The following is a 144179-nucleotide window of genomic DNA, read 5'->3' as shown; positions in this document are numbered from 1 at the left end:
ATATATATATAATGTGGTCAGCACAAATCAACAAATGAATTAATCCCCCTCAAGTGTCTGTTTCTATATCTATATATCTATTTCTCTCTATATATAGTTACTAATTGGAGGAAAATCAGTTGTTTAATTTCCCGTCACAACAGATAAATAATTGAACCTAAAATTAGAGTGATTTCAAAACACTTCCAAGTCCTTGTCTTTCTCCATAGTACAGTGGTGTGATATTAGACTCATTACATTCTAAAAGGTAATTACTTCATTTTGCTTTATGTGAAGCAAAAAGTTTTGCAAGTGTTTGTCAGTATGTAATAGCACTTCAGGAATGAAAAGATGATAATAGAGATCAGCTAGCCACAAAACTGCCAATGTGCCTTGAATTTCCTTTCTAGAAATAGTATCATGAAAATAAAAAGCTAACATACATGATTTTGTTAGTACTGCAAAAACAAAAAGGCAAAAATCAGACTGTCCAAATATTTGAGAAGAGAAGAAAGTGAGTTTATTATGTGTATCATGTATTACAATTCAAATTAGCTGACTTAATGCCCCAAATAACTTTTCTTCTGAAATATTTACTCCATATGATCATCACAGAATTGTCATGATAAAACATGCATTCTGCTACATTACAATGAGAGACTCAGGTTGTACATATCACTTAACTCTTACTTCATCATCCTACCCAGCTCATTTTAAAAATAACTGACTTAGAAAAAAAAATGAGACAAATATTTAGGTAGATTTGTATTATGTGAATCCAATTTTGTCCCCCTCCAAAATAAACTAGTATCCTAGTGAGAATTCCCATGCAACATTTCAGGTTGGTACATTGACCTTATAGAAGCAAGTTTCCTAATATTAAGTATGGTAAGGAAGTGACCTGGCTAGGTCACTAAAAAGTCTGTGTCTCAGGTTTTTTCTCTGTGAATTCAGGACTTAAAAATGTCTAACATCCCTGCCAACACAAAGGCTTATTACTTCCTCCAGTTAAGAAGCAGATGAATTGCATGGCTCTGGGAAATCTAGATTGCTCCTCAGTTCTCTCATTTGTCACTCTCTGTTCCACCAACATCAAAATCCTTTGTGTGAAGATGGTTCTTGTTAGATAGATCAGAGTCTTTTCCAATGAGTCAGTTCTTTGCATCAGGAGGCCAGAGTATTGGAGTTTCAGCTTCAGCATCAGTCCTTCCAATGATTATTCTGGACTGATTTCCTTTAGGATTGACTGATTGGATTTCCTTGCAGTCCAAGGGACTCTCAAGAGTCTTCTCCAACACCACAGTTCAAAAGCATCAATTCTTTGGCACTCAGCTTTCTTTATAGGTCAACTCTTACATTCATACATGACTTCTGGAAAAACCATAGCTTTGACTAGATGGATCTTTGTTGGTAAAGTAATGTCTGGGCTTTTTAATATGCTGTCTAGTTGGTCATAGTTTTTTTTCCAAGGAACAAGTATCTTCTAATTTCATGGCTGCAGTCACCATCTGCTAGAGAAGGAAATGGCAACCCATGCCAGTATTCTTGCCTAAAGAATTCCGTGGACAGAGGAGCCTGGTGGGCTGCTGTCTGTAGGGTTGCACAGAGTCGAATACGATTGAAGCAACTTAGCATGCATGCAAGCATTGGAGAAGGAAATGGCAACCCACTCTAGTATTCTTGACTGGAGAATCCCAGGGATGGAGGAACCTGGTGGGCTGCTGACTATGGGGTCACAGAGTCAGACACAACTGAAGCGACTTAGCAACAGCAGCAGCAGCAGTCACCATCTGTGTTGATTTTGGAACTGCAAAAATTAAAGTCTCTCACTGTTTGCAACATTTCCCCATCTACCTGACATGAAGTGATGGGATCAGATGCCATGATCTTAGTTTTTTGAATGTTGAGTTGTGAACTAACATTTTCACTCTCCTCTTTCACTTTCATCATGAGGCTGTTTAATTCTTCCTCATATTCAGCCATTAGGGTGATATCACCAGCATATCTGAGGTAATTGAATTTTCTCCCAGCAATCTTGATTCCAGTTTGTGCTTCATCCAGCCCGGCATTTCTCATGATGTACCCTGCATATAAGTTAAACAAGCAGAGTGACAATGTACAGCCTTGACAAACTCCTTTCCCAATTTGGAACCAGTCTGTTGTTCCATGTCTGGTTATAACTGTTGTTTCTTGACCTGCATACAGATTTCTCAGGAGGCAGGTAGCATGGTCTGGTATTCCAATTTCTTTAAGAATGTTCCACAATTTGATATGATCCACAAAGTCAAAGGATTTGGTGTAGTCAATAAAGCAGAAGTAGATTTTTTTTTTCTGGAACTCTCTTTCTTTTATGATGATTCAATGGATGTTAACAATTTGATCTCTGGTTCCTCTGCCTTTTCTAAATCCAGCTTGATCATCTTGAAGTTCACTGTTCACTTACTGTGGAAGCCTGGCTTGGAGAATTTTGAGCATTACTTTACAGCATGTGAAATGAGTACAGTCATGCAGTAGTTTGAGCATTCTTTGGGACTGGAAGGAAAACTGACCTTTTCCAGTTCTGTGGCCACTGCTGAGTGTCCCAAGTTTGCTGGCATATTGAGTGCAGCACTTTCACTGCATCATCTTTCAGGATTTGAAATAGCTCAACTGGAATTCCATCACTTCCACTAGCTTTGTTTGTAGTGATGCTTCCTAAGGCCCACTTGACTTTGCATTCCAGAATGTTTGGCTCTAGGTGAGTGATCACACCATTGTGGTTATCTGGGTCATGAAGATCTTTTTGTATAGTTTTTCTGTGTATTCTTGCCACCTCTTCTTCATATCTTATTCTTCTGTTAGGTCCATACCATTTCTGTCCTTTATTGTGCCCATCTTTGCATGAATTGTTCCCTTGATATCTCTAATTTTCTTGAGATCTCTAGTCTTTCCCATTCTATTCTTTTCCTCTATTTCTTTGCATTGATCAGTGAAGAAGGCTTTCTTTTCTCTCCTTGCTATTCTTTGGAACTCTGCATTCTGATAGGTATATCTTTCCTTTTCCCCTTTGACTTTAGCTTCTCTCCTTTTCTCAGCTCTTTGTAAGGCCTCCTCAGACAGTCATTTTTCCCCTTTGCATTTCTTTTTTCTTAAGGATGACTTGATCACTGCCTCCTGTACAATGTCACGAACCTCTGTCCATAGTTCTTCAGGTACTCTGTCTATAAGATCTAATCCATTGAGTCTATTTGTCACTTCAACTGCATAATTGTATGGGATTTGATTTAGGTCATAACTGAATGCCCTAGTGATTTTCCCTACTTTCTTCAATTTAAGCCTGAATTTTGCAATAAGAAGTTCATGACCTGAGCCACAGTTAGCTCCCAGTATTGTTTTTCTACCTGTATAGAGCATCTCCATATTTGGCTGCAAAGACTATAATTAATCTGATTTTGGTATTGACCACTGGAGGATGTCCATTTGTAGAGTCTTCTCTTGTGTTGGAAAAGGGCGTTTGCTATGACCAGTGCATTCTCTCAGTATAACTCTGTTAGCCTGGCAATAACTCTTGGCAATAACTGTTATTGTTATATAAATTGTTTAAAAATGTTTAAATATCATATAGATGTAAGTGATATGAGACTTATAAAATAATTTCCTGTTAAATTTAGGCATAATACTTTTGTTTAAATATACTTTTTTTTGTAATATGAAGTGACAACTCCAAATATATATATTTTTTCTGTTTTAGTCAGTAAATGTACTTCTGTTTGACAACAATCATGTTCAATTTGTTATCCTCAATCCTTCATTTGTCCCCAAAGCAATGTACATTACTGAGAAAAATTGGACTTTCTCTCCCTATTTTTAAAAGACTTTTGTAAATATTATAAAGTTTATATTATGTAAATGTTTTATTTTGAATATGTAAGAGTAATGTCTACATGAATATGAAATATTGTCCAAAATTTCTGTTTATATAATTTCAGAAATATAAAGCAGAATGATATGACATGCTCAGCTTGATCTCTCTCCAGTTCCGATTTCTAATAGTCTTCTCTGTACTCATCTCTGTACTTCCCCTTACCTGTCTAAACCCAAGAAATCGCTAGCTGCAACAGAATAATGATCTACTGCTTCTATCAACTTTTTATTACCCAGAATCTCTTCAGTTTCCATCTATTATCCTTACACAACTTAAAGTTAATGATCAACCACATAAATTACTATATCTTATGCAACTTAAACTCATTTGCCCTTCCACTGTTTTATTGATCTCCACTGTGAAAACTACAGTCTTGGCTAAATCCAGCTGTTTGATGGTCTAATCCTTGCCTGTAACCATGTAGACAGCATGCCTGCGGGGAAAAAAAATATGGCCATTATTTCCAAATTTTTATCTTCAACCAGAAATCTCTCCCAAGTTTCAGATTCTTATGTCTGAATTCCTACACAACATCTCCAATAAGATTTAATAACATCTTAAACATACTGTGCCTTCAACTGTCAAAACCTTCACCTGAAGTGTCTCCCATTTTGCTAACAGTTTACACTGCCTTTCCAGTTTTTCATTCTAACAAGCTCAGAGTCATCACCAGCCCTCTTCTTGAATATCCAGCAATTTGTCCATCTTTGGGGAAATCCTGATGATTCGAAATTGCCCCCCATCTATTTTTTCCTCTGTGCCTCTGTATTTACCTCCATGTTCCACACCACTATCATCTCTCCCTTGAGCTGTCTCATATCTATCTACTTTTGAACGTGGCCCATCTCAGTAAAATGTCGACAAAGAAATGACATTGAACCTGATTTCCTCTGCTTAGTAGGCTTCACTTTGTTTCTACTTTACTCAAAATTCTTACAAAGACCAATTAAGACCCTTTACGATCAAATATAGTCCACATCCCATTGCCTCTCTGTCCTCCTAGTGATTTTCCACTCATTTGTTCCATTCCCAAGGTATCACTGCAACCTCCCCTTTTCTTCATACTTCACAGACTACCTACCTTGTATTTATCTTTAATAAATACAGTGCTTTATATGGCTCAGTAATTTACTTTCCATGTCTTTTTGCTAAAATGTCCTCAAAGTAATGCTTTATCTAACTATGTCACAAAACATTTCAACTTACCTCCTAAGCTTTCCCAATTTCCCTTCCCTTTGTTGATTTTTCTCTTTAAACAATCTGACATACTATGTATACATATTACATATATATTGTTTATTGTCTCTTCCTCTACTGGACTCTAAATTTCATGAGGCTAGGGGTTTTTGACTATTGTGTTGACTGTAACCTATACCTGTAATCAGTGCCTGGCATTGCAACAAAGGTAGATTATTCTTAAATTTCTCTTTTAAAAAGTGTTCTTTGGATTAAAAGACTGCAAAATTCATCTTAATGAAAGAGTCTATTATGATGTTAAAAAACACATTCATGACAAAATACCCTCGGGCATTTACAGTGATTTTTAATATAACAAAAATATTTTTAAATACTGTTGGAATATATCCTTGTTTTCTTTCATGGACTACCTAACAGCAAATAAGGAATTGATGAGCTTTATGGTTTATTTATTTTTTACTCTTAATGGACTTGGTAACATTAAAAGGTCCTCAAAAATTTACTTACAAAGCAGGTATTTAACTGAGAAAATGGTCAAGAAGAATCTGCTCTAGATCCTGGAGACATTTTTAGAAATCTTTATATTTTGATACATGGCAACTTATTTGCACTTCCTTTGGACTGTCAAAAAACCTTGCAGAATATTATACATTAGTTTGTAGAAAAAGCATTAACAACAAAGCTGAAGCATCTAGAGATCCTGCATGTACCTATACATGGAAAACCACTTGTCATAAACACATCTACTAATCAAATATAAATATAGATAGTCCATGAAGTTTGCTGCTAGTTAATGCACTGAACAAAAGCATCTTGAAAGATAAATCAAGTTAAAACATAATCAAGGAGGTTGGGGTATTCTCTGGAATACTAGTGGAAAAGGCATATGAGAATAACCTCAGAAAAGAAATATGAGAAACATAACCCAGAAGAAAAGGAACTCAAACCAGACTTTTGAATGCTTGCTTTATAAAGCTGTCTACAACATCTATAAGAGAGAAAATTAGGGATGGCAGGTTGGTTAGAAAGTAAGCCTGAGATCTTTGTATTGAACCCATTTCTAGTAACATTGTATATTGTTTGTTTTAAGAATAATGGAATTTATGTGAAATAGACTAAGAATTTCCTCTCTGGGTCTCAAGCCACCTTTGCCACCATTGTTATGATCAATATAGTGAGTTAGATGTTGTATTAAATACACTACAGCCATACTACTTAATCCTCATTTTAAATGTGGGGGTTATGCTTTATTATCAAGGTTAATAGTGGTTAATCAACTTACTCAGAGTAAGTGACAGTTCCAGGAGTCCATCACTAGCTTACCACATTCTGAAGCCCTCCTGACCATTATTACATGTTCTTCACATGAGAGACCAGGAGAAGCCTGGAGAAAAGGAACAAAGAGTCAGAAGAAGACATTTTGGAGTGAGGCTGCACCAGAATGGTACTTTGAATATAAATCACAACATGATCATAAACTATGCAATCTCTTCACATCATGAAACTTTCAGCAAAATTTCACATCTCAGTTTTTCTCTAAAGCATTCTTTGGAGTGTTGAATATAAATATTATGATTTACTCCAGGGATAACAGAGACGTTCATGGAAATACAACTTAATAATAAAGACAACTATTAATATTACCTTTTAATATAAATCAAGGCATTGAAATGAAAAACATTATATCCAATACCTTTATTATTCTATATGTTTAAGCCTTTTTACATTATGGTCTATATTTTGTAATAATTCTGATAACTGTCATTATGTGTAAAAAAATTCTATCTTGTATAGATTTTAATTTCTTAATGTTTGATCTTTTAGAAAATCATCCTAAAGCAGATAAACCCCCATCAAGCAAGGAAATCTGATACAGTAGAAATATCTTGACAACAGCTTGTCAGTTATCAATTTTAAGATGCTTCCCTATAGCAGATATGAATTCAAACAAATATTTATTGAGCATGTCTTACATGTCATGGCAGTAACTGGGTGTAGAATCAGTTAAAAGGAAGACAAAACAGCTAAATTCATAATAGATAACGTAAAATATTTTCTGACTCAGAGGGCTATGAAATCCATTGGCAGAGACAGATATCTGTCTAAGGACACAGAAAGAAGACTCTATTCCAGCCCTGGGACAGAGAGATTAGAAAATTCTAGTTTGGTTCAAAGTATGTGTAAGTGATTCCCTCGTGGCTTAGATGATAAAAAATCTGCCTGAAATGCAGGAGACTTGGGTTTGGGAAGATCCCCTGGAGAAGGGAATGATAATCCACTCCAGCACTGTTGCCAGGAGAATTTCATGGACAGAGAAGCCCAGTGGGCTACATACAGCCTATGGGGTCACAAAGAGTCAGACATGACTGAGTGACTAACACCCTGTGAGTGGGTATTGGTCTGTTTAAGAATAAAGAATGTGTTACAATAAAAAGGAATGGCATGACCTGAGATAAGGAGATAAATTATAGAATGTATTGAAACACTTTTCTTTTCAAGAAGCAGAAAGAATTAGTACATATGCATGGGGGGAAAAACCTAAGGAGAAAGAGCATTCAACATGCAATGTGCCATGTGCCAAGAAGCATTATCAGTGTAACAATTTGAGGAGAAATAATTCAGACAGTGAAGTGAAGAGTGTGTTCAAATTTGTAAAGATCAAGGATAAGGACAAATTATATGAGCAAATATTGATTAAACACTCTAATAATTATCATGAGTTCTCATAAGTATTTTTTTTCTCTTTCCAAGTTCATGGTATGATTTTACTTCCCTATCCCAACTTTATTACTTCCTCACACATATGATTTGCTTTGTCCAATATAATGCTGTGCTTTGCTACGTTTTGCCTTTAGGGAGAATTTTAGAGGTACTATAATTTGCTGCATTTTTAAATCCAGACTGGAGAGAGAGGAAGCCTAAGTCAGTACATCTGCATCGTCATGGTGACTAAACGGCTATATAAGTGAATGATATGAATGAGAAATAGACATTTTTGGTGTTTGGGTTTTTTTTTCAGTTCATCATAATCTAGTCCACCAAAGTAGCAAACAAAATTTTAGAAATATTTTATGTATGAGGCATAATGCTATAATTGAAATCACAAAGAAATAAATTCTGACAGCACTAATGGAGAGATATATATTCAAGAACTGGATAGAAGCACTCAAGTTTGCTTTATTTCCAAGTTCTTACTAGTTTTATTCTCTTCACTGAGAATATGGAATAGAAGCAAGATGCTATTAAGAAAAGAAAGTAGATGTGGAGCATGGGGACAAAGAGAAAGAGAAATTTAATCATATGAAATAAAATATTTGGGATGAGCAAAAGTGAATAATGAGAATGACCAAGTTCTCACTTACATGGTTTTACCCAACCTGTATTATACTTCATTTTAGCAAAAAATAGAAAACTAATGGTCAATGATCATGGTTTAGAGTTCTCAGTAATCAATAAACAGATGATTGAAAGAAAAATAAAAGTATGTTATTGAGATGTAGAGTCTTCTTTTTTCTGAACATGTTTTAGTGTACTCATGCATTATAACTACTAGATAAATTCCTGGAAATATAGTTGCTAGTGGGGTTGGAATTCAATGGTCTTGATGATAGTGATGATATTTTTGAAACCAGTCAGTATCATTTATTGTTCAGTTATTAAGGGGAGTATGGCACAGGTAGTTTTAGTTCAATTTCTCTGTCCATTCTTGGTTCTGAGGCTTTTGACAAATAACCTAACCACAGCATGCCTCAGGTTCCTCATCTATGAAATTTGAAAATAATGTAAAATCACCAGAGAAGATTGTTATTGGGGTTAAATGGTGTCTGTTACATAGAAAAAGCTCAGTAAAATGAGGTTTTTAAATTTTTTAAAATTTATTTTTTAACTTTTTATTATATATTGGAGTATAGTTGATTAACAATGTTGTGAAAGTTTCAGGTATACAGTAATGTGATTCAGTTAAACATAACTGAACATAACTTTGATTCAGTTAAACATGTACCTATTCTTTTTAAAATTATTTTCCCATTTAGGTTGTTGTATAACATTAAGTAAACTTCCCTGTGCTATATAGTAGGAACTTGTTGGCTATCCATTTTAAATACAGCAGTGTGTACATCTCAAAAGATGTACACATCTTCTAATCATGGAAGGCTCCATATATTCCTTCAATCTTTTTACTGATTTGTTGTTTTTTTTTTTTAATATTGTGCTCATGTGAGCACAGAACTCTACAGTCCTTTTAGCTATTTCACTCCCTAACCTTGCAGCACAATTCTCAGAAGAAATAGCCCTCATTAGCTCAGACTCAAAAAGTTTTCTGTTTAGACAATGAATTATATAGTCATTTAAGGCATGATCTAAAGAAGGGTAAGAGTAAGCATGGAGAACAACCATGTTTTGATAACTAGTCATCCTAAAAAGCTAGGTGTATGATTTCTAGGAAATGTTTTTTCCTAAAAATAAAAAAAAGAAAGCTACACCGCCAGGCTGGATGTGATGACTAATATGTGTGCCAGCTTGGCTTGTCCATGGTACCCAGTTGTTTAATCAGCACCAGTTTAAAGGTTGCGGTGATGATAGTTTTTAGATGAATTAATATTTACAACCAGTAGACTTTGAGGTATTACAATTTATAATATATATTATCCAACCAGTTGAAGGCTTCAAGAGCAAAGACTGAAATTTCCAGAAGAAATTATGCCTGAAAATAGCAACATAGAAAGCCTCAGTTCAGTTCGGTTCAGTCACTTATTCGTGTCCGACTCTTTGCGACACCATGAACCACAGCACATCAGGCCTCCCTGTCCATCACCAACTCCCGGAGTCCACCCAAACCCATGTGCATTGTGTCAGTGATGCCATCCAACCATCTCATCCTCTGTCATCCCCCTCTCCTCCTGCCCTCAATCTTTCCCAGAATCAGGGTCTTTTCAAATGAGTCAGCTCTTTGCATCAGGTGCCAAAGTATTGGAGTTTCAGCTTCAACATCAGTCCCTCCAATGAACACTTGGGACTCACCTCCTTTAGGATGGACTGGTTGGATCTCCTTGCAGTCCAAGGGACTCTCAAGAGTCTTCTCCAACACCACAGTTCAAAAGCATCAATTCTTCAGCACTCAGCTTTCTTCACAGTCCAACTCTCACATCCATACATGACCACTGGAAAAATCATAGCCTTGACTAGACATACCTTTGTTGGGAAAGTAATGTCTATTCTTTTTAATATAGAAAGCCTATTTTCTATTAACTGGTTGCCCAGAAGATTGCAGATGGGCCAGCTCCCATAACTGTATGAACCAGTTCACTAAAATCTCTCTTTTTGGTATATCTTTGTTGTTGTTGCTTATTCACTAAGTTTCATCTGAGTCTTTGCTACTCCATGGACTATAGCGCACCAGGCTCCTCTCTTCTTGGGATTTCCCAGGCAAGAATACTGGAAGGGGTAGTCATTTTTTTTCTCCAGGGATCTTCCTGAATCAGGGGTTGAAACTGCATCTCCTGCTTTGCAGGTAGATTCTTTATTTCTGAGCCACCAGGAAAGCCCCCTTATATGTCCTAGATAGAGGAATATGAGGCATAGATTTATATAAAGAAAAAAAATATATATATATAGGTATCTTCTGTTTCTCTGGAGAATACTAATACACAGTGTTAAGATGAGAGATTCAGGTAGCTGAGAAAACAATGGAATATGTAGAGTGGGGTAGAGGTGAACACAGACCATTTTCATGAGAAGAAGCTGGGGGAAAAAGGACACATTATAAGCAGCAATTGGTTGCAATTTGATTCCAGTATTTTTAATCATTAATGACTGAGTTTGTCAGTATTTGCTTTGTCAGGATCAATTTGAATATGAGTATTTACTAATATTTGAGATGTTTTTTAAACTCTAGACTACTACCACAATTTTTTAAATTCTGGACATGGAACAACATACTGGTTCCAAATTGGGAAAGGAGAATGTCAAGGCTGTATACTGTCACCCTGCTTATTTAACTTAAATGCAGAGTACATCATGAGAAATGCTGGGCTGGGTGAAGCTTAAGCTGGAATCAAGATTACCAGGAGAAATATCAATAACCTCAGATAAGCAGAAAACTCCATCCTTATGGCAGAAAGCTAAGAAGAACTAAAAAACCTCCTGATGAACATGAAAGAGGAGAGCGAAAAGTTGGTTTGAAACTCAACCTTCAGAAAACTAAGATCATGGCATCTGGTCCCATCACTTCATGGCAAATAGATGGATTTGGGGGGCTCCAAATTTACTGCAGATGGTGAGTGCAGCCATGAAATTAAAAGATGCTTGCTCCTAGGAAGAAAAGTTATGACCAACCGAGACAGCATATTAAAAGGCAGAGACATTACTTTGCCAAAAAAGTCCATCTAGTCAAAGCTTTAGTTTTTCCAGTAGTCATGTATGGATGTGAGAGTTGGACTATAAAGAAAGTTGAGTGCTGAAGAATCAATGCTTTTGAACTGTAGTGTTGGAGAAGACTCTTGAGAGTCCCTTGGACTGAAAGGAGATCCAACCTGTCCATCCTAAAGGAAATCAGTCCAGAATATTCATTGGAAGGACTGTTGCTGAAGCTGAAACTCCAATTCTGTGGCCACTTGATGCAATGAACTGACTCATTGGAAAAGACCCCAATTTGGGGAAAGATTGAGGGCAGGAGAAGAAGGGGATGATGAAGGATGAGATGCTTGGATGGCATCACTGACTCAGTACATAAGTTTGAGTAAGCTCTGGGAGTTGGTGATGGACAGGGAGGCCTGGCATGCTGCAGTCCATGGGGTCACAAAGAGTCAGACATGATTGAATTCAGTCACTCAGTAGTGAACTGAACTGAACTGAGACAACTATCAAATAGAAGAGGTAAATTTTTCCTTGGTTACATTATGGTAATGATAAATGTTAGAATTTTTTTTTTTTTTTGCATTTTTACAGAATTCCTTGGTACAGTATCATTCATGTAGTATTGTGAACTGGTTTACTTTTAATATTTATATCACATTAATTTCTCTTCATGTATATGTTTAGTATTGTTCTAGCCCTAATGTTTTTTCACTTTTTATTATCATTTTATTTGTTCCAAGCTTAAACAGTTTGAAAATGCAATCAGTATTTTATTATTGTTTTTGCCCAATGCCCAGCTAAAAAATTAGTGTATCTGGGAAAGAGACTCAATTTTTGCCAATTTGTTGGATCACATTTTATTAGGAATAGCTAGCATGTGCCTAATGAAGGGAGCTATCCAAAATTAAGCTCTGAAGTTTTGGAAAGGGTTCCTGATTAAATTGAGGCCTATTAGCAAAGTGTTGTAGGTGAGATTTTATCCAAATATTTGTGCAGAAGTGTAGATTGAGGCCTGTAATTCTGACATAATTTTCAACAGTATTTTTTTTTCTATCTCAAAAAGGTTCTATTTGGACAATAAATTACAAAGTCTTTCTAGCCACGGTCTAAAGGATGATAAAGTTAGGATGAAGGAGAATCAATTCTTAAAATTCTTTTAGTTTATGTCAAGAAATAAGTAATGTGCATTCAAAGCCAAGTTCATTCCTGCGTTCTGAAGTACCTCTTTTGTTCAGACTGTGTATTTTTCCATGGTGATAAGGCAGGAAGTAGGTGTCTTGCCCCTCTCCCTGGCCTCCCAGGAAAAGCAACTTGATTTGTTCTCTGTGGACACAAACTCCAAACAAGGAGAGCTTCTTGATCATACACGCACAGAAAAGTTCCTTGGAGGTCAAAAAAGGGAGTGATGTCAAGCAACTTATAGGCCTCTTTGCTAGAATCCATCTTGGCTAAAACACACACACACACACACACACACACACACACACACACCAGCAGACCCTGAGATAAACCAAATATGACTCAGAACTAGGCAAAGTAAGTTAGCTGGCCAAAGGAAACCCAGAAGAAATATCCCATATAAGTGATTCAAACTACCATGAAGACACAGCAGTCTCTCTGAGTCCAACCATGTGTCTTTCCATATATACTCTTTTCTTCATAATAAACACTACTTGTTCCACTACTTTCCATCTCTATGCGGAAATTAATTTCTATACAGCTGATGGGCCAGGACCTTATCAATGACCACTGGTCTAGTGGCTAGGATTTTGTGTTCTCATTGCCATGGCCTGACTTCAGTCACTGGGTGGGAACCAAAACCCTGTGTCAAGCTGCTGCAGACTGAGATCACCCAAGATCAGTGGGATTTTAACATCGTCATGCAACTTGTGTTTATACCGGCTTTGCAGCCTGTACTGGGAGGTATCTGTACTGGTCACAGGACGGTGCTTGCCCATCAGTGTGACAGGTGTCCAGCAGCCAGAGAGAAGTATAAACTGCGTCAAAACAGGAGCCTAAGCCCTTGAGATACTACACTTCTACCCAAAGACTGTCCAGAAAGCAACAAATTGGTATCCAAGCAAGAAAAACACCACAGACAGGTACAATGCTACCCAAGTAATAAGGAAGAGGAGCTTGGGGCTGCAACTGTGTTCTTTGGAGTTTAGCAAAAATCCACAAGTGAGCAACAGGGAGATATTTCCGAAAGTGTGGAGAGCAAATCTAGGAAGAGACATATTTCCTGTTATATACTCAAGGACTGTGAGCAATGACCAGAGCATGGAGAATGTCCATTGAACACAGACAACCAGATGAGAGGATAAAATCCAGAGGTAAAAAGTAGGGCAAAAATGCCATAGAAAAGAACAATTGTATACAATATGTTATCATTATTGAAGACTAGAGTGGAAACAAATGATAAGGACCCTTGATAGCCTGTAGATTGAGTTTTTAAAAGATAGTCATTAAAATAATTTCTCATCTTAGAAGGAAAATATGAAAAAAAATTGCAGAGTAAGAAACACATAGCTTTGATATTTTATTTCAGGAACCAGGTTGATGGTCCTGGATGGACACTTTTTAAGCAGGTGACATATGTTGCTGGCCATAGTAAAAGAAAAATAGGCTGCAATCCTAAGATGCATGGCCCTGGGAGGAAGAATCAAAGAAAATTAATTCAGTATGATTTACATATTTGCCTAGATATTTACTATTACCTGCACAGAAAGGGCTTCCCTGGTCTCTCAGATGGTAAAGCTTCTGCCCACAATGCAGGAAACCCAGATTCGATCCCTGAGTTGGGAAGATCCCCTGGCAAAGGAAATGGCAACCCACTTTATTATTCTTTCCTGGAGAATCCCATGGATGGAGGAGCCTGGTGGGCTACATATTATGGGGTTGCAAAGAGTTGGACACTACTGAGTGACTTCACTTTCACACTTTAATATTACCATTAATAAAACAATTGGCTTTGCAACAATACAAACAAAGTCAAATGCCTAAAAATGATGTTTATCTGCACGGTGTTAGGTAACCAGGTTAGGTTGATTCATAAACCTAATGAAGGCAATAACTAACATCTAACATTTGTGTAAAAAAAAAAGCTGCAAACCAAACTTCAAACATTTTCATTAAGAATTGTGTCACGATCACATTTAATTAAAGTGAAAATATTTATCACACCAGATTTTAAAAGAAAATAGACTTTATCACAATTTGCTTTTTTTAAGAAAAACATGAGCTGAATGCACTGAATATTTTCAATGAACGCTGTGTGCGAGAGAAAGAACTAAAGGAACTTTCTTTTTTTAATTTTTAATAAAATTTATTTATTTTAATTGGAGGCTAATTACTTTGCAATATTGTGTTGGTTTTGCCATACATCAACATGAATCTGCCACAGGGGTACACGTGTTCCCCAATCTGAACCCCCCTCCCACCTCCCTCCCCGTACCATCCCTCTGGGTCATCCCAGTGCACCAGCCCCAAGCATCCAGTATCATGAATTGAACCTGGACTGGTGATTCATTTCATATATGATATTATACATGTTTCAATGCCATTCTCCCAAATCATCCCACCCTCTTCCTCTCCCACAGAGTCCAAAAGACTGTTCTATACATCTGTGTCTCTTTTGCTGTTTCGCATACAGGGTTATCATTATCATCTTTCTAAATTCTATATATATATGCGTTAGTATACTGTACTGGAGATATTAAAGCTGGTTTTACAAAAGGCAGAGGAACCAGAGATCAAATTGCCAACATCTGCTGGATCATGGAAAAAGCAAGAGAGTTCCAGAAAAACATCTATTTCTGCTTCATTGACTATTCCAAAGCCTTTGCCTGTGTGGATCACAAAAAACTGTGGAAAATTCTGAAAAGATGGGAATACCAGACCACCTGATCTGACTCTTCAGAAACCTATATGCAGGTCAGGAAGCAACAGTTAGAAGTGGACATGGAACAACAGACTGGTTCTAAATAGGAAAATGAGTATGTCAAGGCTGTACATTGTCACCCTGCTTATTTAACTTATATGCAGAGTACATCATGAGAAATGCTGGACTGGAAGAAGCACAAGCTGGAATCAAGATTGCTGGGAGAAATATCAAGAACCTCAGATATGCAGATGACACCACCCTTATGGCAGAAAGTGAAGAGGAACTAAAAAGCCTCTTGATGAAAGTGAAAGAGGAGAGTGAAAAAGTTGGCTTAAAGCTCAACATTCAGAAAACTAAGGTCATGGCATCCGGTCCCATCACTTCATGGGAAATAGATGGGGAAACAGTGGAAGCAGTGTCAGATTTTATTTTGGGGGGCTCCAAAATCACTGCAGATGGTGACTGCAGCCATGAAATTAAAAGACACTTACTCCTTGGAAGAAAAGTTATAACCAACCTAGATAGAATGTTGAAAAGCAGAGAGATTACTTTGTCAAAAAAGGTCCGTCTAGTCAAGGCTATGGTTTTTCCAGTGGTCATGTATGGATGTGAGAGTTGGACTGTGAAGAAAGCTGAGTGGTGAAGAATTGATGCTTTTGAGCTGTGGTGTTGGAGAAGACTCTTGAGAGTCCCTTGGCTGCGAGGAGATCCAACCAGTCCATCCTGAAGGTGATCAGCCCCTGGGTGTTCATTGGAAGGAATGATGCTAAAGCTGAAACTCCAGTACTTTGGCCACCTCATGTGAAGAGTTGACTCATTGGAAAAGACTCTGATGCTGGGAAGGATTGAGTGCAGGAGGAGAAGGTAATGACAGAGGATAAGATGGTGGGTGGCATCACTAACTCGATGGCCGTGAGTCTGAATGAACTCCGGGAGTTGGTGATGGACAGGGAGACCTGGCTTGCTGTGATTCATGAGGTTGCAAAGAGTCGGACATGACTGAGCAACTGAACTGAACTGACTGTATTGGTGTTTTTCTTTCTGGCTTACTTCACTCTGTATAATCAGCTCCAGTTTCATCCACCTTATTAGAACTGATTCAAATGCATTATTTTTAATGATTGAATAATACTCCATTGTTTATATGTACACCTTTCTGGTCCATTTGTCTGCTGATGGGCATCTAGGTTATTTTCATGTTCTGTCTTTCCTAAACAGTGTTGCGATAAACATTGGGGTATACATGTCTCTTTCAATTCTGTTTCCCTTGGTGTGTATGACCTGCAGTGGGATTGCTGGGTCATAAGGCAGTTCTATTTTCAGTTTTTTAAAGGAATCTCCATCGTGGCTGTACTAGTTTGCATTCCCACCAACAGTGTAAGAGGGTTCCCTTTTTCCACACCCTCTCCAGCCTTTATTGCTTGTAGACTTTTGGATCGCAGCCATACTGACTGGCATGAAATGGTACCTCATTGTGGTTTTGATTTGCATTTCTCTGATAATGAGTGATGCTGAGCATATTTTCATGTGTTTGTTAGCCATCTGTATGTCTTCATTGGAGAAATGTTTATTTAGTTCTTCGGCCCATTTTTTGATTGGGTGGTTTATTTTTCTGGAATTGAGCTGCAGGATTTGCTTGTATATTTTTGAGATTAATTCTTTGTCAGTTGCTTCATTTGCTATTATTTTCTCCCATTCTGAAGGTTGTCTTTTCACCTTGCTTATAGTTTCTTTTGCTGTGTAGAAACTTTTAATTTTAATTAGGTCCCATTTTTTTATTTTTGCTTTTATTTCCAATATTCTGGGAGGTGTGTCTTAGAGGATCTTGTTGTGATTTATGTCAGAGTGTTTTGCCTATGTTCTCTTCTAGGAGTTTTATAGTTTCTGGTCTTACATTTAGATCTTTAATCCATTTTGAGTTTCTTTTTGTTTATGGTGTTAGAAAGTGATCTAGTTTCATTTTTTTACAAGTGGTTGACCAGTTTTCCCAGCACCACTTGTTAAAGAGATTGTCTTTTCTCCATTGTATATTCTGGCCTCCTTTGTCAAAGATAATGTGTCCATAAGTGCGTGGATTAAATTCCACTCCACATGAAAACTGAATTTTCTCCGCCTGTAGACTGCATGAAAATCATTCCTTCATTTAGGACCCCCCCCCACCACGTGCCATCTTGTTAATATTGCAAGAAGATAAATTTAAAGCACTTTTGATGGGGAAAATTTATCATCATAAAATAATTTAATCTCCCTGATTATGAAATATTTGCCCCCCCCAAGGAAACGATCTATTAATGGCATGCTATGATTAATTAATTGATTCTGGAAACTATTATACCATGTTAGTCACTTTCATATTGCTGTTCCCAAGAGTGGCAAATAAATAAGACAGTGACTGCACTTCTACATGTCCAACCATTTCCTGCCAAGACATTTTGCTGAGATGTGATTTCTATGCAATTTCCCACAGTGTACTTTTCCACCGACTTTGTTCAAGCTTTGTTAGTTTAATGCTTAGAAATGACTCTTGTACTAGCAGGAAATCTTTTCCTCTCATTATTTTTCTGTGATATTATAGACAACTGTGTCCCTTGGGGGCATGACAATTGATCTCAGCAGAGTTATTTACAGTGACATGGTGACACCATTGCCAATGGGGGGTTGCCAAAGGGGAGGCTTCTTCAATGTCAATTTTAACCCAGCCACGGTTCTGCAGTTGTAAATAATTCTATTTCATTTCTAGTCAGGTAACTGCTGTCAAATTAAAGAGGTGTTGAGAACTCATAGCATAGTTTTGCTTTTTCATTATTACATATGCAATTTGATTGGTGTGATATATTTTCTTGCATGAATGAGTGTCAATTAAAAGAGATGGACATTTATAGGTAATTTATTCAAACTAGAGAGGCTTTCATTTTTTGTGTTTGCCAACCATTTAAATTCATATTGCGATGATATTAAGAATGTCATTTAAGTAACAGTATTTTAAATGTAATGAAATTATTTTCTTAAAATGTTGAAGCATAGCTTTCATTGATGTCATATGCCCATTAATTGAATTGTGTAAATATAATAATTTTGCATTGTTTAAATATAATGTTGCTAAAATTAACATCAACATTTTCACTTAACATTATTTAATTCTAACTTCGCAATAATCTAAGAATAATATTTATATAGTTATATAAGATAACTGATTCTTAGAGGTAGAATTAATTTTCCCAAATTCACATATTTATTAAGTCTATTGTCTGAATTATCTGACACAGAATGTAACATACTTTTCTCTATACCACGTTAGTTCTTCATATTCAAAAAGTATCAAATGATGCTGAGGGAAGCCCAATGGTCTTTGTCTGCATTTTAACAACCAAGTGACTATCACTTTTGTTTTCAGACATCTTGAGATCAAATGAAATGCTCTAATTTTCAGCACGACAGATATTCAGACCCATGAAGTGAGTCATATGACTCCCGCATCTCCTTTTTTCCATTTTTAACTGTTATTTCTGAAGTTAGAGTCAGAGCTCAAATTCTCAGTACCTGACAGTGTGTTTAATCCACTCCAGTTTTATATATATATATATATATGTATATTTATATATATATGTATGTATGTATATAAAATCTTCTTCAGGTACAGTTCTCAAATTTATAAACATATTTAAGGTATAATCTGATTGTTTTTCAAAAAATATTGATTTGTTTTAAAGAGTGCTTCTATGGGACTTCCCTGATGGTCCAATGGTCTACCTTTCAATGTAGGGGATGAGGGTTTGATCTCTGGTCAGAGAACTAAGATCCTAAATGCAGGACAGCTAAGCCTGCATGCTGCGTGCGACTAGAGAACACATGCTGTGGTGAAGACACAGCGAAGCCAAAATAAATAAATAGTACTTCTATGAGATTCAGCCAAACCATGTAAATCTTTATTTTTTTTTTGTATTTTATAGCTCAAGATTCATATTTTTTACCTGCAAAAATGACAACAATATTTGCTCATAATCACTGGGGATATGAAATTGGTATCATAATTCTCTATAAATAAGCTTAAAATTTAGGACCTTTGAGTCAGCATGTCCAGATTCTAGTAAAAAAGTATTATACAAATGCAAAAAATTTAAACTACTAATTAAAATATAAATATTTAATTGGTTTGTCAGTTTATTAAGCAATGTTTGCTAGGTGATAAATTAATTTTTCACTTACAAATAAGAAATGAATTGGATCCTAGAGATCCATATATCCTCATCATTTTGGATGGACAAGATCCTTTAGGTTAATAACACACATAAACACAAACATCACCCAAAATGTACCTGTGTGACCATTTCTTACCTTGTGTGATAGACCTTGTGTACAAATATCACATTTATAGTAATAAGAAGTATTTTTCTCCTAATGGGTTTTAATTGCTTTGCTTATCTTCATTTTAATTGGGTTATGATATTGTGTCATATTTTTAGATGCTAAAATGTTAAAAAAAATAGGCTGGAGTAAAATACAAGCAGTGGTAGTGTGAAGATCCATTTGATTCTTTGAATTTTGTATTAAATATGTGTTGATATTATGGGAAATTAAATTTAATTACATACCCAATTTAAATGAAAGTTTGAATCAATATCAACTTGGATCCATTTAACTTCTTTTAAATCTGCTAGCTATAATCAGCTAGAAAAAAAAAAGGTAAAAAAAAAACCCTTAAATTATTATAAAAAAGGAATTGCAGATGAAATGATAGAAAACTCTTTCAGAGGATTCCATATGGGAAAAATCCAAGGATAATTGGAATATTAATTTATAGTTAACATAACAAAACCCAGCACACATTTAACTATGAAAATGAAATGTGTTGGTATAAAGTGTTGGTGCTTTGATTTGAATGTACTGTTACTAGGAGAATAAGCTATTAGTAAATTAATATTAATTGCCAATATGTTGCAAATAAATCTGGTTCATAGGTGCTTTGGATCTACTAGTGCAGGGTAAGACATTGTCCTTGCACTAAAGGATGTTTAATAAGCCTAAATATAGATAACGTTAATTGCAATTTAATGAATAGACTTAAGGAAGAATATCCTTATTACATATCATTCCTGACCTTTAAAATAGAAACTAGAGTCTAATCAATTTTGCTAAGACTTTAGTTGTTAGAGTGTTCTTATAGGTTCTGATTAAAGTTTAAAGAGCTAATATTTTGTCACCGAAGAAATAAAAAGTGGTTAACATATATAAAGAAAAAAAAGAACGTAAACAAAATTAAATGTTTATCAAGCCATGTATTGTGGATTATAATTGCTATTATTTCTATAGACTAATATATTTATTTTCTAACTCTTCTTTCCAGGTATGGATATTAAATATCATCTGTGTATCTATGCATTTTCCATGCAACAGAAGTTATGATTCTTGTATAGTGATGAATGGCATTACTTTTATTATTTAAGAACCTTACATGGTGAGGAAAAGAATGCATCTATAAATGATGGGTCATAACCCAAGTACAAATAATAAATAAATATATAAAATGTGTTCTATAAAGTATATTTTAAAATCAAATCCAAAAAAATAAATAAATAAATAAATAAAATAAAATCCATACATGTCTGTATGGCCACAGAGATCTCATTTAGAGGAAATCATTTCTTTCACAATCTTATTCAAACACTGTATTCGAATACCTTTGAAAGTAAAATCATGCTTGTTTTCACAATTTAACAGGAAAAATCAATGCAAAATTTTTTAAAGCAGTGGTTTCCAGAATAATGATTGGCATTCAAAATGTGAAAAATATATCTGTGAGGTGTTTTTGAATCTAATGAAATTTCCACAGCCTGGATATGATATTTATTAGTTGCTTAATGAGTTCATAAATCATATAGCATGAAAACTTCTTTTCTTTCTCCTTCAGTTCACAATTGAAGGCAGAATTTTCATGGGATGTAAGCAAAATGGAAAGCAAGTTTAGATAAGCACCTCTAAATGAACTTCCTATATGCCTGAGGCCAAAAGATGACTAGTGTATTCATCACAAAGTTACTATGTGATTTTTGACCAATCCAAAAATGTTGCTTCTGATTTATCTCATTTATCAAATAGGGATAATAGTAAACCCTTCCACATTTAAACTGTCATTGTCCTGTAAATGCCATAAGAATATATGACTATTCTTTTAAAAATATAAGATGAAAATAAAGGCACAGACTTAATTTAAATAAAAGTGTTTTCACCTATTATAGAGGCTGGTGGTCTATACCAAGAAAGCATTTATTTTCCAAAAGAAAAAGATATTTATGCAAAAATCACAAAAAGTAAAGGAGCAACATTAAAGAAAAGTTTGAAAATGAATTACAACATTTTGTAAGCATACTTAAAAATCTTGGGTTCTTTTATTTCCCTGACTTTAGTTACCATTTTACTGATCATTTAAATAGAATTTTACTGAAGTTAATTCATTATACTCTCAAAATTCAAAGCTATGTTTTGCTGAAGGAGATAACACAAGTTAATTGTATAGCCCTCTGCCTACCACATGTTGATAACTCAATACAAGTTAGCTGAAACCTATATTTATAGTAGTCACAGTACTATTCAGTTCAGTTCAGTCGCTCAGTCGTGTCCGACTCTTTGCGACCCCATGAATCACAGAATGCCAGGCCTCCCTGTTCATCACCGACTCCGGAGTTCACTCAGACTCGCGTCCATTGAGTCAGTGATGCCATCCAGCCATCTCATCCTCTGTCGTCCCCTTCTCCTCCTGCCCCCAATCTCTCCCAGCAGCAGAGTATTTTCCAGTGAGTCAACTCTTCGCATGAGGTGGCCAAAGTGCTGGGGTTTCAGCTTTAGCATCATTCCTTCCAAAGAAATCCCAGGGCTGATCTCCTTCAGAATGGACTGGTTGGATCTCCTTGCAGTCCAAGGGACTCTCAGGAGTCTTCTCCAACACCACAGTTCAAAAATATCAATTCTTCAGTGCTCAACCTTCTTCACAGTCCAACTCTCACATCCATACATGACTACTGGAAAAACCATAGCCTTGACTAGATGGACCTTAGTCGGCAAAGTAATGTCTCTGCTTTTGAATATACTATCTAGGTTGGTCATAACTTTTCTTCCAAGGAGTAAGCGTCTTTTAATTTCATGGATGCAGTCACCATCTTCAGTGATTTTGGAGCCCCCAAAAATAAAGTCTGACAATGTTTCCATTGTTTCCCCATCTATTTCCCATGAAGTGGTGGGACTAGATGCCATGATCTTCGTTTTCTGAATGTTGAGCTTTAGGCCAACTTTTTCACTCTCCACTTTGACTTTCATCAAGAGGCTTTTTAGTTCCTCTTCACTTTCTGCCATAAGGGTGGTGTCATCTGCATATCTGAGGTTATTGATATTTCTCCCAGCAATCTTGAGTCCAGCTTGTGTTTCTTCCAGCCCAGCGTTTCTCATGATGTACTCTGCATAGAAGTTAAATAAGCTATAGATGTTATCAAAAAACATTTTAAAGATGAAACCGCCAAGGCTGAAAACATTGGAATTATTATGGCAGCATATAGGAAAATGAACAATAAGAAAAGAAGTAATTGTCATAAAGGAACAATTCTAGGATAAGCTATGTAAAAATAGCACATACCATGTCTTCTTAAATATGCAAGTAAATGGACAATTGATAGGTTAGATGCTTTTTAAGTCTAACAATCTAGTAAACATTCGTCAGATGGACTAATGATATTATCACTGTGAGAATGCTATAAGAAATGTGGAAAACTAAGGAACTGGGAGTAACAGAACAATTGAACAAAATCCTGTAAGTTAAATTATTAATTGTTAAATTACATAATCAGAAGAAGAGTGGAGCTAGAAAGCTCAAATTTCTCATGCTGAATTTTGAAGTGGTAAGAAAATATATTTATTAAAAACCTAACCCTGCAAGATTCTTTCCAAATATTTTCAATATTTTAAAATGTTATTTATTTATTAATTGAAGGATAATTGCTTTACAGGATTTTGTTGTTTTATGTCAAACCTCAACATGAATTAGCCGTAGGTATACATATATCTCCTCCCTTTTGTTTATATTCTTTACACATACACAGAGTTTACAGAGTAAGGGTTTTTTTTTTTTTTTTCCTGTTTACAAGGGAAAAGTTGAGATGGATAAAGGGTAGACATGGCTAATGATTATGCAGTTGACAGGTGCTAGATTTTCAATTTAGATCTTGGACATTTGAATTCTATATTAGATCCAGGACATCTGAATTCTGAAATTCATTTTGTTCTCTTTGAACTACTTCATGCTATAGGTAATGAACTTAAGATACCTAAGACAATATTTAACTTTGGATGGTGGCCCTCATCATATTCATATGCAAAAATGTATGCTAGATAGCATAGTTTTCAAATCTAGAATGATTTTTCAGTTATACCAGATTCAAATATCATTTACATTGTAGAGATTCTAAATTTCTGCTTTCAAATGTACTTTATGAATAATTAGAGAAACAAAACAAAACAATAGAGAATCTAGAGCCAAAGTTTTCAAAATTTATTGACTAAGAAGATATGTTGAAATCCTAATCTTTTGATAAGAGGACCTACCAGTCAAGGTGGAATCAGTCAGGTAGAACCACTAGATGAAGGGTGTGTATATGTGTGCTTGTGGGTGATGTGCACATATATGTGTGTTCAGTTCAGTTCAGTTCAGTCGCTCAGTCGTGTCCAACTCTTTGCCACCCCATGAATCGCAGCATGCCAGGCCTCCCTGTCCATCACCAACTCCCAGAGTTCACTCAGATTCACATTCATCGAGTCAGTGATAACCATCCAGCCATCTCATCCTCTGTCATCCCCTTCTCCTCCTGCCCCCAATCCCTCCCAGCATCAGAGTCTTTTCCAATGAGTCAACTCTTCACATGAGGTGGCCAAAGTACTGCAGTTTCAGCTTTAGCATCATTCCTTCCAAAGAAATCCCAGGGTTGATATCCTTCAGATTGGACTAGTTAGATCTCCTTGCAGTCCAAGGGACTCTCAAGAGTCTTCTCCAACACCAGTTCAAAGCATCAATTCTTTGACGCTCAGCTTTCTTCACAGTCCATCTCTCACATCCATACATGACCACTGGAAAAATCATAGCCTTGACTAGACAGACCTTAGTCGGCAAAGTAATATCTCTGTTATATATATATATATGTCAGACTTGTTACATAGATTATTTCCAGCACAATTATAGGACTGAAAATGACTTTTATGTGGCTATTGTTTCTGTGCAAGGCCAGCAGTTCATAAGGAAAAAAGGATACATGCTTGGAGCAAAATTGGCAACCTATAAGAGAAGAACACCCCTCAAAAAGGATTAAACTTGAATCAAGCTCTCACTGCCCCAAGCAGGAGAAGTCTCCTCCAGCACAATATGGCTCCCTTTCTCATGAAGCTGGACCAAGATTCAAGAAATTGAAGTGGGAGATTCTGGAGAAGATGGAGGAGCTGTGGTCCCTGTTGCCCACAACAACCAAATGAACCAGCAGGTAAATGATGACACTGTGTGTGAGCTGTAACAGCCTCTCAGACCCTGTGCATACCTTCTGGTCCCAACAGAAGACAATTACTGCTTCACTTGTGCCTCAAAATTCTGCCACATGTCTCTTGTCAACGATTGCCACAATAACCTGGGGCCACGAAAGAAGAGAATTCTAGGAGATTCCTGAACTGACACAAAAGAAATCTACCTCAAAAGAGATTTTAAAGATTGCATAAATCCAACATTAAATGTTTTCATAAACACCCGACTATGATAAGTTCAATGGCCTTCATTTCTACTTTATTTTTTAATAATGAAATTAACTTATATCCATCATCATCCCAAACTGTTTCTCCCATGACATCACAAGCCACAACATGCTCACTTAATTTCTCCCTGTATGTGCTAAGTCGCTTCAGTTGTGTCTGACACTTTGCGACCCTATGGACGGTAGCCCACTAGGTTCCTCTGTCCTTGGGAAGTCTCCAGGCAAGAATGCTGAATGGGTTGCCATTTCCTACTCCAGGGAATCTTCCCGACCTAGGGATGGAACACACATCTCTTACCTTTCCTGGATTGGCAGTGGGTTCTTTACCTCTAGCGTCACCTTCTTTCTCCCTACTCATGTAGTACTTATATCCTCATTGCATCTATTATCTCATTTTTATCAAATATACTTAGTTTTGGGGAGTGTCTTTTTGAAATATTCTGTTTATGTTATCACTAAATCTTCCCAGATTTAGAATATAGTAATGAAAGTCAGAGGAGGATGACACATACTTGTGCATATGTATGCAAATATGTATGTACTAGGAGTGCTGTGACATGTGTGTGTTTGACAGTTAGAGTGAGAAAATTTTATGATAATTTAAGCTATTGTCAGCCAAGATATTTTACTCAAGAGGGCATGTAAGTTATATTACAATAAGCACACTTTGGGGTTGTTGTTTGCATGATTAAGAAAAGAAAGTTACTAAATGTCTAATCAAACTTGCATTAACATAATTTCTTGTTGAAGAAATAAAAATATTTTTCTTCAATCTTCACATCTAACTAGACCAGCTTGCCTAGAATAGTTCTCTAACCCATAAACTGAAAAAGATGGAAAAGAACAAGAATAGTGGAGGGGAGAAAATAGGAAGTAACCGTCGTGTATAAGGAATTTTGAGATTTAAAAATTTTAGAGAGAATTTAATCCACTCAGAGTAATTAATTAAAATTAATATTCTTTGAAAAGTAGTTTGTTGTTCTTTGCACCCTAGAGGAAGTCCTCTTCCAAAATTACATACTATAACGTTACAGAGCCAAAACTGAATCTGCTCACCAATGCAGTGACACCAGGCTGTGGTGAAGGAAAGTGCAGTATCTACTCTAAGGCACCATATGAAGAGTCTTGGACAGTTAGTACCAAACCTGAACTCTTCAGTGAGTTTCAGCAAAGCCTTTTTAAAGCCAAGATACACGAGGGGTGTCCCAGAGCATGGAATCAGCTTGTGCACAATTCTGATTGGTTGATAATGAGGTACAAGGATGGTGTCACAGAGGCTAACCTTATGAATCCCGAGGCACCGACAGATCTGGGGACTACACTGTCAATGTCACGGAGCAGTTAATTCCTTTCATTTGGTGAGAGTTTTAGCACCTGTAAGACAACTTAGGGAATGTACATCAGATTTCTAATATCTGGATTCTTCAGAGAGGAGGTACAGCAGAGGATATGGGGAGGAGTCTGTCCCAGGAAGGACCCATAGGATCCTGCTCAGTTACAATAACAGTAAATATTAGTTAGTGGTGAAGCTGTCACTATATGGAACACTAAGTTCAGAAAGACCATTGAGGTTGCTCCTAATATGGAAATTCCTGAAGAAAAAAGGAAAGCAAACAAAAATATCCAATACAAGGAAAGTTAATTTATGTTTGAAACTAACCAGTGCTCTGGGAAATCATGTTGTTCTCTTAGCTTTTTTTAGAGTCTGCTATATTTACGACTTTTCTCAAAATGGTGTTTATGGTTCTGAAAATAAATGAAAGGTGTTGACATCTGGCACTTCTCTAACCATGCCTGCTGTCGGATCAGAGCAGTTATAATAAATGACTTGGAAGGGCTTGTCAAGTTTATTTAAACTTGCTAGTTTCAACAACACATCAAATTTTGAGACTGTCACTACCATTTCACAAATTTGAAATATAATTGTTCAAATATTTTAAAAGCTGAATTTTTGTAAGTTATAATGTGAAGCTTGCTACATGTAAGCAGAAATAATTCTGCAATTACTTGTGATAAATGACAAGGGAGCACTTAGGGGGAATAAAACTGATTCCCAGAAATTAAGATGACTTTGCTAAGAATAAGACATGAAATGTGATATTTTATCTCTGGATAAATTCAGTCTCAGGCTACAAGTTTAAGAAAATGTGATAGCTTAAATTTTAATAATATTATTTTTAACAAAGTAAAAAGTATGGACTGAAGCATTATTAAGTTTGGTGCAAACAGAACTACATGCATAATTTTCACAAACACTATTGATTATTATTTTAATGCCATCATAGAGAAGAAGCTCTTACTGGAATGCAGCAGAACCAAATAACTATTTAGCAAAGTCAATCAATATTTATCCAATAACTTTGATAAACACATACAAGAAGATAATTAAACTTGGGAATAAATAACACTCAGCGATAAAGTTGATACATTAGTTGAAATAAATAATGTTTATAATATGGCAAATGGGATGGGTTAAAAGAATAAAGTGAAATATCACAGTGGTTACTGTAAATCCTGCAATTAGCATTAAAAAAGAGATCCTGGATTATGTGTGAGCTAGATCTTACAAGTAAAGAAGAAGCAAAGTAAATGGAAGGATAGGGCTAAATATTAATCTAAAATTACAAGCAAAGATTTAGTCTGGACACATATAGGAATGAAAATCAGCAACAATGAGATAGCCACAGACAAAACCAACAAGTAGATCAGATTTGACAGAAAGAATTAAAAGTGGGTTAAATACAGTTCAACTCATCCGATGTGTGCAATTTCCATATTTAATCTGAGTTTATATATTATGCAGCTGATGGTATTAATACAAAGTAATGTATTTCAATATCTAGAACAACTATCAGAAATTGAAACATATTTTATTGAAGCTTTCACATTACACATAAATGATAGTGGGCTAACTGAATATGGCTTGATTCCTGAGACTACAAACAATGTTTCCATTATCAGCACTTTCACACAATCACAAATTGTTGAGTTTCTATTGTCACACACAATTAATGATTTGAACAGACAGTATGGTATATGGGTATTATTCTTCAATGGAGGTTTGTATACCTATTAAGCAGCATCATAGACTGCTACCAGAATGTTGAGTTCAAGGTCAAATGTATTGAATTATTCTGTGCTCAGATATTTACTCAAAGAGTATAGAAATAATATGGAATTAAATACCACTCAAATAATCTGGTAAGAATTAAGCAAAAGAAATTATTCTCTAAGTCTCAAAAAAAATATTTTGTATAACAATTTCTTCAATATTTAAGGTAAAGCATATTTAACTTTAAAACACAATGACAACACAACCACAGCAAAACTCACAGCTGTGATCCCAAAGCAATTGCAAAAAAGGAAAAATGAAAGTGATAAGGAAAAGGAAGATATTATAATTAGTCTCTTTTGCCACTTGAGGTACTCCAGCAGAAATATTTTAAAATTTCTTCCTGGCCTTCTGTAAAATTTGCCCACTTATTATAAAATATGAATACAGTATACTAATACATATATATGGAATACTTGTTATAAAATATGAATACAGTATACTAATACATATATATGGAATTTAGAAAGATGGCAATGATGACCCTGTATGCAAGACAGCAAAAAAGACACAGATGTGTATAGTGGACTTTTGGACTCAGAGGGAGAGGGAGAGGGTGGGATGATTTGGGAGAATGACATTGAAACATGTATACTATCATGTAAGAACTGAATCGCCAGTCTATGTCCGATGCAGGATACAGCATGCTTGGGGCTGGTGCACGGGGATGACCCAGAGAGAAGTTATGGGGAGGGAGGTGGGAGGGGGCTCATGTTTGGGAATGCATGTACACCTGTGGTGGATTCATGTCAATGTATGGCAAAACCAATACAGTATTGTAAAGTAAACTAAAGTTAAAATAAAAACTTAAAAAAAAATAATAAAAATAAAAATTTAGAAAGAAAAATAAAAAAAATAAAATATGAATATAATTGCTGAGGAGTATCATCTTTAAAGTTATCAACAAAATGAAATTCAAACACATACCTCACATAAAAAAACACTCTGCCAGTATATTTGTTAAACTACTTTCCAACTTTGAGTAAGTCTATTAAATGCAGTCTATTTTTTTTAAGGCAGAGCTAGAATGTGTTCACTTATGAACTTCACAGTGTCATATATACATGTATGTGTACCTGCACATATGTGTTTTAATTGCTGTTGTTGTTGTTTCTCAGTTGTGTCCAACTCTTTGTGACCCCATGGATTATAGCCCACCAGGCTTCTCTGTCCATGGAATTCTCCTCTGTTCATGCTAGAGAGGGTATCCATTCCCTTCTCCAATTGTCTCCCACATTGTAGGCAGATTCTTTACCTTCTGAGCTATCAGAGAAGCCCATTTGCTGGATTGCAATCAACTGCAGTGTCTTTTGTATTTGTCTCTTCCAGGACCTCCCCACAACCCTCACATGACAAAGCCAATGCAATGTATTCAAGCTTAATAACTAATTTGGGAATGAATGAATGAATACGAATTTACTAGTGTATGTTCAAAGCATAGCTTTTCTCAAACTCTCCTTGCCATATATATATTACCCTTATAACTAATCACATTTTCCAGACAATATTGGTATCCCAATTATAAGACTATGGTTTTTCCTGTGGTAATGTATGGATATGAGAGTTGGACTGTGAAGAAGGCTGAGCCAAAGAATTGATGCTTTTGAACTGTTGTGTTGGAGAAGACTCTTGAGAGTCCCTTGGCCTGCAAGGAGATCCAACCAGTCCATTCTGAAGGAGATCAGCCCTGAGATTTCTTTGGGAGGAATGATGCTAAAGCTGAAACTCCAGTACTTTGGCCACCTCATGTGAAGAGTTGACTCATTGGAAAAGACTCTGATGCTGGGAGGGATTGGGCACAGGAGGAGAAGGAGACAGCAGAGGATGAGATGGCTGGATGGCATCACGGACTCGATGGACGTGAGTCTGGGTCAACTCCGGGAGATGGTCATGGACAGGGAGGCCTGGCGTGCTGCGATTCATGGGGTCGCAAAGAGTCAGACACGACTGAGCGACTGAACTGAACTGAATTATTTCCAGGAAATAAAAGCCATGATGCCAGTTTAGGAGGTGATTTGAAAGTGTTTGATTTCTGCCAAGTTGTTATAAATTGTGTAATATTGGCAGGCTTCAAGAAAGAATATTTGCCCTTTCATTTGATTCAGATGGGATAAATAAATTCTATCAATAAAGCATTTTATTAATTCTGCTTACAGTGTATATAATAGTCATTTGTTTTGTCTATAAATTATTCACTTTTATTGGTTATGTCATTTTAAGTAAAGCATAAAATGCAGCTACATAACAACCTAAAGGCAGAATGGAAAGGATTTTATTGACAATATAAAAAAAAATTGGACAAGATGATAATGTGACTGCTAAAAAAATTTGGTCAGCACAGCAAAAACACACTATATAGCAAAAAAAAAAAAAAAAAGAAGGAAAGAAAAGGTCATGGAGTATTACTATTTAGATCAAATTCTGCCTCATTAATGCCCACCATATTAGCATAAAATATTTTTGAGTAATTATTTTATAAATATGGTACTTTGAATTAACACACAGTTAATAATTATATATGAAGTGATCTTTTTGTTATATGTTATACAATCAAATAGCATAACTCCACTGGGATATATTTCAACAACTAATTTATATGTTTGGGAGTGAATTAATTTCTCTAGGTCTCACTTTTAACATTGTAAAAAATAGTGCATATGATAAATTAATTTTTCTTTATTAATCACAATTCTATTTTATTATTCTTTTTAAAGGCTCAATTTTTGGTTTGATGACCCTCTTATGTCTTTATTTTATATTTCATTAATTGCTCCTCAGGAATTTTAATCTATTTCCCCTGCTTTCATATGCATTCATTCTCCAGTTTATTTTGCAAGTTTATATAAGGATTAAACTCAATCATTTCATTTTCTGTATTATTTTTTCCTAATATAATAATTTAATACTGCAAATTTTCTTTTTTTTAAAGTTATTATATCACACAATTTTTAAATATATGTTGGTTTCTTTAGCCTTCATTCTCCATTAGGTTTTTTATTCCCATTATGATATTGTCCTTGATCCATCAAATTTTATATGTATGGTTTCAATTTCCAGGGTTGAAATTTTAGTATTAACTGCTCCTTGAATTATATACATGGAATCATTGTATAATTAAATTGTTTGAACATTTTAGAGTGTACTCTATTAATAATTATGACAAATACTTATATAGCATATATTTTATGTCTGGAACTGTCCCAAATGGCTTACACATTGGACATATTAAATCACTTAATTATCCCCAGAACTATGAGAATATGGTTTCTATGTCTATGCCACATTTTACAGTACAGATTGCTAAAAGTGAAAAGAAATTGTGAAATTGATTGGTTTTAAAATAACACATAACAGTGGGAAGCCTGAATTATGATAAGGTTCCTCAGCCTTCCCTCTATTTATAGACATTAAAACAACTCTACATTCTGATTGTAGAAAGAGGAAATAGGACATACGCAAAAACAGGTAATTCATGCTGAGAAAATATCCATCTTGGCTATGCTAATTTTCCCCATCACTAAAAATGGAAGAATGTGCCATCAATCAAAACCATCATCTCCTCATGTGGGAGAGGGTGTGCACCAGTGAAGCTGATGCGGAACTGAGAACTTTGTTGTAAAGTAAACAGGTCGAACAATAATAAAACTTAAGAAAAATTGATGCCAAATAAAAAAACTGAATGTAATACTTATATTTATCCTAATATCCACTTAGCTTCTTTCTCCTCCCGTGCCTAAATCCTGGCTGCTGTCTCCTATTGGCTGAACTGAACTTGAACTACAAGGCAAGGGGTGGGGGTGGGTTTCAGTCAATAACGGTCCAGAAAGTGAGGATTAGGAGGGTACAGAGCAGGGTGGGGATGGAGAGTGCATCTACAGGGGAACATGGAAGATACATGCACAAGAATAAAGAACAAACCTTTATTATTCAGTTATCATAGTGGCTATTTTTAGAACATTAGAGTTTCATGCTAGCAAGTGGGTAATAAATATTCAGCAAATGAGGGTATGGACAAATTATCAAACATACTTCATAACCTAAAAATGAGTTACTGAAAAGGAAATAAAATTAATTTCTAATTCCACTAAGGCACTTTGAACTAGAAATGTCACATTGGAAATTAAATATAATTTCTTATTTTTAAAATTAAGCATTGTTTTCTTAATGTTATTAAAATTTATATTACATCTGATATACATGTCTCAAGGCACATGCATAAAAGAACTCTCTTTTGAATCTAGTAATTAAAATTAATACATCTATCTATTAAGAAAAGGACATGAACTTGGGCAGACTCTGGGAGATGATGAGGGACTGGGAAGCTGGTATGCTACATTCCATGGGGTCATGCAAAGATGGGCACAATAAAGGACAGAAATGGTATGGACCTAGCAGAAAGCAAAAGATATTAAGAAGAGGTGGCAAAAATACACAAAAGAGTTATACAAAAAAAGATGTTCAAGACCCAGATAATCACGATAGCGTGATCACTCACCTAGAGCCAGACACGCTGGAATACGAAGTCAAGTGGGCCTTAGAAAGCATCACTATGAATAAAGCTAGTGGAAGTGATGGAATTCCAGTTGAGCTATTTCAAATCCTAAAAGATGATGCTATGAAAATTTTGCACTAAATATGCCAGCAAATTTGGAAAACTCAGCAGTGGCCACAGGACTGGAAAAGGTCAGTTTTCTTTCCAATCCCAAAGAAAAGCAATACCAAAGAATATTCAAACTACCACACAATTGCACTCACCTCACATGCTAGCAAAGTAATGCTCAAAATTCTTCAAACCAGACTTCAACAATACATGAACCATGAATTTCCAGATGCTCAAGCTGGATTTAGAAGAGGCAGAGGAACCAGAGATCAAATTGCCAGCATTCGTTGGATTCTTAAAAAAGCAAGAGAGTTCCAGAAAAACATATACTCCTGCCTTATTGACTATGCCAAAGCCTTTAACTGTGTGGATCACAACAAACTGTGGAAAATTCTTCCAGAGATGGGAATACCAGACCACCTGACCTGCCTCCTGAGAAATCTGTATGCAGGTCAAGAAGCAACAGTTAGAACTGGACATAGAACAGCAGACTGGTTCCACATAGGGAAAGGAGTACGTCAAGGCTGTATATTGTCACTCTGCTTATTTAACTTATATACGGAGCACATCATGAGAAATACTGGGCTGGTGAAACACAACTGGAATTAAGATTGCTGGGAGAAATATCAATAACCTCAGATATGCAGATGACACCACCCTTATGGCAGAAAGTGAAGAAGAACTAAAGAGCCTCTTGATGAAAGTGAAAGAGGAGAGTTAAAAAGTCGGCTTAAAGCTCCATTAAGAAAACAAAGATCAAGGCATCTTGATGGGGAAAGAATGGAAATAGTGACAGACTTTATTTTGGGGGGCTCCAAAATCACTGCGGATGGTGACTGCAGCCATGAGATTAAAAGATGCTTTCTCCTTGAAAGAAAAATTATGATCAACCTGGACAGCATATTAAAAAGCAGAGACATTACTTTGCCAACAGAGGTCTGTCTAGTCAAAGCTATGGTTTTTCCAGTGGTCATGTAGGGATGTGAGAGTTGGACTATAAAGAAAGCTGAGCACCAAAGAATTGATGCTTTCAAACTGTGGTGTTGGAGAAGACTCTTGAGAGTCCCTTGGACTGCAAGGAGATCCAACCAGACCATCCTAAAGGAAATCAGTCCTGAATATTCATTGGAAGGACTGATGCAGAAGCTGAAACTTCAATACTTTGGCCACCTGGTGCAAAGAACTGACTCATTTGAAAAGACCTTGATGCTGGAAAAGATTGAAGGCAGAAGGGGAAGAGGATGACAGAAGATGAGATGGTTGGATGGCATCACCAACTCAATGGACATGAATTTGAGTAAACTCCAGGAGTTGGTGATGGACAGGGAAGCATGGTGTGCTGCAGTCCATGGGGTCACGGAGTCAGACACGACTGAATAACTGAACTGAACTGATTGGGGTCGTGAATAGTTGGACATGACTTGGCAACAGAACAACAATTACTAATTTAAGATGTACTCCATGAATTCTGTTGAAGATTATTTTGCATTTATAATTATAAAGAATTATTTTTATTTCTAAAATATGTTAACTTCAATATGGAGTGAATAAGAATATTTATTGAGGCATTTTATATGCAGCAATAGTGTCTTACTTAACTACATATGAATATCTTCTAAAACTAATTTTAACCCTATGAGAAATATTAGTTACCCTTTTTGAAAATATATAAACATTTTGGGATATTTCAATTAGTTGTCTAATGTCTTTTCTCTGGAATATATGAAGTTAAAGATTGACCATGTGTCTCTGTGATTTATGACCAATGTTTTTATCCACATGTATTACACTGAAAACCAAACAAGAAAAAAAAAATTTTTTGCAGCTCACAAACCCCTTTATGGTACTCATTTGAATAATGATTTTATATTAAGAAATCCATAAAAATAAATGCAAATATTATTAAAAATAATGGATGACTCATTTGCTTAAATGATAAACTCTTTGAGGGCAGAAATATTTGTATTTTATTAGAAACTGTCATTGTTTGATCAATTTTATCACTGATGTAATTGATTTATCGCAGAACCTACATGAGATTTTCCTCAGAATACACTTGTTCTAAGTAAAATTTAAAAGAAAATGCTTACAGAGAAGTAGTCTCTGGAAATGGTTTCCAATATTTAGTAAATGGTGACCACAGAGACCAAAGAACATTGGATTATTTTGTTCAATTTGTTATATATTCTATTGCCTCCAGTATAATTGAAATTTCACTTAGTACCAAACTATTGCTCCTGGCTCTAACTACAATGATAACAGATAAATCTTTAATATCATTCAGTCCCAATTAATGAGGAACTTTCCTGTGTTTTTCTCAGCAATAATAATCCAACTGCTACATTTATTTCCAGGTTGCACTAATCAAAACCAATGTTTTATATTATATTTTATGTTCTGTTTTATACTATATCTGGTACCTAGCCCCATTCTTCTCAGAGGCTACACATTAAAACTGATTAATCATTTCTAAAATCATATAATACAAATTCCCCCTTTCACACTTGAATATATAGAGTTGTCATTTAAGCAGCTTATTTTTTAATATATAAAATGACTTTTTAAACTATTTGTGTGCTTCATTATTGTGGGTTTCCCAGGTAGCACAGTGGTAAAGAATACCCCTGCTAATGCAGGAGACACCAGAGACATGGGTTCCATCCCTATGTCGGGATGATCCCTTGGAGGAGAAAATGGCAATCTTCTCCAGCATTCTGTCCTGGAGAATCCCATGGACAGAGGGGCCTAACAGGAATTGCAAAGAATAGACACAACTGAGCACACACACACACACACACACACACAAACACACACATATTTCATTATTGTGCTAAAACCTGCAGAGATGATTTAATATTTGCACTCTATGTTCCTATGGAATTTGTTTTGTAATTTTTTGTCAATAAACCTACTTGAATGTGAAACTGATCTTCTAATTTTCAAAATCATATCTGTGATATGTATTAAGAGTTGATTTTTTTTTCTTTTTCTTAAATATTAGTCCAAAGTATTTCTTTTAGGTTACTCTCCTTTTAATAATATATGTAATTGATTGTCAATAACCATTTTTAATCGGTTAAAGGTACAGAAATGAAAGGTTAATTGTAGAGTTCATGTTGTTCAGTTGCTAAGTCTCACTTGACTCCTTGTGACCCCATAGACTGCTGCCTACCAGGATCCCGTGTCCTCCACTATCTCCAGGAAAGTAAGTGAAAGTTGCTCAGTCCTGTCTGACTGCAACCCCATGGACTATACAGTCCATGGAATTCTCCAGGACAGAATACTGGAGTGGGTAGCCTTTCCCTTCTCAAGGGGATCTTTCCAACCCAGGGATTGAACCCAGGTCTCCTGCATTGCAGGCAGATTCTTTACCAGCTGAGCCACAAGGGAACCCCACTCTCTCCCAGAGTTTGCTTAAATTCATGTTCATTGAGTCAGTGATGCTATTTAACCATTGTATCCTCTGCTGCCCCCTTCTCTTTTTACCTTTAATCTTTCTCAGCTTCAGGGTCTTTTCCAATAAGTCAGCTGTTGACATCAGGTGGTCAAAGTATTGGAGCTTCAGCTTCAACATTAATCCTTTCAATGAATATTTGTTTTCTTAACATCAGTTCTTACCGAGTCTGCAGTCTACTTTAATCTTATTTTTTCATGTCCAGACTAGTACAATAGCTGAGATTTCACTGCATCTAATCTATCCTTCTCCTATCCTTCCTGAATATAATGATCAATTTCATTTTCCTAAAACCTTATTTTCCTTATAGCTTTTTCTCTCAAAATCTTCAATGGATCTCTAGTGTCAAATAAAATGCTAAATACTTCAATCTTGAATTCAAGGTACTAGAAAATACCATCTTCCCAGGCTTAGCTTCTATGATTCTTCTACATAGAAAACGTACTTCAGTGAAACTACGCTACTCTAGACATAAAATTTTCATTGCATTTTTCACTACTATTCTTTTATTACACCATTACCCTCAAATGTTCAACTGTTTCGCCTTACACACACGTTTCCCTCTCGAAATTCTATCCTACCCTTCAATCTCTAGCTAGCTTACGTCTTGCTCATTCCAAAAACCCATTTTTAACCACTCCAGGCAAAAGTATTACTGTTTCTACTCCAAATGCCCATGTAATTTAACATCTGTCTACACTTTTGAATGCATTATTCACTAGTTCATAGAACTGTGAAAAGCATTTCGTATGTTTAATTTCCTAGATTGAATTTGGAGACCTAGTTGAATCACCCTGGCTCTTAGCAGGGTAACTTCCTAACATTAAATATGTATTTAATGAGTTACTTACCTAAAAAGAAAAGAAGAAAATAATAAGGAAATTATTCGAAATAACGAGTTAGTTCATAGTACTACTAACACTTAGCTTCCGGTCTGAAATAGAATCTTTTTCCTTATTTCATATCCTCCTTCAGTGATATGATGGTTTAGCATTTATTGAGCATAGAAAATGCACTGGCACTAGGCACAGCTCAATAGATAGGCCTGGTTTCTGCTCAATGAGCTTGAAAAATTTATCATAAAAATAGGGCCAGAAAGGATATGAATGACTCAGACCGAAGTGATATCTTTATTATCATCCCCTTCCTTTCCATTCTCTCTACTTTTCCCCTCTAATTTTGATCCTCTTTTTCATATCTGGATGATTCCCCTGGCTTCCAAACTAGTTTCTCTAAAGTACCATTCTTTCCTAAATACTTGTCTTTCCCAAATTTCATGTATGTAAATATTATTTTTATCCTTATTCCTCCCCATTTAAAAACATTAAATTTCCAGTCACTATTACATGAGGTCATTGTAGACACTTTTTATGTCACTGACTGTCTTAATCAATTTTCATTGTGTTTCTCCCAGTACTTTTGAAAATGTTATTTCTATTCCCATCTAAAGCCAGACCCAATGTTGTCACCTTCATCAGTTATTGCTTCCTTGTGTATTCTAGTACATTAAGAATTCCATTAATTTTAAATACATTCAACCTTTCTCTATTTTCTTATATTCACTTACGCCTATAGAGCTCAGATGTATCCTATTAAAAAAAAAAAACAACTAACTAAACACAGAACTTAGATCATATGCTCCTCTAACTTCCCAGAGCTGTTCTGCTTCCCATCATCAGTTCAGTTCAGTTCAGTCACTCAGTCGTGTCCGACTCTTTGCAACCCCATGAATCACAGCACGCCAGACCTCCCTGTCCATCACCAACTCCCAGAGTTCACTCAGATTCAAGTCCATCGAGTCAGTGATGTCATCCATCCATCTCATCCTCGGTCGTCCCCTTCTCCTCCTGCCCCCAATTCCTCCCAGCATCACAGTCTTTTCCAATGAGTCAACTGTTTGCATGAGGTGTCCAAAGTACTGGAGTTTCAGCTTTAGCATCATTCCTTCCAAAGAAATCCCAGGGCTGATCTCCTTCAGAATGGACTGGTTGGATCTCCTTGCAGTCCAAGGGACCCTCAAGAGTCTTCTCCAACACCACAGTTCAAAAGCATCAATTCTTCGGCACTCAGCCTTCTTCACAGTCCAACTCTCATATCCATACATGACTACTGGAAAAACCATAGCCTTGACTAGATGGACCTTTGTTGGCAAAGTAATGTCTCTACTTTTGAATGTGCTATCTAGACTGCTCATAACTTTTCTTCCAAGGAGTAAGTGTCTTTTAATTTCATGGCTGCAGTCACCATCTGCAGTGATTTTGGAGCCCCCAAAAATAAAGTCTGACACTGTTTCCACTGTTTCTCCATCTATTTCCCATGATGTGATGGGACCAGATGCCATGATCTTTGTTTTCTGAATGTTGAGCTTTAAGCCAACTTTTTCACTCTCTTCTTTCACTTTCATCAAAAGGCTTTTTAGTTCCTCTTCACTTTGACACAACCTTAAAATCAAATAGTTTCAAACAAAAAATGAAATATCTTTCTCATATACCTTAAAAAAAAAGATGTAGGTTCCATTTTTGGCTTGGCTTCATAGTAAATCTCAATATCTGTACTTAGATTTTTCAAAAGCCAACTTCTTATATGACAGTAAATGCTTATAGGAGCTATAGATCTCATGTCCTCAATGACCATTACTTAGGGAAGACAGTGTGCATCTCTATCTTTAAAGCTCCAAAATAGATCAATCACATGTGTTGTTTCTAATTGGTTAAATGAATCAGTTGCCTAGCTATTGATGTGGGTTATGCTTACTGACTTATTGGCTAGAGACAAGCCCTAGAACTGGAGTGATGTAAACATTGGTGAGGATATAAGAAAAGTCAAGTGCCATGAAGGTAAATCATTGTGCTTTTGATTAATGATGGATTATAGTTGTTGTTGAGGCAAACAACAAATACCTACTATGCTAGTTCAACAACTCAAAAAAATTGCTTCACTGATCACTTTTCTCTTTTATTAATACCTCACAAACATACATATAAGTTTTTCAGTTCATCAATTTATTGAAATGTCTCTATCCAAATCCATATTTGACTAATGCCAACTCTTTTTTAATCATTCATTTATTCAACAAGTGTTGAGAACAGCCTGTGTCTCTGTCACTGTTAACATACACTTTAAACTCATAAAGAGTCTTTGCCCTAATGGAGCTTGTATATGGGAGGAGAATACAACAGCAAACATTAGACATTCTAACTTAAGAAATATGGGGACTTCCCTGGAAGTTAAGGCTCCACAATTCTACTGCAGAGGGCACGAATTTGAAATCTAATCCCTGATTGAGGAACTAAGATCACACATGCCATATATATGGAGAAAAAAAGAAAAAAGGAAAATATGCAAAGTATGATAGATTACCAGAGTATGTCTTACTGAGAAAAACACTTGAACCAAGGATTCACAAAGGTGAAGGAGTTTACCAAAGGGTGAAGAGGATGCACTGGTTTCAAGCGAGGTTGGTGTAGTTGGAGTAAAATTACCTCAGTAAAGTGTAGAAAAAATTAGGTCATAGTTCAGGTACAGGTATAATCAGAATGGAACAGATGGGCATTTGAAGATTCTGGACAAAGGAGTGGTGTAATCTGATATTTTAGAAACAGTTGCATGCATATATTGAGAATACTGCAGGGAGTCAATAGGGAAATCAACTGAGACATTGATTTATCCCAGGGTGAGCTTATAGGGACTCTTTAGAGAGTGGATGCTGTGACAGTGTTGTCAGAGGACAGATTTTGAAGGTTGCTTCCTTACCTATCTTTCAAGATGTGACTTTTAAACTGCCATACCAGAAATTTAAACTCTATTCTTTCAATTATTTATTTATAAACAGATAATTTTGATTATCCTCATAAAGCAGTCACTCTACTAGGTGCTAATCCAGTTTAAAGTAATCTTAGTAGATAATGCATGCACCCAGGATCTTATACACTTTCATCTTTCTGTATAGACTATCCTCCTTGACCCTGGCCCTATTCATTGATATATCTGCTATTTAGTCTTTACAACTTCATTTTTAGGGTCATGGAAATCTCAAAATAATCAAATGTTCAGAAACAGAAATGAAATAGCAGCATCATACAATCAGTCACTCAGTCAAGTCTGACTCTATGCAACCCCATGGACTGTAGCCCACCAGGAACCTCTGTTGATGAGGATTCACCAGGCAAGAACACTGGAGTGGGTTGCCATGCCCTCCTCCAGGGGATCTTCCGATCCCAGGGATTAAACCCAGGTCTCCTGAATTGCAGGTGGATTCTATACCATATGAGTCACCAGGGAAACCCAAGAATAATGGAGTTGGTAGCCTATCCCTTCTCCAGCAGATCTCCTGACCCAGAAATCAAACTGGGGTCTCCTGCATTGCAGGTGGATTCTTTACAGATGAATTACCAGAGAAGTGAAAAGTCAATTAGGAATATAAAATAAAAATCTGCAAGCAATAAATGCTGGAGAGGGTGTGGAGAAAAGGGAACCCTCCTACACTGTTGGTGGGAATGCAAACTAGTACAGCCACTATGGAGAACAGTGTGGAGATTCCTTTAAAAATTGCAAATAGAACTACCTTATGACCCAGCAATCCCACTGCTGGGCATACACACCGAGGAAACCAGAATTGAAAGAGACACATGTACCCCAATGTTCATCGCAGCACTGTTTATAATAGCCAGGACATGGAAACAACCTAGATGTCCATCAGCAGATGAATGGATAAGAAAGCCGTGGTACATATACACAATGGAGTATTACTCAGCCATTAAAAAGAATTCATTTGAATCAGTTCTGATGAGATGGATGAAACTGGAGCCGGTTATACAGAGTGACGTAAGCCAGAAAGAAAAACACCAATACAGTATACTAACACATATATATGGAATTTAGAAAGATGGCAATGACGACCCTGTATGCAAGACAGGAAAAAAGACACAGATGTATAGAACGGACTTTTGGACTCAGAGGGAGAGGGAGAGGGTGGGATGATTTGGGAGAATGGCATTCTAACATGTATACTATCATGTAAGAATTGAATCGCCAGTCTATGTATGATGCAAGATACAGCATGCTTGGGGCTGGTGCATGGGGATGACCCACAGAGATGTTATGGGGAGGGAGGTGGGAGGGGGGTTCATGTTTGGGAATGCATGTAAGAATTAAAGATTTTAAAATTTAAAAAAAATAAAAACTTAAAAAAAATAAAATAAATAAGATATGCATAGAAAGGAAATGCAGCAAAAAAAAATTAAAAACCTTATAACAAAGAGGATATATTTTTATATACTGAATGGGGCATTTTAAAAGGGAATTACACATATGTAGAATTACACAAAATTAGAGATACCAAGGGAACATTTCATGCAAAGATGAGCTCAATAAAGAACAGAAATGGTAAGGACCTAACAGAAGCAGAAGATATTAAGAAGAGGTGGCAAGAATACACAGAAGAACTGTACAAAAAAGAGCTTCATGACCCAGATAATCACGATGGTGTGATCACTCATCTAGAGCCAGACATCCTGGAATGTAAAGTCAAGTGGGCCTTAGGAAGCATCACTACAAACAAAGCTAGTGGAGGTGATGGAATTCCACTTGAGCTATTTCAAATCCTAAAAGATGATGATGTGAAAGTGCTGCAGTCAATATATCAGCAAATTTGGAAAACTCAGCAGTGGCCACAGGACTGGAAAAGGTCAGTTTTCATTCCAATCCCAAAGAAAGGCAATACTAAAGAATGCTCAAACTACCATACAATTGCACTCATCTCACATGCTAGTAAAGTAATGCTCAAAATTCTTCAAGCCAGGCTTCAGCAGTACATGAACCGTGAACTTCCAGATGTTCAAGCTGGCTTTAGAAAAGGCAGAGGAACCAGAGATCAAATTGCCAACATCCACTGGATCATGGAAAAAGCAAGAGAGTTCCAGAAAAACATCTATTTCTCCTTCATTGACTACGCCAAAGCCTTTGACTCTGTGGATCACAATAAACTGTGGAAAATTATGAAAGAGATGGGACTACCAGAGCACCTGACCTGCCTCTTGAGAAATCTGTATGCAGGTCAGGAAGCAGCAGTTAGAACTGGACATGGAACAACAGACTGGTTCCAAATAGGAAAAGGAGTACATCAAGGCTGTATATTGTCACCCTGCTTATTTAACTTATATGCAGACTACCTCATGAGAAATGCTGGGTTGGAAGAAGCACAAGCTGGAATCAAGATTGCTGGGAGATATATCAATAACCTCAGATATGCAGATGACACCACCCTTATGGCAGAAAATGAAGAGGAACTAAAAAGCCTCTTGATGAAAGTAAAAGAGGAGAGTGAAAAAGTTGGCTTAAAGCTCAACATTCAGAAAACAAAGATCATGGCATCTGGTCCCATCACTTTGTGGGAAATAGATGGGGAAACAGTGTCAGACTTTATTTTGGGGGGTTCAAAAATCACTGCAGATGGTGATTGCAGCCATGAAATTAAAAGAAGCTTACTCCTTAGAAGGAAAGTTATGACCAACCTAGATAGTATATAGAAAAGCAGAGATATTGCTTTGCCAGCAAAGGTCCGTCTAGTCAAGGCTATGGTTTTTCTAGTGGTCATGTATGGATGTGAGAATTGGACTGTGAAGAAAGCTGAGCACAGAAGAATTGATGCTTTTGAAGTATGGTGTTGGAGAAGACTCTTGAGAGTCCCTTGGACTGCAAGAAGATCCAACCAGTCCATCCTAAAGGCCATAAGTCCTGGGTGTTCATTGGAAGGACTGATGCTGAGGCTGAAACTCTGATACTTTGGCCACCTAATATGAAGAGTTGACTTATTGGAAAAGATTCTAATGCTGGGAGGGATTGGGGGAAGGAGAAGAACGGGACGACAGAGGATGAAATGGCTGGATGGCATCACTGACTCAATGGACATGATTTTGAGTGAACTCCAGGAGTTGGTGATGGATAGGGAGGCCTGGCATGCTGCAGTTCATGGAATTGCAGAGTCAGACACGACTGAGCGGTTGAACTGAACTGAACTGAACTGAACTGAAGGAAGGCCTGGTGTGCTGTGATTCATGGGGACGGAAAGAGTTGGACATGACGAACGACTGAACTGAACTGAACTGAACTGAACTGACACATATGCAGAGCTTGAAGAATGGCTATAATTTCACTTTTTTGCGTCCTATTTATGAATTGGCTAAAAATGAAGAAATACTGAAAATCAGAAAATCAGCATTATCTATGGCAACTAGGGAAGATCATGGAAACTTCACCTGTATCTTCTAGTCTAAAATTGCACATTTTATAATTGAACTCACTTGAAAGCATACACACACACACACAAAACCTAAATTAATAGTGCTTATTTCTTTAATCAGATAATCTTACCCTTTCAAATTTCTGTCACTCAATATTTTTCAAAATTTTTAATATGTTAATTTTCACTTCCATGACAAGTATTACAATTTGAAAAGCACATAATATAACAAACAGAAGCCAAAGGGCAGTTTTTTTTTTTTTTTATCTGTAGCACATTAAGTAAGCAATATGCTCACTAATATAAATCATCCCTAAAAATAGTAAGAGAGTTTACCTTTAATATCTCAGTGGGATTAAAATCAACAGGTAGAAGTTTCATTGACTTTTCCTCTTACATTTTTAATTTTATGTATTTGAGCCCTTTCTTTTTTTCTCTTTCCTAGTTTAGTTAATGACTTGTTGATTTTTGTTCATCTTTTGAAGGAACCAACTTTTTCATTTCATTGATCCCTTCCATGTCTTCTTTTTTTTCAGTTTCTATTTTATTTATTTTCATTCCTTTCTTTATTATTTCCATTTCTTATGAACTTTGGGCTTTGTTTTTTTCTTTTTCCAATTCCTTTAATTGAAAAGTTATTTGGAACTTTTTTTTCCTTTCTTTAAGAGGGCATATGCTGCTGCTGCTAAGTCGTTTCACTCATGTCCGACTCTGTGCGACCCCATAGACGGCAGCCCACCAGGCTCCCAGGTCCCTGGGATTCTCCAGGCAAGAACACCGGAGTGTGTTAACATTTCCTTCTCCGATGCATGAAAGTTAAAAGCGAAAGTGAAGTCGCTCAGTCATGCCCGACTCTTAGCAACCCCATGGACTGCAGCCTACCAGGCTCCTCTGTCCGTGGGATTTTCCAGGCAAGAGTACTGGAGTCGGGTGCCATTGCCATATATATTGCTATGCATTTCCCTCTAAGAACAACTTTTGCTGCATCCCATTGATTTTGATACATCATATTTCTGTTCTCACTTGTCTCTCGGTATTTTCTGATTTCTCTGTCACTTTCTTCAATGATTCTAGAGTCTATTAAAGTCCTATAACTCTCAAGGGAAAAACTTGAAGGTAAATTATGGTCAGTTTCAGTGCTTAGTACTGTAGTAACTACCCATCCTCCACCCCTAACAATTTGGCAGAAAGCTATACACATATTTTGGAGCAACCTGCAGAGTTTGGGCTTCCCAGGTGAAACTATGGTACAGAATCCACCTGCCAAAGAAGAAGAGGCTGGAGACACAGGCTGAATCCCTGGATTGAGAATAGCTCCTAGAACAGGAAATAGCAACCCACTCCAGTATTCTTGCCTGGGAAATCCATGGACAGAGGAGCCAGGTGGGCGACAGACCGTGTAACCAAAAAGAGTCAGATTTAACTGGGCATACATGAGCAGGAGCACAGAGTTTACTGGAGTTAAGATAAATGAAATTCACCCTGTCAAATATCAGTGATCTGTGCTCTCATCACTGGTTGTGGCTTTGAATCACAGAAAGGTAGTAAAGTAGTAGTATTCATTACATTTGGGTTTCCTCCATTGTCAAAAGCCACTTATCCTATTGCTAAATGATTTTCAGAGGACTTAAAGGGTCAGTTCCCATTTTATTCCAATCTCTCCCTCTTTTTTTTTTTTTTCCCCATTTTTCCCCTTTAGGAGCCAAGCACTAAAGACTAGTTCATACAAAAGCAACTAATGTACAGGAAAGTCACCACACATGGCCAGGAAAATGTGCAGGCACACAAAAGACCCAAGAAGACCTTTAAGTTTACACCTTAGGCTGATGAAAAGAAGTAGACTATAGCAATCAAAATTAAATTAAATTAAAACAGCAAACCTTATGAACAAAGAAGTATTTGATTTCCAGAGTTAACATGTCATTAGATTTCAACATCTGGTTTTCAATGAGAGGACATAAGTCATAAAAAAAGAAAAATACAGCCCACTCAGAAAATAAATAAATAAATAAATCGACAGAAAATGTTGATGAAAAGAATTTGGTAGAAGATATGCTATACAAAGACTTTAAAACAATTAATCTTAAGATGCTCCAAAATCACTGTGGACAGTGACTACAACCAAGAAATTAAAAGACGCTTGCTTTTTAGAAGAAAAGCTATGACAAATCTACATCTCTATTAAAAATCAGAGACATCACTTTGATGGCAAAATTCCATATATTCAAACCTATGATTTTTCCAGTAGTCATGGATGGATGTAAGAGTTGGACCATAAAGAAGGATGAGCACCTAAGAATTGATACTTTTGAACTGTGGTGCTGGAGAAAATTCTTAAGAGTCCCTTGGACTGTAAGGAGTGCAAGCCAGTCAATCCTAAAGGAAATTAAACTTGTATATTCATTGGAAGGACTGATGCAGATGTTGAAGCTCCAATATTTTGGCCACCTGATGGGAAGAACTGAATCAATGGAAAAGACCCTGATGCTGGGAAAGATTGAAAGCAGAAGAAGGGGGTGACAGAGAATGAGATGGTTGGATGGTATCATCAACTCAATGCGCATCAGCTTACACAAACTCCAGGAGATAGTGAAAGACAAGGAAGCGTGGCATGCTGCACTCCATGGAGTCGCAAAGAGTTGGACACTACAGAGCAACAATAGAAAAGATGCCCAAAGGACATTAGCAAGTAGACCAACACATACAATGTGGGTGTTTCAGAAGAAGAGAAGGAGAAATGACAGACAATATTTTTGAAGAATTAATGTTTAAAATGTCCCAAATTTTATGAAAGAAATGAATATAAATCTTCAAGAAAGTGAAAAACTCCAAGAAGGAAGAACTCAAGAATTCCACACTCAGATAATTATAATCACATTTTAAAATTCAATGACCAAAAAAAAAAAAAAAAAAAGAAAGAATCTTAGAAGCAGCGAGATGTAACTTGTCACTATGAAATTCAACCATGACTTTTTTTTCTATTAGCCATTTAAAATGCAATAAACCTTCTATATATTTTTTACAAATTTTTTATTTAATTTTGGCTGCTGTGGGTCTTTATTGCTTTATGGGTTTTCTTTAATTGCAGTGTGCGAACTTCCCATTACAGTGTCTTCTTTTGTTGTAGAGAATGGGCTCTAGGGCACGGGTTTCAGTAGTTGTCACACATGGGCTTAGTTGCCCCTCAGCATGTGGAATTTTCCCGGATCAATGATCAAATCTTTGTCCCCTACATTGGCAAGCAGATTCTTAACCACTGGACTACCAGAGAAGTCCCTATACGTTTTAAAAATATTCCTTTGTTTGCCTGCCCTAGGTCTTAGTTTCAGCACACAGGATCTAGTTCCCTGACCAGGATTCAAACCTGGGGCCCCTGCATTGGGAACATGGGGTCTTAGCCACTGGACCATCAGGGAAGTCCCTTCTTCTCTGTGCTTTTAAAGAAGTTCAAATGGCCTACCAATCATTCTTATGTCACTTTACATGCACAGAGAGTTAGAGGCTGTAGATTTTCCTCTTACTTTTTGCTCTTCTTCACTGATTAGCCAGTGATGACAGAAGAATTCACTAGATCTCTGCTCAGTCATGCATTCATTCATCTTCCATTTCCAGATATTTCCAATCATCATGTAAGTCATGTAGCTGTTGATGATCTGTCCCCATCTGCATTTGTGGTCCATCCCAATCTACACAGACCATCATAGGTTTATAATTTTCTCTTAACAGGTATCATGCATGAGTATATGTAATTACATTCATTTTTATAAAGTATAATTGGTATATGTTCATGTGTGTATAGATAGAAGTATTTAATGTATATATGAAATATATTTAAAATAAGATAATAAAGCATAACACATCATAAAATGTTTAAAATAGCTCTTTGCTGCTCTGTGTCTCAAAGTATAATTTCTGTACCACTTGCATCAGATTAAAATGGTATAATGGTTCATAATTCAGATACCTCTTCCCCAACTGCCAATTAACTGGAATCAAATTCTCTGTATTCTTTAGACATTCTGAAGGTGATTTTTATATAAATCCAAAGTCAGAAACCATTTTTTCAAGTAGGAGATGGCTTGCATTATTTTCTAAGGCTACTTTGATGGCATCTTGGCATTCTTTTACTACTTCTATGAATAAAGTATATATTTATATAAATATTTATGCTTAATTATATATCAAATTTTACCTTAAATCATCATGATGACAAAAGAAGGGACAAATAATAAAATGCAAGTACATTCTTTATGCTGTATATTCATGTTTAGTTCTCATTACTTCACAGAAATTCAGTTTGTCTTTCTCTTTCTGTTTTATTTTAGTTCCACAAGACAGGCAACAATGCATATTTTAGTAGTGGTTGGTTGATTGTGAAATAGTTCTCATAGATCAGAATTTGATTTCTGGTGTTGGCAATTCAATGAATCATTTATTATATCTTGCACAGGTGTTCATTAGGAAAGCATCATACCCTAGTGGAAAGAACAGCTATTCTCTCAAGATCATTCAAGTGCAAAATTGCATTAGGGACAATGATAAGGGATTAAGTGACCATAAGTGCCATTTTTATGTATTATGTTATAAGCAATAGAAATGACCCTTATAGTCCCTATGTTCCAAGCAATAGTGTATAGCCCTTTAAAAACACTGACACAGGGTGCTCAGTTTTTCCAGAGAGTATCACATAACTGGGCAGTCACACTGGCTTCTCAATATTATTCTGCAATTCTTGTCTTTTGCCTAGTCATCATCTTCAAATTTCTAATGCGTTATTACTGGTACTGGGAAAGATTTTCATTGTTTCTGTTAATTCCTTAGTATACACCCTCAGAGTAATCCCTCTCAACTCTCTCTCTCTCATCTCCTTCCTCAGTTTCTCTACTTTAAATACTTTTTGAGTGTACAATTTTTTCTCACTTCTCATAATGCATTTATTGCTGTTGCTCAGTCACTAAGTCATGTCCAGTTCCTTGCAACCACATGAATTGCAGGATGCCAAGCTTCTCTTTCACTATTTCCCAGAGTTTGCTCAAATTCATATCCATTTAATCAATGATACCATCTAACCATCTCATCCTCTGTTGCCCCCTTCTCCTACTGCCTACAATCTTTCCTGGAGTCAGGGTCTTTTCCAAAGAGTCAGCTCTTTGCATCAGGTGACCAAAGTATTTGAGTTTCAGCCTCAGTCCTTCAAACGAATATTCAGGGTTGACTTCCTTTAGAATTAGGACTAAGGGACCTTCAAGAGTCTTCTTCAGCACCACAGTTCAAAAGCATCAATTATTCAACATTCAGCTTTCTTTATGGTCCAACTCTCACATTCATATGTGACATATGAAACAGAGAGGAACACAGAAAAACTAATTAAAAGAAATGAGGACAATCTCAGAGACTTCTGGGACAATGTTAAATGACCCAACATTTGAATCATAGGAATCCCAGAAGAAGACAAAAAGAAAGACCATGAAAAAATACTTGGGGAGATAATAGTTGAAAACATCCCTAAAATGAGGAAGGAAATAATCACCGAAGTCCAAGAAACCCAGAGAGTCCCAAACAGGATAAACCTAAGACAAAACACCCCAAGACACATATTAATCAAATTAACAAAGATCAAACACAAAGAACAAATATTAAAAGCAGCAAGGGAAAAACAACAAATAACACACAAGGGGATTCCCATAAGGATAACAGCTGATCTTTCAATAGAAACTCTTCAGGCCAGGAAGGAATGGAAGGGCATACTTAAAGTGTGAAAGAAAATAACCTACAGCCTAGATTACTATAACCAGCAAGGATCTCATTCAAATATGAAGGAGAAATCAAAAGTTTTACAGACAAGCAAAAGCTGAGCGAATTCAGCACCACCAAACCAGCACACCAACAAATGCTAAAGGATCTTCTCTAGACAGGAAATACAGAAAGGGTGTATAAACTCAAACCCAAAACAATAAAGTAAATGGCAACGGGATCATACTTATCAATAATTACCTTAAATGTAAATGGGTTGAATACCCCAACCAAAAAACAAAGACTGGCTGAATGGATACAAAAATAAGACCCCTATATATGTTGTCTATAAGAGACCCTTACCTTGTTGACTAAGGTCCATCTAGTCAAGGCTATGTTTTTTCCTGTGGTGATGTATGGATGTGAGAGTTGGACTGTGAAGAAGGCTGAGCACCAAAGAATTGATGCTTTTGAACTGTGGTATTGGAGAAGATTCTTGAGAGTCCCTTGGACTGCAAGGAGATCTAACCAGTACATTCTGAAAAGATCAACCCTGGGATTTCTTTGGAAGAAATAATGCTAAAGCTGAAACTCCAGTACTTTGGCCACCTCATGCAAAGAGTTGAGTCATTGGAAAAGACTCTGATGCTGGGAGGGTTTGGGGGCAGGAGGAGAAGGGGACGACTGAGGATGAGATGGCTGGGTGGCCTCACGGACTCGATGGACATGAGTCTGAGTGACCTCCATGAGATGGTGATGGACAGGGAGGCCTGGCGTGCTGCAGTTCACGGGGTTGCAAAGAGCAGGACATGACTGAGCGACTGAACTGAACTAAACTGAACAAGAGACCCACCTCGAAACAAGGGACACATACAGACTGAAAGTGAAGGGCTGGAAAAAGATATTCCATGCAAATAGAGACAAAAAGAAAGGAGTAGCAATACTCATATCATGTAAAAAAGACTTTAAAACAAAGGCTGTGAAAAGAGAAAAAGTAGGACACTACATAATGATCAAAGGATCAATCCAAGAAGAAGATATAACAATTATAAATATATATGCACCCAACACAGGAGCACCGCAATATGTAAGGCAAATGCTAACAAGTATGAAAGGGGAAATTAACAATAACACAATAATAGTGGGAGACTTTAATACCCCACTCACACCTATGGATAGATCAACTAAACAGAAAATTAACAAGGAAACACAAACTTTAAATGATACAATAGACCAGTTAGACCTAATTGATGTCTATAGGACATTTCACCCCCAAACAATGCTTTTCACCTTTTTCTCAAGCACACATGGAACCTTCTCCAGGAGAGATCACATCCTTGACCATAAACCCAGCCATGGTAAATTTAAAAAAAAAAAAAAATGAGATCATTTCAAGCATCTTTTCTGACCACAATGCAGTAAGATTAGATCTCAATTACAGGAGAAAAATTATTAAAAATTCCAAAATATGGAGGCTGAACAACATGCTGGTGAATAACCAACAAATCACAGAAGAAATCCAAAATGAAATCAAAATATGCATAGGAATGAATGAAAATGAAACCACAGCAACACAAAACCTGTGGGACACTGTAAAAGCAGTGCTAAGGGGATAGTTCACAGCAATACAGGCATACCTCAAGAAACAAGAAAAAAGTCAAGTAAACAACCTAACTCTACACCTAAAGCAACTAGAAAAGGAAGAAATGGAGAACCCCAGAGTTAGTAGAAGGAAAGAAATCTTAAAAGTCAGGTCAGAAATAAATGCAAAAGAAACAAAAGAGACCATAGTAAAAATCAACAAAGCCAAGCTGGTTCTTTGAGAAGATAAATAAAATTGACAAACCATTAGCCAGACTCATCAAGAAACAAAGGGAGAAAAATCAAATCAATAACATTAGAAATGAAAATGGAGAGATCACAAGAGACAACACAGAAATACGAAGGATCATAAGAGACTGTCAGCAATTATATGGCAATAAAATGGACAATTTGGAAGAAATAGACAAATTCTTAGAAAAATACAACTTCCCAAAACTGAACCAGGAAGAAATAGAAAATCTTAACAGACCCATCACAAGCATGGAAATTGAAACTGATATCAGAAATCTTCCAGCAAACAAAAGCCCAAGTTCAGGCGGCTTTACACCTGAATTCTACCAAAAATTTAGAGAAGAGCTAACACCTATCCTACTCAAACTCTTCCAGAAAAATGCAAAGGAAGGTAAACTTCCAAACACATTCTATGAGGCCACCATCACCCTAATACCAAAACCTGACAAAGATGCCATAAAAAAAGAAAACTACAGGCCAATGTCACTGATGAACATAGATGCAAAAATCCTTAACAAAATTCTAGCAATCAGAGTCCAACAACACATTAAAAAGATCATACACCATGACCAAGTGGGCTTTATCCCAGCGATGAAAGGATTCTTCAATATTCACAAATCAATCAATGTAATTCACCACATTAACAAATAGAATAATAAAAGCCATATGATTATCTCAATAGATGCAGAGAAAGCCTTTGACAAAATTCAATATCCATTTATGATAAAAACCCTCCAAAAAGCGGGAATAAAAGGAGCATACCTCAACATAATAAAAGCTATATATGACAAACCCACAGCAAACATTATCCTCAATTGTGAAAATTTGAAAGCATTTCCCCTAAAGTCAGGAACAAGACAAGGGTGCCCACTCTTACCACTACTATTCAACATAGTTTTGGAAGTTTTGCCCACAGCAATCAGAGCAGAAAAAGAAATGAAAGAAATCCAAATTGGAAAAGAAGAAGTAAAGCTCTCATTGTTTGCAGATGACACGATCCTCTACATGGAAAACCCTAAAGATTCCACCAGAAAATTACTAGAGCTAATCAATCAATATAGTAAAGTTGTGGGATATAAAATAAACACACAGAAATCCCTTGCATTCTTATACATTTATAATGAGAAAATAGAAAGAGAAATTAAGGAAACAATTCCATTCACTATTGCAACGAAAAGAGTAAAACACTTAGACCTATAAGTAAAATACAAAAGACCTATATATAGAAAACTATAAAACACTGGTGAAAGAAATCAAAGAGGATAGAAACAGATGGAGAAATACACCATGTTCATGGATTGGAAGAAACAATATGGTGAAAATGAGTATACTACCCAAAGCAATCTATAGATTCAATGCGATCCCTATCAAGCTACCAACGCTGTTTTTCACAGAGCTAGAACAAATAATTTCACAATTTGTTTGGAAATACAAAAAAAACTTGAATAGCCAAAGCAATCTTGAGAAAGAAGAATGGAACTGGAGGAATCAACCTGCCTGACTTCAGGCTCTTCTACAAAGCCACAGTCATCAAGACAGTATGGTACTGGCACAAAGACAGAAATATAGATCAGTGGAACAAAATAGAAAGCCCAAAGATAAATCCACACACCTATGGACACTTTATCTTTGACAAAGGAGGCAAGAATATACAATGGAGAAAAGACAATCTCTTTAACAAGTGGTGCTGGGAAAACTGGTCAACCACTTGTAAAAGACTGAAACTAGAACACTTTCTAACACCATACACAAAAATAAACTCAAGATGGATTAAAGACCTAAACATAAGACCAGAAACTATACAATTCCTAGAGGAGTACATAGGCAAAACACTCTCCGACATAAATCACAGCAGGAGCCTCTATGACCCACCTCCCAGAATATTGGAAATAAAAGCAAGAATAAACAAATGAGACCTAATTAAAATTAAAAGTTTCTGCACAACAAAGGAAAATATAAGCAAGGTGAAAAGACAGCCTTCTGAATGGCAGAAAATAGTAGCAAATGAAGAAACTCACAAAGAATTAATCTCAAAAATATACAAGCAACTCCTGCAGCTCAATTTCAGAAAAACAAATGATCCAATCAAAAAATGGGCCAAAGGACTAAACAGACATTTCTCCAATGAAGACATACAGATGGCTAACAAACACATGAAAAGATGCTCAACATCACTCATTATCAGAGAAATCCAAATCAAAACCACAATGAGGTACCATTTCACGTCGGTCAGGACAGCTGCTATCCGAAAGTCTACAAGCAATAAAGGCTGGAGAGGGTGTGGAGAAAAGGGAACCCTCTCCACTGTTGGTGGGAATCCAAACTAGTTCAGCCACTATGGAGAACAGTGTGAAGATTCCTTAAAAATCTGGAAATAGAACTGCCTTATGACCCAGCAATCCCACTGCTGGGCATACACACTGAGGAAACCAGAATTGAAAGAGACATGTGTACCCCAATGTTCATCGCAGCACTGTTTATAATAGCTAGGACATGGAAGCAACCTAGATGTCCATCAGCAGATGAATGAATAAGAAAGCTGTGGTACATATATACCATGGAGTGTTACTCAGCCATTAAAAAGAATACATTTGAATCATTTCTAACAAGGTAGATGAAACTGGAACCTATTATACAGAGTGAAGTTAGCCAAAAAGAAAAACACCAATACAGTATACTGAAAGTGAAAGTGAAGTCACACAGTCATGTCCGACTCTTTGTGACCCCATGTACTGTAGCCCACAACGCTTCTCCAAGGGATTTTCCATGCAAGAGTACTGGAGTGGGTTGCCATTTCCTTTGCCAGGGGACTTTCCCGACCCAGGGATCGAACCCAGATCTCCCGCATTGTAAGCAAGACGCTTTACCATCTGAGCCACCATTGAAGTAAAAATGGAGTATTACTCAGCCATTAAAAAGAATACATTTGAATCAGTTCTAATGAGGTGGATGAAACTGGAGCCGATTATACAGAGTGAAGTAAGCCAGAAAGAAAAACATCAATACAGTATACTAACACATATATATGGAATTAAGAAAGATGGTAACGATAACCCTGTATAAGAGACAGCAAAAGAGACACAGATGTGTGGAACAGTCTTTTGGACTCTGTGGGAGAGGGAGAGGGTGGGATGATTTGGGAGAATGGCATTAAACATGTATATTATCATATGTGAAATGAATCGCCAGTCCAGGTTCAATGCATGATACAAGATACTCGGGGCTGGTTCTCTGGGATGACCCAAAGGGATGGTATGGGGAGAGAGGTGGGAGGGAGGTTCAGGATGGGGAACACGTGTACAGCTGTGGCAGATTCATGTCAATGTATGGCAAAACCAATACAATATTGTAAAGTAATTACCCTCCAATAAAAATAAATAATTTTATATTAAAAAAAGATTTTATTTAATCTAGCCAAAATTGCTCTTTCCTGGCAGTGCAGTGGTTAAGATTCCACACTTCCAAAGCAGAGGACACATGTTTGATCCCTGGTTGGGATATGCTGCGTAGTGAAGCAAAAAAGAAGAAGAAGAAAAAAGAATATCTATTCTAGCAAAAAGTAAGACAAGAGCTACAAAAACATGAGAAATGACCTTTATGTCCAGAAACCTAAATTATTGAGAGGATCTGGTAGAACTTGGAAGTCTAAAAGTTGAAGAGACAGGCAGGAATTCTTGGTCATAAATGTAGGAAGGATCCCAGGGAGACCAAAAGTGAGAGATAGTCTTACATGATGGCCTCTTATGAATCTGCCCCTATTACTTCTGTGACTTATCCTCTTCCCACACTATGCATCACATGCAATGCACTCACTTTGTCATTGCTCCTTGAACACACCACACATTTGCATAGTCCATTTGCTCTTTCCTCTATTGGGATGTGCTTCCATAAACTTCAGAATCAGTAACTTTCTTATTTCTTGTAGGTCTTGCTCAAATGTGTCCCAATCAAATAAACTGGACTTTCCTGATCACTGAAGGGTAAATGGCAACCCCCACCACATCCTCTATCCTCTTTAAGAATTCATTTTAAATCACAGCATTTAGCACCATATGGCATTATATGGATATATATGGATACACACACTTTATATATCTTCTATATATATTTCCTTTTTTCTTTCTATAGGTTGTCACTTGCATGAAAGCTCCCTAAGGATGAATCTTCTTTATTTTTCACTCTTGAACCACAAGTCCTGTATTCAAGAAATATTATAAATAAATCAAGTAAGCCTGATACCCACTATAAAGGGGCAGACGAAGTTATCCACTCAGTTGTGTCCTACTCTTGTGACCCCCATGGGCTGTAGCCTGCCAGGCTTCTCTGTCCATGGAATTCTTCAGGAAAGAATGCTAGGGTGGGTAGCCATTCCCTTCTCCAGGGGATCTTTCTGACCCAGGCATCAGACCTGTGTCTTCCACATTATAGACTGATTCTTTAGCATCTGAATCACCAGGGAAGCCCTATAAAGGGACAGTTTAGAGATAAATATAAACATCAGCACTGCTAGAGGGAAGTAATCTTCCAAACAAAGGATAGGAATTTAGCTGTAGAAGGTAAGTGTGATTCTCAACCTGGAAACTGATTCACAAGTAATGAGCTTTGACAGTGAGAGATTTTTCTGCCTGCTTCATTACATGAGCAGTGATGATGACAATACACATGAACACCTTAGCTGTGACTACCTGCAGGTGAGTTTGTGTGTTGTCTGGAACAAGGCTGATGATATGATAGTGCCCAACCCAGCATCAACATTACAGCCTGGGATCAAATCTATTGTTAATCATGATTAAGATTTTAATAATGTAAGCGTGTTGCTCTGCTAGTAATATCACCCTACTCAATTTCTGGAAGAATTGAAATTCCTTGCTAAAAAAAAAATTCAAACTGTTCTCTTGATTTCCACAGCAAAAGAACGAAGATATTCAACAATTTCTTATGATCTATTTCTGTGGTCTATTTTTACTTCTCTCCACACAGAAGTCTCACACAGACAAGAAGGTTTTACAGAATTTTTATTTTTCAAACCACCTGTACAAAACAGACCCAACTTCTGGTTCCTCTTGGCATGATAACAAGCCTAATTATCTAAAGGAAGTTTAACAGTTTTCAGAAGTTAAGTACAATTCAGCTGGTTATTCACACTATCAGTTATCTGCTACTTTCCAGCAATGTTCTAGAGTTCTCCTTGGATGAGATTAAAATGATGAAAGGAAGATTGCTTCTAGAATAATTATAAGGGGCTGATAAAGACATTTCAAAAAAATCATACACAAAATATTCTGTTGTTTTCATTGTTATTTGCTAAGCCGTGTCTAACTCTTTGCAACCGTAGTCCATCAGGCTCCTCTGTCCATGGGATTTCCCAGGCAAGAATACTGGAGTTGGTTGCCTTTTCCTTCTTCAGTGGATCTACAGTACCAGAGATCAAAACTGTGTCTCCTCCACTGACAAGTGGATTCTTTACCACTGAGCTACCTAGGAAGCCCAGGTTTGCATATGTTTAACTGATTTACGGTGACTGTTTTTACTTTCATATCATCTTAACTTCAATGGAATGCAGGGATATTGTGCTAGGTTTAAATCCATCAACTGGAACTTTCCTTCAAGTGTAGATGTCTTGTCAGAAGGACACATATCAGTAGGTACTGAATTTTGAAAGACATATTAGAAAAGATTGTGAAAAATTGTCAAGAAACTGTGTCCATTGGTATATACTAAACATTACACCCATAGCATTCAGTTGTATGGGAAAATATCTAACCAAAACCAGGAGGCAGATGGTGGAGCTGGGAGACAAACACAATGTTGCAATGAAGACATCATAACAACTGATGTAAATGTGGAACTGCCATTGTCAGTTTCTGTAGCTAGTGGGTAATTGTCATTTTAAAGTTCTCTTGATGTTCTTTCTCTACAAATCCCTGCCATCATTTCATGGAAAGTTATTTTGCATAGTAAACATACAAAAGAGCCAGATGTATGCCTTTCTGTGATGTCAGCATTGAACATTTTGGGATTTTATACTCAGTATAAGATTGTCTTCAAACATTAAGAGAAATAACAAGTTGGTAACTTGATAAGTGAAGACTGCCAAAATGGATAATGTTTAGTGGCCTTAACTGTCTCTTAACTGGTTCAGTTCAGTTCAGTCACTCAGTCGTCTCCAACTTTTTGTGATCCCATCAATCGCAGCAGGCCAGGCCTCCCTGTCCATCACCATCCCATGGAGTTCAGTCAGACTCACGTCCATTGAGTCCGTGATGCCATCCAGCCATCTCATCCTCTGTCGTCCCCTTCTCCTCCTGCCCCCAATCCCTCCCAGCATCAGAGTCTTTTCCAATGACTCAACTCTTTGCATGAGGTGGCCAAAGTACTGGAGTTTCAGCTTTAGCATCATTCCTTCCAAAGAATCCCAGGGTTGATCTTCAGAATGGACTGATTGGATCTCCTTGCAGTCCAAGGAACTCTCAAGAGTCTTCTCCAACACCACAGTTCAAAGGCATCAATTCTTCAGCGCTCAGCTTTCTTCACAGTCCAACTCTCACATCCATACATAACCACAGGAAAAACCATAGCCTTGACTAGACGGACCTTAGTCGGCAAAGTAATGTCTCTGCTTTTAAATATGCTATCTAGGTTGGTCATAATTTTTCTTCCAAGGAATAACCATCTGTTAATTTCATGGCTGCAGTCACCATCTGCAGTGATTTTGGAGCCCCCAAAAAATAAAGTCTGACACTGTTTCCACTGTTTCCCATTCTATTTCCCACGAAGTGATGGGACCAGATGCCATGATCTTCATTTTCTGAATGTTGAGCTTTAAGCCAACTTTTTCGCTCTCCTCTTTCACTTTCATCAAGAGGCTTTTTAGCTCCTCTTCACTTTCTGCCATAAAGGTGGTGTCATCTGCATATCTGAGGTTATTGATATTTCTCCCAGCAATCTTGATTCCAGCTTGTGTTTCTTCCAGTCCAGCGTTTCTCATGATGTACTCTGCATAGAAGTTATATAAGCAGGGTGACAATATACAGCCTTGATGTACTCCTTTTCCTATTTGGAACCAGTCTGTTGTTCCATGTCCAGTTCTAACTGTTGCTTCCTGACCTGCATACAGATTTCTCAAGAGGCAGGTCAGGTGTTCTGGTATTCCCATTTGTTTCAGAATTTTCCACAGTTGATTGTGATCCTCAGAGCCAAAGGCTTTGGCATAGTCAATAAAGCAGAAATAGATGTTTTTCTGGGACTCTCTTACTTTTTCCATGATCCAGTGGATGTTGGCCATTTGATCTCTGGTTCCTCTGCCTTTTCTAAAACCAGCTTGAACATCAGGGAGTTCACAGTTCACATATTGCTGAAGCCTGGCTTGGAGAATTTTGAGCATTATTTTACTAGCATGTGAGATGACTGCAATTTTGTGGTAGTTTGAGGATTCTTTGGCAGTGCCTTTCTTTGGGATTGGATTAAAACTGACCTTTTCCAGTCCTGTGGCCTCTGCTGAGTTTTCCAAATTTGCTGGCATAGTGAGTGCAGCACTTTCACAGCATCATCTTTCAGGATTTGAAACAGCTCAACTGAAATTCCATCACCTCCACTAGCTTTGTTCGTAGTGATGCTTTCTAAGGCCCACTTGACTTCACATTCCAAGATGTCTAGCTCTAGATTAGTGATCACATCATCATGATTATCTGGGTCATGAAGCTCCTTTTTGTACAGTTCTTCAGTGTATTCTTGCCACCTCTTCTTAATATCTTCTGCTTCTGTTAGGTCCAGACCATTTCTGTCCTTTATCGAGCCCATCTTTGCATGAAATGTTCCCTTGATATCTCTAATTCTCTTGAAGAGATCTCTAGTCTTTCACATTCTGTTGTTTTCCTCTATTTCTTTGCATTGATTGCTGAAGAAGGCTTTCTTATCTCTTCTTGCTATTCTTTGGAACTCTGCATTCAGATGCTTATATCTTTCCTTTTCTCCAACTGGTTATGAACTCTAAAATAAACCAGAGGAGAAATATAAAAATTTTTGCCTTGTTCTGTGGGGACAAATCCTTACAGTATCTCCTCATGTTCATCCTTAACCACAGTTTTGTAGATGACTCCATGATTACCATAGTTTTGGTGTTGTTGTTTCTTCTTTGGCCATACCCATGGCATGTGCTTCCCTGGTAGTTCTGCTGGTAAAGAATTCACTTGAAATGCAGGAGACCCTAGCTTTACTCCTGGGTCAGGAAGATCTGCTGGAAAAGGGATAGGCTAGCCACTCCAGTATTCTTGGGGTTTCCTGGTAGCTCAGCTGGTAAAGAATCCACCTGCAATATGCGAGACCTGGGTTTGATCCCTGCATTGGGAAGATCCCCTGGATAAGGGAATGGCTACCCATTCCAGTATTCCTGTCTGGAGAACCCCATGGACTTTATAGTCCATGGGATCTCAAAGAGTCGGACACAACTGAGCAACTTTCACTTTTACTTTCATGGTATGTAGATGGTGAGTGTAGCTACGAAAGCTATGGCAAACCTACACATCATTTTAAAAAGCAGAGACATCACTTTGCCAAAAAATGTCTGTCTGGTCAAAGTTATGTTTTTTCCAGTAGTCATGAATAGGTGTGAGAATTAGACCATAAAGAAGGCAAAGTGCAAAGAATTCATGTTTTCAAACTGTGGTGCTGCAGAAGACTCTTGAAAGTTCCTTTGATAGCAAAGAGATCAAACCAGTCGATCCTAAAGGAAATCAACCCTGAATATTCACTGGAAAGATTTATACTGAAGTTGAAGCTCCAATACTTTGGCCACCTGATGGGAAGAGATGACTCATTGGAAAAGACCCTGATGCTGGGAAAGATTGAGGGCAGGAGGAGAAGGGGACGGCAGAGGATGAGATGGTTGGATGGTATCACTGACTCAATGCACATGAGCTTGAGAAAACTCCAGGAGATAGTGAAGGACAGTCATAGGGTCATAAAACTTGGTGTGCTGAAGTCCATGAGGTTGCAAAGAATCAGACATGATTTAGTGACTGAACAACAACAAATGGCATATGAGATCTTAGTGCCCCAGCCATGGTTCTCACATGGATCTCACATGCCCCCACCTGTATTGGCAGTGAGAAGTCTTAAGTACTGAGCACCAGGGAAGTCTCCATGATTACCACAGTTTTTGTAGCTAGAGACAGAAATAACACAATTATGCTTTTAGACACTTACCAAATACTAATTTTTTTTGCATTTCACTTGTAATTTGTCTCAGCAGGATTTGAGTAGCAAATACAATTTCTCATCCATGTATTAAGTTTTACAGTGCTACTCTGCTCTGAGTTTCTTTTTTTAATTTTGCAAATTATTTGTTTATAGCTGTGCCACAAGGATTTCTATTATAGTGAGGAGACAAGGCATTTTCATCATCACATTAACATATATATATATATATACACATATATAAATAATAATGATTTCACCTCATGGAAAACATATTTGAGCCATTTGTTCCTAAGGCCTAGTGTTCTTAAGCTCCAAATACACTCTCTATATAACTTTCACTAAACTGTATAATTCAACTGTTCCTATTTTCCTAGTGAAGTATATTATTTTTGGGGGGGGGTGACTAAGAAAGAACTATCAAGGGAAAATGGACAAAAAGGAAAACTAATAAAGCTTTTAGGCACAACTAAGTACTCAATGAGAAAAATTATGTTGATTATTCCCTAATACAATGTAATATTTTTTTCCTCGTTAACAGTTTTTGTTTTAATGAGAAAGGGCATTATTTATGGAAGACATTAGAATGTAGTTGAATATGTATTTTCAACACTATCAGTAGCTTTCTTAATTTTGCATTAGCTGTTTTGTGCAACTGGAAGTTTCTTCTTCTCCCACATCTTTATATTATAATGTCTTTGTAAACTTCAATTGTATGTTCTGTTAATATTAACTATAAAGTTTACTATTTTTAGAATTAAGATTCCAATATTTTTTCCCAAGAAATAAAGAGAATACCACAATACTATTAATCATTGAAAGATTGCTTAAAATATCAATGACTTTTTTTATTTTAATAAGCAAATTGTTAGTATGTATTAGCACGAGATAATTTTTGTCTTTAGTACTTAGCATCCAGAAGATTTTTTACTAAAGAAAATCTTCTGGACCACTTCCAATATGCCCTGATTCATGGACCTGACATTCCAGGTTCCTATGCAATATTGCTCTTTACAGCATCGGACCTTGCTTCTATCACCAGTCACATCCACAGCTGGGTATTGTTTTTCCTTGGCTCCATCCCTTCATTCTTTCTGGAGTTATTTCTCCACTGATCTCCAGTAGCATATTGGGCACCCACTGACCTGGGGAGTTCCTCTTTCAGTATCCTATAATTTTGCCTTTTCATACTGTTCATGGGGTTCTCAAGGCAAGAATACTGAAGTAGTTTGCCATTCCCTTCTCCAGTGGACGACATTCTGTCAGACCTCTCCACCATGACCTGCCCGTCTTGGGTTGCCCCACAGGCATAGCTTAGTTTCATTGAGTTAGACAAGGGTGTGGTCCTAGTGTGATTAGATTGACTAGTTTTCTGTGAGTACGGTTTCAGCGTTTCTGCCCTCTGATGCCCTCTTGCAACACCTACCATCTTACTTGGGTTTCTCTTACCTTGGGCGTGGGGTATCTCTTCACAGATGCTCCAGCCAAGCACAGCCACTCCTCCTTACCTTGGATGAGGGGTGTCTCCTCACTGCCGCCCTTCCTGACCTTCAACGTGGGATGGCTCCTCTAGGCCCTCCTGCGCTGACGCAGCGACCACTCCTTGGACGTGGGATTGCTCCTCCTGGCCGCCGACCCTGGCCTTGGGTGTGGGGTTGCTCCTCCCGGTCACTGCCCTGGCCTCAGACACAGGGTGGCTCCTCTTGGCCGCCACCCCTGGCCTCGGACGTTGGGTAGCTCCTCTCAGCCGTGCTTAGTGCACCGGGCGCAGCCGCTATTTCCCAATCTATTGTTTTTCTCAATGTATTTGCACTGATCACTATGGAAGGCTTTTTTATATTTCCTTGTTATTCTTCTGAACTTTACATTCAAATGGGTATATCTTTCCTTTTCTCTTTTGCTTTTGGCTTCTCTTCTTTTAGTAGATACACACAAACAAATTTCCAAATAAAATAAAGTTCAAATGTGTAATATGTGCAACAGATACTAGAAATAAATGTACCAACATTTTATTTTGAACATTTGTATATTGAAGAATATTTATTATCTTTAAAAGATAATATAGTCTTCATGTTTCTGCAGTAATATTTACTTATATAAAGTAATATTTCTAAGCCTTCATTTTAGTCAAAACATATGGATTGCAAAAATTAAATCATAAAAATTTCTGTATAAAATTGAGTCAGCAATTTTCTCGAAAAAATTGAAAGAGACCATTATGCTGTGTGTGGTTTTCCCATAGCATTAGAAGAGATTACTATTTATTTGCTGGAAAATAATTTGAGTTATTTTTTTCCATAAGGACATATTTAACAGCAAATGCATATATAATGAATCCCCTACATATAAATTTGTTGTGTTCAGAGAGCGAGTTCCACAGTCCAATTTGTTCATAAGTCCAATAAGTTTAGCCTAGTTACCCAACTAACATAAGGAGCTACACAGTACTGTACTATAACAGATGTATAATACTTTTCACAAAAATAATATGTAAAAAGCAAACACAAAAAATAAAAGTTCTTTAATCTTCCAGGACAGTACCTTGCAAAGTGTAGCAGTATCAGCTACATCAGCACTGCTTTTAGGCTTGCTTCTGATACTGTTCTTCTGTATCCTATACAGTTCTGTCCAGTACAGAAAAGTACAACCACTTGTAGAGGATTCACACCTGTGACAATGTAAACCAGACATGTGAACTAACTGTTTTGCCTGGATATGAGAATGCATGTTTATATTTTGAAAGTTTAAAATGTGAAGATTTGTATGAAGGGGACTAACTGTAGTTTGAGACCAGAATCATATCTAATAATAAGCACATGGGACATGCGGCTATCTGAAGAATATTGCAGAACTATATCTCTCATCTGTATTCACTCAAAGACATAAGTTCATTGATAAGCTGAGAAAGGGAAAACCTACATTATGTAAATCTTCTCTCTCCTCTACTTAAAAAAAAATTAACACACATATTCAAATTCTTTATAATTTAGAGATGAAAAATATGATGCTCCCTTGCATGTACAATGTAATGTATAATATAAAATAGATGAATATGAGGTTTAAAAAATTCATAGCAAAATGCTGGAATGAAAATGTATCATAGCAATGATCATAAGTATGGCATTTTGCCCTTCTGATTTTCTGGATTTTCTGGATATATAAGTTTTCTATAAACAGCACAAATTACCCTTATCACATTAAATCCCAAGCATCTTAGCAATAGAAAATAATGTTAAAATACTCATGTAGCAATAATTTAAAGTATTGGTGGCAATTTTCACATGGAGCTTAGGAACATTCCAAATCTATTTTAAAAATATATTTTGTGATAACTCTCCTCTGTCTTTTAAAAATTATTTTGTCATCTTATATATAGGGCTCTACATCTTGGAATGATGAACTCTAAAACTGAGCTTTTTTTTTTTTTTTTTTAATTTAAATCATCAAAGAAGATAGGATAGGACATGACAGAAACGAAGGAAAGATAATATTTGAGGTAGGAATAAGTACAATGTAAATAGAGTGAGTGTAGGAAGAGTATTGAGACCAGTCTCATCGGAGTAAGAATTTTTGTAAGCAAGGAATATCACTGTGTTAGATTGAAGACAAGTTTCCTGTGGAGCTGCAAATACCAAATATATACACGCAGATAATGGGGAGTTGTTAAAGTTTTCAAAACAGTTAATAATAGAATAAATGTTAGTTTTAGAGATTTATCATGTCCATTAAGTTCAATATGAAATATATTTTGTTATTCAAATTTTTGATATTTGAAATTTAATCCTACATAGTAATAAATAGTAAAATATAACTTCATATTTTATGCTTGCAAACTAAGGACAAGATATGAAATTAAATCTAGTAAAATTTACCATGTGATTAGTCATTTGTAGAAGCTTCCTGCCACTAGTGATCATATATAAATGTGTTACTGATTCAACTGAAGTATTCCTCATATCTCATCAATGAGACTAACCTTAAATCATGTTGAGAAGACTACCACCGAAGTAATGGTAGTATCTTGTTTTGAAACATAAAATTTTATAGCAAAAACAATCTATATAAAGACAGGAAAAATAAAGACAAAATACACTTATTATTTTTTTATTGTGTCATTGAGTAGGAAAATATTTAATGTTTCATGATGAATGACTTAACATGAACCACATAAGCAATCAGAGTAACTGATTGATGGGTAATCTATTAGTACTTGATAAACTATGTTCACTATGGCAATAATACTTTCTTGATTACCAGATTACCTTCACCGAAGTCTCTTTGCTCTTTTCAGTTCAGTTTTTCAGTTGTGTCCAACTCTTTGAGACCCCATGAACTGCAGCACACCAGGCCTTCCTGTCCAACACCAACTCTCAGAGTCCACCCAAACCAATGTCCATTGAGTCGGTGATGCCATCCAACCATCTCATCCTTTGTTATCCTGCCCTCAATCTTCTCCTCCTGCCCTCAATCTTTCCCAGCATCAGGGTCTTTTCAAATGTGTAAGATTTTCACATCAGGTGGCCAAAGTATTGGAGTTTCAGCTTCAACATCAATCCTTCCAATGAATATCCAGGACTGATCTCCTTTAGGATGAACTTGTTGGATCTCCTTGCAGTCCAAGGGACTCTCAAGAGTCTTCTCCAACACCACAGCTCAAAAGCATCGATTCTTTGGTGCTCAGCTTTCTTTATAGTCCAACTCTCACATCCATACATGACTACTGGAAAAACCATAGCCTTGACTAGATGGATCTTTGTTGACAAAGTAACGTCTCTGCTTTTTAATATGCTATCTAGGTTGGTCATAACTTTCCTTCCAAGGAGCAAGTGTTTGTTTTTGTTTTTTTTTTTTAATTTCATGGCTGCAATCACCATCTGCAGTGATTTTGGAGACCAGGAAAATAAAGTCTGACACTGTTTCCACTGTTTTCCAATCTATTTGCCATGAAGTGATGGGACCAGATGCCATGATCTTCATTTTCTGAATGTTGAGCTTTAAGCCAACTTTTTCACTCTCCTCTTTCACTTTCATCAAGAGGCTCTTTAGTTCTTCTTCACTTTCTGCCATAAAGGTGGTGTCATCTGCATATCTGAGGTTATTGATATTTCTCCCGGCAATCTTGATTCCACTTGTATTTCATCCAGCCCAGCATTCCTCACGATGTACCCTACATATAAGTTAAATAAGCAGGGTGACAATGTACAGCCTTGACATACTCCTTTTCCTATTTGGAACCAGACTCTTGTTCCATGCCCAGTTCTAACCGTTGCCTCCTGACCTGCATAAAGATTTCTCAAGAGGCAGGTCAGGTGGTCTGGTATCCCCATCTCTTTCAGAATTTTCCACAGTTTATTGTGATCCACACAGTCAAAGGCTGTGGCATAGTCAATAAAGCAGAAATAGATGTTTTTTTCTGGAACTCTTTTGCTTTCTTGATGATCCAGAGGAATTTGGCAATTTGATCTCTGGTTCCTCTGCCTTTTCTAAAACCAGCTTGAACATCTGGAAGTTCACAGTTCATGTATTGCTTAAGCCTGGCTTGGAGAATTTTGAGCATTTGAGAATTTGCTAGCATGTGAGATGAGTGCAATAGTTTGAGCATTCTTTGGCATTGCCTTTCTTTGGGATTGGAATGAAAGCTGATCTTTTGCAATCCTGTGGCCACTGCTGAGTTTTCCAAATTTGCTGACATATTGAGTGCAGCACTTTCACAGTTTTTGCTCCTTTAAGTCTATTCTTAGGATTGTTCTATGATCATTAATTGCCCGTTTTTTGTATCACTTAGTGGGTTAGCAAACATTTATTGAAGCTTATCACAGGAAACAATATACTCAATTTTAAGGGAATGCCAGCTCTACCCTGAGGAGTTTATTTCTTATTGAGAGAGAAATGTATACAAATAGCACTTTCAATGTAATGTTATAAGTATAGTGATCAAAACAGATATAGCATTAATGAGTAACAACAGGTAAGCTTGGCTAGTCAGGAAGTATTGTAAAAGAATCAACCAATTCAATCTAGATCTTGAGTAACAAGAATGTTGAGCAGGATAAGAAATTTGAAAATGACATTCTAAGTTTAAAGATTATGAAAAAATGCTTCAAAATACACCATGACTGTAATAAATAAAGTAGTTCAACAGATCTGAACTCATTTGAGCAAGCTGATCAGTGAGCATGTCTTCTGACAATGAAGTTGGGTACCTACGGTGAAGTTAGTTTCCTCAGCATCTGCTTACCTTATTAAATTGATTTGTTATGTTGTCTTAGCAGAATTTTGCCATATTCTACCACTTTTGTCAACGAAACATTCAAACTTGTTGTCTATTATCACTTTCACTGTAGCACTTCCTATTTTTATTTCAAAGAAATTGAATAATTTTTCTGCATATCCTAAACTTGCATCACATATCATATAAGAATCACCTGAGGGAGACAGGTTTAATACATATTCCTGGTTTTCTTCTTTTGTAAATTTTGATCCGATAAGCCTGAATTTATGCCAATTTATATGTGTTTATTTTGTATGAATTTGTAAGAATTTTGTATGAATCTAATAGAATTAAACAACAAAGCAAAGTAGGGCATCACTGATTTTTTATACATATCTGGTGACATTTGGTATATACGATAATTACAAAACAAATTGAAGAGAAACTGCTTACAAAAATATTATAATATATTTTAGTGCTTTGTATACATGTAGTTCAACTTTACACTTGGTCCCCAGAATACTTAGATTGGCAGTGTACAGAAATAGAAAATAAATGAATGAAGCATGAAAGGAGTGGTAGAGAAAGAATACTGACTGCTGTCTTGTAACAAGAACAAAAGAGAAAGGAAGTGTCATAGTTTTGTAAATGTAGTTGGTTGTATCTAAATTATAATCACCAATGATATTTCTAAAACAAGCAACAACACAACTTTTCACAGGGGACGTTGCCAGTATTAATTTAATGGGAAAGGGCAGTATATTCTATTTTGTTGCATACAGGTAAACAGGCAAGAATAGGGGCATTTTTTTAAGAAAGATAACTTATTTCTGCTAGAATATTTTAATCCTCCACCTGATCAAGCTACCATGAAACAAATAGAAAATAAAAAGGTTGAAAAGTACTTAGGTTGAAAACAAAGTTCTCTGCTTTCAGCAGTACATTCAGGAACCTCATATGTTTATTACATATCCCCCTAATTTATACTTCGTTTTAATGTTATCTGTGTTACATATGCACATATACAATTACCAGCAAATGTGTGAAAGAACTTGAAAAATTCTCCATTCACCGTAAGTTATTTTCATTGAGTTTTTCTTGTTTTTGTTGTTTTGTTTGCTATAATTTTTATGATCACTCAGTTCTAAAGTACTAAAGAAAAATCTGTTCACTAATCATGCTAGAGCCCTGCATGTGACTGAACCTCCACCAACCGGCAGGAATATGTGTATGTATTTATAAGGTTTGTGTGACAGAGCTCATTAGAAATGAGAGCTTAAATTGTACTTCTTGCGTAGGTAGCTAATCCTAGGCAATTTCCAACAATCCAATCAGCAATATTTATTTAAATCTCCACCTCCTCCCCCATGGGCGTCCCTGGTGGCTTAGAGGGTTAAGAAACCGCCTACAGTGCGGAAGACCTCGGTTCCGTTCCTGGGTTGAGAAGCTCCCCTGGAGAAGAGCATGGCAACCTACTCCAGTATTCTTGCCTGGAGAATCCTCATGGACAAAGGAGCCTGGCGGGCTACAGTCCATGGGGTCACAAAGAGTGGGACACAACTGAGTGACTAAGCACAAGTACCCCTCCCCCATGGTCCAGAGGGTTGCAGAGTCTGACACGACTGAAGCAACTTACCAAGCAGTTACACACGTGACATACAGTACAGATTTTGCTGTTCCATAATACTATTCATGTGTGTGTGTACATGCGCAATCATGTCTAACTCTTCTGTGACCCCCATGGACTGTGGCCTGCCAGGCTCCTCTGTCCATGGAATTCTCCAAGCCAGAATACTGGAATGAGTAACCTTTCCCTCCTCCAGTAGGTCCTCCCAACCCAGGTATCGAACTCAGGTCTCTCACATACTGGGCAGATGCTTTATCAGCTTAGCCACAAAGAAAGCCCAAGAATACTGGACTGGGTAGCCTATTCCTTTGCCAGCGGATCTTCCCGGCCCAGGAATCTAACCGGGGTCTCCTGAATTGTAGGCGGATTCTTTACCAACTGAGCTATAAGGGAAAGCTTGGTATATCCCAAATCTTAGAATATAGTCTTCCCTAAAATTTCAACAAATGTTGGAATTTTGTTTCACAATCTAAGATTTAAAACCAGAAAGTTACTTATAAGAATCATGCATGTAGCCTTTGTAGATGCTACGTCATATAATGAGAGCTCCAAAAGTTAAGAAAAGTTTATAATATGGTAAATATTGCTTTAAAAATTTCTCAGAAAGTTTCAGTAATAAGTTTAAGTGGAGTGCAATGTTTAATATTTCCCCATTTTGCATTTGTATTATTTTAAGGGAAATAATTTTATTGAATAATAATTTTAAAAAATAAATTATTTTGATGTTAGCCACTCACATTCTTCACATACCCTAGAAGAAAGGAGAAAATTCTGATATAATCCAAAGAAACCCAAAGTATGTTCTGTAGAAGACATTCTTGCAATGTTATCCTTTAGGAGAAACAGGGAATGGAGTAGGAGTGGAGAATTGGAGGAGAGTAGGAAGGGAAGGAAGACGAAGGTAGAACAAGAGGAGTGGGGGAGCAGCAGGGGAAAGAGAAGGGAGAAATAAGATAGGAAGAAAGGTAGCAAAGAAATTACATGGCTTAAATAATTGGGAAATGATGTAAATAATTTCTATATGACCTTATCAATTAACAATTCTCATTCATAAGCATATTAAATCATTGAAATAATACAACAAAAAATGTGTCCATTTCCAGAAAAAATAAATGTTTCAAGTATACATTATTTTTGCATACATATAATTGTATTTATTTTCTTTGTTTTTTGCTGTGCAAAGATTTTCAGTCTTTAAGTAGTTTTCACTCTTGATGTTAGGAGAAAGTTGTCATTTGATATTTTTATACTGTATACTTTTGGTCCTTAGCATACTGAGCTTGAAATTATTTCATTGACTCATAAGTGTAATTGCTCATTTTTAAATTCATTTTTATTTGCATATAGTTGGTTTAGAATGTTGTGTTGGTTTCCAAATATGCATTATTTTTAAAATAGGCAAAAGAGTTGGAAGACATTCACCACAGAACACATTTAAATGCAAATAAGCACATGAAAAGGATATGCAGCACCATTAGTCACTAGGGAAATACAAATTAAAGTCTCAATAATTTACTATTCCACACTGATTGAATGGCTGAAGTTAGATAGCAATACTGGCAAGGATGGGACAGAACTGAAGCTCTCATATTTTGTTTGTGTGGGTGTAAAATGATACAGTCACTTTGGATAATAGTTTTAGATTCTTACAAAGCTAAATAAACAAACATTAATAATAAGAGCATATAATCTCATTCCTAGGCAATTGTTCAGAAGAAATGAAAACATTTATCCACATAGAAACTAGTACCTGAATACTCACCACAGCTTCATTCATAACACCAGAAATAAGAAACAACTTAAAGGTTAGTTAACTGATGAAAGGATTACCAAATTATGGTTCATCTTTAATATGTTGTTGTTCAATCACTCAGCCATGTCCTACTCTTTGCCACCCCATGGAATGCAGCATGCTAGGCTTTCCTTCATCTTCCAGATTTTGCCCAAACTCATACCCATTGAGTCAGTGATGCTATCTAACCATCTCTTCCTCTGTCACCCCCTTCTCTTCCTGCCCTCAATCTTTCCCAGCATCAGGGTCTTTTCTAATGAGTTGACTCTTTGCATCAGGTAACCAAAGTATTGGAGCTTCAGCTTCAGTACCAGTCCTTCCAATGAATATTCTGAGTTGATTTCCTTTGGGATTGACTGGTTTGATCTCCTTGCAGTCCAAGGAACTCTCGATATAAGAAAGTTCATTACGCGGGGACCCGTAACTGCAAACAGAAACTTGGGAACATTTTCTCATAATGAAAATATTCTGATTCTTAAATTGTAATGATGATTAATGATTGTTAAAATTTTCCACAACTCACTTAATTTTACTCCAATGATTAGTGAAGATTTCTGTACGGAAATTGAAATTTAGAAAAGCGGTCATATTAAAAAAAATAAAGCCCTCATGATATTAGCTCTGCCCTCTGTCTCCCACCTAGCTTTTAATTCTCTCTGTCTCACGCTTTTCCGTCTGTCTCTCTCAGTCATACACACCCCACAAGTACACACACATACACACAAACACACACTCACACACAGGTTTCAACATCTGGCACGTATGAAAGCTCTCATCTTTATTTTTTAAATGCAGTAATTCCAAATGGTGTTTTCAAATGAACCTCTCACCCTCACTACTCAATAACTATACTATAGATACTTCCCTTATCAGTGCAAAATTCTACTACAGAAATTTCTTGGGGGAAATAACAAGAATTATTATAAAATCTTATTTCAGGACATCTTCAAAATTACTCAGTAGCCATATTCAATCCTCATTAAACATTCTGTTGGTGCCTTTCTTTCAAATGAGTCTACACACAGCAACCAAAGTATGCAGTAAAAATTCTAAATCGTATCTTGACACATGAACACAAAATACTTCAGTGACTTTCCACTCAAAGTATTTAATTTAACTTAAAAATCCAGTGTCTAGACCCCTATTAATTCTTTAATCTTTACAATCCCTGCCTTTCTTTCTGACCTTGTATATGTTTCTCTCACATTATGCTTAAGCTTCTAGAAAATGGACAACTTTGCACTGGTTTTATCTCCAGGTGTTAAATTCATCTGGCAGATGGTAAGGGCTCAGTAAGTATTTTCAAATAAGTGAATTATTTAAAATATTTTTGTATGGCTGTGTCACTTTACTGTACACCTAAAACTACCACAATATTGTTAGTCAGCTACAATCTAATATAAAATTAAAGTTTAAATATTTTTTTTTCCCTTTGAATGTATATTAAAGGGTTTTAAAACTCATTCCTTTTATTCAAGAAAAAAGTTTGGCTTAGAGAATCCTTTTTGTTTTGAGTTTATTGTCTTTAATTACATTAGCTCTGCCAGAGTAAGTGTTAATGTAGGAAACTGTAAGCATTTTCTAAATTTTAAAATAAAATGCATGGTTGGAACAATCAATATAGTGAAAATGAGTATACTACCCAAAGCAATCTATAGATTCAATGCAATCCCTATAAAGCTACCAACGTTGTTTTTCACAGAGCTAGAACAAATAATTTCACAATTTGTAGGGAAATATAAAAAAACTTGAATATCCAAAGCAATCTTGAGAAAGAAGAATAGAACTGGAGGAATCAACTTGCCTGACTTCAGGCTCTACTACAATGCCACAGTCTTCAAGACAGTATGGTACTGGCACAAAGACAGAAATATAGATGAATGGAACAAAATAGCCCAGAGATAAATCCATGCACCTATGGAAACCTTATCTTTGGAAAAGGAGGCAAGAATATACAATGGAGAAAAGACAATCTCTTTAACAAGTGGTGCTGGGAAAACTGGTCAGCCACTTGTAAAAGAATGAAACTAGAACACTTTATAACACCATGCACTAAAATAAACTCAAGATGGATTAAAGATCTAAATGTAAGACCAGAAACTATACAACTCCTAGAAGAAAATATAGGCAAAACACTCTCCGACATAAATCACAGCAGGATCTTCTATGACCCACCTCCCAGAATATTGGAAATAAAAGCAAAAATAAACAAATGGGATCTAATTAAAATTAAAAGCTTCTGCACAACAAAGCAAACTATAAGCAAGGTTAAAAGACAGCCTTTCAGAATGGGAGAAAATAATAGCAAATGAAGCAACTGACAAACAACTAATCTCAAAAATATACAAGTAACTTGTGCAGCTCAATTCCAGAAAAAATAAATGACCCAATCAAAAAATGGGCCGAAGAACTAAATAGACATTTCTCCAAAGAAGACATGCAGATGGCTAACAAACACATGAAAAGATGCTCAGCATCACTCATTATCAGAGAAATGAAAATCAAAACCACAATGAGGTATCATTTCATGCCAGTCAGTATGGCTGCTATCCAAAAGTCTACAAGCAATAAATGCTGGAGAGGATGTGAAGAAAAGGGAACCCTCTTGCACTGTTGGTGGGAATGCAAACTAGTACAGCCACTATGGACAACAGTGTGGAGATTCCTTTAAAAACTGGAAATAGAACTGCCTTATGACCCAGCAATCCCACTGCTGGGCATACACACCAAGGAAACCAGAATTGAAAGAGACACGTCTACCCCAATGTTCATTGCAGCACTGTTCATAATAGTCAGGACATGGAAACAACCTAGATGTCCATTAGCAGATGAATGGATAAGAAAGCTGTGGTACATATACACAATGGAGTATTACTCAGCCATTAAAAAGAATACATTTGAATCAGTTCTAATGAGGTGGATGAAACTGGAGCCTATTATACAGAATGAAGTAAGCCAGAAAGAAAAACACCAATACAGTATACTAACTCATATATATGGAATTTAGAAAGATGGTAATGATAACCCTGTATGTGACACAGCAAAAGTGACACAGATGTATAGAATAATCTTTTGGACTCTGTGGGAGAGGGAGTGGGTGGGATGATTTGGGAGAATGGCATTGAAACATGTATAATGCCGTAAAAGAAACGAATCACCAGTCTAAGTTTGATGCAGGATACCGGATGCTTGGGGCTGGTGCACTGGGATGACCCAGAGGGATGGTATGGGGAGGAAGGTGGGAGGGGGGTTCAGGATTGGGAACACATGTACACCCGTGGCAGATTCATGTTGAAGTATGGCAAAACTAATACAATATTATAAAGTAAAAAAATAAATAATTTTTTAAAAAGGCAAAAAATAGTAAATAAAATAAAATGCGTGAGATTCAAACAACTGCTCTTTTTATTCAAAGAAACAAAAGAAAGACAAATGTATCTTTCATTTTTAATTCTGCTTATATACATAATATGGAGTCTGATTTTTTCCCTCAATCCCTAAACAACTAATCCTGAACGTTTTCTAAAGTCATTCTTCACTTTTATATGATTTTTTAATGGTTCATTTCAAAGACAAAATTTGTAAATATATTTGCAATTGCTTTTAGATTACCTTGTGTACCAACAAATAACTTTCAAAATAACATCAGCAGTATAATTTTTTCATAAAGAGTCATTAATTTGATTTGCTAAATTTATTGATTTCTGTCTCTAAATCCATAATTGCATTTAAGTATAATAAATTTATACCACATCCTGTGAATCTGATTTGTTGACCATTGAGTCAGGAGTTTATACATGTACTTTTATTTAAATGGGTCCACAGAATTCTTTTCTTGGTTTGATCCTGTTTTATGTTTTCATTAGTTTAGCTCTACTGTGTATTTTGATGTTAGAGGCTTCACAAATTTTATAAATTTAAAAATAAAATTGATAGAATTTAAATATCTATTTCACAAAATTTGGACAAAATGAGCATTTTTTTAAAGTAGTAATTTAAGGGTATTTTCAATTTCTTCTGTTTTTTTTTTAACTTATTTTTTCATTGAGATAATTCTTGATAACAGGAGGAAAATATTTAATTTTCCATTTGCAATAAATGTGGTTAATTTGAAAAGAAATATAGTTACTATAGCTTGATCACTTCTAAATTAAAAAAAATAATAATAATGTAAGAAAAATAATGCTTGAAAGAGAACTAGCCATGGGAATTTTGTTCAGAGTGGGAAAGGTCACCTTATTTTGCCTGGAATAACACAGGTTTATGGACTCAGATTATTCCACAAAGTTACTTTTCATATATTTATATGCAAACACAGAAGGAGCATACAAAATGTACTTGTCATTGTCACTTTTGGGGGATGTTACATCAGATATAAACTAGCACAAAGAAAGAGAGTGTGAGGAATAAAACCATCTGGCTTAGAGTGGACAGGGCCACACAGTCTGAGAACAACCTTGTGATTGTGCATTTTATATTAATAACATGCTATTATTACTGTGGCTTAAAATTTATTATATTTTAAACAAAAATAATTTCAAATTTTAAGTAAAGAAGTATCTTAGACAACTAAATTTCAGCATACACCACCATATATATGTGTGTATGTATATAAGTGTACTCCCTGGCGGCCCAGATGATATAGTCTGCCTGCAAGGAGGGAAACCTAGGTTCAATCCCTGGATTGGGTAGATCCCCTGGAGAAGGGCATGGCAACCCACTCCAGTATTCTTGCCTGGAAAATTTCATGGACAGTGAATGGTGGGCTACTGTTCATAAGGCTGCAAAGAGTTGGACACAACTGAGCAACTTCACTTTCTTTCTTTCTTTCTTTCTTTCTTTCATGTGTATAAGTATAGTGAGCCTCCCAAGTGGCCCAGTGGTAAGGAATCCGCCTGCAGGAGACACATGTTCGATCCCTGTGTTGGGAAGATCACCTGGAGAAGGAAATGGCAACCCAATCCAGTATTCTTGCCTGTCAAATTCCTAGGACAAAGGAATCTAGTGGGCCACAGTCCATAAGGTTGTAAAGAGTTAGACACAATTATATGTATACTTGAACACATATGTATATATGAATATGTGTGTGTTCAGTTATGTTCAGTTCAGTCTCTCAGTCATGTCTGACTCTTTGCAACCCCATGGACTGCAGTAGGCCAGGCCTCCCTGTCCACACACAAGTGTGTGTGTGTGTATATATAAACATATATGTATTGATATATGTATTTCTATTGTGTAAATACTTCCCTCAGACAACCTAGCATTCTTCTCATATTTATCATATAAATTCTCTCTATATTTGTGCTTTACACTTCTGATATTAAGCTATACATATAAATAATAAATGAAAAGTATTATAGCTTTACTATGTTAATAAGGATGATTTAAAAGTTTTCAGATAAAATAATCAAATCACTGTAAAAAAAATTCGTTTTCAAAATCAAGGGAAAATGGTTACGATAATTTCTTCATTACCTTAAAATCTCTGCTTTCCATTATTTCAAATGAGTTTCATTTACTGTAATATTTTATTGAGAGCATAACCACTCAATATATGAGTTTATTGGCATGAAAAGAGTGAAGATTATTGATGTTGATGTTAATGTCACATGAAGCTATTAAACAGAGGAACAAAAGCACCAGCTGCTTCAGGGTCTTCTAAATCTTACAAGATCGGGTGAAAGATTACACAGAGATGATAGAGACAGATATTAACAATATTTGGAAAATGATTTTCATTTATATTATTATGAACTATTAAGGTATTAGTGGGTTAGATATTATTTTCCACGGAGGTCCACACCTTTTTGTGCGAAAAACAGGTGAGCAAAGGGGGCTGGAGAAAAAGCACTACTATTATTCTTGGATAATTTAGCTAGAGAAATACAAAGAGGACCAGAGAATGACAGCACACAAGTCACTGTTGAGGAAACAATCTCATAAATTCAGTTGTATAGTTTCCCTAAAACTATAAAGTACTTGATCTAAAGTCAAATGTGATTATTATTCAGTATAGCTTATTTTTTGTCTTTTACCAAGTTATATAGATCATCTCTAATAAGTTTCCTGTTTTGTTTCAAGTTGTTCTTCTCCTAACAGGAATTTGTTTTCTCAAATCCAAGAATTTCCCTATAGAAATGTAAAGAACATCCCAGGCTTATCTAATCTATCAAACATGCACATAAAATCAGAGGAGAGGAGATGGGCCATCAATGTCAAACATCAAGGAGGAAGATAAGGGTCACATTGACATATTTTACATCCAGTTTGTGAGCAAAGATGCCAGTAAATTCTGACAGGAAGCAGCAGTACCTTTCCTAAATTGCTATAATAAATTGTTAAGCTCTTTTAAAAGCTGGGAGGTGTCGTGGGTGAGGGGATGTGTAATCTTCAACTTTATAACTCGTGAAAATTAGCTATAAATTTAAGGAATGAAAGGAACAGCAAGAGCAAAGGGTTTCTTTTTAAATTTTTGTAAAGACTACACTTAGAAAATATTTAATCTTCATTCATAAGTCCTTTAAAATAACATGCAATTAGCATGCATTTCAATAAAGGACAGCAGTGGAGTCCAGATATTTTTATGTGAGGTAATGTAACTTAATTTTTTCTTTGGCTTCAGGCCATCTGTAAATTGTGAAATAAATGAATGAATAATATAAATATGAATATTCTCATAACTAAAGCATACTATGAATACCACCTCAAATTTGTCTCTTTCTGTATATAGAGATCCTTGTAAGAAAAGATAATATATCCTATGCATTTGAATATTTGCTTGTAAATAAAGTAGGGCCTAATATCTCAACACATATTTTATTAATTATTTGTATTAGGCCATACCAAAGGAATGCATCTGGTTAATTGACTATATGTGGGTCATTAATTTACCACACATAATGAATAATGGAATTAAAGAATATGGCATTTATAGATAAGGAAACTAAGTACTAAGGAAATTAACTGACTTTCCTAGTATAAAACTGAGTATTCTGAGAGCATAATGCCCATTTTTTAACTCAGAATTTTATTCTCATCTTTTAAATGACAATTTGAATAATTTGAGTGCTATTTGAAAATTCTGTCAGTTCAGTTCAGTTGCTTGGTTGTGTACAACTTTTTGTGACCCCATGGACTGTGGCATGCCAGGTTTCCTTGTCTATCACTAACTCCTGGAGCTGGCTCAAATTCATGTCCATTGAGTTGGTGATGACATCCAACTATCTCATTCTCTGTTGTCCCCTTCTCCTCCTGCGTTCAATCTTTCCCAGCATCAAGGTCTTTTCAAATGAGTCAGCTCTTCACAGCAGGTGGCCCAAGTATTGGAATTTCAGCTTCAACATCAGTCCTTCTGATGAACACCCAGAACTGATCTCCTTTAGGATCGACTGGTTGGATCTCCTTGCAGTCCAAGGGACTCTCAAGAGTCTTCTCCAACACCACAGTTCAAAAGCATCAATTCTTTGGGGTTCAGCTTTCTTGATGATCCACCTCTCACATCTATACATCACTACTGGAAAAACCATAGCTTTGACTAGACAGACCTTTTTTGGCCAAGTATTGTCTCTACTTTTTAATATACTGTCTAGGTTGGTCATAGCTTTTCTTCCAAGGAACAAGTGTCTTTTAATTTCACGGCTATATTCACAATCTGCATTGATTTTGGAGCCCAAGAAAATAAAATCTGCCATTGTTTCCCCATCTATTTGCCATGAAATGATGGGACTGGATGCCATGTAAAATTCTATACTTTCATATAATTCTTTACTAACTTGAAAAGTCATACTGTAAACATTTTATATCATTTAATGTTTAAACATCTGGGGATAAGAACTAACTAGAAAATGAAACCATGAGGAAAATCAGTGGGTCATGGTACGCTAAAATCAAAGGTGAAATGGTGTCCTTAGAAGTGTACAATCAATAGCAATAAATCCTACTCTCAAGGTCAAGTAAGATGAGAATAGATTCATATATTTAGTTTACAAATGTCATTGTGATTTTGAAGAATGAAGTTTTGATTGAGTATGGACAATATTGAAATTGACTAAAGAGGATGGTGGGAAAAGAGGAAGTTGACTGAGTCTAGACAATCCTTTGGATGACTCTTTTTTTCCTGAAAAGGGGAATTAGACAGAAACAAAATGTGAAATTAGGGTTGAAATGGATTTTTTTTTTAATGCAATGGCATTAAACCACACACATTTAAAGTACATAAGTTTCAAAAGAAGTATGCTCCATGAAAGGGTTTCCCAGGTGACTCAGTGGTAAAGAATTTGCCTGCCATGGAGATACAGGTTTGATTCTTGGGTCTGGGAGATCCCCTGGAGAAGGGAATGGCAATGAACTCAAGTATTCTTGTCTGGGAAATCCTGTGGATAGAGAAGCCTGGCAGGCTATCATCCATGGAGTCACAAGAGAGTTTGACATGACTTCAGTTCAATCGCTCAGTCGTGTCTGACTCTTTGCAACCCCATGGACTGCAGCACACCAGGCCTCCCTGAGTTTCCTCAAACTCATGTCCATTGAGTCGGTGATGACATGACTTAGGGACTAAAATAACAGCAAACATACTCCATAAAACAAAAACATAATCAAGAAAAGGAATCTATCCATCACCCCAAATGCATCTTTGTAACTCATTAATCTGTTTCTCCTACTTCTCTCAGGCTCTCTTTTATATCCCAGGCAACCATTGTTCTGCTTTCTGTTGCTATGAATTTGTTGAAATTTCCTACAATTTTATATAATGAATTACATCATGTGTATTTGCTTTTGTCTGGCTTCCTTCTTTCAGCACAATTATTTGATATTCATCAACATTGTAGAAATAAACAGTTCTTTCCATAGTCTTGTTGGTTAACAATATATGACATCTTGATTTTCCTTTTATAAATTGATAGTTGGTTGGGTTCTTTTAAAATTTTGACAATTGTGAATAAAACTTCTATGGACTTTTTTTATGCATGGACTTGTGCTTTCTTTCCTTATGCTTATTAAATGCCAAAAAGTAAGATGTCTGGTGATTCATATGATAAGTATATGATTAGCTTTTTAAGAAACTGCCCAAATATTTTCTGAAATGGTTATGCCATTTTACATATTGATAAGCAATGCATGAGAATTCTGATTATCATATGTAGTTGCCATCACTAGATATGATCAGCCTCTAAAATTTCACCCATTATGATAGATGGGTAACAATATTACATTGCAGTTTTAATCTGAATTTCTCTAAAGGCAAATTGGACTTTCCTGGTGTCTCAGTCTGTGAAGAAACTGCCTGCAATGCAGGAGACCTGGTTCCAGTCCCTGGGGCAGAAACATCCCCTGGAGAAGGGAATGGCAACCCACTCCAGTATTCTTGCCTGGAGAATTCCATGAACAAAAGAGTCTGGCAGACTACAGTCCACATGGTTGCAAAGAATCAGACATGGCTGAGCACTAACACTTTTCAAAGACAAGTTACACTGCACATCTTTTCATGTAATTATCTGCTAACTGTGAGAGTGTACCCTGAGAGGACACTTGTCATCCTCACTTCTTGCCTTCATGCATTAAAAATAAAATGTTTGTAAAACTCCTAGAAGAAAACATAGGTAGTAAGCTCCTTGACAATGGTATTGACAATGATGGGCTACCTTGATGGCTCAGTTGGTAAGAATCTGACTGCAATGTAGGAGACATGGGTTCGATCCCTGAGTAAGGAAGATCCCCTGGAGAAGCAGATAGCAATTCACTCCAGTATTCTTGTCTGGGAAATCCCATGGACAGAGTAGCCTGGAAGGCTACAGTCCATATGGTCACAAGAATCAGATAGGACTTAGCAACTAAAGGACACAGAAAGCAAAGGCAACAAAAGCAAAAATAAACACATGAGACTACATCAAACTAAAATGCTTTGGCATAGCAAAGGAACTCATCAACAAAATGAAGAGGGAACCTATTGACTGGAAAATAATATTGACGAAACATACATGTGACAAGGAGTTAAATACAAATTACCTTACAAAGAAGAAAGAACAAATCTCATACAATACAATAACAGAAAGCAAACAACCTGATTTTAAAATAGCTAAGTCTCTGACATTTTTCCAAGGAAGACATACAAACAGCTAAGAGGCACATAAGAAAGATGCTTGATATCACTAATCACCAGAGAAATGAAAAACAAAATCACAATGAGTCATCTCACACCTGTTAAAATGTTTATTATAAAAAAGGTAAGAGATAACAAGTGTCATTGAGGTTGTGGAGAAAAAGAAGCTCTCTGTATTGTTGCTGAGAATATAAATTGGTGCAGCCATTATAGAAAGCACTATGGAGATTCTTTGGAAAATTCAAAACAGAACTATCATATGTTATAGCAATTCTACTTTGGGTATTTATCTGAAGAATGCGAAACCACTAATTTGAAAAGATAAGTGCACTCCAATGTTCATGAAGTAGTATTAGTTGCTCTGAAAGTGAAAGCTGAAAGTCGCTCAGTCATGTCCAACTCTGCGACTCCTTGGATTATAGATATACAGTCCATGGAATTCTCCAGGCCAGAATACTGGAGTGGGTAGCCATTTCTTTCTCCAGGGGATCTTCCCAATCCAGGGAGCAAACCCAGGTCTTCCTCATTGCAGGTAGATTCTTTACCAGTTGAACCACAAGGGAAGCCCAAGAACACTGGAGTGTGTAGCCTATTCCTTTTCCAGGGAATCTTCCCAACTCAGGAATCGAACTGGGGTCTCCTGCATTGCAGGCAGATTCTTTACCAACTGAGCTATCAGGGAAGCCCTGATAAGTTAAACAGAGAAAGATACATAGGATCTCACCTTTATATTGAATCTAAACAAACAAAAATGTTCATAGCAGAACACTTTACAATTTTTACAATTGTCAAGACATGGACACACACAGCCTGACTCCATTGACAGATCAAAGGATAAAGAAGATGGATGAATGGGTAAAGTTGTGGTTTATGTGTATATAAGTATATATACTTTCACTCAACAAAATGCAATTAGCCATAAAAATGAATGACATCTCGCCATTTGTGAAAGCCTGCAATGGACCTTAAGGGCATTATGTTATGTGAGATAAGTGCGACAGAGAAAGAGAAATATAGAATCTCACCTTTATGTTGAATCTAAATAAATAAATAAATAAACAAAACAAAACAAAGCAAGCTCATAGTTAGAGATAACAGTTTGATAGTTGCTCTGGTGGGGCTGGAAGTAGGAGGATTGGTGGGCAAAATTGGTGCAGGGAGTCAAAACGTACAGACATCCAGCTACAAAATAAATGTCATGGGGATGTAATGCATAGCATGAATTTAATAATACTAGTACTTAATAATAATCTACTGTGTATATAAAACCTGCTAAGAGAATAAATCTTAATATCCTTAAAAAATTCTATAGCTATATATTGTGACAAATGTTAGCTAGATTTTTGGTAAACATGCTGCAATATAAACAAATATTGAGTCATTATGGTGTACAACTGAAACTAACACAATGTTGTATGTCAATTATACATCAATAAAATTAATAAATAAAATAACATGTTTGCTGTTACTGTTGTTTGAATAGAAGAGACTATGCTAAATGATTTATCTTTATGTTTTTATATATTTTATTACAATTTCAGCAAAAACATCCATTGTAGATAATATTGTGAAGGTAAAAAGGGTCTAGATTTTAGTCTTGACTAAGGAATAATTTATAAATTATCCCCTAAAATTTTGATGACAAGTATTGTGAAATATCTGAATGAAAATTTTCTTTGAAATACTATAAATCACCAAAAATCTACCCCACAGGTAATGTGATTTCAGCCTCAGATTTATGTAATTATGAGTAATTTTTAGTATATTATTAAGTAAGACTATTTCACTTTAGTTCAGTCACTCAGTTGCGCCCGACTCTTGGACTACAGCACACCAGGCTTCCCTGTCCATCACCAACTCCTGTAGCTTGCTCAATCTCATGTCCATCGAGTTGGTGATGCCATCCAACCATCTCATCCTCTGTCGTTCTCTTCTCTTCCTGCAAAGAACTGACTCTTTGGAAAAGGCCTCATGCTGGGAAATACTATTTACATTATCTTTAAGTATCAAAATATTAACTATTCTACCTTGATTGATTTTCTGACAAGTAATACAATGTTTCCCACAAGTAGATATTATTCATGAATCTAACTATTAGACTTTATTATAGAAAAATGCATTTTGAAATGGAGAATTATTTTTACAAATCATAAAATGGAACTATGTGCTCAGAAAATAATGTAGTCCTAAATGTACTAGCTAATTCTTTAAAAAAAATAATTTGGGGAGTATACTTCCCTTAAAATAGTAGATTTAACCACTTCACACCAGTCAGAATGGCTGCGATCCAAAAATCTGCAAGCAATAAATGCTGGAGAGGGTGTGGAGAAAAGGGAACCCTCCTACACTGTTGGTGGGAATGCAAACTAGTACAGCCACTATGGAGAACAGTGTGGAGAGTCCTTAAAAAATTGCAAATAGAACTACCTTATGACCCAGCAATCCCACTTCTGGGCATACACACCGAGGAAACCAGAATTGAAAGAGACACATGTACCCCAATGTTCATCGCAGCACTGTTTATAATAGCCAGGACATGGAAACAACCTAGATGTCCATCAGCAGATGAATGGATAAGAAAGCTGTGGTACATATACACAATGGAGTATTACTCAGCCATTAAAAAGAATTCATTTGAATCAGTTCTGATGAGATGGATGAAACTGGAGCCAATTATACAGAGTGAAGTAAGCCAGAAAGAAAAACACCAATACAGTATACTAACACATATATATGGAATTTAGGAAGATGGCAATGACGACCCTGTATGCAAGACAGGAAAAAAGACACAGATGTGTATAACGGACTTTTGGACTCAGAGGGAGAGGGAGAGGGTGGGACGATTTGGGAGAATGGGAATTCTAACATGTATACTGTCATGTAAGAATTGAATCGCCAGTCCATGTCTGACGTAGGGTGCAGCTTGCTTGGGGCAGGTGCATGGGGATGACCCAGAGAGATGTTGTGGGGAGGGAGGTGGGAGGGGGGTTCATGTTTGGGAACGCATGTAAGAATTTAAGATTTTAAAATTAAAAAAAAATAAATAAATAAAAAAAATAAAAAATAAAAAATAAAAAAAAAAAACAAAAAAAATAAATAAATAAAAATTAAGAAGCTGGTTTCATGTAATTATCTGTAAGATTTGACATGTCATTAACACATCTAGAGGACTTTAAAAATGTGAATACATTTTTAGCTATGTAATGAGAAAATTTTCAGATGTGAGTCTAAGGAAACTGTAAATAAACTTGTCACAGTTTGTTCTATCAAAAACAAAAAGGTATTGCACTTGAAATTTCAAGAACAATGCTAGCTAATGGAGTTACTCCGGAGATCACTTTATTCTTTGATTGCTGTTTTTTTGTAGTAGGTAACCCTGCAACTCTAACCTTAGCTGGATGAGCAGTGAGTGGAAATGACACCAAAGTAGCTAATCTATAGCTCAGCAGTGGCTAAACCATTTTCTGGTAACTTGTTCTTGTTCAGTTGCTAAGTCGTGTCTGACTTCTTGAGACCCCATGGACTGCAGCACATCAGGCTTTCCTGCCCTTCACTATCTCCCGGAGCTTGCTCAAACTCATGTCCCTTGAGTCAGTGATGCCATCCAACCTTCTCATACTCTGTCACCCTCTTTTCCTCCTGCACTCAATCTTTCCTAGCATCAGGGTCTTTTCCAATGAGTTGGCTCTTCGCATCAGGTGGCCAAAGTGTTGGAGCTTCAGCTTTCACATCAGTCCTTCCAATGAATATTCAGGATGGATTTCATTTAGGATTGACTGGTTTGGTCTCTTTGTAGTTTGGTCTTCTTGTAACTATTTGATTATAAAAGGGGCCTATAATAGAAAAGAATTATTTTTTAAAAATCCAGTCATAAAAGAGTTCAAATCATAAATAGGGAAGCAAGTAGATGATGTAAGAATGTAGAAGTGGAGAGAAAAAGTTAGCTGAAACCATGACTCATCAGAATCCATGAAATAAACAGAAATGTAAGAACTTTAAAGGACTGAGGGCTGAATTCACTGAATTTTGGATGGTGCTAGGGGTGGACTTGTGTCTGGAGGTTTGCTAAAGCTACATTTTTTTTTTTTTTCATTAATCTTCAAGCTCTTGAGAAATATTGTGTTCTATGTCTGGATAAATAGTGATTCAGACTGTTTGAAGGGATAACATTTTTTTTAATTTTTCTGTATATTTTTAGAGCAACTCTAAAAATTAAAGTCATCTGAGTATGTATCTTCAATGTAGCTCCCAAAATCCCAAGTGACTTAGCCATCTACTTTGGGAATTGTCATTAGTCAGGTTACAAAAGTTTACTTATTTAGGACATTGCCATGTTAAATTTGGACAAAAAGGAGGCAGCAAAAGTGGCTGTGATGCCAGGCCACTAATCATAATTTCTAGGATTGTTCAACTATACTTATTTTTATTGTTAAAGGAGGACTTGAGAAAAGTAGATTGCACTTTTTTGCAGCTTGCTGAAAAATACACTGTGTGAGTTCCTCAGTGCACCCAGAAGGCATCCATCCTGTTTTGACATCCAGTCATCTTTGTGTTTTGTAGTTGCCTTATTTTCCTTTCTTTGTGAAAGTAAAAGTGCTAGTCAGTCATGTCTGACCCTTTGCAATCCTGTGGACCGTAGCCCTTCAGGCTCCTCTGTCGATGGGAACTCTCTAGACAAGAATATTGAAGTGGGTTGCCATTTCCTCCTCCAGGGGATCTTCCTGACCTAGGTCTCCTGCAATGCAGGCAGATTCTTTACCATCTGAGCCACCAGGGAAGCCCCAAAATCTTCATTCTTCTTCATAGAAGATTCTCTATGTTTAATTTAAAAACCCATCCCCAACTGTAGAAATTTTATAATTAAAGCAAAATTCTACTCAAATTGGACTTCCCTGGTGGCTCAGCTAGTAGAGAATCCACCTGCAATGCGGGAGACCTGGTTTCCATCCCTGCTTTGGGAGGATCCTCTGGAGAAGGGAACAGCTACCCACTCCAGTATTCTGGCCTGGAGAATTCCATGGACTGTATAGTCCATGGGGTTGCAAGGAGTCGAACACAACTGAATGACTTTCACTTTTACTACTCAAATTATTTTTTATTTCATATTTTGGGGAATATGTCTTTGAACTTGGCAACAAGAACTTAAAAGAATCCTCAGAAAAAGTTGCATTTCCCATATTTCTTATAACAGCAATAGCAGCCACACTAACACACCTGCTCCTCTGAGCTATTACCTTCTGGCCACCTCTGTGCACTCTGTGCCAAGGGCTTTATCAACATCGTCTTACTTAATCTACACAAGCATCTTTGAAGTTAGGCATTATTATCAACATTTTACAGATGATGAATCTGAAACTTAGAGCAGTTAAATAGTGTGTTCGGCATAGTACAATTATTAAATGGCAGTGCTATCATTGAGCCCAGACTGGTTTGACCTCCAAGCTCATGCTCTTAACCACCTCATTATCCTGACTTCATGCTTTGTAAAGCATGATACGCTATGATGTATGTGTTCCTTCAGTTGGCTAATTCAAAATTATATGGAGTAGGTCTTCCTAGTGTTATCAGCATCTTACAGATAATAAAATCAAAACATACAGATTGCACTAAAAACCCAAGATTATTTATTCAACTATATCAAGGAGTTTAAGAAAAAAACTTCCATTACAGTGGTTTGTCATTGTACTCAGGTCACTCAGTCGTTTCCAACTGTTTGCAGTCCTGTGATGGCAGCCCTCCAGTGTCCTCTGTCCATGAAATTTTCCAGTAAGAATACTGGAGTGAGTTGCCATTTCCTCCTCCAAAGGATCTTCCTGATTCAGGTACTGAGCTTGTATGTCCTGCATCTCTTGAATTGGCAGATGGATTCTTTACCACTGAGCCACCTGGAAAGCCCAGTTTGCTGTTGTTGTTGCTTTTTTTTTTTTTTTTATAATGTTGTCTACTAAGATGCATTGTAGGGTAAAAATGAGGGACAATTCAACAGTTTAGAGACAATGTGGTGAACCACTGTTTCATCATTAAAAATAATAAGAGTAATTCAAAAGCTTCTATAAATTATTTGATGTATCTAAATACAATGATTTTGGTCTAGATGTTCCCCACCTCCGAATACTTGCATGTGGCCACATGTGGCTATTTACATTAATTTCAATGAAATAAAATTTAAAAATCAATTATTCAGTCATATTTTAAGTCCTCAAAAGGCACATATGGGTTGTAGTTAGCATATTTAAAAGCACAAATAGAGAACACTTTCAGCATTAGAAAAATCTGTACTGCGAAATATTAGTCTAGACACATAAGCATACACAGATGTGCTAAATTGGGTTAAGATGTTATCCAAAGCTAATCCTCAGATTGTTGTCAGACAAATACATATGTTATCAATGTCCTGCTGATATAAGAATTGAGAACAAAATGCATGCTCCTGACTTAGGGGAAATAAACAGTTGGATCAATGATTACAAACATATAAATCTAAATTTTTATATTCAGTGACTTGGGATTTATTTTGACTGACAATTGAAAAGGGTCTCATTTCTAATTTCTTTATTAAAGATTTTTAAATGCCAGATTTACACAAACATTTAAAATCTGCTTGCAGGTAGAAAGCCATAATAGCAATCATCTGAGTATGCATTTTGTTCCAAAAAGATAGTATTGAATGATGTCAGTGCATTGCATCATTTAAGCTTTACAATAAAGGAGTTTTATCCTCAAATCTTAAAAAATAAATAATAAACAATTGTTGCTGAGGAAAATGTCCATCATCTAGTCGATAGCTTGCAGTTCTAATAGTAAGAAATTAGACTCAGATCTTAAATATACTAAATATATTCTGAACTACAAAAGTATATGTGATATAAATCTAAGCTAAAGTACAAAAAAAAAAGACAATGTTGTTCTGTGAGTTTGTAAATTAAGGATATAACTCAGTTAATATAAAATTATTTTCAGTGTTAATAATTATAAAGAATTAATGGCTAATACCTGGAAAAATGCCACAATAAACAACTAAATATTTAATCTTTTTGTAATTTTAATAATAACCAGCCAAACTGATGTGGAAAGAAAAATTGACACAAGTCAAAACATCAAAATGAAATTGGAGTTGTAAAATCAGCCTCAGAGGAAATTAGAAAAACCACAATGTTATATTTTCCTTGATTCTAAATATATTAGAAAACCTGGATAGGTAATTTCAAAACTTAACAAATCTATAACTATAGAAGCTACATAAAAAAGTCTAAAAGTCTCCAAACTTCTGCAGAAAAAAACTGTGAACCTAGATAGAGCAAAGGTGAATTATTTTTCACTACAAATATAATTGAAAAGTTATTTTAATTTTCAAGGAAAGTTTCCAAAATCATCAATCAAATCAACATAAAATAAATACTAAAACCTGTCAGAGAAAGCATGAAAAAAAAATGCTTCCTAAAAAAGTAAATTGCTTCAGAATGTAGTTTAGCCTCAATATACCCATAAAATATTCTACATAAAATATGTACAAATATAACTATTAAAATAAAATAACAAAAATTTCACTAAGCATGAGCCAATGAAATTTATTCAAAGAATACAAACACTTAGATATTGAGAAATTTAGTAATATAAGGTGCATGTGAAAAAGGATAAATGTATTTTTATATCACTGGACTATGAACAGAGATTAGATAAAATTTGTTGTTCACTCACCAAGTTATATTCGACTGTTTGCATCATACCAGGCCTCCTGTCTCTCAGCATCTCCCTGAGTTTGCCCAAGTTCACTTCCATTGCATCAGGGATGCCATCAAACCATCTCATCCTCTGTCACCTTATTTTCCTTCTGCCTTCAGTCTTTCCTAGCATCAAGTTCTTTTCCAGTGAGTTGACTCTTTGTATCAGGTGGCTGATTCAGCTTCAGCATCAGTCCTTCCAATGAGTATTTAGGGTTGATTTCCGTTAGGACTGAGTGGTTTGATCTCTTGCTGTCCAAGGGACTCTCAAGAGTCTTCTCCAGTACCACAGTTTGAAAACATCAATTCTTCGGCCCTCTGTCTTCTCTATAGTACAGCTCTTACATCTGTACCTGACAAATGGAAAGACCATAGTCTTGACTATACAGACCTTTGTCAGCAACGTGATGGCATGGCTTTTTACCACACTGACTAGGTTTGTCATAGTGTTTTGGCCAAGAAGCAGTAATCTAATTTGATGACTGCAGTTACCATCCACCATGATTTTAGAGTCCAAGAAGAAGAAATCTGTTACTGATTTCACATTTCCCCCTTCCATTTGCCATGAAGTGATGGGACTGGATGCCATGATCTTAGCTGGTTTTGTTTTGTTTTTGTTTTTGTTTTTTAATTCTGAGCTTTAAACCAGCTTTTTCACTCGCCTCCTTCATTCTCATCAAGAGGTTCTTTAGTTCCTCTTCACTTTCTGCTGTTAGAGTGGTATCATCTGCATATTTGAGGTTGTTAACATTTCTCCCAGCAATCTTGACTCCAGCTTGTAACTCATCCAGCCAGGCATTTCACATGATGCAGCCTGCATATAAGTTAAATAAAGAGGGTGACAATAAACAGCCTTGTTGCACTCCTTTCTCAATCCTGAACTATTCAGTTGTTCCATACAGGGTTCTAACTATTGCTTCTTAACCTGCATACAGGTTTCTCAGGAGACAAGTAAAATCTAGTCTAGATTAAAAAATTATTCTTAATGAAAAAGAATCAAAACTGTTAATGTGAAGTGTCTTTTCACATGATACGTATATTTAAATACATATACATATATCAATAGCTATGCTTATATTTTCTTCTATCTGTATCAATAAATAATAGATGTGTGTGCCTGTGTGTGTATGCATGTGTCCTTGTGTGTGTATATGAAGCCAGTAGCCATCCATTAACCAAGTAAGAATGATGTGCCAGATTGTATTGTCATCAAAATATTTGCTCACCCTTCTTTTCAGACCCCTCCCTATCCATATGACCATATGGTCAAATAGCTTGTATTGACTAATGATATATGAGTGGAAATAACTGTGCCATTTCCAAGTAAAATATAGTTTTTAGAATTATCTTACAGTAGTTTCCTGCATTGGCAAGCAGATTCTTTACCACTGAGCCACTGGGGAAGTCTTAGTATTATCCTACCATTGTTATTCTAATGTCCACTCTGCTATGAGACCAATTTGAGCCAGCTTTCAGCCTGGAATACAGTAGACAAAGAGGATTCTCAGCTAAACTGAGAGGGACATGAGTATAAGAAGTAAGAGGGTAGGTCACTGACATTTTGTCATTTGTTACCACAGCATGTGTGTGAAAATGAAAGTGTTAGTCAGGCAGTCATGTCCAGTTGTTTGCAGCTACATAAACTATAGCCTGTCAGACTCATCTGTCCATGGAATTCTCCAGGCAAGAATATTGGAGAGGGTTGCCATTCCCTTCTCCAGGCAATCTTCTCAACTCAGAGATTGAACCCAGGTCTCCCACATTGCTGGCAGACTGTTTACCATCTGAGCCACCAGGGAAGCCCATACCACAGCATAACTTACACTAAATTGGCTGAAATAGAAGCTGAATGTCACTATTTGACATTGTTCTAGGAGCTGTGGACACTGCAATTAGATAAGCAAATAAATGAAAGTAATAAGGCACAAATGCAAACATACAGAGGCAATGTCTTCATTATTTACAAGAAATACTAAAAATTAACAAAAATAGTAAAAATGAAAATATTTTAAAAACGATTAGGAAATCCATAAATGTGGCTACGTGAAAATGTAGGAAATGCTTGAAAAGCCATGAGAAATTGTTTGTTTTCTTTTGCTTAGTCAATTTTTCAAGGAAGAGGAATAGGGTAGTAAGACCTTTGAACACTTACCACAGGAATAAAATTTTATTTTGCATGGGAATAAAAAAGTGATAATTTCTTCACTTCTATAAAAATTCCACATGATCTGTGGGCGTGCATTCCAAAATTTTTCACTTTTTTACATATGCCTGAAAAGCTTCAGTTAAAACAAAATCTCAAAGTGTCCGATATTTTGCTTACCTATATTTGCTATTGCCAATAAAGAATGCGGATAAGGTTTAGTATTGAAATGTCAAATTAAGTGATACTTTGGCCACCTGATGCAAAGAGCCAACTCGTTGGAAAAGAATCCGATGCTGGGAAAGATTGAAGGCAGAAGGAGAAGTGGGCAGCAGAGGATGGATGAGATGGTTAGATAGCATTGCCAATTCAACTGACAGAAATTTGAGCAAACTCCAGGAGACAGTGAAGAACAGAGGAGCCTGGCATGCTGCAGTCCATGGGGTCACAAACAGTAGGATACAATTTAAAGACTGAACAATAACAAAAAGACTGGGTCACAACCTTGCCAATCATCTCTGATCCGTGTGGGATAAATCAGCCACTTTGTGACAGGTAAAACCTTCTATACTACTCTCTACCCAAAGAAGTATCCGCTGTCCATGAACCACTTTCAGCCCCACAGGCATATGTAGGAGTCATTTCTGTGAAACTGGGAATCTGAGGGAGAGAAGGCTTTGCTCTCCTTTGCTTGGTGACCCAACAGTGCACCGTCTGCATCTCTCTTTCCCTGCCCTGACTAAAGGAAAAGTTGGCTAGCTCTGCTTTTTTAGCAGAAAGCCAACAGAGTGTCTCCAAAAATTGGGATTTCATAATCAGTATGTGTACATGCTAAGTTGCTTCAGTCATGTCCAACTCTTTTGACTCTATGGACTGTAGCTCACCAGGCTCCTCTCTCCATGGGATTCCCCAGACAAGAAAGAGTAGTGGAGTGGATTGCCATGCCCTCCTCCAGAGGATCTTCTTAACTCAGAGATTAAACCCCCATCTCTTGAGTCACCAGCATTGGCAGGCAGGTTCTTTACCATTAGCACCACCTGGGAAGCCCTCATAATCACTGGTTTCTTTCAAATTAGTTTCTTCTCTCCCAAGTACCTCCTTATACAGCAAGTCCTCTACATACAAACCTTCAAGTTGCAAACTACCAAAGATGGGAATGTGTATTCCCACATACAATTATGCAAGTTAGTTCACATGTCTGGTGTACATTGTCACATGTGTGCGTCCTCTACAATGGGTTGTGTTTTTGTGTGTACTTTGCTGTGCAGTACTGTACAGAGCACAGTAAAATAGTATTTTTGCCCAGGATGTCTGGAAGCAAGTGTAAAAGCAACAGCAATATAGTACTGTACTTTTAAAGTACTATTCTGTAAGATTAAAAATGTCTTATTATCTGTTTTTATGTATTATCTGCGTAGAAAATATGATAAACATATTACAGTAGAGTGCTATATTGCTGATTGTGTTTTTTGGGTATCTAGGCTGACTTTACTGGACTTACAAACAAATTTGACTATAAACATGCTCTAAGAACAGAACTTGATCGCATGCAGGGGGTTTACTGTGCAATTTAGGCAACGATGATGTTGCTGATGGATTATTATCTGAATTAAGTCCTCAGAGTAACTCTGGAGGATAGATGCCAATCATGAGTTTCACTTTATTCCTAAATTTAAGATAAGAATTCAGCCTTTTCCTACCTCAAATCTGAGCATTAGCTTTAATCTGGGGACTACTGGTAGAACTTCTACTATTTCCTATTCCACTTGTGTAAACTGTGATTAAGTATTTTAAAAATTATCATAAGAAGATGCTTTGAGCATTTAGAACTGAACACAACACAGGAACCAAATTCCTTTTTCATGGTGTTTCCTGAATGTATTGGAAATCAGATCTTAATATTAAAAAATTCAGTGAAAAAATTTGAGTATTTCCTTTGTTTTATAGGATTAAATTCCTTTTTATGTCCATATTCTTTAAGCAAAACATTTAAGTGTGATTGTGGTGGCTTTAATACTTATTTCATGGTAATAATTCATAACTATAGTGACTATAACTGCCTATAAATGTATGGCTATTCAGAAGCTTTTGCTTAAATATAAATCACCACAAAAACATTACACTACATAATTATCTGGTCACATACATTTGAGAACACATAATTTTCAGTAGATGAAGGCATACGCTCAGTTTCCATGTAACATAATTTTTTAAATATGTTTAGAAGAGCAATTTGTTGTCTGCATTTTGGTTTAAAAAACCTAAAACACTGCTAATTTCCACTTGCTTTCTTTCCAAATTGCCTTAGATAACTTATTTGCAGAATATTTTTAACCACAGAAGCTTTAAAATGGTTTTCAAGCAACCTGTAAATAAAGAGCTTTTCAATATTCTGGCTAAAACATAATAGGAAGCAAGAGTTACAGTGTATTAACTGAGATGAATTCAAGATTTTGTTGCTTAAAAATTGGGCTATCTTTGTATTTCTTAGCCATTTGTGATATTTTCTATATCTTCATGTACTTGAGGTTGTTTATTGGATGGCAAATTTTCAAAATTAAGAAAAAAAGAAAAAGGCAAACAGAAATCCAAAAACGTCATCACTAACAATGACAAAGGTGGATTCAAATCTTTCAGTTAGTAAGATCCATAGATTTATTAGAGAATAAGCATTCCAACCAAACATCACAGGTTTTAAATTTTTATTATTTTTAAAATCTTGTGAAGCTTTACATCTTCCTGAGTTTAAGATTGTGGAATAGTATGAAAAAGACACAGTGTTAAAATTAAAAATTTGGAAGGGACAGAAATAGAGACACAGACATAAGGGGACTGACATGTGGATGCAGTGGGGAAGGGGAGGGTGAGATGAATTGGGAGATTGGGGCCAACTTTTACACACTGTGTATTCTACACTGCTGTGTAAGGTAGATAGCTGGTGGGAACCTGCTGTATAGTGCAGGTAGCTCAGTTTAGTGTTCTATGATGACATAGATGGGTGGGATGAGGGGTGAATGGGAGGTCCAAGAGGGAGGGGATAAATATAGCTGATTCACTTCATTGTACAGCAGAAACTAACAATACTGTAAAGCAACTATACTCAAATTAAAAAGAAAAAAATGAACTTGTGAAGTAAGTAATGCAAACTCTGTATCTAGAAAGTGGCATAAAGTTCTAGGGGACAAAAAGGGTTTTAAGTTTTAATAATTTGGTAATTAAGACATTAATGTGAAGGGAATGAGCAAGTGCACATTAATGTATCATTACTGTAAGCATACACACAACCTGACATTGCTGTTGATGTTAATGTTAATAGGGTGGCTGAGCTAGTGTTTGCTAGATTTCTATACTGTAAGTTTTATTCCTCTTGACACTTGATATTCTTTAGTAGAAAATCCCAGCTGCATCCACACTCAAGCCACAGAGACTTATGCATCATTTCCTTGAGAGTAGACCATCTACAAAAATATATGGAGTTTTTCTGCATGTAAGATTTATTATTTTCATTTATTTATGTATTTATTAAATGATTTATTTATATCAGCATGGACTCAGGAACTTGGGGCATTTTAAACATTGTATATGATCCAATATTATTTTCTTTATTTGGTTGCTTAAGTTATTTCAGCTTTGCCTAGAGTTCATCAGGAGCTCTATGCCTCCATGTTTTCATTTGTTGGAAATATAAGAGGTTTCATGCTCATGTTGTATATTTCCCACCTCAGTACTATAATCGATAATTGGACCAAGTAATCCAAGTTACTTTGTTGAAAAGTGATATTAGAAACTAAGATCCAGGTGAAAGGTACAATTTTGCTACCAGAGTATAATTGTTCTTCTGATCTCTCAGTGGACAGAGAAAGAGGGTACATGTTTGCACTAACTCAGGTATAAATACATACACACCTACATATATGTATGTGTGTATATATATGCACACACACATATATATGGTAACCATCTCTATGCAAATCAAATAGATAAATAGTGACAATCAGGATTACTGGATTCTATGATAAGATTATATTTAACTTTGCAAGAAACTTCCAAGCTGTCTTCAAAGTGGTTACACCATATTGTACTCCCACCACCAATGAATGAGTGTTTCTATAGTTCTGTATTCTCACCAGCAATTTGTAGTGTCAGCTTTTTGAGTATTGCCCCTTTTAATAGATATGCAGTAGTATCTCATTGTTGTTATTAATTTGTATTTCCATAATGACAAATGATGTTGAGCATCTTTCTTATGTTTATTTGCCATGGGCTTTGTTTATTTGTATGGGTTTCCTTGGTGACTTAGCAGTAAAGAATACACCTGCCAATGCACAAGATATGGGTCTGATCCTTGGGTCAGGAAGGTCCCCTGGAGAATGAAATGGCAACCCACTCCAGTATACTTGCCTGGGAAATCCCATGGACAGAGGAGCCTGGAGGGCTGAAGTCCATGGGGTCCCAAAAGAGTCAAACATGACTTAGCAAGTAAACAACATCAATAATATCTTCTTTGGTAGGCTGTGTCTGTTCAGATCTTTTGCCTAATTTTGTAATAATTGCATTGTTTTCTCTCTTCATGTTAGACTTAAAAATTCTCTCTAAAAAGTCCCTGTCAGTCCAGTGGTTAAGACTCCGTGCTTCTACTATGGGAACATCCTTCGATCCCTGGTCAGGGAACCAAGATCCCAAATGCTAGGTGGCACAGCCATAAAAGGAAAATAAAATTATTATTTTCAAAAATTCTTTGTATATATTGGATCCAAATCCTTTAACAGATGTGTTTCTCAAATATTATCTCCTGTTGTGTGACTTGTTCATGATCTTAACATGTCTTTTGAGAAGTAGAAGGTTTCCATTTTAGTGAAGTGCAAATTACCTGTGATTTCTTTCATGGATATTGTTCTAATGTTTTATTCAAAAACTCATCCTTCTTAAGGGGAACCTTCTTGAATCTTAACCTGGAGAACCCAGTATGTTTCCTGAAGGCAAACCCCATGAAAGTAAGGCAACTCCCCCAAGACCGCAGTCCAGGAGTTTTCTAACTTACAAGTTGGTTCTCGTAGGCTCCAGGAGTTTATCAGTTACCATTTGAGTACTTTAGCTTCCCTCGTGGCTCAGATGGTAAAGAATCTGCTTGCAATGAAGGAGATCCAGATTCAATCCCTGAGTCAGGAAGATCCTATGGAGAAGGGAATGGCTAACCACTTCAGTATTCTTGCCTGGAGAATTCCAGGCACAAAGAAGCCTAGTGGGATCCATGGGGTCACAATTCAGACATGACTGAGTGACTAATGCTTTCACTTTTTCACTTTCATTTGAGTTCTTACCACTATGCCTTCAGCAGCTTCTGCTCTAGAAAAACAGAATTTTCCTGTGACTCTCTAAAGTTGACCATCTTTCCAGATTTTATGGTGGCCATTTCTGTTATCTCATTTATCTAATGGGTATAAGAAAATCCATTGATCTTTATTTTGAAATTTTGTTGTTGTAAGAACCTGAGAGACATCTTCTAAGTTCTTTACATGTCTGGAATGAAAATAGAGTAATAGTATCTTTGTATATAAGTTGTATCTCAGTAAATTTTATTTAAAAAGAAATTTTTTAAATATATTTTAAAATATATTATTACTTAATGAAAAACTATTAATAATGTATATTAAATTACTGGGGAATAAGAATTCTGTTCCTAACATGCCATCAAACTGCCATTATATGCTTGGTCAATTTAGAAAATGCATCATGATATGCATGAATGTCATATTTAATTTATTCCTTTTGTCAGGGGATTCCTTTTTGATTGATCATCTTAACAATCACCTCAAAACAACAACTGTTGTATAAATATTTAATAAATGAACAAACACACACACCAAGTATAAATTTATTATGAACATAGTTAATCAAATTTTCAGAATTCATCTGTCAGTGATGTCAGCATTGGTAAATAGAAAAAAACTCACCAAGAAAAAGGTTTTGTTAGCTCAGAAGTTTAAAAGCAAATCTGGCTGAGTTAGTGAATTCTTTAAGCAATTAGGAAACTTTTACTTTTATTATCACTCAAAAATATTGAACAATTTGTATTGGGAAGAAAATATTTTTGAGTTGTATATTGCATAGATTTTTTGATATTTGTTATGCAGAGGGGTCATGGATGCATATGAGGTAAGATTATACAATGAAGATGAAAATAGATTTTTTGGAGGAAAAACTTAAAGGGGAAAAATTAACACAGCTACTGTTTCTTTCACTCATATTTATATAGCATGGGAAATCTGGCAGGCCAATGGGTAGGACTGTATGCTTCCACTGCAGAAGGCATGGGTTCAACCCCTGGTCTGGGAACTAAGATCCCATAGGCTGAGCTCTCAGCCAGTAAATAGATAGATAGATAGATAGATAGATAGATAGATAGATAGATGGATAAGTAAACAAATAGCATGGACTATACATAGCTGTCAGTGAGTACAATAGTCAAGATTGCAGCAGGGATGGGCCTTTCTGGATAAGCACATTCCAGAGAAAGTAACCTCACTCTCAGCTTATACGAGACATTTTTTAGTTGCTCTCTAGGCCCAAGAACCAGAGTAGGGAGACTGCATAAGAGGACTAACAACTCTTTTGACATTGATAATTATTTTTGGTAGGTGCCTGTAGTTGTATTCTTGGACAGATTTTCACACTTGTAGAGTGTTTAAACAGGAAGTGGTAGCTCTAGCTTCGTACCCATACCCATAATGCAGAGGTATGGAGTTCGGCCTAGAAGCCCTCCTCTATGTCCTGTGGTTGGTCCTGGAGTTCAGGTTGGTCCAGTAATTTGTTGGCACAGTATTTACAGCCATCTGCCTCTTAGGAAAAAACCTGTCCCTAGTGGACTCCATTCAGCATCCCAGGTCTGCCTTTGATTCTCTGGAGAAGAATCTGAACTAGGTCCTGCTTGGGAGTCACGAGCCCAAGGCTCATGGTCTCCTAATGTTGCCCATTAAGGACCCAGGGAGTGGAACAACTCCCTGTAAATGGTAGATTCAGGGACCAAGCCTAAGGATGTCCAAGGCTGAAGTTCTCAGAAGCCAAGAGCCAGGACAGGAAGAAAAGTCTGAGCAAGAAGTTACTAAAGAGTATACCGTATAGTTTTGCTTATAAGAATTTATAACTGAAAGAAACTTTCCTAACCTAAGCTGTCAATATCAGGTTAAATTTTTTTAAAAATTCAGTCAAAGTAAGTACTTTGCTTACTTCAGTAAAGTAATACTGAATTATCTTTCTATGGTCTCTATAGGGAATTACAAAGTTCTGTTATATTTAGAGGCAAGAGTGTTCATTTGAAAAATAGAGGAAAACTATTATACAGTTCTTTTAGACAGTTAATTAAAATAATAATTCTAATTCTAATTAAATTGTATATTCTTTGAGCAATAATAGTTGAGCAAATTGTATATATATATATTTATTTATTTATTTATTTATGTTACTGAATGCCTCTACAATTCTCCATAAATCTGAGAATTCTTCATCTCTCCAAACCTAGAACTAATCTTTTACATAAAGGATAATTTATAATTAAATTTCTCACTTTGTGTAATTTGCCTTTATCGATAGCGTTTACTAATATAATGGAGATCTGTTTTTTAAAAAATAGAATTGAACAGTTATAATAAATAATTTTTCACACACGTGTAATTAAACTAATAACTTACTTTAAAGGAATGAGTGTTAATGGCCAGTTATTCTCCAAGAATATTTTGGGAACATTAGAAGGAACATTAGAAGTGTTCAATAAACTTTGAAACAAGAATGAAATGGATCTGTCGCTTGAGATTTGCAGTCAGCAGAATGAGGAAATGGGCTGGGAAATGGTGTTTATGTTAATAGTTTTACCGATCAATATCTAGAAACTTCAGGTTTAAGACTTTAGGAAGAGTTGTCACTGTCACATTTGGTAATAATAAGGATGGTTGCAAACCCTTAAATATATGCATAGAAATCATTAAAATATGTTATCTATACCTGCATAGATTTACCTATTAAAAAAACTAAACATAAAAAGTTTTACAGGAGAAAAACATTTAAAAATAAGTAAAAACTTCAGTTATAGTTATGGCCTATTTTCTGGCTTGAATTCTTGTTCTAGGACTCTCTGATCATCCTCTAGAAGTCTCAAAATGTCTTTCTGGAATATCTACCTCTTAATTTAGAGTCCAGGTTAATTTTAAGAAATCATTAGTCTTTTCTGATAAAATTGCTCAAAGTTCACATTAAGAAATAAATCTTTTTCCATAGACTCTACAAAGGCTTTGCTTCATTCCAGCAACTTTGGGGAAGCATTGACTGCCTGGTTTACAAGATAATGAGAATTTCTTCATTCTGTTGCTCTAACCTTAAAGTTCCAACCTACCTACCTGTCTGTGTTCTCTGTTCCAGATGCTTTATCTCTGCCTCTAGCTTTAACAGCAAGACTCACTTCCTGATTAGCTTCCAAGTTCAAAATGTATTACTTCTTTTCAGTGCCAAGATACATTGAGAATGACACTATTAAATAAATATCATGCGGTAACTAGAACCTGAGAGAATCGTTATCAAGCATTTTATTATCCAATCTCTAATGACTTTACAATGTACCTAGAGTACAGAAAATAACCAAAGGAAAATGAAAATATGTGCATATATATGTATTATTTATAACTACTAACAGACTATATAGTATACTATGTAAATCCCTGCATATTAACTCGTTTAACTTTGGCATTCCTACTAAAAAGTTATTGTTAAGACTATTTAAACAAAGACGAGCCCAAGGCCCAAAATGAATAATCCAGTTTTCCCTTGTTTCTTTTGTTTCTTCCTTAAATATGAGTATAATTGCTTTATAATGTTGTGTTATTTTCTGCTGAATGCTGAAGATAACATGATTCTGATTCTGCAGAATGCTGGTTTTACTGTTTTTCCTTTGTTGTGGGTCAAAGAGGGGGCATTGGGAGAATTATTTTCAAAATAGAAAACACAAATGAGAATAAAGTGCTCCAACTGAAACAAAGATCAATTAAAGGCTTGCATGGGGACCTCCCTGGTTGTCCATTGGTTGAGAATCTGGGACTCAGTCCCTGGTCTAGGAACTAAGATCCCACCTGCCCAGAACAACTAAGCCTGCACACCTCGACACAAGATCCTGCGTGCTGCAACTAAGACCTGCTGCAGCCAAATAAATAAAAATTAAAAAAAAAATTAATAGAGGAGAAAAGACATATTCTAGATAATTACAACATAAAGAAGTGTTGAGCGGTGGAGGAGGCAGCCCATTTAGAATGGCATGTGCTGTCAGACCTGCCCTGAGGTAGACTCCTGTCTTCATGAGGAGTTGGGTAGCATGGAGCTGGATTGTGAATGTCAGATAGGCTTAGAACTTTTGGAGTTAAGGGAGACAGACTTTCCAGAAGGTGGGAGCAAGGTTTGGAGAGTGCAAGGTGGGGTTCTATGTCTAAGAATGTGTATGTTTATGTTCTTGAGCTGGAGGGTTAGAGAGTCAGAGAGGCAGCTAAGGCATGAATCATCATTCATGAATCAACCGCAGGTATGCATATAATCCCTCCTTCTTGGACCTCCCTCCCACTCTCCATCCCACCCCTCTAGGTTGTCAGAGAGCACCTAGCAGAGCATAGTGTATATGTGTCAATTCTAATCTCCCAATTCTTGATAACACTTTACTTTTAATGTGGTATATTTGGCTTGTAAAACTCATAGAGTTGTAAACTCTAAGCCATGTTCTTAATACATGCCATCACTACCTATTAAATCTAACATGGTACAGATTCTTATGATTTACTCATTTTAAAATTTATTTATTTTAGACATTAATCATGTATCTACTATGCACTCAATAGTAGATTGCAGTAATTTTCTAGCATTTAAAAACAGTCACTAGGCTGCCATTTTGAAAACAGATTGATCACGATAAAAATAGAAGCAAGATAGATGCTAACAGTTCAGAAAGGAGATAACGATGCTAGGTAGTAAAACTAACCTTTGGTGGTGATGAGATATAGTCAGGTGGCTCAGAGGTAAAGAATCCGCTTGCAATGCAGGGGACTCGGGTTTGGTCCCTGGGTCAGGAAGATCTCCTGGAGAAGGAAATGGCAACCTGCTCCATTATTCTTGCCTGGGAAATTCCATGGATAGAGGAGCCTGGCAGACTATAGTCCATGGGGTTGCAAAAGAGTCAGACACAATTTAGTGACTAAACAACAACAAATATTTATATATAATATAACAAAAATGTTTTTATATAATAAATGTATATGTAATGATGATGCCTTCTTTCTATACCTTAGGCCTGAGATATTGGAATGATGGACTTCATTTATGGAGTTCAGGGAAGACTGGGAAAGATATGAATAGGTAGAGATCAGAATGTTTGATTTTTATATGTATTGTTCAATACCCCTAATTTAATGTCTAAGTGGAGATATTTACCAACCAGTTAGACTGCAAGATGCCTTCAGAAGAGGTCAGAGATAGAGATGCATATTTGGAAACCATCAGTTTATGATTAATTTTATATATCATTTTATTCCATGGTAAAATGAAGATAAATACAAAATAAAATCTCATACTACAATCCTTTTGTGATGTTACAATATATTTGAATGATGACATCAGAAATACTGCATGTAAAATAACACATATAATTAATCAATTTAAAAATCTCTCATGATTACTATTTTTCAACTAGTTGTTCACTCTAAATTAAGGTTTTATTATTTCATTGCCTATTGTTAACAGTTATAATATGTTAAAATGATGAATATTGCCATTTCTTTTATCTGACATCCTACCTTTAGCCATAATATTTTAACTAGAAAATGTAAAACTAAGGCACCAGAACAACTTTTTTTTTAAGGAAAAGTTTTCATCCACTGAATGTAACCATGCATTTATGCAAAATAAGAACTGATTATAGTTATCAAAAATAGCAAAATCACTATATGGGCATTTACTATTAACAAGAAAATCTTTATTCTAGCCTTTTTATTTTTTTTAAGCTTTTTAAAAATTGAGATATTACTTACAGTGTTGTGGTAGTATTAAGAGTATAGCAAAGTGATTCAGTTATACGTGGGCTCCATTGCCCATTTCTTTCAACTCTGCAACCCCATGGACTGTAGTCTGTCAGGCTTCTCTGTCCATGGGATTTTCCATGCAAGAATATAAGAGTGGGCTGTCATTTCCTTCTCCAGGAGATCTTCCCAGCCCAGGGATCAAACGTCCATCTCCTGTGTTTTCCTGCATTGGCAGGAAGATTCTTTACCACTGAGCCCCTGGGAAACCCATATATATATACACACACGCGCACACACATATATATAGTTATTGGAGAAGGCAATGGCAGCCCACTCCAGTACTCTTGCCTGGAAAATCCCATGGACAGAGGAACCTGGTAAGTTACATACAGTCCATGGGGTCTCAGACTCGGCCGTGACTGAGTGACTTCACTTTCACTTTGCACTTCCATGCATTGGAGAAGGGAATGGCAACCCACTCCAGTGTTCTTGCCTGGAGAACCCCAGGGGCCGAGGAGCCTGGTGGGCTGCCGTCCATGTGGTTGCACAGAGTCGGACACAACTGACGTGACTTAGCGGCAGCATATATAGTTATGTGTCTAAAATAGATTATTTTCCATTATAGATTATTGTAAAATATTTAATATAGTTCCCTGTACAATACAATAGGTTCCTGTTGTTTACCTATTTTATATATAGTAGGGTGGCATGCATGAATCCCAAACTCCTAATTTACCTCCCTGCCCTCACTCTGCTATCTCCTTTGGTCACCATAAGTCTGTTTTCTATTTCTGCAAATCTATTTCTGTTTTGTAAATAAGTTAAATTCTGTCATTTTTATATGCCGCAAATAAGTGATGTCATGTGATATCTGTCTTTATCTGACCTACTTCACTTAATGTGATAGCATCTAGATCCATCTATATATCTGCAAATGACAATATTTCTACAAATGGCAATACGTCATTCTTTCTATTCTAGCCTCTTTCTAATAAAAATAGCTACAGTTTTTACCAAAACATGTAGAGAACTAGCTGCATGCAGCGCCACAAAAGGGTGGGCAAATCACCACCCCATCCCTCGAGTCCAACCTCTGCACACACCGTACCCTCACCTCGTATTAGAAATGAGCTTGCCCCGCCTCAGGGAGCAAACCAGGAAACCTGTTACTTGTTTCCACTGCCTCCTACAGCTAGCACAGGAACCCAATAAAGCCTTGCCTGAAAAAAATAAATAAATAAATAAATAAAGCTATTTAATCAGTGATTTTGAATTCAAAACTTATAAAGACCCTGAAAAAAAAAAAAAAAAGCATTATCAAGTAATGATACCCTTAGCCATTCTGCATTCCGACCACATTTTATGTTATGCTGCCACCACAGAAGGATGTGATGTACTAAGAAGTCTCTAACTCACTCCTTTAGCCTGTCCATTTCACATAATTAAGACAAGTGGAAAGTGTTAGTCACTCAGTTCTTTCCGACTCTTTGTGACTCCATGATCTGTAACCCACCAGGCTCCTCTGTCTGTGGGATTCTCCAGGCAAGAATACTAGAGTGGGTTGCCATTCCCTTTTCCAGGGGATCTTCCCAACCCAGGGACTGACACTGGGTCTCCTGCATTGCAGGCAGATTCTTTACCTTCTTGAGCCACCAGGGAAACCCCAGTTAAGATAAGATAACTCAGATCAATCAGTGTCCTATATGAAATGTATAGTTTTCCCCAACAAGGAAACTACCTAACGTGTTTCCTATTTTAATAGGAAAACCACATTATTTACGAAAAAAACACTTGAAACTGTTTATTTTCCTATCTGTAGCACAAGTGGAGATTACTTAATTTGGAGTATTAACGTGAATGAAAAATGCTACCCTATAGCATTTTTATATACTACAAATATTACATATATTGTCATACATTGTGAAAGTCGCTCAGTCATGTCCGACTCTTTGTGACCCCACGGACTCTAGTCTGACAGGGTCCTCTGTCTGTGGAATTCTCTAGGCAAGAATACTGCAGTGGATTGCCATTCCCCTCTCCAGGGGATCTTCCTGACCTAGAGATCGAACCTGGGTCTTCTGCATTCCTGGCGGCTTCTTTACCATCTGAGTTACTAGGGATGCCCTGTCCTATCTTACTTTAGGTTAACATTAGATTATGCCATTTGCATTGTGTTGTTTGACTATACAGACTTTTGTCGGCAAAGTGATGTCTCTAGGCTTAATATGCTGCATAGATTCGTCATAGCTTTCCTTGGAGGAGCAGTGTTAAAGTGTTAATCGCTCAGTCATATCCAGCTCTGCAACTCCATGGACTATAGCCTGCTAGGGTCGTCTGTCCACGGGATTTTCTAGGCAAAAATACTGGAGTGGGTTGCAGTCCCCTTCTCCAGGTCTGAGGGGCAAGCGCCTTTTAATTTCATGGTTGTAGTCACCATCCACAGTGATTACGGAGCCCAAGAAAATAAAATCTGTCACTCTTTCCACTTTTTCTTCATCTATTTGCCATGAAGTGATGGAACCAGATTCCATGATCACAGTTTTTTTGAATGTTGAATTCTAAACCAGATTTTTCTCTCTCCTCTTTAACTCTCATCAAGAGACTCTTCAGTTTCTCTTCACTTTCTGCCACTAGAGTGTATCATCTGCTTATCTGAAGTTGTTGAGTGTGGATGTGAGGCTAACTCATAATGAAGGCTGAGTGCCGAATTGATGCCTTTGATTTGTGGTGCTGGTGAAGACTTCAGAGTCCCTTGGACTGCATGGAGATCAAACCAATCAATCCTAAAGGAAAGTGAAAGAAAGTGAAGTCGCTCAGTTGTGTCCAACTCTTTGCAACCCCATGGACTGTAGCCTACCAGGCTCCTCCCTCCATGGGATTCTCCAGGCAAGAGTACTGGAATGGGTTGCCATTTCCTTCTCCAGGGGATCTTCCCGACTCAGGGATCGAACCCGGGTCTCCCGCATTCCAGGCAGATGCTTTAGCCTCTGAGCCACCAGGGAAGCCCAAATCCAACTCAAATATTCATAGGAAGAACAGTTGCTTAAGCTGAAGCTCCAATACTTTGGTCACCTGATACCAAGAGCTGACTCAATTGGAAAAGACATTGATGCTGGAAAAGATTGAAGGCAAAAGAAGAAGGGGGTGACTGGAGATGAGATGGTTAGATGGCATCTCTGCTTCAACGAACCTGAATTTGAGCAAACTCTACGAGATAGTAAAGGACAGAGGAGCCTGGCATGCTGCAGTCCATAGGGTCACAAAGTGTAGGATATGACTTAGCGACTGAATAAAATTACATTGTTATATGTTATGTGCTATGTTGTACTATATTATTTTGTATTACTATTAGATGGTTAGAATTAATGCTATCATGACAAGTTACGGGCTCTTTAAAACATTAAATTTCTATCATTGATATTCATTTAACTTACAGTGTTGCATTGCATCAACCACATGTAGGAAAGAGCTTGATTTATTATTAGGTAAACAAAATATAAATAAAAGCTATGTCTTATTCACCAATTGATTTGACATCAATGCAACTTTAATGTGGAGAGTACTGAAAAATTCATGTATCCATCTACACAGAAAGGATATGTCTCCATTTAAAGGATGGTGTCCAAAGAACTCTGCTAGAAATGGCACTGTCAAGTTTTGTTTTGGTAACTATTATAGAAAATCTCAAATTTCTTCGTGTCCAAGCCTGGAACAGCATTATTCATTATTTATTTCAGATACATTGCTTTCAGAAAAACTCCATGTGATAACTCTTCTGGCTTATATAACTGCATATTTTTGATCCAAAATACTAAATATTTAAAATAGAGATTCTCTCAAAGACCTGATTGTTTCCTCTTTCTCTAGATCCTTGACATCTCCATGTCCCAAGTGTCTATCAGCAAAACTGAAAATATAGCTAGCTTTCTTTTTGTTCAATCCTTGTATCATTGGGACACATGGCTATGCATAAAGTCATTGACCAAAACAAATGAATAATCTACTTACCCCTATTTGTAGTTGTAATTGATTGAGTTTATAGTATAAAATAACTTCAGTAGCTTATGTTCAGTTCACGTGTCTATTAGATTAAATTCATGCCATACTAGAAATCTGTTACCTCTCAAAGTAAGGCAAAATTAATAGAATTAATTAATAGAATTAATCATTTAAAATAATTTTTAATGTTTAAAATGTATTTAAATGTTTAAATATTAATTAATTAATAAAATTAAAAATTAATAGAATATCCATATAAGGATATTGGTGATTAAGGAAGGTGATTTAGACAATGTAATATGAAAAATCTTACAACAGGATTATTCTTATTATAGTTGTTTTTTTCTTTAATAAAGCTTTAAAAATGTACTCTGTAGAGATGGCCTATTTATCCTTACCCAACCTTGTAGGGGGAAAAGCGCTGTGAGGCAGGAATGGTTTTCTGGAAGCTATTAACAGTGTTTTCTGTAAAATAGCAACTTAAAGAGGCTTCCCATTGCTCTTTGAAGCCATTAAAAGGAATATCTGGATTTCTTATGCAAAATTAAATTTATCCTATGTGATGTGCAAGTATGTGCATGCTAAGTCACTTCAGTTGCGTTCAACTCTTTGTGACCCTATGGGCTATAGCCCATCAGCCTCTTCGGTCCATAGTATTCTCCAGGCAGGAATATTGCCATGCCCTCCTCCAGGGGATCTTCCTGATCCAGGGGTCGAATCTGCGTCTCTTACAGTTGCTGCATTGCAGGTGGATTCTTTACCACTGAGTCACCAAGGAAACCCTCTTCTGTGGTATAGTAATACAAAACTTAATTAAGTGTTCAGTTCAGTTCAGTTCAGTCACTCAGTTGTGTCTGACCCTTTGCGACCCCTTGAACCACAGCACACCATGCCTCCCTGTCCATCACCATAGTAGTACAAAACTTAATTCAGAAAACTTTAAAAATTATTGTTTCAACTTTTGTAACATTTTTGGGAAGAAAATTATAGGTAGTTTTATAAAAATTACATTCACGAAAGCATACTGTCTTTATAAGAAAATGTTATACTTGTGAAAGTCATTTTAAATTGAAGTATTTACATTGTGCAATAGGGATGGTAAACACCACTTACATGGTTTTATACCTTAATTAACCCTAACTGGTATTATTTGAGCAGAATTCTTGTTAAGCGGCATATTATGATTATGTAGTTTCACTAAAGTAAATATGCCTGATACTTTAGTTCTCCTCTTTTGACTTTAGAATTCTTTCTCTGAGCAGTAATATTCCATATGCATGACATTTTAATGGTCTCTTTTCATAGAAATTGATGAAGTGTATATTCAAAAAGGGTAACTCTCTTAAAATCAGGCAGTTTAGAATTGTGTTTAGAAAGATAAATGAGCAATGATCCTTACTTATTTTCTAAGATCAATATGAAAAGCCCTAAAATTTGAGTTTAGTTTGTATGAATATACTTAACACAATATACAAGGAGTGCCATTATTGTAAGGATACGTTTTGAAGGGTGACTTTTCAAAAAATAATGATAGAGAATAGAAAGAGTGGCAGGTAGATAGCACACTGGCTGATACCATAATGCTATTTTTTATCAGCAGTGTCAATAAAAAAATTCAGTCAACATTTGCTTATTTTTTGACATCTTGCCAACAGTAGGTTAGACTGAAATTTTTTGCACTGAATAAGCGAAAAGGAAGATTTTGTGCCACTGTCTATAGGGAAAGCATGATCTCTGTTATGACTCTTGCAAATTGAAAAAGGAAAGGGAAAGGCTAGTTTGAATAAGCTTTATTGATTGATTTTTTGATTGATTCATTTTATATGAGGCTGACTGCTATAATCATGTCTTTCAGATAGACTGTAGACCCAAAATAGCTTCAGAAAATCATTTCTTCCCCTGCAGCAATGAGATGATATAGACAACCAGGGGTTCCTGTGTGTTGAGGTAACCCAGGTGACAACCTGGAAGAAGGCAGATATACCTCCAGCTACACTCTTGTTTTGGTGTCTAATTCCTCCTAAAAGAGCAGATCTTTAAGGAAGAAAGAGGGGTTTTGACATGGATTCTGAATGTCATATCACATGTTTCCAAATTTATTGAGGGAAAAGCATCTACCTGAGACTCATTTCTTAGATGTGAGAATTTAAGCATAAGACCGTGATTTGAGAATTTTCCCTTTGGAATAAAATTAACTTGACATGGTTTTGTTTGGTGTGTTTTACCTGTTTCATTTTTGACAAAGAGTGTTCCAGGAATGAAATTTCAGTCATAAAAATTCTTCTTTGAACTCTGAAAAAAGAGCATAATTCCTCTTGCCATGATTATTTGTAAAGTCCCGTGGTCAAAGACGTCTTTGTTGTTGTTCAGTTGGTAAGTCACGTCCAACTCTTTGGACTGCAGCATGCCAGGTTCCTCTGTCCTCCATTATCTCCCAGAGTTTGCTGAAATTCATGTGTACTGAGTCTGTGATACTGTCTATTAATAACCATCTCAAAGATGTCGAGCAGGTCAGAATCAAGGATTTTGTGACTGTCTTAATGCAGTCTCCCAGCAGAGGAATACTCATTTCTTCTTTTCCTCTCCCCATGTTTATCTAGGGGCCTGAGTGTCTGTGTTCATGTGGGTGGGTAGGAATTTAACAGAGTATTTCCCTGTGTCCTGATCACATTTATGAAATCATCTCTAAGCTGAGATTGTCAATGAGGAGCAACAAGATGGCCATTCTTGAGCTGAGTAGAAAATCATTTTATTTGATATTCAACTAACGGGCTATGGTCTTTGAAAATAAGTTTTCAATAGATGAGGAAATGAGGAAATATTAAAAGCACTATGTTTTGCTCAAATTATTGCATTCAGCTGCAATGGGTCATAAATATCAATTCAGTAAATACAATATCATTGTATTCATGTGTGCATTCCCTTCTGATTTTCTTCATTCTAAAAAATAAATAAATATGAATAGATAATTACATGAACACAATCTGATATTGTTTAAAAGCATTTTAATAGGTTTCATTGGAAAAAATGTGTAATGAGGAGATGAAATATGTTTGCTCTGTTCAATACTGAATTTCCAATTCTAAACATTGTGCCTGACATGTAAAAAAATTGCTTTGCCTTGTTTTAAATTTTACTGCTTTTTAAAATAAATTGTTAGTAAATGAGGGTAAAAATTAGAGAAATTCTTATGTTATATTTTAGACATATGAAATAGGAATTTTGGAACAAATTTTGCTTTGCAAGTGCTGCAGATTTTATTTAGAATCTATAGAAAAAGACAAATGAAGTAGATCTTTATTAAATAGAATAGTCTGTTTTGAGAACATGGCTGGATGTCTTTTTGAGTGTTTTCTAATCCAAAATGATTTACTTTTGAGAAGCAATTTAAATTAGATAGATGAGGAATATAAAATTTGCAATGCAGTAAAATCAAGTGAGTATAAGACAAAACTCTGTTTATATAGATGAATTAAGCTAAATATGTCAATGTATCATAGATATCAACTAGCAATAGATGAATACATGTACTTTCATAGGCTCATGGCTTCTGCTTATTAACTTTAAAGGATCATAAAAGAAAGAATAACTCATTTGGCAGGTCAATATGAGGATTTTGCTGATCTCATAATGTCATGTCATAGATCTCCAAAACTGTCCATATATGCTCCGCTTATGAATCTTGGAAAAATATGCATTTACTGTCAACATTAGCTATCTTAAAGGTGAAATTGTATTTCATACCTAGTTTCCTTCTTTTCCCTTAGCATGCTAGATTAATTCCCCTAGGGTGGCTCAGGACTAAAAGAACCCATCTGCCAATGCAGGAAATTCAGGTTTAATCCCTGTGTCAGGAAGATCTCCTGGAGAAGAAAATGGCAACCAACTTCAGTATTCTTAGCTAGGAAATCCCATGGACAGAGAAGCCTGGAAAGCTACAGTCCATGGGGTCACAAGAGTCGGACACAACTAGGTGACTGAGCATATGAGCACGAGCCACAACTGCTAAGTCACTTCAGTCGTGTCCAACTCTGTGCGACCCCATAGACGGCAGCCCACCAGGCTCCCCCGTCCCTGGGATTCTCCAGGCAAGAACACTGGAGTGGGTTGCCATTGCCTTCTCCAATGCATGAAAGTGAAAAGTGAAAGTGAAGTCGCTCAGTGTGTCCGACCCTCAGCGATCCCATGGACTGCAGCCCACCAGGCTCCTCTGTCCACGGGATTTGCCAGGCAAGAGTACTGGAGTGGGTGCCATTGCCTTCTCCGACGAGCCACAACAAATGACCACAAAGTGAGCGGCTTAAGACAGTAGACATCTGTTCTCTCACAGTTCAAGATGCCAGAGTCCAAAGCCAAGGTAACAGCACGATTGGTTTCCTCTGGAAATTCTTGTCGAGAAACCTCCTAATTAATTGTCTCCTCCCTAGCTTCTGGTGGTTTCTAGGCATCTTTTGTATCCTTGACTTCAGGCAGCATAACCCCAAACTCTGCATCTTGGAAAGGTCTTTGAAACACACTTTAAAGATTTAAGATTTTGGCAAAAATCATTACTGTAAGCATAGCAATCCTTGTATAGGGGAGTGTATAATACTTTAAAAAGATCCAATAAATTGATATGTGTATAAATTGAGAATTTTCTTTAATTCAATTAACTAAATTAATTCAGTTTAACTAACCCATACAAATTTAGATATCCTTAGTAGAAAGCACAAAGAAGCTTAAGCTGTATTTGTCATTTTGTTTTTTAGTACAATTTTAAGTTTATAGCCAGAATTTATAGATAACGCAATGTTTTGCTTCATTTCCTTTTATGTAAAATATATATGAAATTTAAAATTTGCTTCCTTATTTTGGTATTTTAGAAATTCATAGAAATTTGCATGTACTAATATGCATGCTTGACTTTGCCATAAAATCTCAATTTATGGATAATAACACATATATTATTGTATATGTGCTTAAACATATATATATATATATATATAAATTGAGAATATAAATTCACCTTGTACTAACATTGTAATACAGTCTTTCAACCTTTTCTTGTTTTATACTCTAATTTCAAGTCCTGGAATATTTGTTGATATCTAATTTCCTGATGACAAGAATGCAGACTATTTTATTGAATTTCCAAGCAGATGTCTGTATAGAACATAAGATGAATACAGAAATTAAGCAAAAAAAAAAAAAATGTATCTTACTCTACTAAATTGAAAGCTCTCTTTACACTTGGAAAGCAAAATGAAGATTTGATGCACTCATATAGAAAACAAGTTTCTTCATTTCTGAAAGGGGTTTGCTTACAGCACACTTTCATTCATTCTGTCATGTAGTTGGTTAACATGTTTTAGCAGCTTCTATGAGGCAGGCACCAAAATCAGTACACTTACTTCATATTGCCCAAACTCTTCACATCTGCTACGCCGAGGGATACAGATAATTTCATGCACTTCATATTTTGAATTAAATATTGCATACTATCATTCACCTTCTCAAATATACTTGTTAACATTGCTCTTAAGTACTATCAACTGGATGTTTACTACACTTACTCAGCGTGTAAATGTCTGTAAATATTAATGTATTATCCATATGTAATACTATACTAACTTTGTAGCCCAGTTTAACAGTTGCTAAGTATTTTTTATGTTTCACATAGTTGTTTTTGTTTGAAATTAAAAGTTACAATGCATTAGAGGCTTGGGTTTTTTTTTTTTTTTTGGTATCATTTTTACTGCTAAATGGATAAAGATTCTAGAAGGATGAATATGCATTACTGCTCTGATGAAACGGTAAAGGAAACTCTAATTTCCAGCTTCTGATTTATAAGCTATGGTTATTTAATCATCAGGCAGCAGTAATTTTTGGAACATTAAACAGGAAGTTGTATTTCAAGTCATCTTTAGTCACTGATGGTCCATATGTGCAATTTAACAGTGTATGCCCCTATGTAAGGGGCTTCCCAGGTGGCTCAGTGGTAAAGAATCCATTTGCCAACGCAGGAGACTCAGGAGGTACAAGTTTGATACCTGGATTGGGAAGATCCCCGGGAGAAGGAACTGGCAACCCACTTCAGTATTCTTGTCTGGAAAATTCCATGGACACAAGAGCCTGTAGGGCTACCATCTGTGGGGTCACAAAGAGTTGGACACAGTGGAGAAAATGAGCACTCACTCATCCCTGTATAATCAGAATGGTGATATTTGGATTGGGTTTTCAAGACAAATTATACCATTTTGCATTCTGCAGGCAAAAAAACGCTATAGAATATCTCTATATTCTATACATGCTGTTGTTTCAGCCGGTAGGTCATGTCTGACTCTTTTGTGACCTCATGGACTGTAGCCTACCAGACTCCTCTGTCGATGGGATTTCCCAGGCAAGTATACTGGAGTGGGTTGCCATTTCCTTCTCTGGTATTCTCTATATATAAACTATCTATAATAGCTTCAAGGAACAATGCTTCGTAAAAAGAAAATGAAGGAAGAAACATTTATATATATATATATATATATATATATATATAGTTGTTGTGGAAACAATGTCACATAAAAATGATGACAGGAAATCTGTATCAACATGAAATGAGATATTTTGAGGGATATTGAATACTTCATTATCATGGGAACAGGACAAGGTTATTTAGCACAGGTGTTTCTGTAATTGTGATGCATTAGCAAAATTAGTCGTGTTCAATGGCCCTCACACTTCCTTTGCCACCTGTACTTGATTGGTGTACTGTTATTACCAAGAGATTGAAACATGTACTGTAGAACTAAGTTCATAACTACAAAAATAACCTATTTGTGGCTTTATCACCTTCTTTTGGTAAATAAAACTGTTTTTCCAACATTGTCTTCTTTCGTAAAAAACAACCTTGGAAAATGAGCACAATGTGATAAATTCTGAACCAAGTTGGAGAGAGGAAACTCCCAGGAAAAACAAAGCACTTGTGTAGGTCACAATGAAAGTTGAAGAGTTTTTTCATGCTGAACAATGACCAAGAATTTAAAGTTGCTTTCATACTGAGATACTACTTATCCATTAATCTCTGAGGATGCTAGATAAAAATTTGAAGACCCTGGGCCCAGCCCAGCCTACTAAATAAGACTCTGACAGTACCCCAGTGATTTGGCTTCACAATCAACTTTTCCAACCATTGATCAGATGGTTAAGATGCATGAAAGATACATGATTTTTATAAAGCAAGATAATATTTGATATACCAGTATACCATGCTTGCATTTGCAAGGAACATAAATATTAGATGATACAGAGAACACTCCTTAATAATTAGTAGCTGTAAATGCATTATTGTTTTCCTCATTTTGAAAAAAAAAATGTAGAAGGTGCTGTGAAGTCATGAATATTTTACCTAAACTTGTTTCCAAACCACTGAATTCAAAAGCAGGACTGCCAAAGTCATTGGCGTTTGATGCTTTGGGATTGACAGCCTTGAATTTTTATAAATCAAATGAATGCATAGTATAAACTAGTATATTCATTCATTTCATTAGAAATTAAATGCATATACAAGCAATATTTGAAATATTATTTCCCAATTAAATGCTTTGTCATCTTTAAGATAAACCTTAATGATGAATTTGACTGCTTTTTTAAAATTTCAGATATGATATAATTTGCATGTTATGAAACTGATAATTATAATTTGATTTTTATAGAAATAGCCTAAATGATTATAGGAAACTGTTTTAATATGTCAAATTAGTTCAATGATAACAACAGTTACATAAATTATGTATTAGTACTTGGGCATGTGTCTGTGGCCTCTTTTTTAAATGTCAAGCTCCAGTTAATCATTGGCAAATGGTCAGTTAATTCTGATTCCTTTCATTGGGACCACAGGAATGTATTGCAAGCACAAATTTCATTCTTGTCTCTATTTCTGGATAAACCTAGGAAAACCTCCCATAGTAACTGAGTCTTTTGCCAGCTCATATATTAATATTTCAGGGAAACAGCTGCCCTGATAGGTGTATCTTATTTGGAACTGCCCTGATAGGTATATCTTATTTAGAGTTGTAATATTATATCTTGTTATCTCAGTCATTTTGTAAATCAGCAGTGTTATGGAAATGTGACTTCATATTTTATTTTAAACTTATTCAATTCAAAAAATAAATAGCAAGTATTATTTGCTGTTGACTTAAGAATCCAAGATAGTTGACATATCCGACATAAAAAATACTGTGCAAGCCCTTCATAAAACATGATACTATTCTTCTAGACTCCAAAATGCATGTGTCTTTGACCAAATAATGACTCTATTCTATGAACAGATGTCCTGGACAATCACAACCTGCTTACTCAGAACATTAAGCCTCCTACATCCATGAAATCTTCGAATTGTATTTGTCCAGTTCTTTGGGGTTCTTCTACCTCACTGTGGGCTTCTAGAAGCAAACATTATGGATCATAAGAGTTAACTTTAAGCTATTTTGGCCCCTGTTACTACCTGAAAAGTCTTTTATCTCTGCATTATTGCATCATCTTTTATCTGAGGATTAAGTGACCCCATATTATTAGCCATAAATCAGTCACCATAGTTCATACTTTGAAGTAACCTTTAAAGCATCTCTTGATTTCTTAATATCAAGGATACAACTTTGTTATTACAGTTTCCATCATATTCATTATCTTTTTATCTTCATTACGTAACATTTATATCATCAATTCTATGTTTGGTGTAAAGTAGGGACTAAACATGTATAATGAGCAATTCAGTAAAGAATGAATGTGTCAGTCTCTACATCCAGACCACTTTTTCAAGTCTTTTTACTGGAGTGAGAGTACCCTTCCCGATCTAGACTGATAACTCTTTCTCCCTAAGCTTGTAATGATAAGAGAATAACATCACAGTCTGAGTTGTTTCCAAGATGTCTGAAATAGCCAGAACTACATTGAACAATTCCTGAAGATATCGGAGTTTATATGTATTAGATCCCACTTCCTTTCCTTTTTTTACATAACTCTTTTCTTTTATGAAAAAAAAAAAGTCAGAGCTTCATGTGTATAAATATGCTGCTGCTAAGTCTCATCAGTCGTGTCCCACTCTGTGCAACCACATAGATGGCAGCCCATCAGGCTCCACCGTCCCTGGGATTCTCCAGGCAAGAACACTGGAGTGGGTTGCCATTTCCTTCTCCAATGCATGAAAGTGAAAAGTGAAAGTGAAGTTGCTCAGTCGTGTCCGACTCTTAGTGACCCCATGGATTGCAGCCTACCAGGCTCCTTGCAGTATATAATACATTTAGCATCTAATTTGAATGTATTATATACTGCATATAAGATGTGTATTTTATATGCAGTATATAATACATTCAAATTAGATGCTGGGATATACATACAGACAAATATTACAATTTTTCTTTTACCACATGGGTACTCAGCACTACTTTGTAATGTGGATATAAGATACTTTTTAATTCCTTTTATCTAACAGATAAAAGTTTCAAGAGTGACACAAAGAAACAAATGTTTTTTCCTTGTTTGAATGAAATGATATTGTCAGACATAATCAAGCACATTTTAAAAGATGTTTTTATGAGGTTGTCAGGAGTTTGGCTAGTCTGCTCTATGGAATTATGGCCTTGGCATTCTTTTCATTGACTGAGCAAGCAGCCTGGAGTGACTTTAAGCTGACATGGTCCCCTCAAATAAGCAAATATCTTAGATAGCATTCTACAGAGTCACAAGAAAATGTAATTTCCTGATACATTTGCTTCAATAGCCCTTGTGATCAACAATTTCTCTTGTCTCCCAGACCCCATTCTTTTAGTTTGAATTAAAGAGCTCTGCCTTAACCCATGAACCCCAAAGCACTTCACCCACCAAACCTAGTAAAGGCATGTTTTCTATGTCCTGTCCTTCTCTGCCTTGATGTCCCCATGTGGCCCCTCAAGACATGCTGGCTACATCTTCCAGGGAATGTAAATGATCAATTTCTTGATTTCCATGTCTTTTGTGGTCTATTGTTGAACTGCAGCTCACTATTGGGCACCCTGTGTTCCACTTAACAAGCATCACTTTAACAAATTCAAAACAGAGGTCAAGGACAAAAGAATTCACAAAGGAGAAGTCTCAAGTAGCATTTTGTGTGGTGAATGAAGGTCATTCTTACATTTCTCATCATGGCAGAGTACATATTTTAGAATAATTCAAACCAGATTTCACATATAATTGAAAAGACAGTCCAAAATTGCCAGGCTATGATCTAGCAGAGAAATAAAATCTAGCGACAAGGGCTGCAAATGCCCGGGAGCATTTGTTATTCAGGATGGGAGCAACCAGCTAGTTGGTACAATTTTGCTGATCTTGAAGGATTCAGTTCAGTTCAGTTCAGTTGCTCAGTCGTGTCCGACTCTTTGAGACCCCATGAATCGCAGCACGCCAGGCCTCCCTGTCCATCATCAAATCCCAGAGTTCACTCAGACTCGTGTCTATCCAGTCAGTGATGCCATCCAGCCATCTCATCCTCTGTCGTCCCCTTCTCCTCCTGCCCCCAATCCCTCCCAGCATCAAAGTCTTTTCCAAGGAGTCAACTTTTCACAGGAGGTGGCCAAAGTACTGGAGCTTCAGCTTTAGCATCATTCCTTCCAAAGAAATCCCAGAGCTGATCTCCTTCAGAATGAACTAGTTGGATCTCCTTGCAGTCCAAGGGACTCTCAAGAGTCTTCTTCAACACCACAGCTCAAAAGCATCAGTTCTTCAGCGCTCAGCTTTCTTCACCTTCCAACTCTCACATCCATACATGACCACTGGAAAAACCATAGCCTTAACTAAATGGACCTTTGTTGGCAAAGTAATATCTCTGCTTTCCAATATGCTATCTAGGTTGGATTAATGTCTTAAAGGATTAATGAAGCAAAATTTGGCAATTAGGACCCACAAATTCCGAGAATCTATTTTGGACCTGGACAATAATGGCTGTTGATATACTAAAGTAGTAAAAAGGAAACAGAATTAAACCACAGGAGACACGGGTTCAATCCCTGGGTCAGGAACACCCCCTGGAGGAGGGAATGGCAACTCACATCTGTAGGCTCACCTAGAAATTCCCTTGGACAGCAGAACCTGGAAGACTAGAGCCAGTGGGGTCTCAAAGAGTCAGACACGACTGAGAGACCAAGTATCAACATGAAGCGGCAGTGTGAAAGGGAATCAGCAGACGCAAGATTAAAAACACTTTTAAAAAGAAATCAAAGTATATTTACTATATCGGAAGAGATGAAGTAAGCTTGGAAAATTCAACAAGAAAGTGATATCTATAAAAAGTGACATGACAAATTAAAAACACAGAGAAACTCAAAGACAAAAATGTGAAGAAAGCAACCCCTCAATAGTTTCCTGTAATAGCAGTTAGACATAGTGAGGTAAAGAAGTGGAGATTTACAAGTGGTACCATAAAAAAACAACCAGAAAGTAGCACTCCAATGGGCAGAAACAATCTGTTTTGTTTCTGATTAAAACTTGTAGCTGCATTTAAATTTAATCTAGCACATAATAAAGACGTTGTATGTTTTAGAAGTTTTTGTTGGCATATAGTTGCTTTAAATTGCTGTTTGTTTCTGCTGTACAGCAAAGTGAATCAGTAATACATATACATATATCCCCTCTTCTTTGGATGTCCTTCCCGATTAGGTCATCACAGAGCATTGAATAGAGTTGCCTGTGCTTTACAGTGGGTTCTCATTAGCTGTTTATTTTATGCATAGTATCAGTAGTGTAAATATGTCAATTCCAATCTCTCAGTTCACCTCATTTTCCCCCTTTGTTGTCCATATGTTTATTCTCTACCTCTGGGTCTCCATTTCTGCTTCACAAATGGGTTCATCTATACCTTTTTCTAACTCCACATATATGCATTAATAAATTTTTTTTTTCTCTTTTCTGACTTACTTCACTCTGTATGACTGGCTCTAGATCCATCCATGTCTCTGCAAATGGTGTGATTTCCTTTCTTTTAACAGCTGAGTAATCTTTCATTTTACTCGAGGAGGCCTACAGTGCTGCCGTCCATGGGGTTGAGAAGAATCAGACACAACTTCGTGCCTGAACAACAAGTGTTTCATTTTTGTGTGCTTTGTAAACACTATTTAAATGACTAGCTAGATGAATGGAGGATTTATTTTCTCCAAAAACTGTGATTCAGATACGTTAAGTAACTTAAAGGAGTGTTTCATGAAAGTCAGAAGTTTAAGGGGGCTTGCCAGGTGGCGCTAGTGATAAAGAACCTGCCTACCAATGCAGGAGATGTAAGAGAGGTGAGTTCAATCCCTGGGTTGGGACCATCCCCTGGAGGAAGGCATGGCCACCCACTCCAGTACTCTTGCCTGGAAAATCCCATGGACAGAGTAACCTGGCAGGCTACAGTCCACAGTGTCCCACAGAGTTAGACATGACTGAAGTGACTTACCATGCATGCATGCAGGAGTTTAAGCTCTTCAGAGAGAAAAGGTGGATTTAAATCTAGATTTTGCTTCTTACATATGTCATTAGGTATATTTCTTGAGTACTCAGTAACCATTTCAGTTTCATTTTTGTTAAATATTTATTAGTAGACCCTTGAACCAAGTAATTTTTATGGTTCTTTATTTTAGAAGCAAATACCAATAAGCTAATCAATAGTCCTAGAGAAATATTATTGATATAAAAATTTTAAAAACAGAAAAACATTACTGGTGTCCACTGTTACACAGGGAAAATAAAGGTATTGTGCAATTATGTCTTTAATTCAAATTACATGTGTATGCGCCAGTTGAAAGTGTTCTCAAGTACTAAATTATAGCTACAAACAGATTAATTAAAGAATGACTATATTCAGTGTGAAACAATCCCTCAAAAAATTAATTTAGTTGAAATTCCCCTTTTATTTTAAATTATCTATTTACTAGCAAGTAAATCCTAAAAAAAAAGACTAAGACAAAAATACTGAAACACATTTATGTGTTAGCTACATTTCTAAAAATAAATACAACTAAGATTATACCCTAAGTTCATGGTATGCATGTACTGGTGATTAAAAAATTAGTATTAACTTAGGAAATCTCTAAACATGAGGGCACAAACATGGATCTGTTTTATTTTTCTAATTTGATTTCCTGATGATGCCATGGAGAATCTTTGTTTTTTCTCATTCAATAGAATGTCTAATAACAAGTGGATATTCCTTTATAAGTTTACAGTTAATTTTAATAGAATAGTTTTATTTCATGATCGAAGTTTCAGTTTGATTTGTCTTAAAGCATTCTCAAATTCTACTCAAAATTTAGCTCACTTGCTTCTATTTCAGTGGGCTTGTAGTGGAGGAGAAAAGTTTCTCCATGTGTTTCAGCTCTGGTGTTGGAACAGGAAAAAGATAAGAGGAGGTGGATCTCTGTAAGGGGATTTGCGGTGACCAGCTGTCTTATCTAGGGTGTCTTACTGACACACTCTCTTCAGCTTCACAGTTGACTTTTGTAATGGGGTGTACTGAGGAGATTCTCCTGAAGTCTAGGGGAGTCACCCCTCCTGCTGCACCTGATACAATAAAAGGAATTCTATCTAGACTCTGTGTTCCACTTCTCTTCCTTGTCCTCTTCTTACCAAATAACATGTGCCTCATTTGCTTATCTGTACACCACATACAATAAGTTTTACTCCCCTCGTGAGTGCCTCTTCTGGAAGTGACAGCAAGGTAGCTCAAGCCCAGCTACTGACTTGGTGAGCCCTCACACCTTGAGGGACTGAAAACGTGAAAGAGTATGGGTTTTGACTGCAGCAAAATCTCTGACTGCTTTTCCTCTACACAGGTTGGTACAGGTACTGAAGAGCAGAGGCCACTGTGCAGACACGCATTTGCTCAGGGATTTGACCTTTCCTGCTTTAGAGAGAATCTTCTGGAGTCTCTATCTGTTGGCTTTGGGAAAGAGAAGAATCCCTACTTTACAAAGAGGAGAAAATAACCTCTTTACAAGGCATTCCAATCGATTCAAAGATCAATATAATTTCTGCTCTCTTCTCTGGCTGTTGATGAGAACAGTGATCATGGTAATTTGGGAAAACGGATTGTTCAGAGAGAGTGCTGTAAGGAAGGGGCAGATCTTGACTGTTAAAAGTTTAGTTGCTCAGTTGTGTCCAACTCTTTGCAACCCCATGGACTGTAACCTACCAGGCTCCCCCCTCCATGGAATTTTTCAGGCAAGAGTACTAGAGTGGGTTGCTATTGCCTTCTCCAAGGGATCTTCCCAGCCCAAGAATCAAACCTGGGTCTCCCACATTGCAGGCAGATGCTTTACCATCTGAGCCACAAGGGAAGCCGTTCAAAATGACTGTTAAAAATAGGTCTTATAACTTAAAAGGTTATATTGAGGTTAAATTGAGGTTCAGGTCTCAATTCCAGAATTAAAGGAAAATTTCATCTCTCTTTCTCTGTCTCTTCATGAAATATTTAATTTTAATTATTACTCTATTAGATCGTTAGATCTGTATCTGTACCTATAATAGCTATATTTGTCATCTGGCCTATTTGAATATATATGTGTGTGTGTATGAATATATATACACACACATGCATTGCTTTACTAGAAGTCAGCAGACAACTATGGAATTAGTACATCTAGTAATAATTTTAATGAAAGAAGCAACATTCTGATCTCCATCTTCAGGAATTCAAAAAAAGATTATTTTATTTTTTTAGAGTATAATTGCTTTATAATTTTTTGTTAATTTCTGCTGTATAACAAAGTGAATCAATTATACATATACATTATCCCCTCCTTCTTGGATTTTCCTCCCACTACCCCATCCCGTTGTTGCAGATCATCACAGAACACTGAGCTGACCTCCCTGTGCTATATAACAGATTCCCACTAGCTATCTATTTTACATATGATAGTGTATATATGTCAATCCCCATCTTCCAATTTATCCTACTCAACTTTCCCTCCATGGTGTCTATACAGTTGTTCTCAAGGTCTGTCTCTCTATTTCTGTTTTGGAGATAAGAGCATCTATATCATTTTTCTAGGTTCCACCTATATGTGTTAACATATGATATTCACTTTTCTGTTCTGATTTCCTTCATTCCGTATGACAGAAAGAACAAGAGACGGGTATAGTCCCTTAGCTCAATATTCTCTCATGCTTTTGAAAATATTCCCCTTTGCTGGTGGTTGACAAGAAGGCAGCTTCAGAAATATTTATTTTAATAGTTGCCATCAGTGAAAATAACTCTTTATAGGTGCACAGTTTCTCTGGTTATCATTTTTAGATAATTCACCACGAATTCCAGGAGCAGTAGTTTTCAGCACAAAAATGAGAAGGCTAATTACACTTGCTGACAGAAATCAAATTCATTTAGAATATCTAGTGACTCTAAACAGTAACTGAAGCTTTCACTTAGCATCTTTGGAAACACTGTCTCCTTTTTTAAAAATATACTTAAAATATGTTTAATTTCAATAGCACAGAAAACTAAGAAGTAGGAACTTTTGACATAGAAAACACATGGTTGGCTTGATTTTTTAATTTTACAAGCTTTCTGGAAATTTGCCTTAAATCTACTTAAACTTTCAAATATTTGTGTATTATTAAATGCAAAATGTGATTTTTTTTCCATGTGTACTAATAAAACAATATTTTCTGGAATGAAAGAACATATGTTAGAAATGACTACTAATGGTTAAAATTAGCATAAATCTTACTGTTTTAAATGTACTCAAATAGTTGCATAGAATTTTTAAGAGTAGGAAATATATTAATATAAAATTATGTATAATATGTGAACTGTCTTTTGAACTAAGCACTTTGAACTTCAGAACACAAAGGGCAATGTGTCTACTCATTTTATTTTATTTCATATACATCCACTATTAGTAATAATATTAATTTCATAAATATCACAAAGTAATAAAAAGCCAAATATTAATCTATGTTCAAAAAGCAAGATAATCTACATTTAATATATAGAAAGATCTTGGTTGGGAAATTTGTAATTGCCTATAAAAAATAGCCTGATGATCTTTCTGTCAATAAAGAAGCTTAAAAAGGGAAAGCCAAAAGAGAACTAGAAAAGCTCAGATAATCACTTTGATTACTTTAGTGAATTTTGATTAAATGGACATTTGATTAGGCATATTGAATGGGACATTGAATGGATATTTGATTGCTTAAATGGATATGAAATACAAGTGTGTAGAAATGGAAAAAGTATAGATTTGTGGAAAATAGTTTCATGATATCCTTCATGATCTGATACCTCTGCAGCAGCTACAATCTCAAGGCACTTGGTTTTGCCATGTAATTTGCAATACTGTCTTATTTACTGACACTAAATCTCTATACGGTGAGGATGAGATGAGAGTTTAGGGGATATTGAACTTGGTGACTTTTTCAATGAATGTCAATTGGAGAAACACCTGTGGTCAGGGGCTTTGGGCCAGTCTCCTGGGAGACTGGGGGATAAATTACTCCAATTCAAGACAGGCTTTTATTTTGTTTTGCACATGGCATCTATTCTTACAGATTCAAAAGACTTTTTTTTGTATGTTCAATACAACCTCAAACATTTAATATACTAGATATTTATATGTGTGTGTGTCTTCTAATATTTTACTATAATTTTAAATATAAAACTGAATATACTAAACTTTATAAAATAATTCATCACATACAAAACATGGACTACTGAATATTAATAGGAGTTCTTCCAAATGAAGGGAAGTATAGCCAGGTTTAAATTAAATTCAAAGGAAAGTATGAAAATTGTGGGTAAGTATGAAAAGAACAGAATGGGAAAGACTAGAGATCTCTTCAAGAAAATTAGAGATACCAAGGGAATATTTCATGCAAAGATAGGCTCAATAAAGGACAGAAATGGTGTGGACCTAACAGAAGCAGAAGATATTAAGAAGAGATGGCAAGAATACACAGAAGAACTGGACAAAAAAGATCTTCATGACCCAGATAATCACGATGGTGTGATCACTCATCTAGAGCCAGACATCCTGGAATGTGAAGTCAAGTGGGCCTTAGAAAGCATCACTATGAACAAAGCTAGTGGAGTGATGGAATTCCAATAGAGCTATTCCAAATCCTGAAAGATGATGCTGTGAAAGTGCTGCACTCAATATGCCAGCAAATTTGGAAAACTCAGCAGTGGCCACAGAACTGGAAAAGGTCAGTTTTCATTCCAATCCCAAAGAAAGGCAATGCCAAAGAATGCTGAAACTACCACACAATTGCACTCACCACACACGCTAGTAAAGTAATGCTCAAAATTCTTCAAGCCAGGCTTCAGCAGTATGGGAACTGTGAACTTCCAGATGTTCAAGCTAGTTTTAGAAAAGGCAGAGGAACCAGAGATCAAATTACCAACATCCGCTGAATCATCGAAAAAGCAAGAGAGTTCCAGAGAAACATCTGTTTCTGCTTTATTGACTATGCCAAAGCCTTTGACTGTGTGCATCACAATAAACTGTGGAAAATTCTGAAAGAAATGGGAATACCAGACCACCTGACCTGCCTCTTGAGAAATCTGTATGCAGGTCAGGAAGCAACAGTTAGAACTGGACATGGAACAACAAACTGGTTCCAAATAGGAAAAGGAGTACGTCAAGGCTGTATATTGTCACCCTGCTTATTTCACTTATATGCAGAGTACATCATGAGAAACGCTGGACTGGAAGAAACACAAGCTGGAATCAAGATTGCCAGGAGAAATATCAATAACCTCAGATATGCAGATGACACCACCCTTATGGTAGAAAGTGAAGAGGAACTAAAAAGTCTCTTGATGAAAGTGAAAGAGGAGAGTGAAAAAGATGACTTTAAGCTCAACATTCAGAAAACGAAGATCATGGCATCTGGTCCCATCACTTCGTGGGAAATAGATGGGGAAACAGTGGAAACAGTGTCAGACTTTATTTTGGGGGGCTCCAAAGTCACTGCAGATGGTGATTACAGCCATGAAATTAAAATACACTTACTCCTTAGAAGAAAAGTTATGAGCAACCTAGATAGTATATTCAAAAGCAGAGACATTACTTTGCCAACAAAGGTCCATCTAGTCAAGGCTATGGTTTTTCCAGTAGTCATGTATGGATATGAGAGTTGAACTGTGAAGAAGGCTGAGTGCTGAAGAATTGATGCTTTTGAACTGTGGTGTTGAAGAAGACTCTTGAGAGTCCCTTGGACTGCAAGGAGATCCAATCACTCCATTCGAAGGAGATCAGCCCTGGGATTTCTTTGGAAGGAATGATGCTGAAGCTGAAACTCCAGTACTTTGACCACCTCATGAGAAGAGTTGACTCATTGGAAAAGACTTTGATGCTGGGAGGGATTGGGGGCAGGAGAAGAAGGGGACGACAGAGGATGAGATGGCTGGATGGCATCATTGACTGGATAAACGCGAGTCTGAGTGAACTCCAGGATTTGATGATGGACAGGGAGGCCTGGTGTGCTGCGATTCATGGGGTCACAAAGCTTCGGACACGACTGAGTGCATGAACTGAACTGAACTGAACTGATGAAAACCAGTATCTCATAACAGCAATGGATTGTAGGAAAATTTGTAATATTGCATCAAGGGGGAATGCTACATATAAATGTAAAATATATAATAAAAATAGTGAAAGAATAAAAGCTAAAGGGATTTTATTGTAGCTGTGTACTTATAGGGCTTCCCTGGTAGCTCAGTCAGTAATTATTAATAAAAGTGGGGTTGCTTGCTGTTCAAAAGCCGATAAATAATCAAAGTTGGTGGAAAGGAAAGTTTGCTTTATTTCGCATATGGGCAACTGAGGATGGGGCGGGCTCCTGTCCAAAGGCTTGTTCCCCCAAATTACAATCAGTGGGAAAGAGCAGTTATAGACAAAGAGAGGGAATTGCATGTAGAAACAGCTGCATGTAGCTGACAATCATCTTGAAATTGGTCATGCAGTGTCTGATAAAGTGCTTTAAGTTAACCTTCCATTACAGGGTCACTTTGTTCCCATATCTTTGAAGCCAGTTCTCAGAATTGTGGATGCTTATGTTTTGGCTATAGTTTGGTTATCATGTAGTTAACTTCTTCCACCAGTGGGGGTTTTAGCAGCTACAAGACAACTCATAGGATATAACTCGGAATATTATCTATAGCCCTTGAAGAGGAAATAATGGTCCCTGACTTCGCTTAATAACTGAACTTTTATTTGGATCTGTTTAACTGTTTTCCTTTGCTTCTGCATCTTCTCACTTCTCTGCTTAAATTTATTCTCTGACTAAAGTTGTTTGCTTTTTTTTTTTTTTTTAATAGACAGAAGGCAGGCAGAGGTCATTGATGGGGATGGATGATAGCGCCCTGTTCTGTTTCATAATTCATGTATACTAAATCACCTGACATTGTCTTACATGTTGAAATCTCTGTTTATTATTGTTTCTTTGAAGTCCACTGTCACTTACACACCCAGCTCCAACATATGTTGGATGGTACCAATATCAACATTGGTCACTATTGATTATTTTTCATTATTCTCTGGCCACAGGTCAATTTTTCCATCTTAATACATTCATGTTGCAAATTACTTTTAAAAAATCTGCTATCTTGATATCCATTATAGCTTATTTAAGTTTCTACAAAAATGTTGAAAGAATCTTGTTTCTTAATACATTTTACAAGAACATACAGGGAAATCATTAATGGCATTTACTTAAGTTTTTTTACCCTCTAAATATGTGAAGATTTTCTACAAAATATAGAAGTATCTGTAACTGCATTTTTGTAGTGTTGTATATAAAACTTGTTGATCAGAATTTTTCAAATGTATAAGGGTAAAGAAACAATTCATTCCTACAAAGAGATTAAGTGGACAATATAATTATTCAGTGTTACTCTCTCAATGAGTTCTCCAGGAGTTAAAAGAATTAATTTCACTCCCATTATCACTCTGACCTCAACCCTGCCACTCACACATATAGCTTCCAGCCACAATTTTCTGCTGCAGATATATATTATATATGTACATATATATGTCTATGTATGCACATACATACTGGATATATGAATATCTACTCTGAATATATGTAAATATATAATATATAAGGTTCTTAGTATATATGATCTATACAGTACAAGAATTCAGCATATACTACTTCAGTATTTTTACCATAATTATATTATGTAGCATTACATATATTTTACAAAGCCAAGAAGGGATAATACATACAAAATTTGCAAAGTCAGTTTGTCTCTTACAATTAAAGCAGAAACTTAATTGAACAATTGGATCTTTCTCAGGACTAAAATTCCAAGACATATTTGCCTTACTCAGGCTAGAAAGAAAATATTACATTTAGTGTTTTAGTGTAACATCATCATGATATAATTTTAAACTGTAAATTTTCATTGATCATAATAGCTATAATTATTAGTCACAACTCAGACATTTAATCACAAGTTCCTATTTCTGAAAATTTCATAATACTTTGAAATATTTGAAGATATGCTTGCGCATATCTCTTTAAGCAAATAGCCCTAATTATGAGCAATGCTTTAAAATTCTTAAGAAACCCAGCACATTAGATTGCTGTACCAGGAAAATGTACCAGGAAAATCATTAGCTAGAATTTAAGTAGTAAAAGGGTATAAAAAAGACTCTCATGGAGATATTTCATGACAATGAAGTGGCTGTTTATGATATAAGTGAAATTTGAAGAAGAAGTTCTAGAAAATTAACATTCATAAGATTAAGGATAATCATATCAATTTTCTCTCAATGCTTTTTCCTTTGGGAAAAATAAATGCTGTGACAAAATTAAAAAGAAAAGAATTGTGTTAAAAAAAACCCTTGGTTTTGTGTTTTTTATTTTAGAGGCAGATGCTTTTCTCATGGAAGGAATAGATCATTGATTTATTAAGGCACATTGAGCAATAACTGTCAAATATGCCATCCAAAATTAATTTAATTAAATATTTGACTCATTAATTTTATAACTTGTAGTTCTGAGTTGACATGAAACTCATCCAACATTCTTAATTGAAAAGTCGTATCAGGCCACTGCAAGGATAATTTGAACTGAACAAATCTACCATATTTGACTTAGTATTAAATATAATCCAATATGAATTTTCTTACTTTTGAGTATACTTTGTCTTGTGCAATAATCAAAATCAATACTGTGAATAATTACTCTAAAGGTGATATTTTATGTCCTATATATACATAAGGTGGATGGAAGCTTAGACATTAGGTTTACATTAGAATTGATCTCTACAAAGTAATTAGCAATCCTAGGGCCCATATTGATAATTAGGAGTGCCGAATTTAATATTTCTGATGTGATCCTTTAAAGTCTACATGTAAAATATTTGTTATTCTAGACATTTTCTTTTCCAATAGATCTTTATATTTTAGATGAAGCTTTTAGTCTCCAAAAATAGTAATAATTTTCATAGAATTTCTACTGAAGCAAATGAAAAATCATTAGTGTCTTCATGTTCAAATAACAGAAATGCAGATTATTAGAAATTCCAATTAAGAGGGAATCCCTGGTGGCTCAGCAGTAAAGAATTCGTCTGCCAATCCCTGGGATTGGAAGATTCCCTGGAGAAAGAAATGACAACTCACTCCAGTGTTCTTGTCTGGGAAATTCCATGGACAGAGGAGCCTGGTGGGCTACAGTTCATGTGGTCCCAAGGGTTAAACACGACTTAGGTACTAAATCACCACCACCTATTATTAAGAATGAATATGCATATTGAATACCTTTAATTTCAGTTATTTTCGTTAATTAATGCATTAAAATATTTATTTAGTATCCCTTGCATATTGATCAATTAAAGTACCAAAATTCGTATGTCCGCTATCTTTATAATACGTATATGAAATGCACCTCTTATTCCAATCATCTTCTTCTAGAAATATCTTGATATGTTACGCTTAATGCTGGCTTTCCATGATATATATGGCCCTTACAGTCTGATGGTTCCAGTGTAGTTGGATTTCTAATATGGAGTTTTTGTCTAAAAGTGTTCAAAGATTCAAGTTTCCAAAAATGGTCTAAAGGATTTCCAACTGTTCAAAAGCTCCAGGCAGAAACAGTTTGACTTTTTCTGACTTTCTATTGTAAGTCACACAGCACCAGTTCTGCCATATGTAATTGATTGAAGTAGTCATAAGCCAATACAGATAAAGAAATTAAAGAAGAACTAGACACTATTTCTGTTTGGAAAGTGGTAAGTTCACGATGTAGATTATGGAGGATGGAGAATATTGTTGAAACCTCTTTGGAAACTACAACCAGCCTCATGAAATCAGTATAAAAGAAGAGTTGTTTGTGAAAGTCTGTAGCACAATTCTTTTCATTTAACTAGATGAGATGAGAGAGATGATGGATAGACAAAAGCTTATCAAGTGAGATAATTTTCATTAATATGGAGGTGGTTGAACTGCAATGTTCAGCCTCACTTTATAAATTAACTCTCACTGCTGTTCACAAGGACGATTGGGCTGCATATGAACTTGACAAGTTTGTAAAGAATGAACACAACTTTACTTTTGTTTCAAGTTTTAAAGATTTAAGTAACAGGAATTTTGATGGACATAATATACTTTAAAATTCTTAAAACCACATTAGGAAAGCATAAAAGGAGTGAAAAATTAGACAGCATGCAGGGATATTTCAATTATACCCTTCTGTTTTGAAGCAATACATTAATACTATATCCATCACCACAGACAGCAACTGTCTTTGAAAACAGAGATTATGAGGATAGTACTGGTGAATTCTAGTTTTAAGCAAAAGGATTGGTAAAATGCATACCTCATAAACATAAAGAAAGCAAGAAAAATTATCTTTTAGAATCATGATTTAGCAGCAACCAAAAATTACAATAAATATTGGATGAATGTTTACCAAGCTCAACTATACAAACTTTTTCAACTTTCTCAAAAAAACACTATTTTAATTTTAAACTATTGACTGCATGCATTAAGAATGCTTGATCATACATTCAATCTAAAAGCTAGACTCAAGAAATTTAAACTGAAATCTTTATCCCAAACAAAACAAAACATTATAGATAATATAAATACTTGGACTGCAGGGCATATAAAGTTAAAACAGCATATGTAAATAGAGGAAGAAGAGACAGGAGCAGGGCAGGGTGATACTCATTCTGAGTCTCTTGCAGACCCACATACATCCTTTAATATTAGACCCTTTAAAAGTGGCTGTAACTCTGAATGTTTTTCCAAAGGGAACATGGTTTGTTATCTATCTTACGTGAGATTTCCTACAAAATAGGATCTGAGAAAATTTGCTTACAAGAATCAACAGGCAGGTTTTCTAACCACACCAGTAAGGAAATGAAAGAAAAAAGACTGAACAGAGTGAGAAGCTAATAGAATTTACTTGCTACATATACTGGAATACACAGGAACTGTGCCCTTTCAAGTGAATTCTAGGTGTGCGTATGTGGTGTGTGTGTGTGTGTGTGTGTGTTTGTGTGTGTGTGTGTGTGTGTGTGTGTGTTCAGTTGCTCAGTCATGTCTGAGTCTTTGCAACCCGTTGGACTATAATCCACCAGGATGCTCTGTCCATGGGCTTTTCTAGGCAATAATACTAGAGTGGGTTGCCATTTCCTTCTCCAGGGGATATTCCTAACCCAGGGATCAAATCAGTGTCTTCTGTAAGTCTCCTACATTGCAGGTGAATTCTTTACCACTAAAATATATGGGAAGCCCAACTTTGAAGCTTTATAATACATTTAAGATTTTCTTAGGAGTTTCATAATATGGGGCTTCCAAGGTGGCTTAAAGAGTAGTAGATAATATTTCCTGGAGTTAATCTGCATGTATATATTTTCCAGTATGTTCACTATATTATTTCTATTGAATTCCAATAAAATCTTCTCTTTTCCAGTGAGCCTGAGTCAGTGAAAATAGAAACAAATATTAAAACCTGACTAGGACATAAAGATTAAAATTCACACTTTCCAAGGGGAAGAGAGAAAAAAGAAATATTTTGAGGGGGAAATCCAGGAGATCTGAGTAGAAGCCAATTCAACACTGAGGATTGGAACCTGTTATTGGCAGGCAGAAACACATTGATCAGCCTTCTGATCTTCTAACCACCTGAATAGGAGCAGTGTTTCATCATTTTAAAGATTTTGTCTTCCTCTCTTCTTGTGACTAAGCAGTGAATTTTCACAGTTCTGTAGTGGAAAAGCCCTCAGCACTCTTGAGCCCTTAGAACAGAAGATGAGAGAATGGTAAATTGAGTGTATCTCTAAGGAAAAATCGTTAGTCATGATAATGGAAAGACTATATTAAATTACTTTAAAACTACTTTAAAATTGCTCACTTAGAGGGAAGAGTAGTAAACACATCATATCTATTGCAATGATGTTAGTCCAGAAATCATAAAATTCTAATAATTTGCAAAAGTCTTACATTTTGAAATCAGACAGAATATTAATGCATTGCAAATCTTGTATAACATGCAAAATGCAACCAAGAGCTTTGTTAAATGGAAAAAGAATATTAAGAGACAACATGGTAAAACAAAAATTCTGCCTATTTTGGAAAGTAAAAAGTACTATCAATGACAAATTTGTGCTTGCTAAGGGAAGCATCTGCCATCTGCCTCTGTGGAGACTGGAACCTGTGATAATGCAGCTATTGATCTTCTGCATGCCCTGAAGGGAGTTCCCGTGGAGAATGAAGCACTCTGCTCAGGGCAAACTGGTGGAATGAGTCTTTAGACATTTAGATATTTTCAGGAACTGATTTCGATATCCTAGTCCTTGCATCTCCTTTTATCTAGAAAAGCACTAAATCCCTTCATGGTGACATTAGCTCCCCATGACTAGCAGAAAAACCTTTGTAAAATGAGTGCTTGATTGTGTAAACTCCTACTTCACCAAACCATATATATTAACCTCCCCCTACTGCTTCTTTGGAGTAGTCTCTCAGAGTTATCTGAGGTGCTGTCTCCCAGGCTGCAGTCCTCATTTTTTGCCCCAAATAAAGTTTAACTCGCAATCCTCACATTGTGCATCATTTTTAAAGTCGATAGTATAGATGGCTTCCTCATTTAAATTTTTTAATTATAAGTTTTCCAAATGACTATTTTCGTTAATAAATTTGTCAAGTGGACCAATTAATAATTGCTCAAATGAGTTTGTACTTTCCTGCCTAAATATGATTTTTAAAACATGCAATAAAGTTCTTGAGCTTCTTCATTTGGGTCCCCCTTTTTCCCTGAGTACTTCTGCTCAAAAAGCCTTAAGACAGACCCCTGAGAAAGCCAAAGATTTTGATTCTTTCTGAGTGTTACTTATTTTCTTCTGAGATGAGCTTTCAACATTTGGATTTCCATAGATATTAAAAAAGAATTTTCCTGTTTGAAAAAATCTATATGTGTGTGCTCATATGGCAGCATTCAGATATTAAGATACTGGCTAATTTGTTTTTCTTTTATTTCCTTGACTCATGCACCTCATCTCTCTACAAGGCCCGAAGGTTTTGCAAAACAAAGCTATCTCAGGAAAAATAGTTAGAATGAAACAGTCATTAAAATTTTCCCAACAAAGAGAAACCATTATGAGTGAATTATACCAGTCAAAAAAGAATATTAACCCCCTTGGAATGTAGAAAAAGCAGTAGTAAGAAGTAAAGCTCAATGCTGTAAAGAGCAATATTGCATAGGAACCTGAAATGTTAGGTCCATGAACCAAGGCAAATTGGAAGTGGTCAAACAGGAAATGGCAAGAGTGAACATCAACAGTTTAGGAATCAGTGAATTAAAATGACTGTAATGGTTAGGAAAATATGAGAACTCTGCATTCTTGATGATGTCCTCTAGTCATTCCTTGAAATAGACGTTAATATTATTATTATTAATGGTAATAATGAGTGAAGTCTAACTCAAGGAATGACCAGAGGATGGCACTCTCCTTCTATTATCTTTTTTTTTTGTTTGTTTGTTTGTTTGTTTTGGTTTTTTTTTTTTTAATTTTAATTTTTTATTTTTTTTTAAATTTTAAAATCTTTAATTCTTACATGCATTCCCGAACATGAACCCCCCTCCCACCTCCCTCCCCACAACATCTCTCTGGGTCATCCCCATGCACCAGCCCCAAGCAAGCTGCACCCTATGTCAGACATGGACTGGCGATTCAATTCTTACATGACAGTATACATGTTATAATTCCCATTCTCCCAAATCATCCCACCCTCTCCCTCTCCCTCTTGACCTATGTATCTTGGATCTATTGGCTTTTTAGCTTTATTTGTTTGTATCATTATTTTTGTGGCCACCCTGGGGATTCTAATATACATCCTCAACTATTTCCTGTCTACATGCAGTTAATATTTCACCATTTGCAATAAACTGCAGAAGTGTTGTATCCAAAAAAAAATAATAATAAAAAAATAAAAAAATAAAATGACTGTAATGGGTGAATTTAACTCAGATTACCATTATATCTATGGCTACTGCTGCTGCTAAGTCGCTTCAGTCGTGTCCGACTCTGTGCGACCACATAGATGGCAGCCCACCAGGCTCCACCATCCTGGGGATTCTCCAGGCAAGAATACTGGAGTGGGTTGCCATTCCCTTCTTCAATGCATGAAAGTAAAAAGTGAAAGTGAAAGTTAAGTCTCTCAGTCGTGTCCAACTCTTCACGACCCCATGGACCACAGCCTACCAGTCTCCTTCGCCCATGGGATTTTCCAGGCAAGAGTACTGGAGTGGGTTGCAAGTTTCTTCTGTGGGAAAGAATCCCTTAGAAGAAATGGAGTAGTCATCACAGTCAACAAAAAAGTCTGAAATGCAGTACTTGGATGCAATCTCAAAAATGACAGAATGATCTCTGTTCATTTCCAAGGCAAAATATTCAATATTACAGTAATCCAAGTCTATGCCCTGACCAGTAATGCTGAAGAAGCTGAAGTTGAATGTCTCTATAAAGACCTACAAGACCTTCTAGAACTAAAAGCCAAAAAAGATGTCCTTTTCATTTCAGGGGGCTGGAATACCAAAATAGGAAGTCAAGAAACACCCTGGAGTAATAGGCAACTTTGGCTGTGGAGTACAGAATGCAGCAGGGGAAAGGCTCGTAGAGTTTTGCCAAGAGAATGCAGTGATCATAGCAAACATCCTCTTCCAACAACACAAGAGAAAACTCTACACATGGACATCACTAGAAGGTCAATACCAAAATCAGATTGATTATATCCTTTGCAGTCAAAGATGGAGAAACTTTATAGAGTCAGCAAAAACAAGACTGGGAGCTGACTGTGGCTCAGATCATGAACTCCTTATTTCCAAATTCAGACTTAAATTGAATGAAGTAGAGAAAACCACTAGACCATTCAGGTATGGCCTAAATCAAATCTCTTACATTATACAATAGAAGTGAGAAATAGAGTCAAGGGATTAGATCTGATAGACAGAGTGCCTGAAGAACTATGGATGGAGGTTTATGATATTGTACAGGAGGCAGGGATCAAGACCATCCCAAAGATGGTCTTGAAAAAGAAGTGCAAAAAGGCCAAATGGTTGTCTGAGGAGGTTTTACAAATAGTCATGAAAACAAGAGATGTGAAAGGCAAAGGAGAAAAGGAAAACTATATCCATTTGAATGTAGGGTTCCAAAGAATAGCAAGGAAAGATAAGAAAGTGTATAACGAACTTTTGGACTCAGAGGGAGAGGGAGAGGGTGGGATGATTTGGGAGAATGGCATTGTAACATGTATACTATCATGTAAGAATCGAATCGCCAGTCTATGTCTGACGCAGGATACAGCATGCTTGGGGCTGGTGCACAGTGATGACCCAGAGAGATGTCATGGGGAGGGAGGTGGGGGGGGGGGGTTAATGTTTGGGAACGCATGTACACCCGTGGTGGATTCATGTAAATGTATGGCAAAACCAATACAGTATTGTAAAGTAAAATAAAGTAAAAATAAAAATTAAAAAAAAGAAAAAGAAAAAAAAAATGTACAGAAAAAAAAAAAAAAGAAAGCCTTCAACAGAGATGAATTCATAGAGGAAAACAATAAAATGGGAAAGACTAGAGATCTCTTCAAGAAAATTACAGATACCAAGGAATCATTTCATGCAAAGATGGCACAATAAAGGACAGAAATGGTATGTATCTAACAGAAGCAGAAGATATTAAGAAGTGGCAAGAATACACAGACGAACATTACAAAAGTGATTTTAATGACTCAGATAATACCAATGGTGTGATCACTCACCTAGAGCCAGGCATCCTGAAATGTGAAGTCAAATGGGCCTTAGGAAGCATCACTATGATCAAAGCTAGCAGAGGTGGCAGAATTCCAATTGAGCTAGTTCAAATCCTAAAAGATGATGCTGTGAAAGAGCTGCACTCAATATACCAGCAAATTTGGAAAACTCAGCTGTGGCCATAGGACTGGAAAATGTCAGTTTTCATTCCAATCCCAAAGAAAGGCAATGGCAAAAAATGTTCAAACTGCCACACAGTTGCACTCATCTCACATGCTAGTAAAGTAATGGTCAAAATTCGATATTCAAGCTGGATTTAGAAAAGGAACAGGAACTGGAGATCAAATTGCCAACATCCATTGGATCATCAAAAAAGGAAGAGAGTTGGTGTAAAACATCTACTTTTGCTTTATAGACCATGCCAATGCCTTTCACTGTGTGGATCACAACAAACTGTAGAATCTTAAAGAGATGGGAATACCAGACCACCTGACCTGCCTCCTGAGAAATCAGTATGCAGGTCAAGAAGCAACAGTTGGACATGACACGCAAATTCGTGAAGCGTTCCATATTTTTAAGCAAGGTGAAAAGACAGCTTTCTGAATGGGAGAAAATAATAGCAAATGAAGCAACTGACAACTAATCTCAAAAATATACAAGCAACTTATGCAGCTCAATTCCAGAAAAATAAATGACCCAATCAAAAAATGGGCCAAAGAACTGAATAGACATTTCTCCAAAGAAGACATACAGATGGCTAACAAACACATGAAAAGATGCTCAACATCACTCATTATCAGAGAAATGTAAATCAAGACCACAATGAGGTACCACTTCATACCAGTCAGAATGGCTGCGATCCAATAGTCTGCAAGCAATAAATGCTGGAGAGGGTGTGGAGAAAAGGGAACCCTCTTACACTGTTGGTGGGAATGCAAACTAGTACAGCCACTATGGAGAACAGTGTGGAGATTCCTTAAAAAATTGCAAATAGAACTGCCTTATGACCCAGCAATCCCACTGCTGGGCATACACACCAAGGAAACCAGAACTGAAAGAGACACGTCTACCCCAGTGTTCATCACAGCACTGTTTATAATAGCCAGGACATGGAAACAACCTAGATGTCCATCAGCAGATGAATGGGTAAGAAAGCCGTGGTACATATACGCAATGGAGTATTACTCAGCCATTAAAAAGAACACATTTGAATCAGTTCTAATGAGATGGATAAAACTGGAGCCGATTATACAGAGTGAAGTAAGCCAGGAAGAAAAACACCAATACAGTATGCTAACACATATATATGGAATTTAGAAAGATGGTAATGATAACCCTGTATGCAAGACAGCAAAAGAGACACAGATGTGTATAGTGGACTTTTGGACTCAGAGGGAGAGGGAGAGGGTGGGATGATTTGGGAGAATGGCATTGAAGCAAGTATACTATCATGTAAGAAACGAACCAACAGTCTATGTTTGATGCAGGATACAGGATGCTTGGGGCTGGTGCACGGGGATGATCCAGAGAGATGATATGGGGTGGGAGGTGGGAGGGGGGTTCATGTTTGGGAACTCATGTACACCCGTGGTGGATTCATGTCAATGTATGGCAAAACCAATACAGTATTGTAAAGTAAAATAAAGTAAAAATAAAAATTAAAAAAAAAAAAACTGGACATGGAACAACAGACTGGTTCCAAATCCAGAATGGAGTACTTCAAGGCTATATACTGTCACTCTGTTTATTTAATTTATATGCAGAGTACATCATGAGAAGTGCTGGGCTGGAGGAAGCACAAGCTGGAATCAAGATTGCTGGGAGAAATACCAACAACTTCAGATATGCAGATGACACCACCCTATGGCAGAAAGAGAAGAAGAATTAAAGAATCTTAATGAAAGTGAAACAGGAGAGTGAAAAAGTTTCTTTAAAATTGAACATTGAAAACTAAGATCATGGCATCTGGTCCCATCACTTCATGGCAAATAGATCGGAAACAGTGGAAACAGTGACACACTTTATTTAGGGGGGCTCCAAAATCACTGCAGATGGTGCCTGCAGCCATGAAATTAAAAGACGATTGCTCCTTGGAAGAAAAGTTAAGACCAACCTAGATAACATCTTAAAAAGCAAAGACATTACTTTGCCAACAAAGGTGCATCTAGTCAAAGCTATGGTTTTTTCGGTAGTCATCTATGGATGAGAGAGTTGGACCGTAAAGAAAACTGAGTGCTGAAGAATTAATGCTTTTGAACTGTGGTATTAGAGAAGACTGTTAAAAGGCCCTTGGACAGCAGGGAGATCCAACCTGTCCATCCTAAAGGAAATAAGTCTGAATATTCATTGGAAGGACCAATGCTGAAGCTGAAACTCCAATACTTTTGCCACCTGATGCTAAGAACTGACTCATTGGAAAAGAACCTGATGCTGAGAAGGATTGAAGGTAGGAGAAGAAAGGGACAACGGAGGATGAGATGGTTGGAAGGCATCACTGACTCAGTGGACAGGAGTTTGAGTAAATCCAGTGAGCTAGTGATGGACAGAGAGAAGGCAATGGCAGCACACTCCAGTACTCTCTCCTAGAAAATCCAATGGATGGAGTAGCCCGATAGGCTGCAGTCCATGGGGTCGCAAAGAGTCAGACACAACTGAGCAACTTCACTTTCACTTTTCACTTTCATGATTGGAGAATGAAATGGCGACCCACTGCAGTGTTCTTTCCTGGAGAATCCCAGGGATGGGGGAGCCTGGTAGGTTGCCGTCTATGGGGTCACACAGAGTCGGACACGACTGACTTGACTTAGCAGCAGCAGCAGTGATGGACAGGGAGGCCGGGCATGCTGCAATCCATGGGGTTGCCAAGCATCGGACAGGACTAAATGACTGAACTGAACTAAGGAGAAAATAGGGAAGAAGAGTGAAGAATCATAAGTCCAACCTTGGGGCCAAGGTCCTGATTCTTCAAGACATATAACAGTGCTTCCCGCATAGCTCAGTTGTTATAAAATCTGCCTGTATACAGGCCACTTTGATTTGATCTTCCACTGGAGAAGAAAATGGCAAATCACTCCAGTATGCTGGAAAATCCCAATGATAGAGGACCCTGGCAGGCTACAGTCCATTGGGCTGCCAAGAGTCAGACATGGCTTAGGGACTAAACCTCCAAGGCCCTCACCCAGGGGAAGCATGAGGTAATCATGTCTTATTCACACATGTCTCTTATATTTTCTGCATTGGCAGGTGGGTTCTTTACCACTAGTGCCAACTGGGAAGTTGAATATGCATGCACACTTAGCTTAAAATTTACCCAATTTTGTTACTGGGGGGACAATTCTTTGGGAGAGATTTCTAGTATTCTCCTTACATGCTGCAAGTAAAAGCAAATCTTTCCTTCTCCCAATTTTCAGGTTAATTGTGTCTATTGGGTCTACATTCACGAAGAAGAGAACCCAGTTTTCACGTAACAATAGTGCTTTATTCACTGTCATCAAAATTATCTTGGCATTTTACCTTTTTCTTTTTTTTAATACATTTTAGGACAAACTATTGATGTTATCTGAAAAGATTTTTGGAGTTGTAACTGCAAATGCATTGATTTATTTGCAAAGATTGGTTTCTCTCTCTCTCTAAGAAGCCTTTTATCAAAGAACATGTTGGATCAACGTATGAATTGAAGAGTTCTAAATAGAATATTTTTTAAAACAATTAATAGCATATTATTCATTATGATGAAGATGATTTTCCTTTACTATATATGAGTATATATTCTTTTGAATGTGCTTTACTGTGTATGTGAAAATGTTTCTGAATATAAAATTTTTCGTGGATATATTCTTTGTAAGCATAAGGATCAACTAATGAATTTTGCTTTTTCCTTATAAAACTTAACATTCACCTTTGTCTGCTTGTCTCTCCCTTCAGTATTTTTCAGCTCTGAACTTACTGCCCACTCATACACAATACATTCTTCCTTTGCTTCCTTTTTTCTGTCTCAGCACCTTTCAGCTATAGTAGTAGAGGCCTAGGGAAGAAGCATTTTGTATAGTCATTAGAATGAACTGCTGGAAGAAATGCAAATTGTTACACTGAATCTAAAAGTTAAGAGGAAAAAAAAAGTAAATTAGTTTAACTTTTCTCTCAAGAAAACATCATTTAAAAAGAAATGTGTGGCAAATATGTTGAAAAAAAAAAAAACAAAAAGGCAAACAACCCTAAATTGTGAGTTCACCTGTCTCTTATACTCTCTAAATTTTCACATATTTTAAACACTATATGATAAAATTGTGTTAGCATTACACCCTACCTTAGAACTTAAATTGGATTCCTGGTGCCACCATTGAACATGGTGTGAAAATCGCCTGATTATTTAATTGCTTCATTATTCAAATTCTACATCTGTAAAGGGGCATAACAATGAAACTCCTTTAAGAGGTCCTGTTGAGAAACAAATGGGTTAGTCATTTTTTTCAGGAGAGAGATGAGGGCATAAGAGTATGATCATATCGCAGTCACATCCAAGTCCCTGGGACAGCCACCAATGGTCAGCTCTTGGCTTCTTGCAGGAAAGAATTCAAGAGTGAGATATAGTAGAGTGAAAGGTATATTCAGGGAGTAAACACACTTCAGAGACAATGTGTGGGATTTCTTGGAAAAAGCCCCAGGTTATGGGATCATCAGTTGTTGTAGGGGTGGGTAATTTCATAGGCTCCCACTATGAAACAAGGTATCTTTGAGTTCTTCAAGAAGGCCCTCACTTAGGTGGAGCATGTGATAATCATGTTGACTTTCCTGATCAACTAAAGATTAGACACTGTAGACCATTGCCTCAATTCTATGATGAATTCTCTTTCAGTCAAGCTCCTTCATGAATATGCATATATGTGCATGCTAAGTCATGCTTCCCCATTCGGGAAGCCAAATATGCATGTACCTTTAGCTTAAAACTAAGTGGGAGGAGTGGGAGTATTCCAGCTATTTTGGAGAAGAGGTAGAGATTACCAGGAATTTGGCCTCTTCCCACTTTTTGGTTTGGCCTTGAAACTGTTGAGGTGCCTGTAGGTGTGTCATTTAACTTGCTGATGAGTTACAATGGGTGAATATTGAGGCTCAAAGTCTAGTGGAAGCCTACTCATCTGCCATCTTGGACCTATTTATTAATAGATAGAATCAGTTTATGTCATGGTCCCAGGATAAGCCATTCTTTGAAAAATTGTACTCTGCCCCCTTCCTATTCCAATTGTATTTAAAGGTAAAAAATAAAATGATGATGGCTTTAACAAGATGTCCAATGTACAGCGAAGGTAGAAGGGAATTAGTAAAAGGCCAGATTATTAAGATGAGCTTTTGGCTACACATTAGATGATCCACTTATAAAGGAGAGGTTATGTAGTATTTGCAATGAAGGAAATACCCTCTCTGATCTCTCATTTTGAAAACAGTCACAGAGAGAAAGCATTAGATAAGGAACCCCAAATACCCTTTAACCTCACTACCTTTGTCAATGTTTTATTAAATAGTTGAATACTTTATTTTCTAGATGATAATATTTTTTGAGACATAATTATTCACTTACCTTTTAATTTTCAAAATTTAATAACAATAGTTTCAGGAGGTAACATATATATGAAAGTGAAAGTGATAATTGTTTAGTCATGTCCAACTTTTTGCAACCTATAGACTGTAGCTTGACAGGCTATTCTGTCCATGGAATTCTCCAGGCAAGAATACTGGAGTGGGTGTCCTGCCTTCCTTCAGGGGATTGCCCCAACCCAGGGATCAAATCCATGAAAGAGTACTGGAGAACACATGTATATCTGAGTGTATTTCTGTGTGTGTATAAAAATGTGTATTGGTGATGAAAAATTAATCAGTCAATGGAAAGGAAGAGATAGAAAATTTTATTAAAGCCAAACTGGTGGCTCAGATGGTAAAGCGTCTGTCTACAATGTGGGAGACCAGGGTTCAATCCCTGGTTTGGGAAGATCCCCTGGCGAAGGAAATGGCAATCCACTCCAGTACTATTGCCTGGAAAATCCCATGGACAGAGGAGCCTGGTAGGGTACAGTCCATGGGGTCGCAAAGAGTTGAACACGACTGAGCGACTTCACTTTCACTTTCACTAGAATTATAAGCCAGGAAATAGTCTTTCCGAAAGCTAAAAACTCTCTTGCTCATTAAAGGTCAAACCTCAGCTGTGCAAGTTTTTGAGACAGTGGCTGTACATGAAATGATGTATTACTGACAGTTTACATAATCCAGATCTATAGGTGCAAAGCAAGCCTTCCTGGCCCCTTACAAGGTTAAGAAGGTAGGTTATCTCCCAAGGAGTTTCGACCCATGATGAGATTAAGGAGAAATTTGATCTTCTAAGGAAGTCTAGTGAAGGCAGATACACAACAAACACTAAAAAGGAAGGAGAAAGCCCAAGGGACAATGAAAAAGTTTGTGTTTAAACTTTTCTCATCTTGCCAAAAAATGTGAATTTTATTTCATAGTGTACATATGAAACTCATGATGAAAAAATCTCTCATCCCATTTCTTCACCCTCCATTTCCTGTTCCTTCCCACATAGGTAACCACACAGGGCCATGCTGTGCCCTCCTGGGTACAAAAGCCTTTCCTTTCCAAGGTCCCCATCTCTTGTTTGTAAAAAAGACTATCTTCCAGACTTTCTCTAAATTTCAAAGACATATTTATGTAGTAGCTAATTATAGAAGTAAGAGAATTCAGAAACAACAGAAAAATAGCCAAGAAATAAAAGTCAGGTAAAAAAGCAACATCTGAGTTCCTCAAAAGGTGAAAATATTCACTTCAGATTGGGACCTGAACCCATGTGCCTGGACTCAAACCCAATCCAAACCTAGTTTGGGGCTTGAACCCACAAAGTCAGGACTCAGATCCAGCCACAACCCTGCTTGGTTCTTGAATCCACAATCTTTTATTAGAATAGCTCACTCCGTGTCTGAACCTACTGAGACTCAGGTTCTTTGTGCCTCAACACAGAAGGAATTCAGAGAGAGGCAAAGTAATAAGTAAGAAGTAGATTTATTATATAGCTTCTGCCTTATGAGATATACAAAACAATATTTTTGAGCTTTTTGCAAAGCTCAAACCCCAGTAAATGGAAGATGAACTGTTGCAGGAAGGGGGATCCCTTTCAGGGTCCAAAAATGGGCTCTTGTCTAACACTTGGAAGTGAATTGCTGGAAAAGACATACATGCTGACAAAGCAAGAGATTTTACTGGAAAGGGAACAAGGTGGAGAGCAGTAGGGTATGGGAAACCAGGAGAACTGCTGTGCCTCATGGCTCACAGTCTCAGCTTTTATAAAGATGGCCAATCATTCTAACTCGGGGTCCTTTCTGGTGGTTCATACATTGCTTTGCCAAGATGGATGCCAGTGAGGAAGATCCTGGGAAGTGGTCAGGCACATGGTGTCTCCCTTTCAGTTCAGTTAATTTCAGTTCAGTCACTCAGTCGTGTCCAACTTTTTGTGACCCCATGAATCGCAGAGTGCCAGGCTGCTCTGTCCATCACCATCTCCCGAGTTCACTCAAACTCACGTCCATCAAGTCAGTGATGCCATCCAGCCATCTCATCCTCTGTCGTCCCCTTTTCCTCTTGCCCTCGATCCCTCCCAGCATCAGAGTCTTTTCCAATGACTCAACTCTTTGCATGAGGTGGCCAAAGTACTGGAGTTTCAGCTTTAGCATCATTCCTTCCAAAGAACACCCAGGGCTGATCTCCTTTAGAATGGACTGGTTGGATCTCTTTGCAGTCCAAGGGACTCTCAAGAGTCTTCTCCAACACCACAGTTCAAAAGCATAAATTCTTCACCACTTGGCTTTCTTCACAGTCCAACTCTCACATTCATACATGACCACAGGAAAAACCATAGCCTTGACTAGATGGACCTCAGTCGGCAAAGTAATGTCTCTGCTTTTCCATATGCTATCGAGGTTGGTCATAACTTTTCTTCCAAGGAGTAATTGTCTTTTAATTTCATGGCTGTAGTCACCATCTGCAGTGATTTTGGAGCCCAAAAAATAAGGTCACCGCTTCCACTGTTTCCCCATCTATTTCCCATGAAGTGAAGGGGCCAGATGCTGTGATCTTCATTTTCTGAATGTTGAGCTTTAAGCCAACTTTTTCACTCTTCTTTTTCACTTTCATCAAGAGGCTTTTTAGCTCCTCTTCACTTTCTGCCATAAGAGTGGTGTCATCTGCAAAACTCTTCCTGTTTAGTAGTCCTGTTCGTTTCACGTTCTGAACTAGGACCTCCTGCCATAAAATGACTCGTGCAAATGGTTACTATGGTGCCTGGCCAGGGTGGGTGGTTTCAGTCAGTGTGCTTCCCCTAACAGCACTACTTAGGGAAGCAGTTTTCATTTCAAGATTATTCAATTTGATATAATCTGGTTCAAAATTGGGGAAGGAATACATCAAGGCTATATATTATCACCTTGCTTATTTAACTTATATGCAAACTACTTCATGAGAAATGCTGGGCTGGATGAAGCTCAGGCTGGAATCAAGATTCAGTTCAGTTCAGTTCAGTTTAGTCGCTCAGTCATGTCCGAATCTTTGCAAACCCATGAATCGCAGCATGCCAGGCCTCCCTGTCCATCACCATTTCCCGGAGTTCACTCAGACTCACGTCCATCGAGTCTGTGATGCCATCCAGCCATCTCATCCTCTGTCGTCCCCTTCTCCTCCTGCCCCTAATCTCTCCCAGCATCAGAGTCCTTTCCAATGAGTCAACTGTTTGCATGAGGTGTCCAAGGAACTGGAGCTTCAGCTTTAGCATCATTCCTTCCAAAGAAATCCCAGGGTTGATCTCCTTCAGAATGAACTGGTTGGATCTCCTTGCAGTCCAAGGGACTCTCAGGAGTCTTCTCCAACACCGCAGTTCAAACGCAACAATTCTTCGGTGCCCAGCCTTCTTCACAGTCCAACTCTCACATCCATACATGACCACAGGAAAAACCACAGCCTTGACTAGACGGACCTTAGTTGGCAAAGTAATGTCTCTGCTTTTGAATATATATCTAGGTTGCTCATAACTTTTCTTCCAAGGAGTAACCGTCTTTTAATTTCATGGCTACAGTCACCATCTGCAGTGATTTTGGAGCCCAGAAAAATAAAGTCTGACACTGTTGCTACTGTTTCCCCATCTATTTCCCATGAAGTGATGGGACCAGATACCATGATCTTCGTTTTCTGAATATTGAGCTTTAAGCCAACTTTTTCACTCTCCTCTTTCACTTTCATCAAGAGCCTTTTTAGCTCCTCTTCACTTTCTGCCGTAAGGTGTCATCTGCATATCTGAGGTTATTGATATTTCTCCCGGCCATCTTGATTCCAGCTTGTGCTTCTTCCAGCCCAGCTTTTCTCATGATGTACTCTGCATAGAAGTTAAATAAGCAGGGTGACAATATTGCTGACAGATATATCAATAACCTCAGATATGCAGATGACACCACCCTTATGGCAGAAAGTGAAGAGGAACTAGAGAGTCTCTTGATGAAAATGAAAGAGGAGAGTAAAAAAGCTGGGTTAAAACTCAATATTCAAAAAACTAAAATCATGACATCTCCTCCCATCACCTCATAGAAAATAGATGGGGAAAGAATGGAAACAGAGTGACAAACTTTATTTTCTTGGGCTCCAAAATCAGTGCAGATTTTGACTGCAGCGATGAAATTGAAAGACACTTGCTCCTTGGAAGAAAAGATATGACAAATCTGTGTACTGTGCCTGGTTGCTCAGTTGTGCCTGACTCTTTGTGACCCCATGGACTATAGCCCACCAGGCTCCCCTGTCCATGGGGATTCTCCAGGCAAAAATACTGGAGTGGGTTGTCATGCCCTGCTCCAGGGGATCTTTCCAACCCAGGGATCAAACCCAGGTCTTCCACATTGCAGGCAGATTTTTTGCCTGAGCCACCAGGGAAACTGATGGCAAACCTAGACAGTGTATTAAATAGCAGAGTCATCACTTTGTCCACAAAGGTCTGTATAGTCAAAGCTATGGTTTTTCCTGTAGTCATGTACAGATATGAGAGTTGGACTGTAAAGAAGGCTGAGCAATGAAGGATTGATACTTTCAAACTGTGGTGTTGGAAAAGACTCTTGAGTGTCCCTTGGATAGCAAGGATCAAATCAGTCAATCCTAAAGGAAATTAACCCTAAATATTCATTGGAAGGACTGATGCTGAAGCTGGAGCTCCAATATTTTGGCCACCCGATAGGAAGAGTCAACTCACTGGAAAAGACCCTGATGCTGGAAATGATTGAGGGCAAGAGGAGAAAGGGGTGACAGAGGATGGGATGGTTGGATGGTATCATCCGCTCAGTGGACATGAGTTTGAGCATGAGATAGTCCTGTAATGCTGCAGTCCATAGGGTCTCAAAGTGTTGGACATGACTGAGCAAGTAAACAATGTCCTAAGTCATTTCAAGTTGCGTCTGATTCTTTGTGACCCTATGGACTGTAACTCACCAGGATCTTCTGTCCATGGGATTTTCCAGGCAAGAATACTGGAGTGGGTTGCCATGCCTTCTTCCAGGAAGTCTTTCTGTCGCAGGGATCCAATCCAAGTCTGTTATGTCTCCTGCATTTGCAGGCAGGTTTTTAACTATTGTCTCTGAGATTCAGTTCAACACCAGTGCACAGAGGTAGAACATTTGGCATCAGCCCATAATAAGGAACTCTAAGTTTTCCAGCCTTTCTAATAAAGCACAACATTGTCTTTTGCCTATAAACAAGTGTACCATTTTTTTTTATTCCCTGCCAAAGATCATGACTATTTTCTTCTAAGGCTAAAATTAAGCTGCAGAAATGGTCTCTGACTAAATATGCATTCATACTGTGTAGATTTTAGAAATTTTTTCTTTCAGAACAAGGTCAAGAGCACTACTGCTATCCTTAGTTTTTTTTTACTAACTGCATGTCTGTTATTTTTTGAGAAAAATCTCTACATTTTCCTATTCCTTTAGCATGTTAAAGACTTGCTGCCCCCTTTTTATTAAATATAATGTG

This window comes from Capra hircus, chromosome 16, assembly GCF_001704415.2.
Source record: "Capra hircus breed San Clemente chromosome 16, ASM170441v1, whole genome shotgun sequence".
Lineage (NCBI taxonomy): Eukaryota > Metazoa > Chordata > Mammalia > Artiodactyla > Bovidae > Capra > Capra hircus.
This window is presented reverse-complemented; position numbering follows the sequence as displayed.